Source organism: Homalodisca vitripennis, unplaced genomic scaffold (genome assembly GCF_021130785.1).
Source record: "Homalodisca vitripennis isolate AUS2020 unplaced genomic scaffold, UT_GWSS_2.1 ScUCBcl_1758;HRSCAF=5789, whole genome shotgun sequence".
Taxonomy (NCBI): domain Eukaryota; kingdom Metazoa; phylum Arthropoda; class Insecta; order Hemiptera; family Cicadellidae; genus Homalodisca; species Homalodisca vitripennis.
Genome location: NW_025777914.1, coordinates 1 through 144179, shown reverse-complemented (window position 1 = coordinate 144179; position 144179 = coordinate 1). Strand labels below are relative to the sequence as shown.

Sequence of the window (144179 nt, the reverse complement as noted above, 5' to 3'; positions counted from 1 at the left end):
AAAACATTATTAATTGTTGTTTATAATATAAAGTTAATAACTCTATTTTCGGTGCTTCATAAAAATTCAGTAATAATCGCAAAGTGAAATTAATAAATATATATAAATACTTACAGTTCAAACAAATGCATAAGGCATTTCTGGCGTGGAGAAGAACTCAGGTACAGTGGGCAGATGTCGGCTATCCTTAAATAGTCTTCTGGAACAAATAAAATGTTTATACAATTTTGTATCGAGGCATAGAGTACCATTCAAATCTGGCATCATGTTAAATTTCAAAATGATTATAAACCAGTAACACTTTGCAAAATAGCCTAATTACTCAGATTAAAAATAATGATCTTAACATTTATGACTATCACATCAACAAGATTTCATGTATAATATACTAAATTTACTGAAACTGACTAACAATCATCGTTTTAAATAAAAATTTTAAGTTACGAGAAGACATAGATAATTCTTGTTTCTACTAAAACAATACATATAAAAGAGCAATAACAAGGCATTATGTAAACCAACATGAACTACACAAAAAAAACACAAACATATTTTTGAAAGTACTAGTGTAACGGGTAACAGAGAATGTGTGAAAAACGGATTGCGTGAAATCAGTGGAAAGTACTGATAAGCAGTGAGTTGTGGTAATAATATTAAAGCCAATAACATAAAATATAATATTTTAGACTGATTGTAAACGTCAAAATTATATTTAGGACTAGCTCTTACTATTAGGTTATAGATGACTTTAAACACTGAGGCAACTAAAACATTCTTATGACTTAAATAACAATATTAGAACTAATTTGTATTAAACACATATTTTTATTACAATTTTACAACAAACAAAATAGTGTACTGAATATCACTATAAAGTTATGTACCAAATGTGTTTATTAAATTATTCGTATATGTATTGCTTTGCTTTTATTTAATGAATAACTTTCTCTTGCAAAAATATTTTGTTACTAACTAATGATATTAAATGAAATAACAATACAGAGCCAAATATTACCTTCAAAAAGTCATTCGTCCCAATCATAAGGATGATTTTGTTCGATATCGGATAAACCTTTTCTTTTACTCTCCTATGGAGGTCGGATTATAGTTTTGACCGCTGACGCAGATTCCTATCCGGCCAGATGCTGCAACAAATAAATATGCATATATTTATGTTAGTCACAAGAGACAATCTAAACAATACAATATAAAAATACATAAACTAAATTATACAGTAATGGATGTTAAATTAAATTTTTTTTTAAGTAAATTAAACTGCGATCTTATCCAACTATGCGGATATAACTTTTTAGTACATTACATGTGTATTCAAAGGTGTAAATAAAATTAAAACTTACAATTTGGTGTAGGCACCCTTCGAAGTCCCAACAGCTGTTCACCGAACCTACAGAACTTGCTGTCTCCAATCAGCTGATGGTCTACCAGTCCTGGTTCGTACACTATATTGTGCGACGACGTAGAGGAATTGGACACACTTCCACTCTGCAAAATACATATCTTTAAGTAAATTATTGTTGTCGTTAAACATGCTTGTTCAAGATCACAATTCTGCAATTATCATCTTTAGCAACATTAGAGCTAAATCATTAAATAGTTATCTAAACAGGTTAATAGCGGTAATAATATATTATAAAAATAAAATATATTACACTGTTATATGTTAAAAGTAAATTACATTAAACTCGCCATATATGTTGAATGGAGCCATAGACTATATATATACCGAACCATATACGTTGTGGTTCCGTTAACCACAAGTATGACTTTTACGACTCTGGAACTGAAATAAGGTACAAAAAGTAACTATGGCGTTACATACATTAATGTTATAAGGACTAATACAAGAAATACAAGAAATTAATGTAAATTCCAAAAACGCAACACATTTAGTTCTTATGTCGGTTGTGAGAGAACGAATTATCCTAAACACCAAACTAAACGGTTTCCTTCAAAACTTGGCAACACATAAATAATATATCCAGAATTAAAATCTTCAGAGTGTGATAATCTACCCGTAGGTCTTAATATCGTGTTATCCAAATATAAATAAGTACTATTTTTCAAAAGGTAGCTAGTTGTATGATAAAAACATTTGCAAAAACTTTATCTTAATTAACTATGTTATTTTAGAAGGAGACCAAACTAATTAGACATGAATTAAAAATAAGACTATGTATAATTCTATAATAAGAACAATTGTGAATATAAAACAAATATAATTGTATTAACCACTACAGAAATGTTAGAGTAATTTTCGTATACCCTAATTATATGTATGTATGTTTAAAAACAGCAATACATCTTTAAAAAAGAAATCAAATTTAAAATCTTTTGTAAAATAAAATTTTTGAAACTTCATCATATTCAAAACTACCGCATATTTTAATTACATATATTTATTTATATATTATTTTAAATAATTATAAATAATACCGAATCTTAAAATTAGGAACTTACCAATAATTTATCTAGAAGTGCTGACGATATGCAGATGGAAGTGCAACTCATTTTGCTTCACTGTTAAAAATTTGTACAATGAAAACACAAAAGAATAAATATTCTCACTCCTTACAGTAACAACACAATATAAAAAATTAAATAGAATTATTTAACGAGGAACAATAACGCATCAACTAACAACCACTCCGCACAACTGCTAAAAGATGACTGCGGCCTAGGCTGCCCCTGGTTGGTGCTCCAGCTACCTGGAGTACCGTAAGGAGAGAGGTACAGTGGCGCTAGTTCCACATTGCGGTGAGGGGACTAACTAATTCTCAAGATTCGCATGAAATAAATGGGCTCTTTAGGTCTGATTAAAAATGTAACTTAACCTCTGATCACACAATACACATTGAAATTTATTTGACATATATATTTCTAAATCCCTTTGAAAAATACCATACGGTCCCACCTAATATAGACCTACATCATAAACACTATCACTAAGAAGAAAGCATTGTTAAAAAGTTAAATGTTAAAAAGAAATATCAATTTGAAATATTCCATTATAAGGTAATAAACATATGAACAGGCACAGTAGTCACTTCTCTAAGGAATATTGAGAATCAGACAACAAGTAAAGCGTGGTCTTTATAGCGCAGGAAAATATTTTTATATAATTTTATTTTATTAAAACTTTATGTATGTAAAAAAACTTATTATGTATCCTGTACACTTTGCGTTATAATACAATATTTTCAGATACTCTACTATATTTTATTTTATATTAAACCAAAATTTACACATGATGACGGTCCGCTAATAATACCAGGTTTATAATATTGTAATACATCGCATTTGGAAATATTATCCCATTTATGAACCTAAACTATGTATATACAACGTGTCCCGGAACTTTTTGCCAACTTTTTTAACAGTATTGTGACCATCCTAAATAGATTGAAATTTCACGTTGAAATATTCCAAATTAAAACATTACCAAAACAGCAACGGTTTTATATTATTTAATAAACAGTTTTTAATTTGAGAGCTAACCATTTGAGTTTTAATATTGGTGACACTTCGTATATATAATAAACTAAACATTAATAAAAGAAACTTATTAATTAGTTCGGACTGTGATTTAGAAAAGGCGGAATTTTTACTTACCTAATATTTTAATCCATTATATGACAAAATGGAGATAATTCATTTCTTAAAGCCGATAGCTAAATCAACTAAAGCAACTAAATGTTCTAATTATATACATAAAATATCTTTATTTATATTCATGTAACATTGCATGTCTGTAAGAGTTTTTTTATTGGAACTGGGTACAATATACTATAAAATAAAAACAACAGTTTTTGCTGCAGTACCTTTCTTTAAAAACAATATTCCCATCGCCAGTTTGGTTGGACATCTTGAACTGCATTGTTTGTAATGAAATGAAAATAAATCTAATAATTTTTAAGGCCATCACAACCCAACATTGTAATGGTATAATGCTTTTCAATGTAAGAATAAGGAATACTACATGCTCTTTTTAACCATACGAAAATATTGCGTGTTTACAAATGGTGTTCTTTTATAAAAAAAAAATATGTTGGAAGATACCATTAGTAAACTTTTCACTTATCATGTTTCTGCCTTTCTACGAAAGTCTGCGTACTTACACATTTTCATTGGATAATGCAGTAATTATCTGATATATGGCATCCTTAATATATTAGGCTATGCTGATTATAAATGTGGTCATTAATAACACTAGTAACGTTCCCCGGTTACCTTTAAGGATTGTTAATATGATTGATTTTATTGTAGAATATTATAAAAATTACCTTTTTCCATCTTTAAATACAAATTAAACTTTTTTAATACTACTGTACTTTTAGCCTAGTAATTATGACGCGGTTGATTAATTCTACGCCTTTTGAAAAGAGAGGCTCTCTGAAGTTGGACAAGGAAGGGTTCCTTAGAACATTTACATTAGGTTAACGATACAATGTGAATTGTTTGAAAACCGTTTTGAATCCAGTACTACTAATAAAATTTCTGAGAATTGTAATAATGAAAGGCTGCCACATCCAAAGATCGCAGATGTTTTATGATATCGGCAAAGACTATTGGACTTTCGGTTAAGGGATTTTCCAGGTTCCAGAAGTTGGATCATGAAGGTCATACCAGGTACTTGCCGACCTTCTTGGAAGTATAGTATGTCCGCTATCTCAAAATATTTGTAATAGAAATGTAACCCCTTTGTTTTGAACTTATTGAAGCCTTCCATCATATTACATGAAAAAATACTTTTACTAAAATTATTACGAACTTAGTGTTGTTCCACTCTGGCCTAAAATATTATAAGTGTTCTTTCAATTTTTTGAACTACTCGTTCAATTTCTATGGAAAGTTGCAGATAAATTTATATTTTTCATTAGTAATAACCTAAACTGTTAATCAAATTCAAAACAATGTTAATCTACAACTTGTAATCATAGTATATTGTACATTTAATCTTCTTGATATATCTTTACATATCATGACGGTTTACGTCATTATTATTAATCTGCCTAAATGAAGCTTTTTTGCTCTGTTTTATTGATTTTAACCATTTTGAAACTATAACATGAAGCAATATTTTAACGGAAGTCTATGCCATGATACATCATTTTATATAAATTTTGTTTGTTTTAGAAGACTATGTGAGGATAGCCGACATCAGCCCACTGTACGCGACTTCTTCTCAACTCCAGAAGTGCCTTATGCGTATACATTTAAATGAAAGTCTTCAGTGTTTTACTACATAAAAAACACGTTTAAACGATCTTAAAATATTTTTACATTATCAAATTTTTTAGTATTAAAATTGCAGTAACGATTCAATGTTACAATAAATTACAGAGTTGCTGTAACAATCTCTAAACATATTCCCATAGTGAAATTAATATATAAACACAATAATTGGTAAAATTATTTATAATAATCAACGATTAATGGACTCTCAGATAAGGAATTTTTCAGGCCTCAGAAATCGGTCATTCAGACAACAAGGTCATACCAGGTACTGACAGACCTTCTTGGAAGTATAGTTCGTCCACTAACTCAAGAGCCCCAGAAGATTACTAGAAGACCCTTACACCCGAACGCACACGCAACGTCACACGCGCCGCCGGCCTACCTGCCGTCCCTGTGCCGATGACTCACAGTCATCTTCTTGTTTTAAGGTATTGGAATAAAGTATTTTTCAAACCTGCAAGTAGTAGTAATAGGATTCGAACAATAAAATTCGTAAACGGATAATGACCCATTTGCTCATAATCCAAAAAGTAGATTTCTAAAAAAGATTTTAAAAATCCAAAACATTTTACAAACTTTTTTATGAGTATTTGTAAACTAATTGAATATTTATTCTACTTTTTGGATGGTTAGTGCAAGAAAGTCTGAGGGTGGCACGTCCCCATGCTTTACCAAAATTGTATTCTCTATATGGAAACAAAAATCATCAACAAAGCAGAGTAACATGGAGTATTAAAATCGTTATAATTAGTGCGTAATGCAGTGTGGGATATATTTAACACCTTTAGTAAATTAAAAGTTATTCAAAAAACCGATTCTTCACTATTACATTCCTATAACATAAAACAGTTAAGTTATTTGTTACAATAAACGTTATAGTCTCCAGCGTACTCTTATAGTAGAGAAACTCGAGATGCGTTAAACTTATAAGTTAATTATGTTTCTTATTAGTTAATTATGAAGTTTTTTATTTAGTTTTAATAGTTATTGCTCTCGCCTTGACACGCAATTTTCAAAATTGAAGTCTTTATACCAATCTACTTAGTAAAAGCACTTATGATGTAAGGCATAAATCAGATACGAGTACAAACTATTTCCAGATACATCAAAGGGCAAAGCTTACGAGAAGCGTGGGAAGCCACGGGAAACAGGTAGAAATTTCTAAAAATTCTAGCTGTTTCCCGCGGTTTCGCACGCTTCTTGTAAGCCTTGCCTGTTTATGAGCACTTCTGGTTCAAGTGCATGTTACTAGAATCTCTCCCCCCTTTATACTGTGTGTGTGTGTGTGTGTGTGTGTGTGTGTGTGTGTGTTTATAGGTATTGTACACGTACATGTACTTTATTTTGGTCTAACACTCAAGCTTTAAGTTCAACCAGAAATTGATCTTAAAGTCCAATATACATAGAAAATTATCGTCTTCAAATAGTGTGTGCCTATTTAATATGCGTAATTGTGTCGTAATTGCAGTTTTTAATATGCAGGCGCTTGGAAACTTTTATCCTTTGCAGCGCCACCTGGTGGTGAGTTACATCAATGGGCAAAGCATATAAACCTTCTCCGTAGTAAAATACATACAAATACAAATTTTCATAATGATCGGTTATATATATATATATATTTATATATACTGTATATATATATATTTATATATTTCATTATATATTTACATATATATAGATAAAGCTGATTATTTGAAGCATATGTATTAATAATTAATGTTTTATGCGGTTTGTAATCCTCTCTGTACCGAATGCGTGCGAGAGAGTCGGTGCCTAATGATATTTTAAATAAGAAAACCACATCTTACTTTTGTAATTGTCTTAACTTAACTGATAAACATATGAAAGCTGTTTACGAGAAGCATTTGTCAAACTTTATTTCTGAATAACTTTTCTAGCGGGATATATTGGCCTAAATATTTGTAAGTAATTAAAATTAGTATATGCTAACTAACTAAATTAGCAATGTCTTACTAATTCTTGTTTAACTGTTAAAAATAAAGAATTTTATATGCAGTAATTAACAGCTTTTCAAGAAAATATAGTCTATAATTTTGTACTCATTTAGTTAGTTACTAAACCTTATTCGAGAGCTCTCTTGTGTTGTGGAAAAGATAAAATTGTCTCAGGCTATCTACTGAGGCATATAATTACATCGGTGCTTGGAAAAAAGTTTTTTTTAGATTTAAAATCTTATATTTTATATTAATGTTGTATTTTCCTTAATGATTTTTTATGGAGACTATCATAATACAACAATTAATTTGTACTCTTTTGGAAAATACATGAAAGGTGTCTGTTTTAATTGTCCCTTAAACCAAAAAGCGCTCAGAAAGAATAGACTTATAAAGTCTCAGGTATTTGACACATCAGTTACACTTGGATATGTTCATGCATATGTGATAAAAAACTATAGCAATTAAGAGAACTATATTCTAAATTATGTCTTACAGAAAATGTTTAGACAATTTGCAGTAAGATAGGAATGAGTTGAAATGATTGTACTCTATATATAAATTATACTAAAATATAAGTAATAGTTGAAAACTGATTCAAACAGTTTAGTAGAGAATTATGGTCTCTAGATTTAAATGTAATTAATTATGTTTAAAAACGCCAGATATCTCTTCCCTAGTACAGAGATATCAAATAATGAATTTAATTGATATATTAATAGACTCGCCTTATAGAGTCTAGAGTCATCTTTAAATATTTAATTTTTCAATCAACCTTCGGTGCTGCCCCACGCTCATAGCCGGAGGCACTCGCATTTTGGGTGGCAGAGTGTGATCAAGAATAAAAACAAGTTTTGTGTGGTTTTTTTTCAATAAAGGGTTTAGTTTTTTGGTAATGTTTGTTTTTGTTGAATTTTTGGGTTTGGAGAAAATGTAGGGGTGTGGTCGATATAATATGTAAGTAGCCTTTTTTCTAAGCGAGTAACCAATTGCATTTCATTATAATCATCCGTAAATGAAACATTAGCGTTGGGGGCATATAACGGAATCTGACCTACAACAACTTAATTAAAGCAGTCAGAGGAAATCATGGAGTTTCATTCATACAAATTCTTAACGGCCTTATTATATTCAATCTTCTTTAATTAAATAACTTTATTTCCATTTCGAAATTCAAAACAAAGTAAACAAACATTGCATTCTAAAAAATGTTATGAGATACTATAGATTGCTTTAAAACATACTTTTATTGAAGGTATAATCCCCCAATATTTGTACCTATAATCACCAATATAGCGTATTTAAGTTTACAAATGTGCCTCCGTTTTGTAGCTAGCCAAGAAGACTAGTAAGGAGAGTAAAGTCTTATAAGTTTAACCATTAATACAAATTCAGTTGGAGGAAACAGTAGTACAACTAATTTTAACTGTTAAATTACGCAAACGTTTACACGTAACATTTTTAGTTAGACACAATATATAACCTGGCAAAATCACATCAATAAATAATTACAAATACAGGCGGCCCCGTGAAAGTTATAAATAGTTGTTGGACATAGTACATTGCACTAGAAAATTGGAAAATGTTAATAAAACAACATAAAAAACCTTCATATCTGAGTTATAAAACACGTATAAAAGAGATATATGTAAATATAGGATTGATATTACTGTGATTTGCAAATACAACGTAAATCGATAAATCATAAATTTTCACTATATATGTAAATTACTCCGAAACATTTAAGTGAATCTGAAATCAGCATTTCTTTCCGGGGGTAGGGTGTAACACATATTTGGTAACTTAATGTTGCAACGTGAACAGTTTGACAGACTTGTTGAGTGCCGGTACTATTACTATTTCTAAGAATTATAAAAAGCAGAGTCTGCCATTCTTACAGACCGCAAAAGTATAATTTATGATGTCGGCAAGGGTTAGTAGACTTACGGTTCTGGAATTTTCCAACCTTCAGAGGTCAGTACACCATGGTCATGCCAGGTACCGGGCGACCTTCTTGGAAGTATAGTTTGTCCGCTATCCCAGAGGATTACAAGGTGACCTTTACACACGCATGCGCTCGCACCGTGATTAGGGCAGCCCACCCTACCTACCTACCCTGACTGAGATGACTCACATAGTTGGCCTTACTCTGCAACATTGCTATTGTTATATTTGTTATGTTATGTTGGTTAATATTTCTTAAAGCTATGAAATCTGTATTTTATTTCTTGCAAACCGAGTCCAAACACAAAATAACTAAATATCTTTTACGTATCTTAGAAATAAAACTGTCAATGATTACTATATTTATAAATACATCAGGAATGTCGAAGACATTTCGTGTTTGCTCTCTATTATAATCAAAAAAACATAAAAACAATTCACTGTATTTGTTGCCTACATTTAGTCGCGATTATCCACAAATTAGTTTTTGCTACGTTTTAAAACACTAAACCGGATGTTTAAAGAAAACTGAGAGAGGAACGATGAAGAACATTTTTTGAAAGTACAAAAGTAAATTCTAGTTATTCGTATGTTTTGAAATCATTTGGTTCATTATATTATGTATTTAAACCTTGCGTTAATGGAAGTTAAGAATTTTCAAAGATTGTTAAGCTATATTTTCGTCATACGTTTAAATATAAATTACATACATTTTTTACGATTTTAGTATTGTTCATATTATACATAGAACAAAAGAGTTACATAGTAGTTTTGTTTAAAATACAACATTTAAAAATATACATAAAGTGAGAGTATGGGTTCAATAACAGTGGATCAAGTATGTTTTGCTAATTAGTACATAAAACATTTTTATATATGGATAAATTATGTTTTCGTTTAGTAGTACCTAGAGTCAATTTAAATTCTTTTTAAGGTTCATATGGCTTTTAAATAGTCTTCTATTAACAGAAAATAATAATTGAAGCTATTTCAAGAATTTGAACTATTTACTGAATACAAAACAAAAAAAAACCATACAATAGAAAAAGTATTTAAAGACATTTGAGAATCATTCTAAAAAAAATCATCATAAAATTCTCTATCAAATCTAATGTAAATAACCGGAAAATAGATACCTATTACTTACAACTACAGAATATATCAAAGTTTCAATAAAGATGGCATTATTGATGTATTTTTAAATTCCGAAATTAAACTAAAATATATATATATAGGGACATCAAAGGAATAATCAAACGAGAAGTAAAATCTGGAATTTATCTAATTGTTTGTGACTACGGTGATTTGAAGTAATATTGGACAAACTAAAAGAAATGCAAAACGTGAGAAAAGGAACACGGATTTTATGTTTCAAATATCATCAAGAAGAAAGATTGTCCAACCGAACATGAAAAGTTCAAACTAGACATTGTTTTTAAGACATACAAAAAGTATTTAAAAAAGAAATCTAAATAAATATAAACTTAAAACTTTTTTATGCTATTTACACAAATTATGTAAAATCGTGTTGTATGAAAAACTCCCCTTTAATAAGATATGTAAACAGTCTGTGGTTTCCACTAAAAGATGTTCGATTGGAATTAATCTGTAAAATTATAATTTATTCATAAAATTTAATACTCTCCTCGTGAGTACTCAACTTATGAAAATAAAACATTAGTTTGAATGTGTTACTACTATTGGTCAGTAACTGAACAAATCTTCACTTTACAGAATAATTGACTACGTCGTTGCAAGTTATAAAGCAATAAAAACATATATATTATTAAATTACAAGCTGGGTGTACCGAAAACCACAAATCGTATAACAGGCTTCGGATAGCTTAAAATAAATACTTCACGTTTATAACTAATTTATTCTGATGGTTAGGCTACATGTCAAAATGTCACATAACGCTACTCAGTTTTATTACAAATTTATTTAATCTATGATTGACACGTTGCCACCAAGGTTAAAAATAAATCCAAAGTAAACATTTTCTATAATGTGCAACCAAATCTCATTAAGTGACAAACCATCAAAGAACTCAACGTTACCTTCGCACAAACGAACGTTCCTGCAAAATTTCAAGCCTATAGATATTGCATATAGAAAATCTTTCTCTAGATATCTTTCCGGAGAAACATATTGGAATGACAATAATACAGCTTTTCGAGCGTTTTACAATTAATGATTTAAAAATAAAAATGTTATAAATACTAATAAAATATTCCCTACTTGTAATAATTTATCAAATATTCTATTTCTACTTAGAGTCCAAAACTTTCGATTTTAGATCATATGGACACACACTTCTTTATTTGTATGAGATATATAATATACTCCTTTCCATTACTGTCTAAGATTCGGTTATTTTACAACCTTAAGCAGCAGCTGTGTATGTATATGACATATTTAATGTGAAGAGAGGATAATAACTGTATATATTGGTGTTTTCAACATAACACCGTATGAGTTCACTGCCAATTATCCCTTCGTTTTAAACTCAGTTTTTACAATTTTTTGGGAAATGTATAATTATTTACTTATAATGTTTATCGAAATTGTTAAATTGTTTTCATTGCACATTTAGAAATAAATCCAAATACCTTAAATTAGATTGACTAAGTCTTTAGCAATAGAATATCTTTCAAAATATTTTTTGTGATATTTCCTAGTTATTGAACGTGCCCAGATAGCCAGTATCAGGATTGGATCTTCCAGGAAGACTGGACTACACAAGGGCGTCATTGGTCAGGAGTTACCGCTTGTCACAGTTTTATGACAAACAGGAGCCTGAGAATATGCGTAGTCTGAGGATTATCCCAATTAGGACCTCTGATGATAGTCCATGACCGCCGTTGTTATTTTTTATATCTAATTTTTCCTGGATGAGTCAGTTGTTCTATATTGTAGAATACCTGATACTCAGCTTTCATAATCATACTATCAATATTTTGCAGAAAACCTTATGATGTGGTATAGGAGAAGAGAATATAGCTGGATGAGTATTGGACCTATACTGGAAATTACTGCTAATGACATCATGTGTGTATGATGGACCAGTATTCAACTTTAGCAAAAATATATTTAATATTTGTGTGACTTCAAACTGTAATTCCTTAAATAATATTCCTGTACTTGCTCTTCAGTAAGAATTTTTTCAGTTTTTGTACGATTTTTCTTCTCCCGAAGCGTACTGGTGACTGATTTAGGGAACTTCCGGTAAATAAGATAAAATAAGATATAAATAAAATAAAATAAATTAGATAGTATTTGTTAATTGTAAAATAGTATTTTTACTGCACTGCTCCTGGTTGCAATAAAAACTACTAATACTAAAATAAACCATAAAATGCACTTTTATTCTTCTAATTGCCAATATCATTTTCAAACTATTATTATTATTGTGGATAATAATTGTTTTCTGGTGGTCTGGCTGGTCTGAGTGGTTTAGAGGATGGGTCTCTAAACTGGCTCAGTAATTTGGATTTAGCTTTGTGACGGGAGATTTTAATATTATTTTTAATTTATGACTCAAGAACTTTGTTCTTACGTACTTTGTAATAATTGTAATTTTTAATTTATTTATTTATGGATAGCTGCCTTTGTCCCCCATACGATATATATATATATTGTGGATATATTAGTTAGATATCAAAGAAACCACCCTACTAACGTTAGTTCTGGGAAATTGTTTTTAATTTTTGATCATGACTCCCAGAATCTAAAACAGTTATAAAATTAATATACAGGGTGATTGGTATAAGTATACCAGCAGTTTTACTTCAAAATAACAAGAGACATAAAACGTTTAATAGACACTCACCTGGATATTTATTATAAAACGTTGCGTGGATTTAAAATTGTTGTTATGTCACCCATTATCCTAAAATGGCAGCTAATTACAAAGTTGTAATAGAAAACAATTCTGAATATGTTCATTTCAGGCATGTACTAAAATTTGAAAACAGTTTTTGGTACTGTTAGTGATTTGAGTGTGAATTCTTGTTCCAATAAATCGATTAATCAAGAAGTGTGCCGGTCATTTTATTTAAATATTTAGGGATATACTCTACCATTAATTCATAATTAAATATCTTTCATATAAACAGATTGCATAAATTAGAGTTTCTTACATTTTATATATTATACGCGAAGTTTTTATTACATTTCTGTAAACCTTTTATACTTGTTATGTATAATAGATAGTAAACCTAATCAATGTATCCATTTTACATACCAAACCGTGATACCTAGTTTCAAGCCGTGATATATATTTGGGTATCATATTTTTTATTTAAAAATTCGGGATTCAATAACAAATAGAGAAATACTGGACTTGCACACATTGGCTGCGATCACAAATGAGAGATAAATTCAAGAAGCCGCGCTGCACAGTGATACAGCTATTTAAGTGATCGAATATAACGGTCGTTAGAAGCACTTACGTTAAAGAAATATATTTTCTTTAAACACATATCAATAAAAAAGTACTTATGAACATAAATTTAAATTTAACAAACCTTTATACTATAATTTTAACATACCATACACGGAATATCGTATTAATAAAACAGAAGCAAATTGAATAATGAGTACTAAACGAGTATGTATCTGATGTGTGCCTTAGATCATAAGTTATATTTGCCTTATAATTAAGTAGATTAGTGTAAGGACTTCAATTTTGAAAAATTTCGTGTAAAGTCGCGGTTAATAACTTACTATTAAAAGTAAATAAACATCGTCATATTAAGAAACCTAATTGAAATTTTAACGCAACTCTAGTTTCTCTACTAAAAGAGTCCGCTAGAGAGTACAAAAGTTATTGCAATAAATAACTTAATTATTTATTATTATTAGATTGTTATAATAAAGAATAAGTGTTTTGAAATAACTTTTAATTTACTAAGGGTGTTTAATATATCCCACTGTGCACATACGCAAATATTATAAGGATTTTAATACTGCATGTTACTCTGCTTTGTTGGTGATTTTTTCCTAAATAAAAAATACAATCCTGGTAAAGCATGTGGACCTTCCGCCCAAAGACCTTTTTCTAATTATCCGAAATGGAGAATAAATATTCAAAAACAATTTACAAATACTCATTAAAAGTTTTGTAAGACATTTTGGATTTTAAAATCTTTAAAGAATCTACTTTTTGATTATGAACAAATGGGTTATTGTCGTTTACAAATTGTTCGAACCCTACTACTACTACTTGCAGTCTTGAATAATATTTTATTCCAATACTTCAAAACTAGAAGATGTGAGTCATCGACACAGGGACGACAGGTAGGCCGGGCGGCGCGTGTGACGTTGCGTGTGCGTTTGGGTACAAGTCTCCTAGTAATCCTCTGGGGCTCTTGAGATAGCGGACAAACTATACTTCCAAGAAGGTCGGCCAGTACCTGGTATGACCTCTATGATCCGACTTCTGGTACCTGAAAAATCCCTTAACCGAAAGTCCAATAGTCTTTGCCGATATCATAAATACATCTGCGATCTTTAGATGTGGCAGCCTTTCATTATTATTATTCTCAGAAATTTTATTAGTGATACTGCACTCAAAAAGTTTTTCAATCAATTCACATTGTATCGTTAACCTAATGTAAATGTTCCAAGGAACCATTTCTTGTCCAACTTCAGAGAGCCTCTCTTTTCAAAAGTCGTAGAAATAATCAAACTCCCCATAATTACTAGGCTAAAAGTACAGTAATATTAAAAAAGTTTAATTTGTAGTTTAAGATGGAAAAAGGTAATTTTTACAATATTCTACAATAACATCAAACATACCAACAATCCTTAAAGGCAACCGGGCAACGTTACTAGTATTATTAAGGGGAGATGTACGCCCTAAACCAGCTCATGTTAATTTTCAAATATTTATGTTCATTTTTCTCAAGAACTATGATACCTAACGAATTGAAATTTTTAGCACTTCTAAAACATACTATTATACACAAGCCCTGCCACTTTTAAAGATTTCAAATCGATATTTTTGGCTTTAGAAATTTTTTAAGGATACTCAATATTTTTTTCAATTATTTGTTTTTTTTCAAAAAATTTTTTTTTTATTTTGACCTAGACTTATGAAAGTGGCAGGGCTTGTATGAATAGGTACGTTATATATATGATATAAATTTCATGAAGTTTGGACAACTAGTTCCTGAGAAAAAGGAACATTTATGTCAAAAAAGTAAATTTTCGGTAATTCACAAAACACTTTTATGTATACAAACATATGATTGAAAAGTACCTTTTAAAACATTCCTGCTTCATAGTCTTGTTCCTTGGCCTTATCATCATCAATTAGTTTCTTCCTCAGCATTCTTGCCCGTTTCCTAGCTTGCTTTGTCTCTTCTTCACCAGCTTTTTCGGCTTTCCTCACTCGGTCCTCATCAATCTGACGTAGGGTATAAACACAGTTTTGGCCTAGCTTTATACCTAGATCATTAAGCACTTTTATTCTGCCTTGACTTCCTTCATTAAAAGTAATAATACTGTCAAAAACACCAAATCTTAGTGTTTGCAGGCCTACAAAATTTAATTTAGGTATACGCGTCCACAACACAGAATTAAAACTTTCGTTTACATTCTGTGTTTGACCATGGAGACATTTTTTAAGCAGGTCTGGTGAAAATAATATTAAAATATTATTAAAATAATATTAAGTAATATTAAAAAGTGCAAGTTATGTATATTAAAATGCTCAAAACAATATCCTATCGTTGAGAACGTCTTCGATACGTCTGACCACGGATCCGTGCGCCCGACTAGCATGTTTATAATTTTTTTTTAGCATATAAATATAACCCAAATATATATGTATTATATATCACTGAACTCAGAAAAATCTATACTTTAAGATAAAAATATAACAAAAATATTGATTTTTTTTTTACAATATAGGCGTACATCTCCCTAATGACTACGATTACAATCAGTATAGCCTAATATATTAAGGATGCCATATATCAGATAATTACTGAATTATCCAATGGAAATGTGTAAGTACGCAGACTTTCGTAGAAAGGCAGAAACATAATAGGAGAAAAATTAACTAATGGTATCTTCCAACATAGTTTTCTTATTATAAAAGAACACTATTTGTGAACACGCAATATTTTCATATAGTTAAAAAGAGCATGTAGCATTCTTTATTCTTACATTGAAAAGAATTATACCATTACAATGTTGGGTTGTGATGATAATAGCCTTAAAAATTATTATATTTATTTTCATTTCATTAAAAACAAGGCAGATCATGATGTCCAACCAAACTGGCCATGGGAATATTGTTTTTAAAGGAAGTTACTGCAGCAAAAACTTTTATTTTTATTTTATAGTATATTGTACCCAGTTCCAATAAAAAAAAAAACACTTACAGACATGCAATGTTACTTGAATATAAATAAAGAAATTTTTATGTATATAATTAGAACATTTAGTTGATGTAGTTGATTTACCTATGGGCTTTAAGAAATGAATTATCTCTATTTTGTCATATAATGGATTAAAATATTAGGTAACGTTTGAGGTTTGTAAAAATTCCGCCTTTTCTAAATCACAGTCCGAAGTAATTAATAAGTTTCTGTGATTAATGTTTAGTTTATTATGTATACGAAGTGTCACCAATATTAAAACTCAAACGGTTAGCTCTCAAATTAAAAATTGTTTAGTAAAAAATATAAAACTTTTGCCGTTTTGGTAATGTTTTAATTTTGAATATTTCAATGTGATGGTCACAATACTGTTAAAAAGTTGGCAGAGAGTTCTGGGACACGTTGTATATATATATATAGTTAAGGTTCATAAATCGGATAATATTTCCAAATCCGATGTCTTCACAATATTATAAACCTGGTATTATTAGCGGACCGTCATTATGTGTAAATTTTGGTTTAATATAAAATAAAATATAGTAGAGCTCCTGAAAATATTGTATTGTAACGCAAAGTGTATAAGATACCTAATAATTCTATTAAAGTTTTTTACATCCATAAAGTTTTAATAAAATAAAATTATATAAAAATATTTTCCTGCGCTATAAAGACCACGCTTTACTTGTTGTCTGATTCTCAATATTCCTTAGAGAAAAGACCACTGTGCCTGTTCATATGTTTATTACCTTATAAAGGAATATTTCAAATTGATATTTCTTTTTAACATTTAACTTTTTAACAATGCTTTCTTCTTAGTGATAGCATTTATGATGTAGGTCTATATTAGGTGGGACTGTATAGTATATTTCAAAGGGATTTAGAAATATATATAATCAAATAAATTTCAATGTTTATTATGTGATCAGAGGTTAAGTTACATTTTTAATCAGACCTAAAGAACCCATTTATTTCATGCGAATCTTGAGAATTAGTTAGTCCCCTCACCGCAATGTGGAACTAGCGCCACTGTACCTCTCTCCTTACGGTACTCCAGGTAGCTGGAGCACCAACCAGGGGCAGCCTAGGCCGCAGTCATCTTTTAGCAGTTGTGCGGAGTTGTTGTTAGTTGATGTGTCATTGTTCCTCGTGAAATAATTCTATTTAATTTTTTATATTCTGTTGATACTGTAAAGAGTGAGGCTATTCATTCTTTTGTGTTTTCATTGTACAAATTTTTAACAGTGAAGCAAAATGAGTTGCACTTCCATCTTCCAATAATATTTTAACTTACGATCTAGTATTTGTACTATGTGGTTTCAAAATTTTATTAAACAAAAAAGTTTAAATTTGATATGTTTTTTAAAGAAGTATTGCTGTTTTTTAAACATACATACATATAATTAGGGTATACAAAAATTACCTAACTCACCTAACTCGCATACAAGCTTTTCACCAAATTTGGACGAACAACATTAATATACCAATTATTGAAAACAACGTTATAATTCTTTTAAGACGATTAAAATTGCCTGATATACACTACACTTTGAAAATAATGGTTGGTATATGTACGTAATTATCGTTAACGTTAGGCTTAGACATTTTTTTGTAATAATTCTGATATCAAACAGAATAGTAAACCCGGCTAGATACGGTTATGGTAAACACACTTTAGTTTTTTTAGTTCTTGATATTGGCTATATATAATTTATCTAATTATCCACCGATAAACACATTGCACACAACATCTTATTGTAAACATAACATACGAATATAAACCATAAGAACAATTGTTTTGAGATCTTTATATTATGATGGCATTATTTATGTATGAATAATCAAGAACGTTCAACTATTTTATTTTGAACTATTTGGTGTTTTAAAAATTTAAAATACCTTTTTAGGCTACTTCAGATATATTTTACCTTTCATTTCAAATCCTTACCAATTAATTTTGTAATACAAATTGACACTGTACGGAGAATCTTGTTTACTTAGAAATAAATTATGACTTGCTAACAATATAGAACAATTTTTAATATCGACTCCTTGTTTCAGGAGGAGTTCCCTCTTACATGTTTCAGGTCTACGTCTACTGGGGCGGCCGACGCCGTGAGGGGAAGAGTTGGGTTCAGCCAGGGAATCCACATGTGGGCACATGTGGGCATTCACTGGCTCATCTCCGTGGCTTGCACCCTATGGTGGGTGTGGCTTAAAAAGATGCGGATCTACACGGCAACGGAATCAGAGTAAGTTCTTCATGTCTACAGCACAGATTATGTGACTAAATTTAATTTTTAAATAGTTCTTAATTGTTTAATTGCATAAACTAATGTTCTATTACCTATGCATACTTTTCCTTCACTTTTACCAAGTGAAAAAATTAAATGAAATATTGTCAGTGCATATTTCCTTGGTTTTTTTATCAAAATTACAACCCTTTTCATGTCCTTTGAATGTTGAGTTATACCTCATTGTTTGTTTCAGTCTATCGTGGGGAGTAACGACCAGTCCTGGGGATGGAACCTGAGCACCCTGAGACTACGTCACGACTGCAGCATGGACAGTGCCGACTATCCTGTTGTAGCACCTTACGATGATTTTGAAGTGCCCGACAGTATTGGTGTTAAGACCTTTAAGCTGCTGTTAATTTAACAAATTATAAACATATATTCATGGTACTTTTGTTCCTAATATTTCATATCTCAAGCACAATTCTAATACGTTTTTGTATGTTTTAGTTGTACTGGACATGTCTAAGGGAACACTGGGTTTCCTCATCCGAGTTGGCGACAGAAGATGTTACTTGGGAGATGCCTTCACCGGGCTGCGTGGGAAGGTTCTATTTCCCATCATCAGCACCAGCTCAGTGCCCTGCCAGGTCACCATCACTTACAACGGCGGCTTGGAATGTGAGTAAACCTTTCATTTCTGTTGTAATTTATTTTCATGTTTCACAACAGACGCGTAAAATACATGGAATGTGCATTAGGTTTCTGAGAGATGTTTGGCTGATGTGAATTTCAAAGCTATGCGTTATTACATATCTAACGAAACGTGTTTGGTGTTTCAGCGGAACCCCGCTCCTCGATGGAGATTTGCAAGAAGTTCATCATGCAGACTGTTGAAGATGACGAGCTTGACAAGATAGAAGAGCTGGACTTGCCTCTAACGGTTGTTAAGTATTAGATATACGAGGACTACTGTAAGCTAAGTCCTTGTTCTGACCTGGTGGTGGTAGTTAATAGTATTAAGACATATTTTATAAATTGTAGTTTATATTTTCTACTTAGTTTTTTTAATTTTAATTAACGTTTATTGATAAATATAATTATTTTACAATTATACAGATAGCATGTTTGTGTTAATACTTGTTTTACTTACAGTTAGTTATACTCTTACTTTAGTAATAATTTATTATGGTGGTGGTTATATTAATATACACATTCAAATATTTATTTCATTTATCGTGTTTGTGATCAGTTAAGATAAATTAGTTTAGTTACATTATCATTTTTTTATGCTGTTATGTTATTAATATTTTACTAATCGTGTGCTTTTATTAGGTTAATGGCTATGACGCTCCTTCGTGAAGAAGGATAGACAAACACATTTTTAAGGCTGCCGTTGGAGGTCCAAAGCCCTCATGAGAAAAGCTGACGAAAAGTGTTATTCCCCAAACAAAGCAACGAGGAGTGAGTGAGAGAGAGATTGTATGCAGTACTCCCGACATCGTAACAATATATCACCCTTGAGTATCAGTCACAACAGGTCAGTATAATCGAACTATTAGAAACAATGTCATATTTGTTGACTACTCTTATGGACAGCAGTATAATAAATGTTACATTTTTTTTAAATTAAGGTCAGTTGTCTCAAACAGTATTAACTCTGGATGGTCGATATTTTCGTTGCTTTAACAATCAGTTACACCATCTTTTACAATTTTTATATTATTTTTGCCATACGGATTTAAAATTTTGAATTTATGAAACATGGTTGAAAGATGATGTGTTTGAGTTAAGGGATAAAAAACTGTACAAGACTATCAATCTGATATTCCTTTACCCTGGCCAGTTTTATTTTGGTCTTGGCAATCCTGGATTCTCAGGTTTCTTCTAGTGACCTCAAATTCATGAAGCGTCTTTATTAATTAGCTCCGATTTGTTGTAAACATAAAATTTGCGACAAAAAAGGGAGAACCTTAAACAAGACAGTCGACTAGTGTTAGTACAAATTAATTACCGAACTTTAACAAAACTAATTTTTTTCTGCACAAAACAAAATAGGAATAAACTAATGGAAAGTATAACAATAGACAATGTAAAAATTTCTCAGTTAACAAAAACCAAATTTGTAGCATTACTTTTGGATGGGAACCTAACAAACTTGGTATGAGCAAATTTTGACTTTGCAAAAAAGATCTCTTTCGGATTATTTGCTCTTAAATTCATGTCCAAATATTGCTCAATAGAAATTCAAAAAACCGTTTACTATGCCCTCATACTATCTCATATAACCTTTGGTATTGCGTTGTGTGGGGCCACTAATAATACAAATCTGCAAAGCATTCTGCAACTTCAAAAATTAAAAATTAGAATAGTACTACATTTGAAAGTCCGGGATTCTGTGAAAGATTATTTTTTTCTACATTAGGAATTTCAACCGTTTACGGAATGTTAAAACTTGAAACAGTAATGATAGTCAGATCAAATGTTTACAAATTGCCTCGATTAGGGTCAAGTCACGACTACTTTACTCGAAATAGAAACCAATTGGCAGTACATAAACACGCGTTGGAATTTAAGCTCGGCAGGAATTAAGTGTGTAAATAAAATTCCAAAAGACCTACTCAGTATAGAAAATAATGTATTGTTCAAAAATGCTTCAAAATATTTTTAACCAATAAGTTTTATATTCATTTGAAAAATTTATGGAAATAAAAAAATATTTTAAATAAAATATGACTGATCCCGTTCTTTATTTGTATACTTTGCAATGTAATTGTACAAATTATTTGAATAAAGTTGTTTTGAATTTGAAACAGTTAGAGAGGCGGTTACCTGAAGGAGTTCGTTTTGTGCTCAACAATTGGAGGGGGAGTGAGAAAAAGTTGGATCCTTTACACCGAAAAGAGACATCAAACGGGATATTATCGAAAATAATTATGAAAGAAATATCATCTCATGACTCTAAATACCCCAAATTGAGTCCTATTCTCAGTTATGCTTATTAATGTACTGGTTCCAACTTATAACTTTTGTTTCTTATACATATGAATTGGTTAATTATTTTAACTCAATTCTGCATGACATGATCTATTAGACGCACACTTTAACGGAATTAACTTGGGAGATGATAGCAATATTTGTTTTATGTGTTTATAAGCTGTTTTAATGTGAGTTGTAACTTTCAGATATCATCTAAAAATACCCCATTTTGTACTAGTATGATAGACTCTTCTTCTTTTTCTAAAACTTTATATTAGGTTACTGTAAATCGTTGCTCAGGCAAGGATATGTTAATTTTTATTTTTTATGTGTCGTTATGTGTTGTACTCCAATGCGTTACACTATTTTCACTACAGATATTCAAAATTTTTGTCTGCTGGAATTAGAATTTTAATAGTAATCAGTGAAATGAAGCACTTTTAATTTTTTTAGGTTTTCATAATAAGAATGACCAAAATTGGTTTTCGTTGATACATTTTCTTGATCGGAGCGCACGGAAAACTACAGAAAAATAACGGAAATATCTTAGACAGAAATTTAATTTTAACAGACTGAATTTGATTCTTTATAACCTAATTAGTTTATCGAGATTCATCCATAAAAATTAATTGTACTGAATAACTTATCCAAACCTAGAAAAAAAACACGAAAGATAGAGGCGAGAAATATGGTACTATAACGTGTAATCGGGTCAGAGATAGTTTATAGTATTATATAACCCTAAGACACCGGATAGAACAGCCGAGAGGAGAAAATGCAGGCTTAGAACGGGAGAGGTTGTTTCCAAGTTCAGCTCAGACCCGAATTAATGTAAAACAAAAAGCCGAAGCAAAAACAGCACCGATGTTCAACGGAACAACAGGCTTTCATCATCGCCGACTACAAAACGAAAGGAAATAAAGGGAAGGCGTCAGCATTTGCTTTAGGGTGACTGTTCTCCTACCTAAACGTTCCCTAACACGACAGTTGCTAGTTCAACTGACGATCCAAAATGAGGAACGCTGGTGCCAACGTACGTCAAGCGACCCAGCGGCCTCGAAAAGTAACGCTGAACTAAATAAAATGTAAATGCGAACACTAGTTCGCTCGAAATCGCGCCTAGCTCGAAACTAAGGAACGCTGGTGAAAACGTACGTCAAGCGACCCAGCGGCATCGAAAAGAAACGATAAACTATATAAAAACCAAACTCAAACTTATCGTTACTAGTAATACAATTTTGTCCCATTCTTACTGATTTAATTTATTGCTATATTTCATATCTAACATATTCTTCTATTAGCAGCTTAAGTACGTAATCTCATGTACTTATCGTATCGCTAGTGACTAGGCAAGTGCGGTCAAAAACGTGTTTTGGCAGGTAAAATAAGGTACCTACTACGTCTAGGACTTGCACCTTATCGCGTGCTATGAGGGAACGGTGACTCCGACTTTACGACTTCGACTGAGAGACTCACAGACTCCGACCGAGAAAGCCAGTCCGCCAGACACAGCGTACTTACTTAATGTTGTACCTGAGCCGTCCGCTGTAAGGCGCTTTAGCCCCTTAAGCGACCTCCGGCGGATTTATCCTGATACTCCGTGTCTTACCCAGTCGAGCCAGCTGATGTCTCCTGCGTTGAGTTTGTGTAATTGTAGGTGGAAGAAATAAAGATCATAACATGTCATTAAACTAAAAATATCTTTCTTTCAAAATTAAAAATTCATTCTGCTCTAAGACTCTGTAAAAATATTACATGTTACATCACCCACCTACTTTGGGAAAACAAAATGAGAAAAAAGTTAAACTAAAAGATTCTTCCGAAAAACTTCAACTTAAATTGCAGATCGCTTCCCATGTCGAGGTCGTTTTGTTTTGAAGTCAAACCACTTCTTCCGGAGGCTATTGCCCTTTATTTTGGTTTTTTTTGTAACGTTTTTCGAGTTTGTTAGGTACCATATTCCATCAGGGTTCTGGAGCTTTACTCTTACTGGGTGTCATTTTAATAATATATTAACTTACGATCCAGTATTTGTACGACGTGGTTTCAAAATTTTATTTAAAAAAAAAAGTTTAAATTTGATTTTTTTTAAAGATGTATTGCTGTTTTTTTAAACATACTTACATATAATTAGGGTATACAAAAATTACTCTTACATTTCTATAGCGGTTAAAACAATTATTCTCAATTGTTCTTATTATAGAATTATACATACAGTCTCATTTTTAATTCATGTCTAATTAGTTTGGTCTCCTTCTAAAATAACATAGTTAATTATGATATATTTTTTGCAAATGTTTTTATCACACAACTAACTACCTTTTGAAAAATAGCACTTATTTATATTTGGATAACACAATAATAAGATCTACGGGTTTGATCACACTCTGTAGATTTTAATTCTGGATATATTATTTATGTGTGGCCAAGTTTTGAAGGAAACCGTTTAGTTTGGTATTTAGGATAATTCGTTCTCTCACAACCGACATGAGAACTAAATGTGTTGCGTTTCTGGCATTTACATTAATTTCTTGTAGTTATTGTAATTTCGTCCTTATAACATTAATGTATGTAACGCCATCGTTACTTTTTGTACGTTATTTCAGTTCCAGAGTGGTAAAATTCATAGTTGTGTTTAACGGAATAAATATTCATGTTTCCGTTAAATTATAATAATGGGGAAATATAACAAAAAAGATATACGTTAATTATATGCATCTATCATCTAAATGTTCAGTACTCAATCCGCGTTGAAACTTCGCTTACAAAATAAAAACAATTTTATCTTTGTTAAAATTTTAAATATTTTTAAAGTCAACCGCAAATAAAATTTTAGCCTAAGAAATTTTAAACTCAAATTAATTTAGTCCAAGGAAGTGAGTAGTCCATGTAAGCACAAACACGATTCAACATATATGGCGAGTTTAATGTAATTTACTTTTAACATATAACAGTGTAATATATTTTATTTTTATAATGTATTATTACCGCTATTAACATGTTTAGATAACTATTTATTGATTTAGCTCTAATGTTGCTAAAGATGATAATTGCAGAATTGTGATCTTGAACAAGCATGTTTAACGACAACAATAATTTACTTAAAGATATGTATTTTGCAGAGTGGAAGTGTGTCCAATTCCTCTACGTCGTCGCACAATATAGTGTACGAACCAGGACTGGTAGACCATCAGCTGATTGGAGACAGCCAGTTCTGTAGGTTCGGTGAACAGCTGTTGGGACTTCGGAGGGTGCCTACACCAAATTGTAAGTTTTAATTTTATTTACACATTTGAATATACGTGTAATGTACTAAAAGTGATATCCACATAGTTGGATAAGACCGCAGTTTAATTTACTTTTTTTATTTAATTTAACATCCATTAGTGTATAATTTAGTTTATGTATTTTTATATTGTATTGTTTAGATTGTCTCTTATGACTAACATAAATATATGCACATTTGCATTTATGCATTTGTTGCAGCATCTGGCCGGATAGGAATCTGCGTCAGCGGTCAAACTATATCCGACCTCCATAGGAGAGTGAAAGAGAAGTTTTATCCGATATCGAACAAAATCATCCTTATGATTGGGACGAATGACTTTTTGAAGGTAATATTTAGCACTGTATTGTTATTTCATTTAATATCATTAGTTAGTAACAACATTTTAGTAACACATCTAATTCATAACTTTATAATGATATTCGGTACACTATTTTGTTTGTTGTAAAATTGTAATACAAATATTTGTTTAATACAAATTAGTTCTAATATTGTTATTTAAGTTAAATGAATGTTTTAGTTGCTGTTATCATGTGCAAAGTGTATATTCAATGCTTAAATTTATGATTAATGTTATTTTAAAATTGTAATTGTCCATAGCAGCTATAATTTTGTATTTATTACAAAAACTAAAGAAAACACCCTCAGTGTTCAAAGTCATCTATAACCTACTAGTAAGAGTTAGTCCTAAGTATAATTTTGACTTTTAAAATCAGTCTAAAATATTATATTTTATGCTATTGGCTTTAATATTATTACCACAACTCACTGCTTATCAGTACTTTCCACTGATTTCACGCAATCCGTTTTTCACACATTCTCCGTTACCCGTTACACTAGTAGCTTTCAAAATATGTTTTATGTTTTTTTTGTTGTGTAGTTCATGTAATGCTGAAGCATAATGTTAATAAACAATGATTTCAGAATGCAGATATTTCGAAAATGTGTAGAGAACTGTCTGCACTCATCAAATCCCTGCAGGAGACTGTAAGCAGTATAATACTACTGACCCTGCCACCTATACCCAAGCTGGAGAAAAAATACGGTACTAGTCACTTCAAACTCTTGGAGAAATACAATAGTCACAACCGTAGCTTGGAAAATGGTAAGCCTTGTTATTGCTCTTTTTTCTGTATTGTTTTAGTGGAAAAGGGAATTATCTAGTCCTATGTCTTCTCGTAACTTAAAATTTTTATTTAAAACGATGATTGTTAGTCAGTTTCAGTAAATTTAGTATATTATACATGAAATCTTGTTGATGTGATAGTCATAAATGTTAAGATCATTATTTTTAATCTGAGTAATTAGGCTATTTTGCAAAGTGTTACTGGTTTATAATCATTTTTAATTTAACATGATGCCAGATTTGAGTGGTAATCTATGCCTCGATACATAATTGTATATACATTTTATTTGATCCAGAAGACTATGTAAGGATAGCCGACATCTGCCCACTGTACCTGAGTTCTTCTCCACGCCAGAAATGCCTTATGCATTTGTTTGAACAGTAAGTATTTATATATATAAAGTGAAATTAATCAATATATACTTTGCGAATATTACTGAATTTTTATGAAGCACCGAAAATAGAGTTCTTAAATTTATATTATAAACAAATATTAATATTGTTTTATTATACTGTGAATTTTCATAAAATATTAAGTATGAAATACATTTACTGACTGTCTGTTTAATTTTATGTATCTATTTTTTTCAGATTTTTCTCTTTGGAAGAGCTAGGAGACCAGATTTAATCCACCTTAATCGGCAAGGTCTTGTAGTTTTGCGAAATTATATCTTAGACAAATGTTTATAAATTTTTGATTTGTTTTAGTCTGTATAATATTATATTTATATAACTTTATATCTGGACATTTTATTTTTATAAAAATGACATAGCATGTAAGTTCTTCATAATTGGTTTTTTTATTAGTCCACAAAAGATGTATATGAGAACACGTCTTCCAATCTTTAGTGAACTCTATAAGTTGAAAAATGTGATTTTATTTAATTTGGATTTATAAAGGCTTTACAGATATACCATTGCCAATTTTTAACAAATTGTATAAAACTGTTCAAAATTATTTTGTAAGTAATAATATACATTTTTGTATTTTTAGCATCAGGTTTTCTAAATAAAAAAACATTAAACATATGGTTTTGAATAATATAAGCATATAATAATTTATAACTGTTGAATATTTGTTTTGTTACAGGGTATATACAGTTATACTATTTCTTTAGATGTATGTAGGCTGTATATGTAAACATTTATAACATATAATTATCATTATGGTAAATATTTCTTTGCATTTATTTTGGTCTTAAGCTTTTTGTACATTTAAATAAACAATTTGTTTACTATTATTGAGTAATGTACAATTCATGTAGATATATATTAGTACCATAAAAATATTAGTTTAAGTTCTATAATACCAGGTAGTCATTTAAACTCTGTGTATTATTGGCAATGTTGTAATACTTTTTAGCAATAAACATGTTTCTTATCTTTAAATTATGTGTATGTAAGAATGGTATATTGTGACAATATTGAATAGTACTAAGTAAAGTCTTTAAATATAACAATTTGATATTTTTATTTTACCCTTACCCCACTAAATATAGACAGAAACGGAACTCTTTCCTGTATTGTGTGAGATATTATTTAAACGTACGCGTATATACTTCTTAACGTGAAAAACCTCAAAATAAGAGCCCGTGTCAATTTCGCTTAGCTTTAAAATCTCTTAAAAATGATCACTGAAAAATATTTGTAATATAAAAGTAACTCCTTTGTTTTGAACTTATTGAAGCGTTCCATCATATTACATCAAAATACTTTTACTAAGATTATTACGGACTTAGTGTTGTTCCACTCTGGCCTAAAATAATAAAAGTGTTCTTTCAATTTTGTGAACTACTCGTTCAATTTCTACGGAAAGTTGCAGAGATATTTATATTTTTCATTAGTAATAACCTAAACTGTTAATCAAACTCAAATCAATGGTAATCTACAACTTGTAATCATAGTATATTATTCATTTAATATTCTTGATATATCTTGACATATCATGACGGTTTACGTCATTATTATTAATCTGCCTAAATGAAGCTTTTTGTCTCTGTTTTATTGATTTTAACCATTTTGAAACTATGACATGAAGCAATATTGAAATGGAAGTCTATGCCAGGATACATCATTTTATATAAATTTTGTTTCTTCCTGAAGACTATTTAAGGATAGCCGACATCAGCCCACTGTACGCGACCTCTTCTCAACTCCAGAAGTGCCTTGTGCATGCTGTTATAGATTTATTATTTTTCCATTAGTATGTGAGAATTTTAATCGTGTGTATACATTTAAATGAAAGTCTTCGGTGTTTTACTACATATAAAAAACTCGTTTAAATTTATCGTAAAATATTCTTACTTTATCTAATTGGTTAGTATTAAAATTGTAGTCAAGATTCAATGTCACAATAAATTACAAACGTTGAACAAATAGTGATAGTATTTAATAACTTATATTAACTTTTTACTGTCTAACTCAAGCATTATATAAGGAACCGGAAATGTATTTATCAACATCGTTGATATTTTTCATATCGTTTTATTTCCTATTATAAGAGCAGACAAAACCTGTCAAGTTCAATTCCATCTGGAAAACCAAGATCCTAAAGACAAATGTCAATAACCAGTGATGAACGTGTAAAGATTTGCCCCCTAGGCAAGCCTGTTTGGGGTAGCCATCATTATTAACAAAACACGACTTGGAGGATGGCTGTGCTGTATTGCTACAAAGCACATAACTTCAGATATACAAGTGTGTGCACACAATTTCAAAACTAATAAAAATACTACATAAAAAGACTTCGCAAAGCAAGTAATTGAATTATAAATATATTATTAAAAGTAATAAATCCTTTTTATAATACATAAAGTGCTTAAAAACTAATAGCCTAGCAGTTCCTAGAGTACCCTATGCCAATTGATGACATGGACACTTCTCTTAAGAAATTACCCTGAGAAAGCTTTCACAATCTGATAAACTTAAAAGAAACGATTTAAAATTTTTAAGATATACGTTTAAGGATACATTTTTATCAATATATTTAAAAATTAAATAGCATATCCTCGGTGCACTCCACGATAAAAATTGTTGAACCATAGTTAGATTTGATTTAGGAACAAAAACAAATTCCTTCATAATGTATAAGGTAAATTCCGTTCGTCAACATCTTTTCAACTTCTGATAAAAAATATTTTTAGAACTTTATAAATATACAAATTACGAAAGGGAAGAATCTTTAACTCCATAAATAATGGCCAGGAATGATCAGTAAAACGGGAATTGGTTATATTTCTGAGGAAGGACTATTGGAGGATTATGATAAGATATAATGTGCTGACGTAAGTGCCTCCCCAGCATGCTAGTCCATATCTTAATCGAGATCCAACTAAGCCATGATATATGTTAATCATGACTTTTTTTTGGACAAATGTTCCTTAACAAGTAAAAACTCCCAACAGTTCTCACCAGCTCTCTTTAATTTTTTTACATGGCTCTTCCAAAAAAGATTTTATTCTATTATTTAACCTAATTATTTCATTTTAGTCACCGATTCCAGCTTTAAGCAATTACAGTTGCTATTGTTTTTACATTCTAAGTCATAATAAATATATATATAATATCTGTATATATGTGGTGATTCCAATTTAAAACCATATGAGTGCTTGACCAACTATTCCTTGACCAACAAGGTACAAACCTGGTTTTGGTGTTGTTTTAAAGGAAAACAGTTCAAGTTTTGAATCGCGTAGTCCGCCGCACAAGCGCTTACGCTTAAGTTACGTTAAACATGGCTGCATTCACTGAACCGGAGCGTGCTAGTTATGTGTTTTGGTTTGAAGAATCGAAGTCTGTGACAACAGTTCAGCGTAATTTTCGTACAAAGTACGCTAAAGATCCTCCTAGTAGGGCTACAATTTATGAGTGTAGAGTTTAAAGTCGTAAAGTTCTTTTTAAAACGCCCTCTATTATACACAGTTGCTGCTGAAGATTGTAAAGTAACCGAATTTTATATCTCTGTTATACACATGCCAATCATGGGATGTGTGTCCATATGAACTAAAATCAAAAGTTTTGGGCTCTAAGTAGAAGTAGTATCTTTGAGAAATGTTTACAAGCAAGCTATATATTATTGCTATTCATAACATATTTCTTTTTTAGATCTATAACAATCTAAAATAGTAAAAGATGTAAAATACTCTAGGGCTGGAAAATTATATAGGCGATATGTATAGGCTTGAAAATTTACAGACCTTCATTTTTGGGAATGTAACATCGGGTTCGAGGATCTGTCGCTCAATGAGGTTTTTCTGAACTGTAGTGAACATTTTTACACTGGTCTCATGGTATATTGGAAGCATCGTACCAATCGCAGAATAAATCAATTTGTAAGAAAACTTAGTACAGTTATGAGACATATTTACATTTAGCATAATCTTCGGAAAAAATTAGTTATAAAGTTTTGCATGTAATCTATGCGAAGACTTTTACACGATTTTTGGTTTATCGTGCTTTGTAATATTTAAAGCAAGGTTCAAATAATAATAATTAGTTAACAATAGTCATAACTAAATAATACAATATAATTTTATTGTATTAAAATTTGCTTAAGTATTCAATTATTCTATGAATGTGGGGATTTGTTCAGTTACTGAATTATTAACACACTAAAACTACCATGTAACTTTCTAGTTTTTATCTTATCTCTTACGGATCTTTTTGAATATCCAGTATTGCGATTTAAAACAGGAAACAATAATGGATAATATCAACTGAATTTAAGCAACAGATTCAGTATATTGTTTAATGATTTGGTGGCCAAAATTGAGTCGAAACACAAAATATCTACGATATTCCTGACGTATATTACAAATAAAGTAATGATTGAGGCCTTTATTTCTAAGATACATTATTAATGTCATAGTTATTTCGTGTTTGGAATCTTTTTTCTAAAAATAAAATGCTGATTTCAAAAATTAAGAAAATATTAACCTAACATAAAAATCATAATACCAATAGTAGTTTTTCAAGGTAAGGCCAACTATGTGAGTCATCGGCACAGGGAACGCAGGTAAGGAGGGCATCCTTAACGACGGTGTGTATGCGTTCGGTTGTAAAGATTGCCTTGTAATCCTCTGAGGCTCAAACTATATTTCCAAGAAGTTAGGCCAGTACCTGGCATGACCTTGATGTAGCGACCACTGGAGCCGGCCAAATTGTCTCTAGGGATAGTACACTCTCCTTACATCTTAGAAATATTGATTGTACTGGCACACATTGTTCACATTGCGCAGTTACCTTGTTACTTCAATATCCTCTGTACCCTTATCTTTAAGGTGTAAAGAAGTCATTTTTTATAATAATCTGTAGTCAAATCAAACAAGAATCGATAGAGGTAGGCAGGTAACGTTTGCACTGTTCCTGATGACTACTATTACAATCAGCCTATATCAATATATGGAGATACCATACATCTAATAATTACGGAATTAGGTAATCATGAAAATGAGTAACTACGCAGACCCTCGTAAATAAGACAGAAACGTAGCAAGAGAAACATGAACTAATGGAATCTTTAAAAATATATTTCCTTGTAAGATTGTTGTCCAGGATTTTACCTTTAACATAAGGGGAATTCATTCTTTTCCCCGCAAACCTCTACACGTTTATCACTGGTTATTGACATTTGACTTTAGGAGCTTGGTTTTCCAGATGGAATTGAACTTGACAGGTTTTGTCTGCTCTTATAATAGGAAATAAAACGATAATTTTTGGTGAAAAATACATTTCTGGTTCCTTATATAATGCTTGAGTTAGACAGTAAAAATTTAATATAAGTTATTAATTACTATCACTATTTGTTCAACGTTTGTAATTTATTGTGACATTGAATCTTGACTACAATTTTAATACTAACCAATTAGATAAAGTAACAATATTTTTCGATAATTTAAACGTGTTTTTATATGTAGTAAAACACCGAAGACTTTCATTTAAATGTATACACACGATTAAAATTCTCACATACTAATGGAACAATAAATCTATAACGGCATGCATAAGGCACTTCTGGAGTTGAGAAGAGGTCGCGTACAGTGGGCTGATGTCGGCTATACTTACATAGTCTTCTAGAACAAACATAATTTATATAAAATGATGTATTCTGGCAAAGACTTCCATAACAATATTGCTTCATGTCATAGTTTCAAAATGGTTAAAATCAAAAAAAACAGAGCAAAAAAGCTTCATTTAGGCAGATTAATAATAATGACGTAAACCGTCATGATATGTCGAGATATATCAAGAAGATTGAATGTATAATATACTCTGATTACAAGTTGTAGATTAACATTGTTTTGAGTTTGATTAACAGTTTAGGTTATTACTAATGACAAATATAAATTTCTCTGAAACTTTTCATAGAATTGAACGAGTAGTTCACAAAATTGAAATAACACTTTTAATATTTTAGGCCAGAGTGGAGCAACACTAAGTCCGTAATAATCGTAGTAAAAGTATTTTTATGTAATATGATGGAACTCTTCAATTAGTCCAAAAAAAGGATCACATTTATATTACAAATATTTTTCAGTGATCATTTTAAAGAGATTTTAAAGCTAAGCGAAATTGACACGGGCTCTTATTTGAGGTTTTTCACGTTAAGAAGTATATACGCAAACGTTTTTTATATAATATCTCACACATTACAGGAAAGAGCTGCGTTTCTGTCTACATTTAGTGGGGTAAGGGTGAAATAAAAATATCAATTTGTTATATTCAAAGACTTTACTTAGTACTAACAATATTGTAACAATATACCATTCCTACATAAACAAAATTTTAAGATAAGAAAATATTTATGGTAAAACATGTTTATTGGTAAAAAGTATTACAACATTACCAATAATACACAGAATTTAAATGACTACCTGGTATTATGGAACTTGAACAGTAATATTTTTATGCTACTAATATATATCTACATGAATTGTACATTACTCAATAATAGTAACAAATTGTTTATTTAAATGTACAAAAAGCTTAAGACCAAAATAAATGCAAAGAAATATTTACCATAATGATAATTATGTTATAAATGTTTACATATACAGCCTACATACATCTAAAGAAATAGTATAACTGTATATACCCTGTAACAAATCAAATATTTAACAGCTATAAATTATTATATGCTTATATTATTCAAAACCATATGTTTAATTTTTTTTATTTGGAAAACCTGATGTTAAAAATACAAAAATGTATATTATTACTTACAAAATAATTTTGAACAGTTTTATACAATTTGTAAAAATTGGCAATGGTAGATCTGTAAAAGTTTCATAAATCCGAATTAAATAAAAACACATTTTTAAACTTATAGAGTTCATTAAAGATTGGAAGACGTGTTCTCATATACATCTTTTGTGGACTAATAAAAAAACAAATTATGAAGAACTTACATGCTATGTCATTTTTATAAAAATAAAATGTCCTGATATAAAGTAATATAAATCTAATATTATGCAGACTAAAAACAAATCTAAAATTTATAAACATTTGTCTAAGATATAATTTCGCAAAACTACAAGACCTTGCCGATTAAGGTGGATTAAATCTGGTCTCCTAGCTCTTCCAGAGAAAAATCTGCAAAAAATCGAAACATGAAATTAAACAGACATTCAGTAAATGTATTTCATACTTAATATTTTATGAAAATTCACAGTATAATAAAACAATATTAATATTTGTTTATAATATAAAGTTAATAACTCTATTTTCGGTGCTTCATAAAAATTCAATAATAATCGCAAAGTGAAATTAATAAATATATATAAATACTTACAGTTCAAACAAATGCATAAGGCATTTCTGGCGTGGAGAAGAACTCAGGTACAGTGGGCAGATGTCGGCTATCCTTACATAAGTCTTCTGGAACAAATAAAATGTTTATACAATTATGTATCGAGGCATAGAGTACCATTCAAATCTGGCATCATGATAAATTTCAAAATGATTAAAAACCAATAACACTTTGCAAAATAGCCTAATTACTCAGATTAAAAATAGTGATCTTAACATTTATGACTATCACATCAACAAGATTTCATGTATAATATACTAAATTTACTGAAACTGACTAACAATCATCGTTTTAAATAAAAATTTTAAGTTACGAGAAGACATAGATAATTCTTGTTTCCACTAAAACAATACAGAGAAAAGAGCAATAACAAGGCTTACCATTTTCCAAGCTACGGATGTGACTATTGTATTTCTCCAAGAGTTTGAAGTGACTAGTACCGTATTTTTTTTCCAGCTTGGGTATAGGTGGCAGGGTCAGTAGTATTATACTGCTTACAGTCTCCTGCAGGGTTTTGATGAGTGCAGACAGTTCCCTACACATTTTTGAAATGTCTGCATTCTGAAATCATTGTTTATTAACATTATGCTTCAGCATTATGTAAACCAACATGAACTACACAAAAAAAAACATAAACATATTTTGAAAGCTACTAGTGTAACGGGTAACAGAGAATGTGTGAAAAACGGATTGCGTGAAATCAGTGGAAAGTACTGATAAGCAGTGAGTTGTGGTGATAATATTAAAGCCAATAGCATAAAATATAATATTTTAGACTGATTGTAAACGTCAAAATTATACTTCGGACTAACTCTTACTATTAGGTTATAGATGACTTTGATCACTGAGGCAACTAAAACATTCATAGGACTTAAATAACAATATTAGAACTAATTTGTATTAAACACATATTTTTATTACAATTTTACAACAAACAAAATAGTGTAGAGAATATCACTATAAAGTTACGTACCAAATGTGTTTATTAAATTATTCGTATATGTATTGCTTTGCTTTTATTTAATGAATAACTTTCCCTTGCAAAAATATTTTGTTACTAACTAATGATATTAAATGAAATAACAATACAGAGCCAAATATTACCTTCAAAAAGTCATTCGTCCCAATCATAAGGATGATTTTGTTCGATATCGGATAAACCTTCTCTTTCACTCTCCTATGGAGGTCGGATATAGTTTGACCGCTGACGCAGATTCCTATCCGGCCAGATGCTGCAACAAATAAATATGCATATATTTATGTTAGTCACAAGAGACAATCTAAACAATACAATATAAAAATACATATACTAAATTATACAGTAATGGATGTTAAATAAAATAAAAAAAAGTAAATTAAACTGCGATCTTATCCAACTATGCTGATATAACTTTTAGTACATTACATGTATATTCAAAGGTGTAAATAAAATTAAAACTTACAATTTGGTGTAGGCACCCTTCGAAGTCCCAACAGCTGTTCACCGAACCTACAGAACTGGCTGTCTCCAATCAGCTGATGGTCTACCAGTCCTGGTTCGTACACTATATTGTGCGACGACGTAGAGGAATTGGACACACTTCCACTCTGCAAAATACATATCTTTAAGTAAATTATTGTTGTCGTTAAACATGCTTGTTCAAGATCACAATTCTGCAATTATCATCTTTAGCAACATTAGAGCTAAATCATTAAATAGTTATCTAAACAGGTTAATAGCGGTAATAATATATTATAAAAAAAAATATATTACACTGTTATATGTTAAAAGTAAATTACATTAAACTCGCCATATATGTTGAATCGAGATACATATATATATATATATATATATATATATATATATATATATACCGAACCATATACGTTGTGGTTCCGTTAACCACAAGTATGACATTTACGACTCTGGAACTGAAATAAGGTACAAAAAGTAACTATGGCGTTACATACATTAATGTTATAAGGACAAATTACAATAAATACAAGAAATTAATGTAAATTCCAAAAACGCAACACATTTAGTTCTTATGTCGGTTGTGAGAGAACGAATTATCCTAAACACCAAACTAAACGGTTTCCTTCAAAACTTGGCAACACATAAATAATATATCCAGAATTAAAATCTACAGAGTGTGATAATCTACCCGTAGGTCTTAATATCGTGTTATCCAAATATAAATAAGTACTATTTTTCAAAAGGTAGCTAGTTGTATGATAAAAACATTTGCAAAAACTTTATCTTAATTAACTATGTTATTTTAGAAGGAGACAAAACTAATTAGACATGAATTAAAAATAAGACTGTATGTATAATTCTATAATAAGAACAATTGTGAATATAAAACAAATATACTGTAATTGTTTTAACCACTACAGAAATGTTAGAGTAATTTTTGTATACCCTAATTATATGTATGTATGTTTAAAAAACAGCAATACATCTTTAAAAAACAAATTAAATTAAAAATTGTTCGTAAAATAAAATTTTGAAACTACATCGTACATATACTGGAACGTAAGTTAAAATATTATTAAAATGACTTTACAAAATATTCAAAACTACCGCATATATTAATTACGTATATTTATTTATATATTATTTAAAATAATTATAAATAATACCGAATCTTAAAATTAGGACTTACCAATAATTTATCTAGAAGTGCTGACGATATGCAGATGGAAGTGCAACTCATTTTGCTTCACTGTTAAAAATTTGTACAATGAAAACACAAAAGAATAAATAGTCTCACTCCTTACAGTAACAACACAATATAAAAAATTAAATAGAATTATTTAACGAGGAAAAATAACGCATCAACTAACAACCACTCCGCACAACTGCTGAAAGATGACTGCGGCCTAGGCTGCCCCTGGTTGGTGCTCCAGCTACCTGGAGTACCGTAAGGAGAGAGGTACAGTGGCGCTAGTTCCACATTGCGGTGAGGGGACTAACTAATTCTCAAGATTCGCATGAAATAAATGGGCTCTTTAGGTCTGATTAAAAATGTAACTTAACCTCTGATCACACAATACACATTGAAATTTATTTGATATATATATTACTAAATCCTTTTGAAAAATACCATACGGTCCCACCTAATATAGACCTACATCATAAACACTATCATGTATATTGGTCTTTAAGATCAATTTCTGGTTGAACTTAAAACTTGAGTGTTAGACCACTTGATAATAAAGTACATGTACGTGTACAATGGCTACACGGATCGCTCAGCGGTCACCTGTCCAAGCAGCAGCCACGCTCGGCGTTGCTTGATCTGGTTATCTTGCGATAACCGCCGTACCCACTACACTGCGCCATTGGCAAAAACAAACGTTACCAAACAAAAACTAAACTCTTTATTAAAAAAAAAACACACGACACTTGTTTTTATTCTTGATCACACTCCGCCACCCAAAATGCAAGTGCCTCCGGCCGGCAGCGCGGGGCAGCACCGAAGGTTGATTAAAAATGTAACTTAACCTCTGATCACACAATACACATTGAAATTTATTTGATATATATATTTCTAAATCCCTTTGAAAAATACCATACGGTCCCACCTAATATAGACCTACATCATAAACACTATCACTAAGAAAATAGCATTGTTAAAAAGTTAAATGTTAAAAAGAAATATCAATTTGAAATATTCCTTTATAAGTTAATAAACATATGAACAGGCACAGTGGTCTTTTCTCTAAGGAATATTGAGAATCAGACAACAAGTAAAGCGTGGTCTTTATAGCGCAGGAAAATATTTTTATATAATTTTATTTTATTAAAATTGTATGGTTGTGAAAATCTCTTATTGAAGTAAAAAACTTAAATAGAATTATTAGGTATCTTATACACTTTGCGTTATAATACAATATTTTTACGTGTTTTAAACATTAATATAGAATAGTAAAGCATTATTCTCAAGCACTATAAGGGATGCTCTATTATATTTTATTTTATATTAAACCAAAATTTACACATGATGACGGTCCTGTAATAATACCAGGTTTATAATATTGTGAAGACATGGATTTGGAAATATTATCCTATTTATGAACCTAAACTATGTATATACAACGTGTCCCAGAACTCTCTGCTAACTTTTTAACAGTATTGTGACCATCAAAAAAAGATTGAAATTTCACATTGAAATATTCATAATTAAAACATTACCAAAACAGTAACAGTTTTATACTTTTTACTAAACAATTTTTAATTTGAGAGCTAACCATTTGAGTTTTAATATTGATGACATGTCGTATACATAATAAAGTAAACATTAATAACAGAAACTTATTAATTAGTTCGGACTGTGATTTAGAAAAGGCGGAATTTTTACAAACTTCAAACGTTACCTAATATTTTAATCCATTATATGACAAAATGGAGATAATTAATTTCTTAAAGCCGATAGCTAAATCAACTAAATGTTCTAATTATATACATAAAAATATCTTTATTTATATTCATGTAACATTGCATGTCTGTGTTTTTTATTGGAACTGGGTACTATATACTATAAAATTAAAATAAAAGTTTTTGCTGCAGTACCTTTGTTTAAAAACAATATTCCCATGGCCAGTTTGGTTGGACATCATGAACTGCATTGTTTTTAATGAAATGAAAATAAATATAATAATTTTTAAGGCTATTATCATCACAACCCAACATTGTAATGGTATAATGCTTTTCAATGTAAGAATAAGGAATACTACATGCTCTTTTTAACCATACGAAAATATTGCGTGTTCACAAATGGTGTTCTTTTATAAAAAAAAAATATGTTGGAAGATACCATTAGTTAATTTTTCACTTATCATGTTTCTGCCTTTCTACGAAAGTCTGCGTACTTACACATTTTTATTGGATAATTCAGTAATTATCTGATATATGGCATCCTTAATATATTAGGCTATGCTGATTATAATTGTAGTCATTAATAAAACTAGTAACGTTGCCCGGTTGCCTTTAAGGATTGTTGATATGTTTGATTTTACTGTAGAATATTATAAAAATTACCTTTTTCCATCTTAAACTACAAATTAAACTTTTTTAATACTACTGTACTTTTAGCCTAGTAATTATGACGCGGTTGGTTATTTCTACGACTTTTGAAAAGAGATGCTCTCTGAAGTTGGACAAGGAAGGATTCCTTAGAACATTTACATTAGGTTAACGATACAATGTGAATTGTTTGAAAAACGTTTTGAGTGCCAGTACTACTAACAAAATTTCTGAGAATTGTAATAATGAAAGGCTGCCACCTTTAAAGATAGCAGATGTATTTATGATATCGGCAAAGACTATTGGACTTTCGGTTAAGGGATTTTCCAGGTTCCAGAAGTCGGATCATGGAGGTCATACCAGGTACTGGGCGACCTTTTTGGAAGTATAGTTTGTCCGCTATCTCAAAAGCCCCAGAGGATTACTAGGAGACTTGTACCCAAACGCACACGCAATGTCACACGCGCTGCCCGGCCTACCTGTCGTCCCTGTGTCGATGACTCACATCTTCTAGTTTAGAAGTATTGGAATAAAATATTTTTCAAGACTGCAAGTAGTAGTAGTAGTAGGGTTCGAACAATTTGTAAACGACAATGACCCATTTGTTTATAATCAAAAAGTAGATTCTTTAAAGATTAAAAAATACAAAATGTCTTACAACATTGTTATTGAGTACCTATTTGTAAACAATTTTTGAATATTTATTCTACTTTTAGGAGGGTTAGTAAAAAAAGTCTTTAGGCGGCACGTCCACATGCTTTACCAAGATTGTATTTTTTATTTGTGAAAAATCACCAACACAGCAGAGTAACATGCAGTATTAAAATCATTATAATATTGCGTATGTGCAGAGTGGGATATATTAAGCGCCTTTCGTAAATTAAAAGTTACTTCGAAAAACTGATTCTTTACTATTACATTCTAGTAATAATCAACAATTAAGTTTTTTATTATAATAACTTTTATGCTCTCTTGCGGACTCTTTTAGTAGAGAAACTCGAGTTGCGTTGACATTTCAATTAGGTTTCTTAATTAGTTATTTATAACGATTTTTATTTACTTCTAATAGTAATTAACCGCGACTTCAAACGCAATGTTCAAAAATTAAATTCCCTATACTAATCTACTTAGTTATAAGGCAAATATAACTTATGATGTAAGGCACACATCAGATACATACTATTTTAGTACTCCTTATTATACAATGTGCTTCTGTCTCACTAATACAATATTCCGTGTATGGCTTGTTAAATTATAGTATAAAGGTTTGTGAAATTTAAATTTTAGTTCATAAGTACTTTTTTATTGACATGTATTCATAAATAAATATTTATACCCTAGCCGATCATCCTGCAGACCTCTTTTCAAAGAACACAAAATCCTCACATTTCCATCAATTTACATCCATAGTTGTCTCACTTATATCCATAAAAATCCCCTCCTGTTCAGAAAATCCCACAACTCCAACACTTACCATCTCAGACATTCCAATAACCTTCAGATCCCTCCACACAAGACCAGTTTCTTTGAAAGGCAATTGCGGTTTAGTGGTATACGGTTGTTCAATGCTCTTCCCGAAACCCTTAAGGCAGAAGGTGACGGGAAATCGTTTGCTAAAGGGGTAAAGAACTTGTTGGAGGTGAAGTGCCACTACAGAGTCAGGGACTTCCTCAACGATAGTAGTAGTCTAAGGTGAAAGGTCACCTATGATCATGTTTAAGTTATTGTTATGGTCATGTACCGTACCTTGTTATTCTTAAAATATGACTACTTTAGTATTATTTTTTATTTGTTGAATGGAACAATCCTATTTTGTACATGACGCCATTGTATGACACCATATTGTGTTTTGTCAATAAAGAAATTTGAGTTTGAGTTTGAGTATCATTAACGTAAGTGCTTTTAACGACCATTATATTCGTTCACTTAAATAGCTGTACCATTGTGCAGCGCTGCGACTTGAATCCATCTCTCATGTGATCACAGCCAATGTGTGCAAGTCCACTATTTGTCTATTTTTATTGAATCCTGCATTATTAAATAAAAAAAATTGATATCCAAATATATATCACGGCTTTAGACTAGGTATCACGGTTTGGTACGGAAAGGGATTAATTGATTAGGTTAACTCTACTTTACATAACAAGTTTAAAAGGTTTACAAAAATGTAATGGGAATTTCGCGTTTAAAATATAAAATTTAAGAAACTCTAATTTATTCAATCGTTTGTGTGAAAGATATTTAATTACGATTTAATGGTAGAATATATTCCTAAATATTTAAATAAAATGACCGGCACACTTCTTGATTAATCGATTTATTGGAACAAGAATTCACACTCAAATCACTAACAGTACCAGAAACTGTTTTCAAATTTTATTATGTACCTGAAATTAACATATTCAGAATTGTTTTCTATTACAACTTTGTAATTAGCTGCAATTTTAGGATAATGGGTGACATAACAACAATTTTAAATCCACGCAACGTTTTATAATAAATATCCAGGTGAGTGTCTATTAAACGTTTTATGTCTCTTGTTATTTTGAAGCAAAACTGCTGGTATACTTATATCAATCACCCTGTATATTAATTTTATAACTGTTTTAGATTCTGGGAGTCTTGATCGAAAAGTAAAAACAATTTGCCAGAACTAACGTTAGGAGGGTGATTTCTTTGATATCTAACTAATATATCCACAATAATAATAATAGTTTGAAAATTATATTGGCAATTAGAAGAATAAAAGTGCAATTAATGGTTTATTTTAGTATTAGTAGTTTTTATTGCAACCAGGAGCAGTGCAGTAAAAATACTATTTTACGATTAACAAATTTTATCTAATTTATTTTATTTTATTATTTATATCTTATTTTATCTTATTTACCGGAAGTTCCCTAAATCAGTCACCAGTACGCTTCGGGAGAAGAAAAATCGCACAAAAACTGAAAAACTTCTTACTGAAGAGCAAGTACAGGAATATTATTAAAGGAATTACAGTTTGAAGTTACACAAATATTAAAAATATCTTTGCTAAAGTTGAATACTGGTCCATCATACACACATGATGTCATTAGCAGTAATTTACAGTATAGTTCTAATACTCATCCAGCTATATTCTCTTCTCCTATATCACATCATAAGGTTTTCTGCAAAATATTGATAGTAAGATTATGAAAGCTGAGTATCAGGTATTCTACAATATAGAGCAACTGACTCATCCAGGAAAGAATAGATATAAAGGATATCAACAGCGGTCATGGACTATCCTCAGAGGTCCTAATTGGGATGATCCTCAGACTACGCATATCTTCAGGCTCGTCTTTGTCTTAAAACTGTGACAAGCGCTAACTCCTGACCAAATATAGAGTTTCGTTTATAAAGTAGTACAAAAGGTTATAATATCAGGAAACACAATGACGCCCTTGTGTAGTCCAGTCTTCCTGGAAGATCCAATCCTGATACTGGCTATCTTGGCACGTTCAATAACTAGGAAATATCAGAAAAAATATTTTATTGATAAGGACTTAGTCAATCCAATTTATGGTATTTGGATTTATTTCTAAATGTGCAATGAAAACAATTTGATAATTTCGATAAACATTACAGTATAAGTAAATAATTATACATTCCCCAAAAAATTGTAAAAACTGAGTTTAAAATGTAGGGATAATCGGCAGTGAACTCATACGGTGTTATGTTGAAAACACCAATATATACAGTTATTATCCTCTCTTCACATTAAATATGTCATATACATACACATCTACTGCTTAAGGTTGTAAAATAACTGAATCTTAGACAGTAATGGAAAGGAGTATATTTTATATCTCATACAAATAAAGAAGTGTGTGTCCATATGATCTAAAATCGTAAGTTTTGGACTCTAAGTAGAAATAGAATATTTGATAAATTTTTACAAGTAGGGAATATTTTATTAGTATTTATAACATTTTTATTTTTAAATCATTAATTGTAAAACGCTCGAAAAGCTGTATTATTGTAATTCCAATATGTTTGTCCGGAAAGATATCTAGAGAAAGATTTTCTATATGCAATATCTATAGGCTTGAAATTTTGCAGGAACCTTCGTTTGTGCGAATGTAACGTTGAGTTCTTTGATGGTTTGTCACTTAATGAGATTTGGTTGCACATTATTGAACAGTTTTACTTTGTATTTATTTTTAACCTTGGTGGCAACGTGTCAATCATAGATTAAATAAATTTGTAATAAAACTGAGTAGCGTTATGTGACATTTTAACATGTAGCCTAACCATCAGAATAAATTAGTTATAAACGTGAAGTATTTCTTTTAGGCTATCCGAAGCCTGTTAAACGATTTGTGGTTTTTGGTACACCCAGCTTGTAATATAATAATATATATGTTTTTATTGCTTTATAACTTGCAACGACGTAGTCAATTATTCTGTAAAGTGAAGATTTGTTCAGTTACTGATCAGTAGTAACACATTCAAACAAATGTAGAACTAATGTTCAACATTAAAAAGAATTTAAATTGACTCTAGGTACTACTAAACAAAAACGTTATTTATCTATATATAAAAATGTTTTATGTACTAATTGTTTTATTTGTAAATAAAAATGTATTAGCAAAACATACTTGATCCACTGTTATTGAACCCATACTCTCACTTTATGTATATTTTTAAATGTTATATTTTAAACAAAACTACTATGTAACTCTTTTGTTCTATGTATAATATGAACAATACTGAAATCGTAAAAAATTTATGTAATTTATATTTAAACGTATGACGAAAATATAGCTTAACAATCTTTGAGAATTCCTAACTTCCATTAACGCAAGGTTTAAATACATAATATAATGAACCAAATGATTTCAAAACATACGAATAACTAGAATTTACTTTCGTGACATTAAAAAAAATGTTCTTCATCGTTCCTCTCTCAGTTCTCTTTAAACATCCGGTTTAGTGTTTTAAAACGTAGCAAAAACTAATTTGTGGATAATCTCGACTAAATGTAGGCAACAAATACAGTGAATTGTTTTATGATTTGTTGATTATAATAGAGAGCAAACACGAAATGTCTCCGACATTCCTGATGTTTATAAATACAGTAATCATTGACAGTTTTATTTCTAAGATACGTAAAAAATATATTATTTATTTTGTGTTTGGACTCGGTTTGCAAGAAATAAAATGCAGATTTCATAGCTTTAAGAAATATTAACCAACATAACATAACAAGTATAACAATAGCAATGTTGCAGAGTAAGGCCAACTATGTGAGTCATCTCAGTCAGGGTAGCTAGGTAGGGTGGGCTGCCCTAATCACGGTGCGAGCGCATTCGTGTGTAAAGGTCACCTTGTAATCCTCTGGGATAGCGGACAAACTATACTTCCAAGAAGGTCGCCCGGTACCTGGCATGACCATGGTGTACTGACCTCTGAAGGTTGGAAAATTCCAGAACCGTAAGTCTACTAACCCTTGCCGACATCATAAATTATACTTTTGCGGTCTGTAAGAATGGCAGACTCTGCTTTTTATAATTCTTAGAAATAGGAATAGTACCGGCACTCAACAAGTCTGTCAAACTGTTCACGTTGCAACATTAAGTTACCAAATATGTGTTACACCCTACCCCCGGAAAGAAATGCTGATTTCAGATTCACTTAAAAGTTTCGGAGTAATTTACATATAGTGAAAATTTATGATTTATCGATTTACGTTGTATTTGCAAATCACGGTAATATCAATCCTATATTTACATATATCTCTTTTATACGTGTTTTATAACTCAGATATGAAGGTTTTTATGTTGTTTTATTAACATTTTCCAATTTTCTAGTGCAATGTACTATGTCCAACAACTATTTATAACTTTCACGGACTTTCACGGGGCCGCCTGTATTTGTAATTATTTATTGATGTGATTTTGCCAGGTTATATATTGTGTCTAACTAAAAATGTTACGTGTAAACGTTTGCGTAATTTAACAGTTAAAATTAGTTGTACAAATGTTTCCTCCAACTGAATTTGTATTAATGGTTAAACTTATAAGACTTTACTCTCCTTACTAGTCTTCTTGGCTAGCTACAAAACGGAGGCACATTTGTAAACTTAATATTGGTGATTATAGGTACAAATATCGGGTGATTATACCTTCAATAAAAGTATGTTTTAAAGCAATCTATAGTATCTCATAACAGCATTTTAGAACGCAATGTTTGTTTACTTTGTTTTAAATTACGAAATGGAAATAAAGTTATTTAATTAAAGAAGATTGAATATAATAAGGCCGTGAAGGATTTGTATGTAAGAAACTCCATGATTTCCTCTGACTGCTTTAATTAAGTTGTTGTAGGTCAGATTCCGTTATATGCCCCCAATGCTTAAACTTTTTTCAATGAACTTAGAACGTTATAAAACGATGTAGTTCAGTAAAAGGACTACCACTATGCCCCCAACGCTAATGTTTCATTTACGGATGATTATAATGAATTACAATCGGTTACTAGGTAAGAAAAAAGGCTACTTAGGTATTATATCGACCACACCCCTACATTTTCTCCAAACCCAAAAATTCAACAAAAACAAACATTACCAAAAAACTAAACTCTTTATTGAAAAAAACACACAAAACTTGTTTTTATTCTTGATCACACTCCGCCACCCAAAATGCAAGTGCCTCCGGCCATCAGCGTGGGGCAGCACCGAAGGTTGATTAAAAAACTAAATATTTAAAGATGACTCTAGACTCTATAAGGCGAGTCTATTAATATATCAATTAAATTCATTATTTGATATCTCTGTACTAGGGAAGACGTATCTGGTGTTTTTTTTTAACATAATTTAATACATTTAAATCTAGAGACCATAATTCTCTACTAAACTGTTTGAATCAGTTTTCAACTATTACTTATAGTTTAGTATGAATTATATATAGCGTACAATCATTTCAACTCATTCCTATCTTACTGCAAATTGTCTAAACATTTTCTGTAAGACATAATTTAGAATATAGTTCTCTTAAGTGCTATAGTTTTTTATCACATATGCATGAACATATCCAAGTGTAACTGATGTGTCAAATACCTGAGACTTTATAAATCTATTCTTTCTGAGCGCTTTTGGTTTAAGGGACAATTAAAACAGACACCTTTCATGTATTTTACAAAAGAGTACAAATTAATTGTTGTATTATGATAATTTCCATAAAAAATTATTAAGAAAAACACAACATTAATATAAAATATAAGATTTTAAATCTAAAAAAAAATTTATTTTCCAAGCACCGATGTAATTATTTGCCTCAGTAGATAGCCTGAGACAATTTTATCTTTTCCACAACACAAGAAAGCTCTCGAATAAGGTTTAGTAACTAACTAAATGAGTACCAAATTATAGACTATATTTTCTTGAAAAGCTGTTCATTACTGCATATAAAATTCTTAATTTTTAACAGTTAAACAAGAATTAGTAAGACATTACTAATTTAGTTAGTTAGCATATACTAATTTTAATTACTTACAAATATTTAGGCCAATATATCCCGCTAGAAAGTTATTCAGAATTAAAGTTTGACAAATGGTTCTCGTAAACAGCTTTCATATGTTTATCAACTAAGTTAAGACAATTACAAAAGTAAGATGTGGTTTTCTTATTTCAAATATCATTAGGCACCGACTCTCTCACACGCTTTCGGTACAGAGAGGATTACAAACCGTATAAAACATTAATTATTAATACATATGCTTCAAATAATCAGCTTTATCTATATATATATAAAACCGATCATTATGAAAATTTGTATGTGTATGTATTTTACTACGGAGAATGTTTATATGCTTTGCCCATTGATGTAACTCACCACCAGGTGGCGCTGAAAAGGATAAAAGTTTCCAAGCGCCTGCATATTAAAAACTGCAATTACGAGACAATTACGTATATTAAATAGGCAAACACTATTTGAAGACGATAATTTTTTATGTATATTGGACTTTAAGATCAATTTCTGGTTGAACTTAAAGCTTGAGTGTTAGACCAAAATAAAGTAAATGTACGTGTACAATAGCTATAAACACACACACACACACACACACACACACACACACACACACACACACACACACACACACACACACACACACACACACACACACACACACACACACACACAGTATGAAGGGGGGAGAGATTCTAGTAACATGCACTTGAACCAGAAGTGCTCATAAACAGGCAAGGCTTACAAGAAGCGTGCGAAACCGCGGGAAACAGCTAGAATTTTTAGAAATTACTACCTGTTTCCCGTGGCTTCCCACGCTTCTCGTAAGCTTTGCCCTTTGATGTATCTGGAAATAGTTTGTACTCGTATCTGATTTATGCCTTACATCATAAGTGCTTTCACTAAGTAGATTGGTATAAGGACTACAATTTTGAAAATTGCGTGTCAAGGCGAGAGCAATAACTATTAAAAGTAAATAAAAACGTCACAATTAACTATAAGAAACATAATTAACTTAAAAGTTTAACGCATCTCGAGTTTCTCTACTATAAGAGTACGCTGGAGAGTATAACGTTTATTGTAACAAATAACTTAACTGTTTTATGTTATAGGAATGTAATAGTGAAGAATCGGTTTTTTTGAAATAACTTTTAATTTACTAAAGGTGTTAAATATATCCACCACTGCATTACGCACAAATTATAACGATTTTAATACTCCATGTTACTCTGCTTTGTTGATGATTTTTGTTTCCAAATAGAGAATACAATTTTGGTAAAGCATGGGGACGTGCCACCCTCAGACTTTCTTTCACTAACCATCCAAAAAGTAGAATAAATATTCAAATAGTTTACAAATACTCATAAAAAAATTTTGTAAAAGGTTTTGGATTTTTAAAATCTATTTTAGAAATCTACTTTTTGGATTATGAGCAAATGGGTCATTATCCGTTTACGAATTTTATCGTTCGAATCCTATTACTACTACTTGCAGGCTTGAAAAATATTTTATTCCAATACCTTAAAACCAGAAGATGACTGTGAGTCATCGGCACAGGGACGGCAGGTAGGCCGGCGGCGCGTGTGACGTTGCGTGTGCGTTCGGGTGCAAGGGTCTTCTAGTAATCTTCTGAGGCTCTTGAGTTAGTGGACAAACTATACTTCCAAGAAGGTCCGTCAGTACCGTTGTACCTGGTATGACCTTGTTGTCTGAATGACCGATTTCTGACGCCTTAAAAATTCCTTAACTGAGAGTCCATTAATCGTACATTATTATAAATAATATTACCAATTATTGTGTTTATATATTAATTTCACTATGGGAATATGTTTAGAGCTTGTTACAGCAACTCTGTAATTTATTGTAACATTGAATCGTTACTGCAATTTTAATACTAAACAATTAGATAATGTAAAAATATTTTACGATCGTTTAAACGTGTTTTTTATGTAGTAAAACACTGAAGACTGTCATTTAAATGTATACGCATAAGGCACTTCTGGAGTTGAGAAGAGGTCGCGTACAGTGGGCTGATGTCGGCTATCCTCACATAGTCTTCTAGAACAAACAAAATTTATATAAAATGATGTATCCTGGCATAGACTTCCATTAAAATATTGCTTCATGTTATAGTTTCAAAATGGTTAAAATCAATAAAACAGAGCAAAAAAGCTTCATTTAGGCAGATTAATAATAATGACGTAAACCGTCATGATATGTAAAGATATATCAAGAAGATTAAATGTATAATATACTATGATTACAAGTTGTAGATTAACATTGTTTTGAGTTTGATTAACAGTTTAGGTTATTACTAATGAAAAATATAAATTTCTCTGCAACTTTCCGTAGAAATTGAACGAGTAGTTCACAAAATTGAAAGAACACTTATAATATTTTAGGCCAGAGTGGAACAACACTAAGTTCGTAATAATTTTAGTAAAAGTATTTTTTCATGTAACATGATGGAAGGCTTCAGTAAGTTCAAAACAAAGCGGTCACATTTCTATTACAAGTATTTTTCAGTGATCATTTTTAAGAGATTTTAAAGCTAAGCGAAATTGACACGGGCTCTTATTTGAGGTTTTTCACGTTAAGAAGTATATACGCGAACGTTTTTTTATATAATATCTCACACATTACAGGAAAGAGTTGCGTTTTTGTCTACATTTAGTGGGGTAAGGGTGAAATAAAAAATATCAATTTGTTATATTTAAAGATTTTACTTAGTACTATTCAATATTGTCACAATATACCATTCCTACATACACGTAATTTTAAGATAAGAAAACATTTATGGTAAAACATGTTTATTGGTAAAAAGTATTACAACATTACCAATAATACACAGAATTTAAATGACTTCTTGGTATTATAGAACTTGAACCGTAATATTTTTATGCTACTAATACATATCTACATGAATTGTACATAACTCAATAATAGTAATAAACTGTCTATTTAAATGTACAAAAAGCTTAACAACAAATTAAATGCAAAGAAATATTTACCATAATGATAATTATGTTATAAATGTTTACATATACAGCCTACATACATCTAAAGAAACCTGATGTTAAAAATACAAAAATGTATATTATTACTTACAAAAGAATTTTGAATAGTTTTATACAATATGTTAAAAATTGGCAATGGTATATCTGAAAAACCTTTATAAATCCGAATTAAATAAAAACACGTTTTTCAACTTATAGAGATCACTAAAGATGTATAAAGTAATATAAAACCTAATATTATGCAGACTAAAAACAAATCTAAAATTTATAAACATTTGTCTAAGATATAATTTCGCAAAACTACAAGACCTTGCCGATTAAGGTGGATCAAATCTGGTCTCCTAGCTCTTCCAGAGAAAAATCTGCAAAAAATCGAAACATGAAATTAAACAGACATTCAGTAAATGTATTTCATACTTAATATTTTATGAAAATTCACAGTATAATAAAACAATATTAATTGTTGTTTATAATATAAAGTTAAGAACTCTATTTTCGGTGCTTCATAAAAATTCAATAATACTCGCAAAGTGAAATTATTCAATATATATAAATACTTACTGTTCAAACAAATGCATAAGGCATTTCTGGCGTGGAGAAGAACTCAGGTACAGTGGGCAGATGTCGGCTATCCTTACATAGTCTTCTGGAACAAATCAAATGTATATACAATTATGTATCGAGGCATAGAGTACCATTCAAATCTGGCATCATGATAAATTTCAAAATGATTAAAAACCAATAACACTTTGCAAAATAGCCTAATTACTCAGATTAAAAATAGTGATCTTAACATTTATGACTATAACATCAACAAGATTTCATGTATAATATACTAAATTTACTGAAACTGACTAACAATCATCGTTTTAAATCAAAATTTTAAGTTACGAGAAGCCATAGATAATTCTTGTTTCCACTAAAACAATACAGAGAAAAGAGCAATAACAAGGCTTACCATTTTCCAAGCTACGGATGTGACTATTGTATTTCTCCAAGAGTTTGAAGTGACTAGTACCGTATTTTTTCTCCAGCTTGGGTATAGGTGGCAGGGTCAGTAGTATTATACTGCTTACAGTCTCCTGCAGGGTTTTGATGAGTGCAGACAGTCCCCTACACATTTTTGAAATGTCTGCATTCTGAAATCATTGTTTATTAACATTATGCTTCAGCATTATGTAAACCAACATGAACTACACAAAAAAAACATAAACATATTTTGAAAGCTACTAGTGTAACGGGTAACAGAGAATGTGTGAAAAACGGATTGCGTGAAATCAGTGGAAAGTACTGATAAGCAGTGAGTTGTGGTGATAATATTAAAGCCAATAGCATAAAATATAATATTTTAGACTGATTGTAAACGTCAAAATTATACTTCGGACTAACTCTTACTATTAGGTTATAGATGACTTTGATCACTGAGGCAACTAAAACATTCATAGGACTTAAATAACAATATTAGAACTAATTTGTATTAAACACATATTTTTATTACAATTTTACAACAAACAAAATAGTGTAGAGAATATCACTATAAAGTTACGTACCAAATGTGTTTATTAAATTATTCGTATATGTATTGCTTTGCTTTTATTTAATGAATAACTTTCCCTTGCAAAAATATTTTGTTACTAACTAATGATATTAAATGAAATAACAATACAGAGCCAAATATTACCTTCAAAAAGTCATTCGTCCCAATCATAAGGATGATTTTGTTCGATATCGGATAAACCTTCTCTTTCACTCTCCTATGGAGGTCGGATATAGTTTGACCGCTGACGCAGATTCCTATCCGGCCAGATGCTGCAACAAATAAATATGCATATATTTATGTTAGTCACAAGAGACAATCTAAACAATACAATATAAAAATACATAAACTAAATTATACAGTAATGGATGTTAAATTAAAGTTAAAAAAGTAAATTAAACTGCGATCTTATCCAACTATGCGGATATAACTTTTAGTACATTACATGTATATTCAAAGGTGTAAATAAAATTAAAACTTACAATTTGGTGTAGGCACCCTTCGAAGTCCCAACAGCTGTTCACCGAACCTACAGAACTGGCTGTCTCCAATCAGCTGATGGTCTACCAGTCCTGGTTCGTACACTATATTGTGCGACGACGTAGAGGAATTGGACACACTTCCACTCTGCAAAATACATATCTTTAAGTAAATTATTGTTGTCGTTAAACATGCTTGTTCAAGATCACAATTCTGCAATTATCATCTTTAGCAACATTAGAGCTAAATCATTAAATAGTTATCTAAACAGGTTAATATTGTTACGTTTTTTACTAACTAAATAATTCTTATGTGGGGTTTTACAAATAAGCAACACGATTATTAGTTTACAATTAATAATGTTTATTAAAGCTAATTTACAATAAGGACAAATAATTACTTTAATTGAAAGAAATTACTATTTACAATTATTACTATTAATTACAACTCCAATAATTACAATTACTATTATTAATATTTGCTAAATGACTAAGATGGCTTCTGCAAAACTAATATTATTTGCAATCACAAATATAGCTAATTAACAAGTGGTTTTACTGTCTCTTCTGCTTAAGTCCAATTTGCTTACGGTTTCCCCGGTGTCGTATCCTTCCACAGGAGTTGTCCAATACTGCGCTGAATCTTCCGGTCGATCCCACGATTCGACGATTCCCACAGCAGTATCTCCGCAGGCACTCACTATCACAGGATCCGTGTCACGACACTCCCTACACTGTCTCACTGGTATTCACAACTCCCCCGGCTCCCCAGTAGACGGCCTTATATAACCTTCTAGCATTCTTGCTAGAAGGGTCTATAACCGGTGGGCTCTGGAAGGTCTAGAAGATTCCGGAGTCAATGGGCAGTGAGTCTTTTACCAGGAAGACTGCTCTAGACTTTCTATTGTCATCAGCCTATTCAGAAGAAAGGACTGGCCCAGCCATTTATGAGGGTGTTGATGGCTCTCGCAGAAGGATTTATGGCGGTCCCTTACGTCAACAACAGCCAGGCCGCCACCGCAGCCGCCCGCGCGACAGCCAGCTCCGTGACACTTGCCCTCTCCTTAAGGCTGATCGTCCCGATCAGTGTTGGAACCATGGTAAGACGCTAGACGATCTAGGTGGACGACGAGCATCTTGCCTCTTGGGGTGTCTTTGGATTCGGTAGACCACGTCGTTGATTCGTGTCACCACACGATAAGGTCCAATCCAGTCCTGTTGAAGCTTTGGGGCACCTTCCCTTCCTCCGCAGGGGACTGTAGAGCCAAACCAAGTTGTTCACCAGGAATCCAGCTGAGTTGGCTTGTCGGTCGTAGCGAGCCTTCATCTTGTCACTGGCGACCTTCAGGTGCTGGCGAGCAAACTCGTGAGTGTCGTGCAATTGATCAACGAGTTCCGAGGCGAAGGTCAGTCGCTGGCCTCTCCTTGTCAGGTGGTAGGCCGAACATGAGATCACTTGGTAGCCGAAGTTCTCTTCCGAAGACCATTCTTGCTGGGGTAACACCAGTTTGTTTTCATGGCTAGAAGATCTGTAGCCAGCAGAAAAACTGGCACCTTCTTATCCCAATCCCGCTGGCTGGTGGAGACAACTTTCCTGAGATGACCGACGAGAGTCTTGATGTATCTCTCAACCATCCCCATCGGATTGCGGTGAATGAAGCGGGGTTGTCCGTGTCTTATGCACTCCCAGACGCTGAAGAACATCCCTCATCAAGATAGAACCGAAGTTCGTCCCTTGGTCGCTGTGTAGCTCACGGGGTACCCCCGTACCGGCAGACGAAGTCGTTCACCAAGCATCCTGCCACAGTAGATGCCTCCTGGTTTGGTATGCGTATACTTCTGGGCCATTTCGTGAAGTAATCCATGGCCACCAGGAGATATTTTATTCCCTGCGTCTGTCACTGGAAATGGTCCAGCGATGTCGATGGCGATCCTCTCGAAGGGTGATCCAACGTTGTACTGCCGCATCCTGCCTCGACTTCTTGTTTGAGGCCCTCGGCTTCCAGCACATACATCACATTGGGCGGCACCATTTCTCAACATCAGCCCTAAGGTGGCAGCCAGTAGAACCGTTGTCGCAACTTTTCCACTGTCTTGTTGACACCAAGATGACCTCCAGATACTCCGTTATGCAACTCCATAAGGACTTCCCTCCTCTTACTTCTTGGGAGTACGATCTGTTCGATTTTCCTCTTCCCGTTAGGAGCTTCCCAAGATCCTTTATTAGTACTCCGTTCTTGATCTTCATAGAGTCCCACTGTGCCCAGTAGCTCTTGTATAGGTGATTCTCTAGCCGCGATGTCTTCCCAACTAGGTCGAGTTCCAGCTTCCACCTCTCGCAGGAGTGGTCCGATCTCCGTGTCTCCTAGCTGCTCGTTCCGAAGTTCACTTCATTTCCCATCCACTAGCAGGCTCCACGGTGACACAACGTACTTCTGCCGAAGGATTCTTTTCTTCTACCTTGGAGCAGTGCTTACAGCCTTCTGGACAAGGACGGACGTGACAGAGCATCAGCGTTGGAATGTTTCTTCCCTTGTCGGTGTTCAGACGTGAAGTTGTACTCCTGAAGCCGCTGCACCCATCGCGCTGTCTGCCCCTCCAAGTTCTTGAAGTTCAGTACCAAGTCAGGGGCGGAGTGATCTGTCCTTAAATGGAAAGGTTGTCCATAGAGGTATTTATGAAAGTGTTCTAGGGACTTCACGACTGCTAGCAGTTCCTCCTTGTGACGCAGTAATTCCTTTCGGCCTTAGATAGTGTTCTGCTGAAATAGGCTACCACGGTTTCCTGGCCATCCTGAACTTGCGAGAGTACTCCTCCTATGCCCACGTCACTGGCGTCAGTGTCGACAATGAACTTTTCTCCAAAGCGAGGGAATCCCAAGATCGGAGCACTACAGAGAGCAGTCTTGAGTATCCCAAATGCTTCACTCGACTCTGAGGTCCATTCAAACTTGCGCTGTTCTTCCGTGAGCTTGGTCAGTGGCTTTAGCAATATCGGCATAACCCTTCACGAAGCGGCGGTAATAGGTGCACAGCCCCGAGGAAACTTCTTACCTCATGTTTGTTACGTGGTGTGGGCCATTCCTTTTATCGCTCGTATCTTCTCTGGATCCACAGAGACTCCTTCTGACGAGACTACATGTCCGAGATAGTTTACCTTATTTTTAAATAAGTTGCACTTCTTCAGGTTAAGCTTCAAGTTGGCAGAACGAAGCCTTATAAAGATTCTTTTCCAGGTTCTGAAGATGGTCTTTAAACGTCCTTTCCAATATTATGATATCATAGATATGATATCATCCAGATACACTAGACAGGTTTCCCAAGTTAGACCTCTAAGCACGTTCTCCATTAATCTCTCGAAGGTAGCTGGTGCATTGCATAGTCCAAAAGGCATCACGGTGAACTGCCACAGTCCGTTTCCATTCCCTATGGAAAATGCCGTTTTTCCCCTCCTTGTCCTCTGGAGCAATCTCTACTTGCCAGTAACCCACTCTTCATGTCCAGGGTCGAGAAGAACTTGCCGCCTCCCAGAGCATCCAGTGTGTCGTCGATCCGCGGTAAAGGGTAACTGTCCTTCTTGGTGACGTTATTGAGTAGTCGGTAGTCCACGCAGAACCTAGAAGTCCCATCCTTCTTCTTCACTAGTACCACCGGCGAATTCCATGGACTGCTGGAAGGCTCGATAACCCCCATCTCGCTCCATCTCCTTTGTTATTTGCTCAGCTCTTCCTCCCTCTTCGCCCAGGGTAGTCTCCTAGGAATTTGGCGGATTGGTTGTGCGTCTCCAACATTTATCTTGTGCTGAACTACAGTCGTCCTGCCTCTTGCCCTGTAGCAGTTTCGAAAACATCCTGGTACTCTGTTATTAACTTAGCTACTTGTTTAGTTTGTTCCAAGTCCATTCCCTTGCAAGCATCTCTCATCAAATTTAGCTATGTCTTCTGGAAGATTCTTGTGGCAGGATGCTGTCTGTCTAACAGATTGCGATACAGAAGAAACTGAGTAACAGGTACCTAAGAGCTTGCCTTGTTTTTAAAGTAACAGGATAGTCGTCGTTTAAGTTCATTATGCAGACTGGAACTTCCCTGGAAGATTGAAACAGTGTCTTTCCCTACAAGGACACCTCGGCCAAGCTCCTCTTCGTTTTACAGCTGGGTCTAACATTAAGTTCTGTCCTTCCGGTACAGTTTCTGTCGACTTCTGCTCTCACGATCTTCTGAGCACGAGATGGCAGTGTGGTATCTTTAATAACCGCACCGAAGAAGTAAGATTTTTTTCTAAGCTGAAGGACGACTTCTTCTCCGCCAACAGTCGTCACCCCTTTCTTGAGGTCTAATTGAAGGCCAAGTTTTCATCATTTACGTCCATGCCGAGTATAACGTCCTCCTCGATGTTAGCAACGAGAGTGCGATGTTTTAAAGCATGTACTCCCCGATGCAGAAGGTGGCAACTGTCTCCCCGTGAACACTGGCCAAGTCCCCAGTCGCAGTCCTCAATGTCCAGGTTGTTGGAGTGACTTTATTGGGAGGTGAACAAACATCTCTATTTACTATGGTCATCGTTGCCCCAGTGTCTAGTAGAAGGCTTCTGGGCTTCCCGTTGACTAATCCATCTATGTAGAGGCTGTATTAGTATGTCCTGACAAAGATGCCACAATAATGCTGTCGGCTGGGGCCTCAGTTTGCTGGGTTGACAATTGCCCCTTCCTGTCAACCCTTTTTAGTTTTCCTGCATCTGCTGCCCCCGAGAGGCTCTATCTGGGCACTTGCTTCGGGGATGGCCCAACTCTCCCACAACTCCAGCAGCGGATTTCCTTCTTCCTTTTCTTCAGCGCATCCAGCACTCTCTGGACTACGTCTTCTATCTTAAAACCTTCTTCCACGCAGACCCCTCGAAGACGTGCAGGTCCTTGCACAGACTGTTTTACTGCTTCAAATTCTAGTGCTTGTGTTAGCGCCTCGTGTAATGTCTTAGGACGAGCCAACTTTACAGCCTGGCTGTGTTTTCAGCGTCTCGAAGGCCGTCGAGGAATTTGTCGATGGATAAAGTTTCTCGCAGACAGCCTCATCACAAGTAGAGTAAGCACCTCTTACAAGTCGTGTGCGATATCAGCTTCAAATTCCTGCAGTGATTCATTGGACTTCTGGTGGCGACTCCTGAGTTGAGACCTGTAGACCAGTTCCATGTGCTTATGTCCGAACCGCATCTTCCAGTCGTCTAACCAGTTCTCCGTAGTTTTAGGCGCTCCGCAGGTGGCACGGTCTGCAGGAACCTTTAGCGCGTCTCCACGCAGCGAAAGGCAGAGCATGGACGCCTTTTGTTGATGACGGCCAACGGTGGACGGCGGCAGCAGTCTCGAACAGTGTCCGAAAATCCTCCCAGGTCATCTTACCGTCGAAGGTTGGCACCCCTGCATTACTCATTGGTGGACATGAATTAAGCTGAGGTCCCGTAATTAATTCTGGTTTTCCATCTTCTGGGCTAACAATGGATTCTGTGCAGGTTTCTGAGCCCTTGTTTCTCTGAGCTATTTCCTCTAAGATCCTAATTCTATCACCAAATTCTTTTGAATAATCATTTAACTTGTCTTCTAATTGTTTTGGAGCAACCATTTATACCTGCTTCTAGTTGCTTTTTAAATTCCTCTTCAACTCTACAAATTTTTTAAATTAAACTCTGTAGCTAATTCATCTTTCATACTTTTCAAGTCATTTTTGAAGTGTTTCACAATTACTATTTAACTTTTCTTCCAATGTTTTACTATTACTATTTAATTTTTCTTCCAATGTTTTACTATTACTATTTAATTTTTCTTCCAATGTTTTAGTTAAGTTAGATTGTAACACTTTGGTAAGCTTACTTGCTTCAGTTTCAAAAATTAATATTTCGGGATCTTCACCTGCTTCTATCATCGCCTGTTTAAGTCTATTAGCTAAAACTGTTTTTTGTCCCAGAAGTATCTAAGTCCCTTTCTTCTAACTCCCGTTTTAAAATCAGCCACTTTTCAAATCTCCTAACTTAAAACCCACTAGAAGCCATCGTTTTATTATATATTATTACTTTAAAAATAATATTAATACAATAAATAAATAATAAATAATATCTAAAGTGTTGCTTTAACAAATCAATCCCACTTCTGACACCAATGTTACGTTTTTACTAACTAAATAATTCTTAAGTGGGTTTTACAAATAAGCAACAACGATTATTAGTTACAATTAATAATGTTTTATTAAAGCTAATTTACAATAAGGACAAATAATTACTTTAATTGAAAGAAATTACTATTTACAATTATTACTATTAATTACAACTCCAATAATTACAATTACTATTATTAATATTTGCTAAATGACTAAGATGGCTTCTGCAAAACTAATATTATTTGCAATCACAAATATAGCTAATTAACAAGTGGTTTTACTGTCTCTTCTGCTTAAGTCCAATTTGCTTACGTTTCCCCGGTGTCGTATCCTTCCACAGGAGTTGTCCAATACTGCGCTGAATCTTCCGGTCGATCCCACGATTCGACGATTCCCACAGCAGTATCTCCGCAGGCACTCACTATCACAGGATCCGTGTCACGACACTCCCTACACTGTCTCACTGGTATTCACAACTACCCCCGGCTCCCCAGTAGACGGCCTTATATAACCTTCTAGCATTCTTGCTAGAAGGGTCTATACCGGTTGGGCTCTGGAAGGTCTAGAAGATTCCGGAGTCAATGGGCAGTGAGTCTTTTACCAGGAAGACTGCTCTAGACTTTCTATTGTCATCAGCCTATTCAGAAGAAAGGACTGGCCCAGCCATTTATGAGGGTGTTGATGGCTCTCGCAGAAGGATTTATGGCGGTCCCCTTACGTCAACAGCCAGGCCGCCACCGCAGCCGCCGCGCGACGGCCAGCTCCGTGACAATATATAAAAATAAAATATATTACACTGTTATATGTTAAAAGTAAATTACATTAAACTCGCCATATATGTTTAATCGAGCCATATATATATATATATATATATATATATATATATATATATATATATATATACGGAACCATATACTTGTGGTTCCGTTAACCACAAGTATGACTATTTACGACTCCGGAACTGAAATAAGGTATAAAAAGTAACTATGGCGTTACATACATTACTGTTATAAGGACAAATTACAATAAATACAATGAATTAATGTAAATTCCAAAAACGCAACACATTTAGTTCTTATGTCGGTTGTGACAGAATGAATTATCCTAAACACCAAACTAAACGGTTTCCTTCAAAACTTGGCAACACATAAATAATATATCCAGAATTAAAATCTACAGAGTGTGATCAAACCCGTAGGTCTTAATATCGTGTTATCCAAATATAAATAAGTGCTATTTTTCAAAAGGTAGCTAGTTGCATGATAAAAACATTTGCAAAAACTTTATTTTAATTAACTATGTTATTTTAGACGGAGACCAAACTAATTAGACATGAATTAAAAATAAGACTGTATGTATAATTCTATAATAAGAACAATTGTGAATATAAAATAAATATAATTGTTTTTTAACCACTACAGAAATGTTAGATTAATTTTTGTATACCCTAATTATATGTAAGTATGTTTAAAAAACAGCAATACATCTTTAAAAAACAAATCAAATTTAAACTGTATTTGTAAAATAAAATTTTGGAACTACATCTTACAAATACTGGATCGTAAGTTAAAATATTATTTAAATGACTTTAACAAACATTCAAAAGTACCGCATATATTAATTACGTATATTTATTTATATATTATTTAAAATACAGTAATTATAAATAATACCGAATCTTAAAATTAGGACTTACCAATAATTTATCTAGAAGTGCTGACGATATGCAGATGGAAGTGCAACTCATTTTGCTTCACTGATAAAAATTTGTACAATGAAAACACAAAAGAATAAATAGTCTCACTCCTTACAGTAACAACACAATATAAAAAATTAAATAGAATTATTTAACGAGGAACAATAACGCATCAACTAACAACCACTCCGCACAACTGCTGAAAGATGACTGCGGCCTAGGCTGCCCCTGGTTGGTGCTCGAGCTACCTGGAGTACCGTAAGGAGAGAGGTACAGTGGCGCTAGTTCCACATTGCGGTGAGGGGACTAACTAATTCTCAAGATTCGCATGAAATAAATGGGCTCTTTAGGTCTGATTAAAAATGTAACTTAACCTCTGATCACACAATACACATTGAAATTTATTTGATATATATATTTCTAAATCCCTTTGAAAAATACCATACGGTCGTACCTAATATAGACCTACATCATAAATGCTATCACTAAGAAGAAAGCATTGTTAAAAAGTTAAATGTTAAAAAGAAATATCAATTTGAAATACTCCTTTATAAGGTAATAAACATATGAACAGGCACAGTGGTCTTTTCTCTTAGGAATATTGAGAATCAGACAACAAGTAAAGCGTGGTCTTTATAGCGCAGGAAAATATTTTTATATAATTTTAATTTATTAAAACTTTATGGATGTAAAAACTCTTATTGATGTAAAAAACTTAAATAGAATTATTATGTATCTTATACACTTTGCGTTATAATACAATATTTTCAGGTGTTTTAAACATTAATATAGAATAGTAAAGTATTATTCCTAAGCACTATAAGCGATACTTTATTTTATATTAAACCAAAATTTACACATGATGAAGGTCCGCTAATAATACCAGGTTTATAATATTGTGAAGACATCGCATTTGGAAATATTATCCCATTTATGAACCTAAACTATGTATATACAACGTGTCCCGGAACTCTCTGCCAACTTTTTAACAGTATTGTGACCATCCTAAAAAGATTGAAATTTCACATTGAAATATTCAAAATTAAAACATTACCAAAACGGCAACGGTTTTATATTTTTTACTAAACAATTTTTAATTTGAGAGCTAACCATTTCAGTTTTAATATTGGTGACATGTCGTATACATAATAAACTGAACATTAATAACAGAAACTTATTAATTAGTTTGGACTGTGATTTAGAAAAGGCGGAATTTTTACAAACTTCAAACGTTACCTAATATTTTAATCCATTATATGACAAAATGGAGATAATTCATTTCTTAAAGCTGATAGCTAAATCAACTAAAGCAACTAAATGTTCTAATTATATACATAAAATATTTTTATTTATATTCATGTAACATTGCATGTCTGTAAGAGTTTTTTTATTGGAACTGGGTACAATATACTATAAAATAAAAATAAAAGTTTTTGCTGCAGTACCTTTTTTTAAAAACAATATTCCCATGGCCAGTTTGGTTGGACATCTTGAACTAAATTGTTTTTAATGAAATGAAAATAAATCTAATCTAAAAAAATAAAATAAATTTTTTAGGCTATTAACATCACATACATTATACATTGTAATGGTATAATGCTTTTCAATGTTAGAATAAGGAATAATACATGCTCTTTTTAACCATACGAAAATATTGCGTGTTCACAAATGGTGTTCTTTTATAAAAAGAAAAATATGTTGGAAGATACCATTAGTTAATTTTTCACTTATCATGTTTCTGCCTTTCTACGAAAGTCTGCGTACTTACACATTTTTTCAATGGATAATTCAGTAATTATCTGATATATGGCACCCTTAATATATTAGGCTATGCTGATTATAATTGTAGTCATTAATAACACTAGTAACGTTGCCCGGTTGCCTTTAAGGATTGTTGATATGATTGATTTTATTGTAAAATATTATAACAATTACCTTTTTCCATCTTAAACTACAAATTAAACTTTTTTAATACTACTGTACTTTTAGCCTAGTAATTATGACGCGGTTGATTATTTCTACGACTTTTGAAAAGAGAGGCTCTCTGAAGTTGGACAAGGAAGGGTTCCTTAGAACATTTACATTAGGTTAACGATACAATGTGAATTGTTTGAAAAAACGTTTTAAGTGCCAGTACTACTAATAAAATTTCTGAAAATTGTAATAATGAAAGGCTGCCACATCTAAAGATCGCAGATGTATTCATGATATCGGCAAAGACTATTGGACTTTCGGTTAAGGGATTTTCCAGGTTCCAGAAGTCGGATCATGGAGGTCATACCAGGTACTGGCCGACCTTCTTGGAAGTATAGTTTGTCCGCTATCTCAAAAGCCCCAGAGGATTACAAGGAGACTTGTACCCAAATGCACACGCAACGTCGTAGTAATAGTAGTAGGGTTCGAACAATTTGTAAACGACAATAACCCATTTGTTCATAATCAAAAAGTAGATTCTTTAAAGATTTAAAAATCCAAAATGTCTTACAAAACTTTTAATGAGTATCTGTAAATTGTTTTTGAATATTTATTCTACTTTTCGGATAGTTAGAAAAAATGGTCTTTGGGCGGAACATCCACACGCTTTACTAGGATTGTATTTTTTATTGAGGAAAAAATCACCAACAAAGCAGAGTAACATGTATTATTAAAATCATTATAATATTTTCGTATGTGCACAGTGGGATATATTAAAAACCCTTAGTAAATTAAAAGTTATTTCAAAACACTTATTCTTTATTATAACAATATAATAATAATAAACAGTTAAGTTATTTATTACAATAACTTTTGTACTCTCTAGCGGACCCTTTTAGTAGAAAACCTAGAGTTGCGTTAAAATTTCAATTAGGTGTCTTAATATGACGATGTTTATTTACTTTTAATAGTAAGTTATTAACCGCGACTTCACACGAATTTTCTAAATTGAATTCCTTACACTAATCTAGTTAATTATAAGGCAAATATAACTTATGATCTAAGGCACACATCAGATACATACTCGTTTAGTACTCCTTATTATTCAATTTGCTTCTGTTTTACTAATACGATATTCCGTGTATGGTATGTTAAATTATAGTATAAAGATTTGTTAAATTTACATTTTAGTACATAGTACTTTTTTATTGATATGTGTTTAAAAAAAATATATTTCTTTAACGTAAGTGCTTCTAACAACCGTTATATTCGATCACTTAAATAGCTGTACCACTGTGCAGCGCGGCTTCTTGAATTCATCTCTCATTTGTGATCGCAGCCAATGTGTGCAAGTCCAGTATTTCTCTATTTGTTAGTGAATCCCGCATGTTTAAATAAAAAATATAATACCCAAATATATATCACGGCTTGAGACTAGGTATCACGGTTTGTTATGTAAAATGGATACATTGACTAGGTTTACTATCTATTATACATAACAAGTATAAAAGGTTTACAGAAATGTAACAAAAACTTCGCGTATGAGATATAAAATGTAAGAAACTCTAATTTATGCAATCGTTTATATGAAAGATATTTAATTACGAATTAATGGTATAGTATATCCCTAAATATTTAAATAAAATGACCGGCACACTTCTTGATTAATCGATTTATTGGAACAAGAATTCACACTCAAATCACTAACAGTACCAGAAACTGTTTTCAAATTTTATTATATACCTGAAATGAACATATTCAGAATTGTTTTCTATTACAACTTTGTAATTAGCTGAAATTTTAGGATAATGGGTGACATAACAACAATTTTAAATCCACGCAACGTATTATAATAAATAAATATCCAGGTGAGTGTCTATTTAACGTTTTATGTCTCTTGTTATTTTGAAGTAAATCTGCTGGTATACTTATGCCAATCACCCTGTATATTAATTTTATAACTGTTTTAGATTCTGGGATTCTTGATCGATAATTAAAAACAATTTTCAGGACTAACGCTAGGACAGTGATTTCTATGATATCTAACTAATATATCCACAATATTAATAATAATTTGAAAATGATATTGGCAATTAGAAGAATAAAAGAGCATTTTATGGTTTATTTTAGTATTAGTAGTTTTTATTGCAACCAGGAGCAGTGCAGTAATAATACTATTTTACGATTAACAAATTTTATTTAATTTATTTTATTTTACTATTTTTATCTTATTTTATCTTATTTACTGGAAGTTCCCTAAATCAGTCACCAGTACGCTTCGGGAGAAGAAAAATTGTACAGACACTCAAAAACTTCTTACTGAAGAGCAAGTACAGGAATATTATTTAAGGAATTATAGTTTGAAATTACACAAATATTAAAAATATCTTTGCTAAAGTTGAATACTGGTCCATCATACACACATGATGTCATTAGCAGTAATTTCTAGTATAGTTCTAATACTCATCCAGCTATATTCTCTTCTCCTATATCACATCATAAGGTTTTCTGCAAAATATTGATAGTAAGATTATGAAAGCTGAGTATCAGGTATTCTACAATATAGAGCAAACTGACTCATCCAGGAAAGAATAGATATAAAGGATATCAACAGCGGTCATGGACTATCCTCAGAGGTCCTAATTGGGATAATCCTCAGACTACGCATATCTTCAGGCTCCTCTTTGTCATAAAACTGTGACAAGCGGTAATTCCTGACTAATTATAGAGTTTCGTTTATAAAGTAGTACAAAAGGTTATAATATCAGGAAACACAATGACGCCCTTGTGTAGTCCAGTCTTCCTGGAAGATCCAATCCTGATACTGGCTATCTTGGCACGTTCAATAACTAGGAAATATCACAAAAAATATTTTTAAAGATATATTTTTAAATATTTTATTGACAGGGACTTAGTCAATCCAATTTATGGTATTTGGATTTATTTCTAAATGTGCAATGAAAACAATTTAATAATTTCGATAAACATTATAAGTAAATAATTATACTTGACCTAAAAAATTGTAAAAACTGAGTTTAAAATGTAGGAATAATTGGCAGTGAACTCATTCGGTGTTATGTTGAAAACACCAATATATACAGTTATTATCCTCTCTTCACATTAAATATGTCATATACATACAAATCTACTGCTTAAGGTTGTAAAATAACTGAATCTTAGACAGTAATGGAAAGGAGTATATTTTATATCTCATACAAATAAAGAAGTGTGTGTCCATATGATCTAAAATCGTAAGTTTTGGACTCTAAGTAGAAATAGAATATTTGATAAATTTTTACAAGTAGGGAATATTTTATTAGTATTTATAACATTTTTATTTTTAAATCATTAATTGTAAAACGCTCGAAAAGCTCTATTATTGTCATTCCAATATGTTTCCCTGGAAAGATATCTAGAGAAAGATTTTCTATAAGCAATATCTATAGGCTTGACATTTTGCTGGAACGTTCGTTTGTGCGAAGGTAACGTTGAGTTCTTTGATGATTTGTCACTTAATGAGATTTGGTTGCACATTATTGAAAGTTTTTACTTTGGATTTATTTTTAACCTTGGTGGCAACGTGTCAATCATAGATTAAATAAATTTGTAATAAAACTGAGTAGCGTTATGTGACATTTTAACATGTAGCCTAACCATCAGAATAAATTATTTATAAACGTGAAGTATTTATTTTAAGCTATCCGAAGCCTCTTACACGATTTGTGGTTTTTGGTACACCCAGCTTGTAATGCAATAATATATATGTTTTATTGCTTTATAACTTGCAACGACGTAGTCAATTATTCTGTAAAGTGAAGATTTGTTCAGTTACTGACCAGTAGTAACACATTCAAACTAATGTTTTATTTTCATAAAGTTGAGTGCTCACGAGGAGAGTATTAAATTTTATGAATGAATTATAATTTTACAAATGTATTCCAATCGAACATCTTGTAGTGGAAACCACAGACTGTTTTTATGTAAATAGCATAATTAAAGGTTTAAGTTTAAATTTATTTAGATTTTTTTTCTATTTTACTCACCTTCTAAATTTGGATTTTGTCAGTATATGTATAAAGTATAGGTACGTTTGTTTTATAATAATCGGAGAATGTTTTATTATGTATATTTAAATACTTTTATGTCTTATAAACAATGTGTAGTTTAAACTGTTCATGTTGTGTTAGACAATTTTTCTTCTTGATGATATTTGTAACATAAAGTCTGTGTTCCTTTTCTCAACTGTTACGTTTCTTTTAGTTTGGCCAATATTACTTTAAATCACTGTAGTCACGAACAATTAAATGCATTCTAGATTTTACTTACCGTTTGATTATTCCTTTGATTTCCTTATATATATTTTAGTTTAATTTCGGAATTTAAACATACATTATTAATGCCATCTTTAATGAAACTTTAAAATATTCTGTAGTTGTAAGTAACAGGTATCTATTTTCCAGTTATTTACATTAGATTTGATAGAGAATTTTATGAAGAATTTTCATTAGAATGAATCTCAAATATCTTTAAATATTTTTTTCTATTGTATGGTTTTTTTATTGTTTACAGTAAATGGTTAAAATTCTTGAAATAGCTTCACTTATTATTTTCTGTTAGTAGAGGACCATTTATAAGCCATTTGAATCTTAAAAAGAATTAAATTGACTCTAGGTACTAATAAACAAAAATCATATTGTTTATCTATATATTAAACTATATGTCTATGTATAAATGTTTTATGTACTAATTGTTTATTTTTAAATACACATTGATTAGCAAAACATATTTGATCCACTGTTATTGTACCCATACTCTCACTTTATGTATATTTTTAAATTTATATTTTAGACAAAACTACTATTTAACTCTTATGTTCTATGTATAATATGAACAATACTGAAATCCTAAAAAATGTATGTATTTTATATTTAAATGTATGACGAAAATATAGCTTAACAATCTTTAAACATTCTCAACTGCCATTAACGTAAGGTTTAAATACATAATATAATGCACCAAATGATTTCAGAACATATGAATATCTAGAATTTACTTTTTAGACATTTTTAAAAAAGGTTCTTAATTGATCCTCTCATAGTTCTCTTTAAATATCCGGTTTAGTGCTTTAAAACATAGCAACGACTAATTCGTGGATAAGCAAACTAAACGTAGGCAACAAATACAGTGAATTGTTTTATGATTTCTTGGTCATAATAGAGACCAAACACGAAATTTATACTACATTCCTGATGTATTTATAAACACAGTAATCTTTGACAGCTTTATTCGTAAGATACGAAGAAATATTTAGTTATTTGTGTTTGGATTCGGTTTGCAAGAAATAAAATGCAGATGTCATAACTTTAAGAAATATTAACCAACATAACATAACAAATATAACATATGTTGCAAAGTAAGGCCAACTATGTGAGTCAACACTGTCAGGGTAGGTAGGTAATATGGGCTGCCCAAATCACGGTGCGTGCGCATTCGGGTGTAAAGGTCGCCTTGTAATCCTCTGGGACTCTTGGGATAGCGGACACTATACTTCCAAGAAGGTCGCCCGGTATCATGACCACGATGTACCGGCCTCTGAAGGTTGGAAAAATTCCAGAACCGAATGTCTACTAACCCTTGCCGACATCATAAATAGGCCTATAATTTTGCGGTCTGTAAGAATGGCAGGCTCTCCTTTTCATAATTCTTAGAAATAGTAATAGTACCGTCACTCAAAACGTTTGTCAAACTGTTCACGTTGCAAAAGTACCAAATATGTGTCACACTCTACCCACGGAAAAGAAATGCTGATTTCAGAATCACTTAAAAAGTTTCGGAGTAATTTTTATGATTCATCGATTTACATTGTAGTTGCAAATACCGGTAATATCAAACTTATATTTACATATATCTCTTTTATAAGTGTTTTATAACTCATACATGAAGGTTTTTATGTTATTTTATTAATATTTACCAATTTTCTAGTGCAATGTACTACATCCAACAATTATTTATAACTTTCACGGGGCCGCCTGTATTTTTAATTATTTATTAATTTATTGCGTAATAGTTTGTGTCTAACTTAACATGTAACGTGTATACGTTTGCGTAATTTAACAGTTAAAATTAGTTGTACTATTGTTTCCTCCAACTGAATTTGTATTAATGGTTAAACTTAATAAGACGTTACTCTCTTTACTAGTCTTCTTGGCTAGCCACAAAACAGAGGCACATTTATAAACTTAAATATGCTGTATTGGTGATTATAGGTACAAACATTAGGTGACTATACCTCCAATGAAAAGTATGTTTTAAAGCAATTTAAAATATCTCTTAACAGCATTAATTTATAAACGCGGTGTTTCTTTACTTTGTTTTAAATTACGATAGACTTATCTACATTCTATCAGCTTCTTCTTATATGACTAAAATGTATGAATCATGTTATGTGGGTTTGATGACGAGCTTCTTGAATGCAAATGTTTCACAAAAATATAATTTAGTAATTACTGTAGTGTTTGTTTTCAAAATAAGTCAAAGGTTTATCGGTTTCGGAATTATAAAAATTTATACTTATAATATAATATAATTAGTTTCACTAAAACATTTTCCTATTATTAAGTGAAGAATTTAATATTAGTATATATAGTAATAGTATATGTAGTAATATTATTATTATTAGTATTAATATGTTTAATAGTATATATGGAGAATCATTACCATTGAAAGAACACCTGTATTATACATTTATTTATACAACAACAAATAACAGCTTAGCTATGTAAAATCGGTTGGACTTGGGAAACAGTGGAATGAAATTACAAAAAAGGGAATGCTCTTACAAGTTATACGATTTTGGATAATCTTCTAAAAGGTCCTTTGCTATCGAAACAGTTAATGAATGAATATTACTTAAGATAGGCGGAGTTTATTGTTGGTGTTCAAACACAACGTTTCCCGTCGGAATACAAACTCTGACGTGTGTGACGTCACACACCTGAGGCATTAGCCACATTCCTATCAGAATAGTAGAAGATATCTACTAAGCACATTCTCTTCATCTTCCATTAGCATGTGCCCAATAAATATGAAAGTACAGCAATTGTAATTCTTTTCATAGTAGCACATTCTATTTAGTCAGGAATGGAAATTTAAAGTTATCACAGCTGAAAGATTGAATATATGAAAGTCATAATGAAATCAGGTAAGGCTTGGTATGTAGAATGCTCTATGAAATCCATTTACTGGAGGAAAGTAGAGAGCTCTGTTGTACATTTTAGTAACTAATTCATTAAGGTGCAAATTATATTATTATAACTATGTTTCTTTGCAAAACTGCCCTGTACTGTCTTTTTTAAATATTTAATTTAAACAATTTACCATGATTTAGTCAGGCATTCTTGATTTTATTCTGATACCATATATTATTTTAATTTAACTGTCATATATAGCCTTTTAAAAATATGTCAGAAATATCGCTGTTTAGCAAAAATACCAAAATACTTCTCTCATAAAAGTATTAATTTTGTATCAACTATGTAAAAACAGGTATAACTCCACCATGCAATGATGTAGACTTATTAAATTACAAACCGGCCCTCCTTGTATTATTTTGGTACATAGCGGATTATATACAGCCCAAAATACAAGTTTATAAGTTTATAAACAAAACTATGACCAACCTAACAAACTAAGAAAGTAGCTCCTCGAAATAATCAACAAATACACGAATGTTGTTTTACTTAGCAATCTTTTCATCATTACGTTGAACGTTTAAAATATTAGGCTGCATGTAATAGTCACTAAAACTAGGAAGTATAAAATGTTTGTGAAATTAGAGCAGAAACTGTGAATTCAGAAATAATAATAAAGTAACTCATCTGTAAGTCCTGGTCCTGGTCCTGATTCTGGCCATAACTGATCCTGACGTGCTTGCAGTTGAACCATTTAAACATATACTGTTCAGTATTATTATAAATTTATAAATAAAAAATTTATAATAATAACCAATCTCTGTATCTTATTGTTTCTATGGATATATACAATTGTTATATATTTTACTGTTGGGTTTGTTTCTCACCTGTTTCCTAATTGTCTTTTAATCTTCATCTATTACAGAATTTTTTAAAATATTATTATACAGCCATACATGATATTATTACAAATAAGTAAATAATACATATTTAAATTGTGCTAGAATATATATTTTAAATGTTATAATAAAAATTCTTATATTTTTAATATTGTTAGAAACTGTTTCCAGTGTCACTTCATGAAATTACATTTAAAGCTTCTACGAATCCCACATCGATTATACAAAGTTTCCTTTTTTTGTGTTTAATGTAAATAGTCAGCAATGCACTTAACTTTAAAGTTCTATAAAACTTATTCATAATTATATATGAATTTTTAACAGATAAACATTTGAGACAGAAAATTATTTATTCTAAGGTTGTATAATAAATTAATTAAGATTATAACTTAAAAGTAAAGTATAGGGGAGACTGGGTATAGTTGATAAACTTTTTACTTTCTGGTTTTTGTATTTTTCCTCTATAAGTGTATTGAAACAAATGCAACGTAATAAGGTACCTACTATAAGTGTTTGGCTATCAATAGGAACATTTCAAAGTTACCGTATATAAAAATACATTTGTGGCGTCTAAAAAATATTTGGTAAACTTTGCCAGATGTATCAATTTAACCCAGTCTGGGTCAAGTTGGTACCGCTATAGGTCAAGTTGAGACGGTGCCAGAATTCAGGATAATAGTAACCAAAACATGTAGGCCTATTTTGAAAGGTTTTTATTGTTTTAAACAAACATATCAATACCAAAATTTAATATTCTAAAGAAAATTTTAAAAACGAATATAATGGATTTTAAATTGTTCTAATAAATTTCTCAGTTTCACCAAAATTAACATTTTTTAAACACCATTTAGTGTCACATGCCCTTAGTTCGGCAAGTCATTCCGGTTCTGAAGAGAAACATGGGTCTGATTGGCAGTTAACACAAGTGTAAAAAGGGCTGTCCTCTGCACAAGCTATGTGTGCCCACTTCTTGCAGAAAACACATTGGATCCTATCTTGACCCGGTTTGGATGAAGAATACGTTTTAAGGCATACTAAATAAAAAGAGTCTTCTTCATAAGAGACTGATTCATGTTTTTTTAGGCTTCACACTTTTTTTATTTTGTTTCCTTGGTTTCTCGACCTGTTTGTTCTGTTCATCACCAAATAACGTCATTAGTTTTAATTTGCCTTTTTCTGTTTTAATGGACTTCTTCCTCTCTCTCTCCTTTGTATCTTGCTCTATCTTATTTTTATAGGGGTATTTGTAAGAATGCAGGACCCTAAGGGTTGCTTGCCTTTACCGCTTGTTTTGCGTTCTACTACTTTTGGTAGAGGGCGAATTTGTTCTGGTGTAACAATGGGAGAGATAGCTCCAAGGCCAGCAATGCCAACTGATGACTCATTTTCAGTGATGTCAGCTAATACCGATGTAGAAGGATGTTGTACACTTCCTGATGTAGGAGGCGGATTGACTTCTGAGGATGTAGAAGACTGATGAACTTCTTTGGATGTAGAAGGTTGTTGGTCGTCTACGGGTGTGTAGAAGGTTGTTGGTCTTCTTGTGTTGTAGAAAGCTGACGATCAGTTACAAAGCTTGTCAAAAAATCTTCGTCCTTAAAAATATCCGAGTTATACGGCATGATCCCTGAAGCTTGGAATCCTGCCACAATATTATTTGGTGTCATGGCATTTGCAAAGGCACTATTTACAAAATTAGGAATGTCATAAATTGTTACTGTTTTTCCAGGGTTGCTAATTAGCCAGTTGTCTACAGCTGTAGAGTAGTATTTCTTGAAAAGTCCATACACAGACACATCAAGGGGCTGGAGGTGGTAAGAGGTGTGGGGAGGGAAAGACAGCAAAACAACTCTATTGTCTTTACAGAAATTTAACACCTGAATTGACAAATTTGAATCGTGATTATCAAGCAACAAAAGGCAGGGATATTCGGGTGAGGACTTAACGTGGTTGTGAAAGTGTCTAATAAAAGTTAGAAACGATGACCCAGTCATCCAACCAGATGGATGTGCAGTACCAGTACACCCTGGTGTATATACTCCAACACCAATATACTCCTTTTATGAAATGGTCTTTAAAGAACACTCTAGGGAAATTAAGAGTGGGAGAATAACGTTGCCAATAGCACTGACAGCTGTTGAAATTGTAACTGTTTGCCCTTGCTTAGCAGAAGTGGCTTTTGCAACTTGCCGGACTCCTTTCTCAGCTATAATTTTGATTGGCCGCTGAACAGTCTGCACCCCGGTTTCGTCCTCATTCCACTCATCTTTGCTTTGAAACTTATGTTTTTCATAAACATGTCTCAATTTTTCAAAAAAACGTCAAACGTTGTGCCGATTAATACTAGCTGCCCGACTAAGGCTTGTCGCTTCTGGCTCTCTCAAAGAAAGATTGGGATGTCTTCTTAAAAACTTATAAAACCATTCTGAAGTTGCCATTTTGACATTTATCCAGGTATCTCACTTTTATTTGATTCGCTTGTGCCAATTCATAGGGCGGTTCCCGAAGATTTTTAGGAGTTAATCCATAGTAAGTTTTAGCACTTGTTAAAATATAGTTCCTTAGATCATTTTCTAAATCATCATTTAATATTTGTCGATGTTGGGCATATCCCATTTTTACGTCCCTAACTGCTTCTGGTGTTTCAAGATGCTTTTCCTTTTTAACTTTATACTTGTAAAGCGTCATCTTGTCTATAACAAATGTTTTTGCCACTTCACTGATAGACATCTGGCCATTCTTAATTTCTGTATATACCCTCTCAAATATATGTATAGGTGTTTCGCCCCTTTCAGTTTTCTTCTTGTAATTCCCACGCATTTCTAAAAACAAAAATACCACATAAAAAAATTACTTGTGGGTTAAGTTTATACACCGCCTTAACTTGACCCAAAAGAACCGTATTAACTTGACCCAAACGACGCCATTACACTAAAGTAGAATCTACGACAAACAGGTAGCAGTTAAAATTAATGTTTAAAGTTAATATTCTTACGTATCTAGTAAAACTTTACTTTCAGTTGGAGTATTTATTCACAGAACACAGCGGCAAGCAACCTTCTTCTTTGGCACACGCGTGATTACTGAGTATCGAAAGGTTCCCCCTCCACTCCTGTTCCCCCTTGCAAGCGTCTTCCCGTTTGGAATTACTTTGGCCAATTTATTTACAATTGGAGTTTTGTGTCCACATAATTAAAAAGTAGGAAACAATACGTCGGAGTTATCCACACTCAATCAGTTCAGTTCAGATTTAAAATGTTGGTTCAAGATTTCTACAAGTTTTGAAACATTTTGTATAAAATTGCCATTAGTTAATTTTTAAATACTTAGTTTGAAAAAGTTTTAGTTACTATTCAATTACAATAACTTAAAAAAACATATTGTTCCTTAATACCAACCAAAAATACTCTCAATCGCATTTTAATGAAGCGTATTTACTTTAAAGAAAGTCATTATTACAGACAGGCTATTGAGTCACAGAAAGCAAAAGTGAAAAATTAAATATTTAAAGGTAACACTAGAATTAGATAAGACGAGCCTATTAATGTACCAATTAAATTCATTATTTGGTATCTCTGTACTAGGGAAGAGATATCTGGTGTTTTATTCAAAATATAATTAAATAATTTGAAATCTATAGACCATAATTATCTTTTAAACTGTTTGCAACAGTTTGAAAAATGAATTCAGTATTAGATATAGTTTAGTTATTATTTAGTTTAGTATTAGTTATATATATAGCATAAATTAATTTTAACCCATTGCCATCTTACTGCAAAATTGTAAAATCATGTTTTGTAAAACATCATTTAGAAAATTGTTCCCTTAATTGTTATAGTTTTTATGAAATATGAATGAACAAATCCAAATTTAACTGATGTGTCAAATACTTGAGACTTACATTATAAACCTATTCGTTCTGTGCGCTTTTGATTGAAGAGACAATTAAAACAGCCAAAAACAGACACCTTTCATGTATTTGTACTCCAAAAGAGTACAAAGTCATTTGTTAATCACCGTGACACAAGAAAAGCGCGAAGTGAATATACAAAATAAGATTTTAAATCTAAAAAAAAACACTTAATGGTAAAACATGCAAGTACTGATGTATTAATACGTTTCAGTAGATTGCCTGAAACAATTTTATCTTTTCTACAACACAAGAGAGCTCTAGAGTACGTTTTAGTAACTAACTGAATGAGTACAAAATTATAGACTATATTTTCTTGTAAAACTCTTTATTAGTCTATCTGAAATTGTAAATTTTTAACACTTTAACCAAAATTCGTAAGACCGCCAATTCATTCAGTTAGCATATTCTATTTTCAATTACTTACAGATATTTAGACTGCTACAACCCGATAGAAAGATTTATTTAGAATAAAAGTTTGATAAATGCTTCTCGTAAACAGCTTTATATTTTTATCACCTAAGTAAAGACAATTATAAAAGTAAAGTATGATGTTTTCCTCCTTCGAATATCTTTAGACACAGATTCTCCCTGCACGCTTTCGGTACAGAGAGGATTAAAATCAGCCCAAAACAATATAGAGAAATGGTTATCATAAACGGCTTTATATCTTTTATCAACTACTAGCAGTTTCCGACGGCTTCGCACGTCTCGTCGGAAGATTTGCCTGTGTATGAGCAGTTCTGGTTTAAGTTAATTATAATTCCAACTACGATGTAGAGTTTACCTTGTTGCCACAATCAAGAAAATCTGCCAAAAGTTTATGTAATAAACTTTGGAATATAAGAAAGCATTTCTATTACTGCATCACTTGATTCACTATTCCTTATCGCTTGTATTATAGAAGAGAGCTTTGTTGTAAATTTCTGTAACTAAAACTTATAGACCATATATTTGGTGGAGAACAGTTTGGCACTGTAATTTAAATTATTACAAATAAACATAAGCTAGCTACCGTTCTAGACCTTTGCGAACTAGGTTACAGTAATTGTAACTCATTATTAATATTGATCCTGCTCTAATTGTCAAAAAGATTGCTGAAAGACACAAGTTAGAGAATAATTCTAATAGACAGGTATATATTCTTTATAAGCTACGTGAGAGCACCACTCAAGGAAGAACTAGGAGAATATGCAGTCGAAAATGATTGTATACTAATTCTCCCTATACGCTTTGGGTGCAGAGACGACAAAAAGCAACACAAAACACAAATTAGCCTGTTTCTGTGCAAAACGTACCAGTAGATTAAGTTAACTATAATAAGCTAAGAAAAACAAGAAATTTAACTAACTCAAGAAAACTAACATATCCTTAAAATTTTGTTTGATGTTTTTAATGCTCCAGTGTTTTGTGCCGTATTTAATATACTAAGACTTGATGTAAACCGCTTTGGGCAACAAGATATAGTGAGAGGAGAACATGACTCCTAAATAATAAAGGTAACTCATCCTTGTAAGTCCTGGTCCTGCTCCTGGCCATCACATCGTGTTCCTGATCATTACGCGACGTACTGTGAGTTGATAGACGTAAGGAAAAGCCGCGACAAAACACTTTTGAATTAATTGAAAATATTAGATGATTTGTTTTATATTGTTTTAATGGATATTAAATAATTCTTAATGTATACTCCTGCTTATGTTTCACCTGCTTTCCTCATCTTGCTGACATCAACTTATCATCTGATTACCCCAACAAATACATTCTAAAGAAACAAATGTGAGAGTTGAATATAATAATAAAGGTTATAATAAGATTAATCCACGTTTCAAGTTATAGTGCATGTGCCGCATTATTATTGTTTAGACACAATTTCCAGGGACACTATTCTACATGACGTTTAGTACTATCGTCTATTTTTCTACCATAGAGTACTTTTAAATTTCAAAAAAATATATAACATAATCACAATAAAACTCTGTGTTACTAAACATATATAAATATATATTATAAATCAAGATTTGCTAAGATTTTTTGATGCTTAATATTTTAACAAACAAAATTTATTGCATATATTTCTACAATCCACGTATTTGTATTTCCGTGAGCTTTATCAAAGCCTTATTGAAAAAACCATATACAATTTATTTTGCATGTAGCCGATTGTTAAAGCAGCGAAAATTTTGAACGAGTAAGATTTATTCTGTTTTAGAAAACTTTCATTAATTTGAAAGATTTTACATTTTACCAGATAGTCTTGCTGTTCTCCATAACAAAGTGTAGTCAACATTACATTCTTCTCAATATAAAGAAAAATGGTCAGTATATTATATGAAGTCTTAATGTATGGTCAGTATATTATACTAACATGTCGTCACATTGTGTTCAAGAATGGCAGATGTATTGCTACGATGTCGGGAGTACCACATACTCCACCACTCTCTCGCTGCAGTGTTTGCAGAGTCACACTTCCCATCGGCTTTTCTCATGGGGGCTTTGGATCTCCAACGGCAGCCTTAAAAATGTGTTTTGGCTATCCTTCTCAATGAAGGAGCGTCATAGCCATTAACCTAAAAGACATTAGTTAGATATTATTAACAGATACAAATAATAATCAAACTAAAACAAACTATCTAAACTAACATGCAAGATAAATAAAATGTTTATATAAAAGTGTAGGTATATTAATATCCACCACCATAATAAACTATAAGTATGACGAAGTATTTATATAAACATGCTATTGGTATTATTGCAAAATAATTCTATTTATCAATAACATTTATTTAAAATTAAAAAGTAGAATAGAAAATTTAAATTGCGTTTTACTAAATACGTCCAAAAATTATCAACTACTGCGCTACCTAATTATTCTACCACGACCAAGTCTGAAAAAGGACTTAGCTTACATTAGTCCTCGTCTAATAAATACTTAATAACTGTTTGAGGCAAGACCAGCTCTTCTATCTTGTCAATATCGTCATCTTCAACAGCCTGCATGATGAACTTCTTGCAAATCTCCATCAAGGAGCGGGGTTCCGCTGAAACACCAAACACGTTTCGTTAGATATGTAATAACACATAGTTTTGAAATTCACCTCAGCCAAACATCTCTCAGAGACCTAATGAATATTACATATATTTTAAATTTATATTGTGAAACATGAATCAAATCAAATCAAATCAAATCAAATCAAATCTTTTATTGCTCGTCACAATTACACATTGTATGGCAAACGTCAGAATTAATTATAAATTTAAAACTCGCATACCACATTACCACCACGTCCAAACTTACATAATGTTCATGCATTCCAGTCTCATTCATCCATCGCCAATCTCAACCCACTTTCAGCGCTGGAGTCAGTCATCGAATTGGGCGGTCTCCCAGTTAAACGCCAGAAACTCGTCAACGCTGTAGAATGCATATGACACCAGGAAGCGCTTAAGACGAGCTTTTGACGCCTTGGGCGTTTGGGCGTTTGTAATAAAATTTGGCAAACTGTTGATGAAATGAACACCTGCCTGCGAAGGTAAGTGCTCATAAACCACCGTTCTATGTCTTCCAGTACGGTAGTTATCTCTGCCTCTAGTCTCATACCCGTGTATGTCACGTCCCCTGGTTAGGGCACATTTAGACAAACAGAACCAAGATGTTTTCTAAAATGTAGAGACTGGGCAAAGTCAACAGTTGCAAAGTTTTGAATGCTGTCCTGCACGACTCTCTGAAATTCAACTTTGCGATGATACGAATAGCTTTTTTTTGCAATTTGAACACCCTCAGGAAATTATTGCCTGTACAGGCCCCCCACAACACCACTCCATAGGAAAGGTGAGAGTGAATTAGCCCATAATATGCCGCAATCAATACCTGACTGGGGCAGTACCGGGCCAAGGACCTCAAAACATATATTCCTGAGGACAGTTTGGCGCACACATGGTCAATGTGATTATTCCATGTCAACCCTCGGTCGAGGAGTATTCCAAGGAATTTTGAGGAGTAGACTTCTTCCAATAAGGAATCTGCCAACATGACGGCTGACCCACATTGGGAGTCCATTGGACGCAGTGTGAAATTCAACACGTTGGATTTCGAAGAATTCGTTTGAAGGTTGAGGTTATTGAAATATTGCACACAATTGTTGATATCTACAAAGGATTGTAGCTCCAAACCTTCTTGTGTGTTATCTCTGAAACAGAGAGTCGTGTCATCAGCATACTGCACAATTTTACCATGCAGCAGCGATGAATGTACGTCGTTGACGTATATCAGGAAAAGGATTGGACTGAGTATAGAGCCCTGAGGGACTCCATAACTCAGTTGAATTGGTTTTAGAAAATTGGTTTGAGATCTGAACCACTTGACTTCTCTGACTTAAAAATGATTTAAGCCATAAGAGCGGCACACCTCGGATGCCATGAGAATGTAATGTGTCAAGCAGTATTTCATGGTCAACGCAGTCGAATGCTTTAGAAAGGTCCAGGAACACACTTAATGTGTGATCCTGACGTTCTAGACCCTCTACAACCATATCAACCAGACTCACCACTGCGTCTATCGTCGATTTATTTTTCCTGAATCCAAATTGGTGTTCAGAAAGCTGGTTGTTTTTGTTTAAGAAATAAAGCATTCTCGTTAGAAAGAGTTTTTTCAAATATTTTGCTCAGTACAGGCAAAATTGAGACTGGCCGATAGTTATTTAATGAACAGGGGTTTTCTTTCTTGAAAATTGGATGCACTTTTGCAATTTTTAGGAGAGAGGGAAAAACTCCTATGAAAATAAATAATAAAAGGTTTACTTACAATCCAAGCCGCCGTTGTAAGTGATGGTGACCTGGCAGGGCACTGAGCTGGTGCTGATGATGGGAAATAGCACCTTCCCACGCAGCCCGGTGAAGGCATCTCCAAGGTAATATCTTCTGTCGCCAACTCGGATGAGGAAACCCAGTGTTCCCTTATACATGTCCAGTACAACTAAGACATTCACAAACTTATTAGAATTGTGCTTGAGATATGAAATATTATGGACAAAAGTACCATGAATATATGTTTATAATTTTTTAAATTAACAGCAGGTTAAAGGTCTTACCACCAAAACTGTCCGGCACTTCAAAATCATCAAAAGGTGCTACAACAGGATAGTCGGCACTGTCCATGCTGCAGTCGTGACGTAGTCTCAGGGTGCTCAGGTTCCATCCCCAGGACTGGTCGTCACTCCCCACGATAGACTGAAACAAACAATGAGGTTTAACTCAACATTCAAAGGATATGAAAAGAGTAGTAATTCTGATAAAAAACCCAGGAAATATGCACTGACAATATTTAATTTAATTTCTTCACTTGGAAAAAGTGAAGGAAAAGTATGCATAGGTAATATAACATGAGTTTATGCAATTAAACAATTAAGAACTATTTAAAAATTAAATTTAGTCACATAATCTGTGCTGTAGACATGAAGAACTTACATTGATACCGTTGCCGTGTAGATCCGCATCTTTCGAAGCCACACCCACCATAGGGTGATAGCCACGGATATGAGCAGGCCAGTGAATTGCCCACATGTGGATTCCCTGGCTGAACCCAACTCTTCCCCTCACGGCGTCGGCTGCCCCGGTAGACGTTGACCGGAAACAAGTAAAAGGGAACTCCTCTTGAAACAAGGAGTCGATATTAAAAATTTGTTCTATATTGATAGCAAGTCATAATTTATTTCTAAGTAAACATGATTCTTTACAAAATTAATTGTAAAAGATTTGAAATGAAAGGCGTAATATATCTGAAGTAGCTTAAAAAGATATCTTAAATTCAAATAGTTCAAAATAAAATAGTTGAACGTTCTTGATTACTCATGTATAAACAATGCCATCATATAAAGATGTCAAAACAATTGTTCTTATGGTTTATATTCGCATGTTATGTTTACAGTAAGATGTTGTGTACAATGTGTTTATCGGTGGTATAATTAGATAAAATGATATATAGCTAATATCAAGAAATAAAAAAGTAAAGTGTGTTCACCAAAACCATACCTAGCCGGGTTTTAATTTTTTTTATATTGTTACGAAGTCATAATTTATTTTGTAAGGTTTTTAAGTTTGGTTTAGTTTATTATGAGCAAGGGTTGCTGTGAGAGGATTTAATAATAGGTTAGATTGGCAGTACAATACCCTCAAATGGACCAACACATATTTTATTTGTGACAACATCTCATTAAATTGATAAAAAATTTTAATTAACAATTGATTGCGTCAACCGACATATTAAGCACAAATTTTAATACCTTAATACTTTGAAGACATATTTAATATTAAATTATTCATTACAATTTATTTTTAATTTAATTAATTATAACATTTACTAGTAATTTTGTAGTGTTGCAATAATTATGAGTTCATGGACTAACGTGAGAAACTTTCTTTTAAAATAGCTAAACATTTACATGAATTTACATTTTCGAAATTGTGAACATTTAAATAGATATGGAATTGTAAATGATTAATGAACCCTGATATATACTAAGTTCCTAAAATTACTTACATTTTATTCCACTTCACACTTATTACGCCTAGAGATATTTTTCCGCACACGAACACCAACACTAACACTCCCGAACCTCGCTTTTCGACTTCCCGTCCTCGACCGCCCCTTCTCTTCCTTGTTCTTCAGTTTTTGATGTTATTCTCCCGCCAGCTCTCCAATGGCCACGCCTATGCCAAATCTCTCCATCATAATTTTGGTGAGTAACAATTTTTCATATCAGCATGGCTGCCCCTTACATCGTCGCACGGTTTTTTTATATAAGCATTTCCGCTGCTTATGCAAGCATGTCCTGTTTGTTCACCATCGGCGTCTGGGCGGATGTGCGTATCCACTTACATCCGGAGGATGTTTGTCTCGAATTGTAATACAAGACTTCCTTTCCAGCAACTATCTGTACATGAATTTTATTTTACTGATTTTCATAATATTCCCTTCTTACCAACTTACCTCTCAAAGATACTTAACGAATTATAATACAGCAATATGTCAGTCGTATCCATTAAGCCACGTATGTCTTACATTCCCCTGGCTTAATGACGATTCTACCTACGAATCGTACTTATTGTCTAATTTAGGTTATCCATTGGGTACGTTGGTGTACTGTAGGCTTCAGGAATTTTATTTTGATGTTGCTAATGTGGATGAAGTAGAGGGCTATAAAAAGAAGTAGTGTTAATATAGAAGTCCAGGCTAATATAATGTACAAAGTGAGTTCCGTGTTGTTTACTATGTTGTTGTCGTCGTCTGGAAGTGGTGTTTTTTTTGTAGATTGTGAACGAAGCAGGTGAATGCGCAGGTAGCTCGGAGAGTAGGTAGTGTTGTTGTGTTGAGAATGCTGTGTAGACATCTTCCTTGTTGTCTGCCAAGTCATGTATTAGGTGTTCTGTCGCAATGTCACAACACCATTCGAGGAAATCTCCGACGAACGTGAGCGATCTTCTGTTTCTATCTGGTTGCTGTCTTTGGATGAACGGGAGGTGTTCTGCTACCATTCGTTGATGTATGAGGGTTTGTAATGTGGAAAGGTTGTTCTGTGTCTTGCAATAGGTTTGGGAGTTGTTGAGGTTTTTTAGGGCAGAATTTGGAGAGGGTTCGTTTTCAGGTAAATTTTGCTGTGTGTTGAAAGGAATTTTGTATAATATAGGGATGGAACTGGTACAAGGTAGTGTCTGAGGCATTGGAGTTAAGTATGCTTCTGTGAAGATTTGTACTAGAGGCTTATTGGGTTCTCCTGTGTTGTGGGTTGATGTGCTGGCAAAGGTGGTCAAAGGAGGCATGGGAAGTTCTGTCAGTAGTAGTAGTAGGAAGTGCTGTAAGGACTTCATCTGTCTCGTGGGTGGTCGGGACGGTTAGAGTGCTGTAGACTGGTGTCTTGCAGATTGGTGTCTTGTAGACTGGTTTCTCAGGTTGTAGTTGGCTTTTTGGTGTCAGAATTCTAAAACTTAATATCTACAAGTTACATATACATTTTAGGTTAATATTTTATAATTAATACATATTTATGCCTAAGGTTTTTATTTACAGAAATATTTTAATGACCTCTCGATGGTGTGTCGTATTTCCCAAGCTCTATGTAATAATATTTACTAAGCATCTTAATCTCTAGTGTTCTTAAATAAGGTTCGATATTATGTTAATTTTATTATATTACAAAACGATACTACGCACTTTTGTTTCTGAGGAATATGTAATGTCCCTTCTTTGTGCTTATTGTCCATAGTCATTATTATGATCATAATATATGTTGCCAAATGAAGGCTGTATAGTTTGTTTATGAGCAATATTGCCGTGATAATACATGCTATTTAGATATATGTTACTTTCCTTCAACGGTATATTAGATATTTAATATTTAAACATGTCATTTAAGTCATTTACATGTCATATATTGAAATATTTGTTTTTCATAGGATTATATAATATAGAACATCTATGTCTCTTTCTTTGAGATGCATCTCAGGAAAATTGAGTCCTTGTAGGGTATATTAGGTTTACATTGTTATCTACTAACTTAAATAAATATGATATATGTAGTACACTTTATCAAAATTTATCTTCCTTATTACTAGGCTATATATACTGTATACACAGATCCCTTAGGTAAGTCTAATATGTACGTTGTGTCAAGTTAGAGTACGCTATGTTATTGTAGTAAACGAGTATGTGGGAAAAATTACTTGCATACTAAGCTGTCTGAACCACCAGGGCCCTTGGCGACCCAGACCGCTGGTACAAGGAAATGGCCCCTAGTCATAGTCACAACACAGTCGGTGTAGTATAGCGTGGGAAGTTAGTTGAGTTAGCAGAAAACTTATCTGCCTAGGAGACATGCCAGAGTCACGGTCAAGTCTTACTAGCCAGTCTAAGTACGGTTGCCGTGGGCTACAGGCTCTGCTCGTGTCGTGTGTGCTGTGTTAGTGTCCTGTGTTTTGGGATAATCTATACCAATATCTTTGGTAGGTGTAACCTATCACTTAACCATTAAATTACACTAAACTTTACATTAAATACACAGTCAGGTGTTTTAATTTTGTAAATCTTTTATGTCTTTATTCTCTATCGTTTTCCGACAAAACATCGAGATTTTAATACACATTTTTATTTCTGTTAGACTTACTTCAGTGGCTCTCAAGGTTATATAACGTTATAATGAATCATTCAAACCGTAATCAAGTTAACCGGTCTCTCAACTCCTGGAGTATAATATCTATTCCTTAAAGCGATTCTTGCGTGACTATGTAGTAGCTTTTTACCCTCATATATTATGAAAGTATTGCGAAGATACTTTTCACTCTCTTCAAATTTTACTACAAGGCAGTGAGTGCACAGTGATGTACATGAGAAATATTGTATATTTTATTCTTGAATATTTTATTATTGCTCAAGTCCCTTCATAATTGTTTTATATTCTCTTATAGAATCATTTCATTCTAGCAACATGTATTGGTTGTTCTGTTAACCTTCCCCTGTGGTAAATTTCTACTTTACCACACTTCGTTAATTTTTTTCTTGACAACGAAAGGCCCTCTAAATGGTGTTTGAAATTTACTATATTTTTTGTGTGGTCTTTCGGGAAATGGACCAAGACTTCATCGCCGGGGTTTAAATCCAAATGAGTTTTGTCACGGTCAAAGTATTTCTTTTGCGCTTCCTGGGCTTTTTTCATGATTGTCGGCATATCTTTGCGTATTTGCTCTAAAATTTATATATTTTCTAACACCATTTTTTCGGGATTAACTTGTAAATATATACAATCAGATGGTAAGTTAGCTTCGTAACCAAACATGAGGTAGTGCGGTATGTAGCCTGTTGAAATGTTTACATACTTGTTGTAGGCAAATGTAACTATTTGTACATATTTTGACCAAGTTTGGGGTTTTTCCACAACGTTATGTTATGCTGTTATGTTATTAATATTTTACTAATCGTGTGCTTTTATTAGGTTAATGGCTATGACGCTCCTTCGTGAAGAAGGATAGACAAACACATTTTTAAGGCTGCCGTTGGAGGTCCAAAGCCCTCATGAGAAAAGCTGACGAAAAGTGTTATTCCCCAAACAAAGCAACGAGGAGTGAGTGAGAGAGAGATTGTATGCAGTACTCCCGACATCGTAACAATATATCACCCTTGAGTATCAGTCACAACAGGTCAGTATAATCGAACTATTAGAAACAATGTCATATTTGTTGACTACTCTTATGGACAGCAGTATAATAAATGTTACATTTTTTTAAAATTAAGGTCAGTTGTCTCAAACAGTATTAACTCTGGATGGTCGATATTTTCGTTGCTTTAACAATCAGTTACACCATCTTTTACAATTTTATATTATTTTTGCCATACGGATTTAAAATTTTGAATTTATGAAACATGGTTGAAAGATGATGTGTTTGAGTTAAGGGATAAAAAACTGTACAAGACTATCAATCTGATATTCCTTTACCCTGGCCAGTTTTATTTTGGTCTTGGCAATCCTGGATTCTCAGGTTTCTTCTAGTGACCTCAAATTCATGAAGCGTCTTTATTAATTAGCTCCGATTTGTTGTAAACATAAAATTTGCGACAAAAAAGGGAGAACCTTAAACAAGACAGTCGACTAGTGTTAGTACAAATTAATTACCGAACTTTAACAAAACTAATTTTTTTCTGCACAAAACAAAATAGGAATAAACTAATGGAAAGTATAACAATATACAATGTAAAAATTTCTCAGTTAACAAAAACCAAATTTGTAGCATTACTTTTGGATCGTGGGGGTTTACAGCACCTAATATAATAGCACCTAATCTCACAGCACCTAAAATTTAACCGTCTAATAGCACCGATTCTCATAGCACCTAATATTATAGTACCTAATCTCACAGCACCTAAGAAAATGCCCGAGAGTCGCACGGCACCTAAAGATCGTGCTGGAGTTTTATAGCACCTAATATCACACCACCTAAAAGGGAGTGGTGGGGATCGACGAGCTCCTCCCGTTTGTGTTCAATGGGGTGATCGTGACAGGCGGAGAGAAAGAGTGGGGGCAGAGCCGAGCAGTACCGATAAATCCCGAACATTCCTGACAAACCCTGTACATGCGGCTCATAGCGACCTCAGTTCGGAACGGTTATGATTTCTATTATCTTACGAATTAATGAGTCGTTTTATATCCGAATTAATGAGTCGTTTTATATCCGAATTAATGAGTCGTTTTATATCCGAACATATCTGCAAAACATAGAAATTATATCGAATTAATTATATTAATATTGAACTTTCTTTATAACTCCAAAGATACTTTACAAAATGTGAGATGGTGCACAACGAATAAAATGTCATAATCTAGAATAGAATAGAAAAATTATTTATTTTCTTGAAAATATGTACAATAGTAAAATTATATAAACATCATTTATACCTTAAGCACAAACACAAACATTGCTCCTTAGTTGTAGACACAATTGACATGAGAATAAAAATAAAACAATGTTACTTTTTATTAAAGAAATATAAACATGTCTTTTTTTATTTTAATACAGCTAGGGTACATCAATAAACAAAATTCAAGAAAACAAAATAGGACCTCAAAAGGCAAGGAACTGCCTGTGTAGAGGCTCCAACTTTCTTAGAAAAACAAAAGAAAACAACACTCAAGCAAATGAAATTAACAAATAAATTCAAATACGATAAATCTACCCATTTAAACTAAGCTTTAATAAAACTAATTTGAATAAAAAACACATTATATAATTTTCAAAGTCTAAAGCTAATTCAGTATACATAAAATGCCATAAATATAAATTATAACCATATCCAGTTATCTTTTTGTGATATTGGAATATATTCAAATTAATAGGACAAAAGCAAGATATTATAATGTGGAGTCCTTAATTTGTAGTAAATAAATTAATAATTACTTAACCAAAAACATAATTATAGAAATATGACAAAATCAATGACAACTACCTGACTTAAATACCTGCTGTAGATAAAATATAAAATCAAATAAACACGAAATTGAACTAAGAGCTTGCGTCGACAACGAATATGATTTCAGCTTAACACATTCAAGTTGAAATTTGCCCCGAATGTTTTTACCACTGTGGTTGTTACAAGCCCCAACACCCCTCTATTTGGACTAAATTTAAGATAATTTTGTTAGTAATTTTTGTAGATTCAAAATTTGTCTATAGATTATTAATATCATTCCATAATTTACTAAAATCAACTATTCCACAAACATGATATACATTTCTCTGTAAAATGTTTTCGCTCCCTGAAATTTGCTGAAATTGGCTATAGCCATTTAAGCCTATATGTCCATCCAGCTATATGCCTAAACTACAAAATAAACCAGCTAAATGAAAATGTGGTTCCTGTTATTGTAACTCTAGTGGTTACTCTGTGGTTATTTAAAACTCTGGTATTTATACGTTTTAATCTGAAAGCAATTTCATCTTTACAGTACCCATTACAAAATCAATTTCTCCAACTTACCTTTGGAAGTTATTGGCCGTAGATTAACATTACATTTAATGAGAAACACTTCAAATTATTTAGTTTAAATATATATATATATATATATATATATATATATATATATATATATATATATATAAGTAGATAATAATATGGGGTTCCTGGCGCACTTTCGGAGCCGACCGAAAAGCAATGTAAAATACTGTTCAATGTACCATAAAGGAAGCTGAGAAATAACACAGCAAATCTCAATGAAAAATTTACCGAATCTACAGTCGTTCGTCTCCAAAAGCGATCGGTACATTACTATCTACTCTGTGGAATGAAAAATTAACCAAATCTACAGCTGTTTGCTTCTACTTTCTTAAGCTGTGCTTTGTAAAATGTTGTCAAATCTGCTACGAATAAAGGAAAAATCTTCAATGACAGTCGAGGTGTGCTACTACAGACCGACCATCACGATAATCGCTTCGCCTGCGTCATATCCGTAGTGATATCACGCCGTGAGAGGCGCAATCGTTGGTTTACAAGCACCATTTAGTTAAATAAATTTTTCTATCTAAATGGAGCGCGAAAAAATATCATGTCCGTTCTGCAAAAAAGAAATTTTAAGAAAAAACTATGATCGCCATTATAATTCTAAAAGTCACGAAAAAAACAAGCAAATTTACGATAATGAACTAAATTATTTAAGACAATGGGCTAGAGAAAATAAAATTGCCGATCACGAAAACATGTTTAATATTGAGAAATTACGTGAATTAAAGAGAAATTTCAAAGTTGAAAAGAAAAATCTCGACCTATTTAATGATGAAAAACTTCATTCAATAGCTGAAAAGTTGGCTATCGGTACTAACGATAAAACCAAGTCTGAAATGATCGAAGAAATTGATAAAACTCTTAAAGTAAAATCCGAAAATATCATTGATGTAGAAGTTTTATCCTCAATACACGGTCTTTTCAAGCAATACATTTTAACAAACTTGAACGACAATTCCATGTCAATTTACAAATATCTTTCAATTATGCGGTCAGAAATTAAAAGTTTAATCGAGAAATTTCAAGAAAATGTTAAAAATATGAAGGGCTATCTCTCTTTGGAATGTGAATACGAACGAACTTTAGTGAATGGTGAACCGCAAACATGTCTAATGTATTTTACTATCAAAGCAGACGAAATCTTTGACGTAAACGACTTTATTACTAAGCAATTTAATAAATTAACACATCGAGAACAAACGAATAATCCAAATAAAGGTTCCGGATGGACATTTAAAAGTTGTAAACAACTAGTTTTGAGCCTTAACAAACACGAAATGATGAATGCAGGATCATACATCGATTTACCAAAGAATATCAAAGATAAAAAAGCTTGTATAAATATAAAAAATAGAGATGATTTTTGCTTTATTTACTCAATAAGATGTGCTATTGAAAAACCAGAAAGAGACTGTGAACGTGTAAAGCAATACGAAAAATTTGTGAATGACGAAATATTTTCAGGTTTTGAGTATCCAATGTCTCTGAAAGATATACAAATATTTGAAAAACGAAGCTACAATTCAAAGAAACCAAAGAATATCAAAGATAAAAAAGCTTGTATAAATATAAAAAATAGAGATGATTTTTGCTTTATTTACTCAATAAGATGTGCTATTGAAAAACCAGAAAGAGACTGTGAACGTGTAAAGCAATACGAAAAATTTGTGAATGACGAAATATTTTCAGGTTTTGAGTATCCAATGTCTCTGAAAGATATACAAATATTTGAAAAACGAAGCTACAATTCCAAGTATAAGTATCCAACAATGTCTATCAATGTCTACAGTTTTGATGAAAATATTAACATTGTTCCGTTACAAATTTCTGAAAAATATGACGCTGAAACAAACATTGATTTATTGTATGTTAAACAAGATGATAAATCTCATTATGTTTTGATAACCGATTTAAATAAGCTTGTTTCTTCGCAGTTGTCTAAACATAAAGAAAGAAAATTTTTGTGTAGAAGATGTTTAAGCCATTTTTACAAATCTGGAGATTTAACAGATCACTTAGAAATTTGTAAAAATCATGAAGTTTGTAAGCCAATTATGCCATTTCCAGGTCAAACAACTAAATTTACTAATTATCAAAAGAAATTTAACCATCCGTACGTAATTTATATGGACTTTGAGAGCATATTAGAAAAAATTCCGACATGCAAAAACAATCCACAAAGATCGACTACAACCAAGATTCAGAGGCACATTCCTTATGGTTTTACTCTATATTTAGTGTCGAATGTGACCAATCGCATGTACAAACCGATATGTTATCGTGCCAAAAATGAAGAAGATTTGAAAAACGTCCCGACAAAATTGTTTGAAGAACTCAATAAATTATCGAAATACATAGCGAAAAAATATAATTCTAAGAACATGAAACCTATGAAATTGACAGAAGAAGAAGAAATTTCGTATCAAAATTCAAACGTTTGTCATATCTGTGAATGGTCTGCTTATGATGTTGGGTCAATTCAGTATGGTTTTACTCCTGATAGTTGGAAAGATAAGAGTTATAATAAAGTGAGAGATCATTGTCATTTAACCGGCAAGTTTCGAGGCGCAGCTCATGCATGTTGCAATCTAAATTTGAAATTTCCTCAGAATATTCCCGTTTTCTGCCACAATATGTCAAATTACGATACTCATTTGTACATAAAAGAATTGGCTAAACAATATGGAAATGTTGATTTGATTGCAAACACCGATGAAAAATATATAAATTATTCTGTAAATTCTGGATATGGCTATGAATTCGAAGGTGATAAGCCAAGAAAATTCATCAAGTTTTCGTTTGTAGACACGTTCAGATTCATGGCCTCGTCTATAGAAAAGTTAGCTAAAAATCTAAAGAGAGAAGACTTCAAACATACAAATCATTTTATACAAGATGGAAGAATATTGAATGAGATAATAGAAAGACAGCCAAATGACGACGACGAGATTTTTAAAATTCTATCTGGAAAAGGAATATTTCCCTATGAATTTATCGACAGTATTGAAAAACTTGATTACACAGAAGAATTGAGAATTCAAGATTTCTATTCACTTTTGACAGATGAGAGCATATCTGAGAAAGATTTTCAACACTACTTAAATGTTTGGAACAAATTAAAAGAGAAAAATCTTGGAAATTACTCTGATTTGTACAATATCCAAGATGTTTTATTGCTTGCTGATATATTCGAAAATTTCAGAAACATTTGCCTTAATTGTTATAAACTCGATCCGGCACACTATCTAACAGCTCCCAGTCTCGCATGGGACGCAATGTTAAAATTAACGAAAATTGAGCTTCAGCTAATTAACGATTATAATATGTATTTGATGATTGAAAAAGGCATTCGCGGGGGCATTTCTCAGTGTATTAAACGATATGTGAAAGCAAATAACAAATATTTAAAAGATTTTGATAAGACAAAGCCCGAAAACTATTTACTCTATCTCGATGCAAACAACCTTTATGGGTATGGTCTTATGCAAAAACTGCCGTTTAGTGATATCAAGTGGATGGATCCTAAAACGTATACAAAAGAAGAGTGGCAAGAAACAATTTTAGAACTCACTGGCGACAAAGATTATGGCTATATTCTCGAAGTCGATCTTGGATATCCAACAAATTTACACGAACATCACAAGGATTTACCTCTTGCTCCAGAACATTTTAAAAACAAACTTTGCACAACTCTACTGGATAAAACTGAATACGTTGTTCATTCGAGAAATTTGAAGTTCTATTTGGAACAAGGTATGATTTTGAAACATGTGAATAGAGTTATTGCATTCGATCAGAAGCCTTTTATGAAAGAATACATTGATTTTAACACAAACATGAGAACCAAAGCTACAAGCGACTTTGAAAAGGACTTTTATAAGCTGATGAACAACTCAGTTTTTGGAAAATCTATGGAAAATGTGAGAAACAGATGTGATATTAAGCTTGGAAATGAAGAATTTTCAATGAAACAAGCTAAGAAAACAAATTTCAAATGCTTTAACATCTTTGACGACAACTGTATAGCGAGTCACATGTACAAACAAAAGGTTAAATTTAACAAACCGATTTACATAGGATTTTCAGTTCTCGACCTCTCAAAATTGCTAATGTACGAGTTTTATTACAACAAATTAAAGAAGTTTGATCCAGATTTGAATCTGTGTTACATGGATACAGACAGTTATTTTCTAGAATTGAAACGAGATCCTTTTAAAATTATTAAAGAAAATATAGATGACTTTGATACAAGTGATTATCCAAAAGATCATGAATGTTTCACTACTAAAAATAAGAAGGTAATAGGGAAATTCAAAGATGAGTTAAATAGCGAAGTTTTAGAAGAATTTTGTGGTTTAAGGTCTAAGATGTACTCGTACAAATATCTAGATAAAAACCCAGTTAGGTGTAAAGGAATTAAGAGAAGCGTTGTAAATAAAACAATAAATATCGAAAACTTGAAGAGATGTTTGTTCGAAGATAAAGAAGAATTTAGGGAGATGACAGTCATCAAAAGTTATAAACATGAGTTGTACACTGTTACCATAAACAAGCTGGCACTGAACGCTAAAGATGATAAGAGAATTGTCCTAGAAAATAAGATCGATACAGTACCGTATGGCTATAAAAATGAAGCAAAATCTGATATATTAGACGAATTAAATAAACTTGGAAACTTTGATATGTAAATGGAAGATGATTTAATTCACTGTCACAAGTGTAAAAAGAAAACGAAAAATATAGATTCAAAAATCGTTCAAACTCAAAATGGATTGTATAGAATTGCTGCAAAATGTTCAAAATGTAAGACAAACAAGAGTAAGTTTATAAAGAATCCAAATCCAAAACCTGTTAAGCAAGAATTGAAGACTAAAGATGAGATAGAGATTGAAGCTAGAGAAATTCATGCACCAGTACGAAAAAAGTTTAAAAAGAGAAAAAGTTTAACACAGATCCTGTAACTTATAGTATAACATTAGGAATGGACGATTTATGGGCAGCAGATTTAGTTATAATGTCTAACTATTCAGATCAAAATGATGGATTTAAGTATATGTTAAATGTTATTGATACTTTCTCAAAATATGCTTGGTCAAGAGCTATCAAAAGAAAAAACGGCAAGGATATTTCAAAAGCTTTCGAAGATATAGTAAAAGATGCCATAAGGATCAATCACAAACCTCCTAACCTACTTCATACAGATAAGGGTTTAGAGTTTAAAAATAAAGAATTTAACGATGTTTTGAGGAAATACAACATTAAGATTTATCATACTGAAAACGAAGAGAAATCAAGTATTGTAGAGAGATATAACAGAACTCAAAATGAGAGAATGAAAGTAATTTTTGAGATTAATAAAAACTTTAAATGGATCGATATTCTTCAAAAAATCGTAAACAATTATAACGATACAGTTCACAGCACAATCAAAATGAAACCGAAAGACGTAGATAAGGATGCAGAAAAGGAGTTATTAGAGACCGTTTTCAAGTATGTTCCACCTGAAATTCACACGAAAACTAAATTTAAAGTCAATGATCATGTAAGAATTGTTAGTAAAAAACAAACATTTTCGAACAAATATAAGAACAATTGGTCAAGAGAAATCTTTGTGATTTATCAAATTAATAACACAGATCCTGTAACTTATAGTATAAAAGATTTAAATAATGAAGAAATAACCGGAAAGTTTTATGAATATGAATTGAAGAAGTCAAAACTGTAATATAAATTTTCTATATATAAATGGCGCATCAAAAGAAATGTACAAAGTGCAAAGAATTTAAAGATTTAAATGAATTTTATAAAGATAAAAATAGGAAAGATGGAATGCATTATAATTGCAAAGATTGTGAAAGGGAATATCATAAAGAATTATATGATAAAATAGAAAAATTAACTTTGGAAGATAAAGAATGTCTTAAATGTAAAGAAACTAAAAAAATTTCAGAGTTTAATAGTGATCACTATAGTAGAGATAAGAAAGACTCATATTGTAAAGATTGTGTAAAGAAGAATCTTCATAGATTATATTATGAAGATACTCAATGTGAATGTGGAAGAACTATAAAATGGTTAAATAATTATCAAAAACATTTACAAACCAAATATCATAAGTTAAGAGTTTTTAATAAAATTTAGTAACATTTTCATCGTGTAATAATTTTTTCTATATAAATGGAGTCTCAAAAGAAATGTACAAAGTGTCAAGAAGAGAATAGAAAAGACTGTTATTGTAAGGAATTATATGATAAAATGAACAAATTAACTTTAGAAGAGAAAAAGTGTTACTTTTGTAAAGAAATTAAAAATATTTCTGAATTTAATAACTGGCAGTATAGTAAAGATAGAAAAGATGCTTTTTTGCAAAGATTGTGCTAAAAAAATTTTCAGCGAAAGTTATAAAAACGAAATGCCTTGTGAATATGAAAAAAAAATTCTACGATGGTTACCTAGTTATGCTAAACATTTACAAACAAAATATAATAAATCGAGAGTTTTTAGTAAAATTTAGAAACATTTTCATCGTGTAATTTAGATATTCTATAAATCAGTCGAGATTCTGCCATATTTGTAGTAAAATGATTTCCGTTGTATAAAATATTCAAAGATTCTTTCATTTGGTTGTAGAGATTTATACTATTTGGATCTCCATGTCTTAATAAAATTTCCATTTCTGGGTAATCAATTTCAAGTTCTTTCAATCTTTTCGGTATTTCTCTCTTTTGAGCTCTGATAACGTAATAAGGATATTCCCACATGTGATTCTTCTTAATTAATACAAAAACATGGTGTTTTTTCTTAGCAAAATCTTTACAAACAAGGTCTGGTTTCATTAAGTCAATTTTTACACTTTGTTTTGCGATTATTTCCGTTTTTATTTCATCTTTAATTTGCAAGTGTTTAACTTCGTCCTCTAAATATTTAATCTTGTTTTCAAGTTTGTACTCACCAAATTTACGAATACTTGGCAAAACTTCTTTTGTAACCCACTTTTGAAAGGTTTTTGCTTCTAATTTATTAGATCTTAGTATTAAAGAATAAAATCCAGATTCATTAATGAAAATAGTGTCAGGATGAAGATTTTGAAAGGGTCTATGGCATAGACTCTTGTAATTTATATATTTAAAGGCTATTTTCTCGTCATTATCAATATTATTTATGATAGCTTGTCTAGTATTTTCATATTGTAAAATTTCTGCAACATCTTTAGCCTTAAACCAAATTTCATTATTTTCGTCAACAATCGTGCAAATGTCTTTATTATTGAATGTAAGTTGATTATTGAGTAGGTCTACAACTGACTCCATTTAGATAGAAAAGAAATTTAACTAGTAATTTTTATTTTGAGAATGAAGGCCAGATTCATTGATAAAAACAGTGTCAGGATGAAGATTGTTAAGGGGCCATTCGAATAGCCCCTTGTTTTTTAAGTAAAAATATTGAATTTTGTCATCATCATCAACTCATTTTTATTCCTTTTTCAATCTTAAATATATTGTTGTTTTACTCTCATTATTTAATAAATTTCCCTCAGAGTCTTGTATAGTTAGAACGATTTTTTGAATTCTTTTAATATTTTTTCTAATTGGAATATAATCGATTTCATTCGGTTTTTCACTGATTTTTGATCCATAAGCAACATTTGGGAAAAAAGTGTACAAAATTTCAGATTCTTTGTGTAAATGTTCGGTATGATTTTCAAAACTAGGTTCAACGAGATTGCAGTGCACTTCAATTACATCGAACGGTCTAAATTTTGGCGTTTTATTTCCTAAATATACCTGATTTGGCTCAATAGTTTCTTGAACAAACCCTAATAAATCTACAATAATTGCTGAAAACATTATTCTTACTGGTGATTTTATTTGGATTTTATTAGAGAGATAATTTTTTTGCATTTCAAACTTGTTTTCGTCGAAGTTTAAAGATTTATCTGATTGTTTGAATGTTTTCAGATAATTTTTAAGGGAATTTTTTATTTGATCGAAAGTATAATATCCTTTGTTTAAACCATAATATTTTGTTATGTTCTTCTCACTAAATCCTATACAATAAGGAGAACTTTCACTAATATTTATTACAAAATTGTCTGAATAAAAACCGCTTAAACCGATAAAATAATTTGATTCTTCCTCTAAGTGTATAGGATGTTCCAAGTTTAAAACTAATTTAGAGCTTTCTGAAGTCAACTTGAACAGCTTCATTTTCGCAAGCGTTGCTTCAAGATGAAAATCTTCTATTTAAATGGAGAAATTTTTAAGGCAAAAAGATCAGATAAAACTTCAAACGTTTGAAGAAAATAAGAAAGATCAACCAATCAGATTGTTAATTGTTGGTTCAAGTGGATGTGGAAAAACAACTTTATTATTGAATTTTATCTACAATAGGTTGATTCCTTATTCCAATTTGTATGTTTTTAGTAAATCTTTAGAACAAGACGCCTATAAAAAATTACAAGAAAGATTTGAAAATATTGAGAAAAACTTAAACAAAAAAATATCACATTTTTATAATGCTTCCGAGGACATAGTTCCGTTAAGCGAATGTAAACCCAATTCGTTAATCGTTTTTGATGATTGTATTTTAGAAAATCAAGACGTTATTAAGGAATATTTCGTAATGTCCCGTCACAAAAATATCTCTTGTATCTATCTTTCTCAATGCTTTTCATAGGTTGATAAACAAGTTATAAGAAATAATCTGAATATTTTGTGTGTTTTTAAGCAAGATGATCACTATTCGAGAAAGATTTATAACAATTATGTGGGATCTGATATGAGTTTTAACCACTTTATTGAGTTATGTGATAAAATTTGGAAGGAAGACTACGGATTTTTAACTATTAATCTAACTTTGAAGCCTAAAAATGGTAAATATCTGAATAAATTTTCTAATATAAATGCTGCTCAGTGGTCTGACAAATCTACTTGATAAAATATTTGTTACAATTATTTTTATATTATCTTTACTTTTTATTTACATTATGAAAATAACAGAAAAACGGTAAATCTGTTCACGTTCCACGTTCACGTTCCACGTTCACGTTCATGTTTCACGTTCATGTTTCACGTTCATGTTTCACGTTCGTGTTTACGTTTCACGTTCATGTTTTACGTTCGTGTTTACGTTTCACGTTCGTGTTTCACGTTCGTGTTTCACGTTCGTGTTTCACGTTCCACGTTCACGTTTTACGTTCCACGTTCACGTTTCCACGTTCCACGTTTACGTTTCAAAATTTTCCTAAATAAATGGCGAACGTAACTTCAGAAGAAGCAAAAAAACTTGATCAAATAGAAAAGAAATTAATCAAAGAATTTAAAGAACAGATTCGAATGGATGAAGAAGAACAAGAACTTATTCAAAAAATTAATCAACCTGTAACTTCTGCAATAAAAAATGTTGAGGGCAAAATTGAAAATGTTTTAAGCGATAATCAAAATTTAATGAATTTGGTTCCAGTTGTACGACAATTTGCTGATATTTCGATACCAGAATCTGAGTTTGAATTGCCAAAATTACCATCTTCAACACCATTTAGACCTCGAATCATTGAAGACTCTACCATAGTTGAACCAATAAGTCCTGGAACAACGGATATAATAATTGGTGAAATTGGTAAAAAATTTCTTCCTAGAGCAAAGGATGATAAATTTGGTTTGTATTGGGACAGAAAAAAGAAAAGTTTTATGATTGGAAATTTGCCCATGAATTTTGAGCATAATGATATCATTATTAATGAAAAAACATATGAAGGAACTCAAGGTTTATGGAGATTATTAACAGGCACTGATGTTCCAAAAGACGGTTTATATTCTGAAGAAGACTTGAAAAAGTATACTGAAATTTTATGGAAATCTGATTCAATTTACAAAAATAATGATCCATCAACTAAGAAACCAAAGTCAAGTAAAGGTAAAAAATATCTCAATTTGATTAAACCAATTTGGGAAAAAAGAATCGAAGGATCAGGTGTGAGAAAATACAGTGATAATAAGATTGAATACAGATATATCGACGATTTGACAAAACTCGATGGAATTATTAATTATATTTATGCTCAAGAAAAGGCTGGAAACAACAATTTTTTGAACGAAAAGAAAGCGATTAAAGATTTTATTTCGAACAAACTTGATGAAATGATTGAAAAACCTGATGGAATTAAATATTTAAAACGAGTTTTGCCGGCAATAAGTTCATCTATGATTGAAGGTAGTGGACTTTTGAATGATTTTATCAACAATTTACCTTTTGAATTACACGTACCAACTTATCAGTATCTGGGGCCTGGCACAAAACTCGAAAAAAGACTAAAAAGAGGAGATCCTGGTATAAATAAATTAGATCAAGCTGCTATGGAACACGATATTTTTTATGCAAAACATAGAGACACAAATTCCAGACATATAGCAGATAAAGTTTTGCAAGATAAGGCAATGGATAGATTTTTATCAAAAGATGCTAGTTTAGGTGAAAGATTTGTTGCGCTTCCAACAGCTGGAGCAATGTTTTTGAAGAGAAAACTAGGAATGGGAATCGAAGAGAACTTGAAATTTTAACTATATAAATGGAGGTGAACGTAAACTTCAGCAAAAATCTGAAAGAAAAAATAAAATCCGCTTTTAAGAAGAAAATACCCGTTAGTATTCAATTTAAAATAGATCAACTAAAAAATGGCGAAGATAAGATATTTTTAACAAATAGACAATACAATAAACTCGAAAAACATAAGAAAAACAATAAAGGAACCAGAATAGAATTTTCTTATAATCAGTTGAAAGAACTCAAAAATGGTGGACTTTTGAAAGATTTATTAGATTTTGGAGAAAATATTCCAGTTGTTAAAAATGTTGTTCCTTATGTTCGTAAAGCTGCTCCAATCGTTAAAAAGGATGTGATTCCTATTGTTCGAAACATTTTAAATTGGTTAGATAAAGAGTTGGAAGATGTTACAGGATCTGGATTAGATGAAAAAACTTTGAATTACGTGAAATCAAACATTGAAAAAAAAATTTAAACCTTTAACATTCGGGGAATTGGAAGAAATCTGCAAAAATATTAAACATTTTAGAGGAATCTTCATGAGAGATACATTACCTGAAAAAGTTAAGAAATTTGAATGTGGAATTGTGAATTTAGACTCGATTATGGGAAGTGGAACGCATTGGATTTGTTATTATAAAAATGATAAGAATGCATGTTATTTTGATTCGTATGGAAGAATTGAGGACAAACCACCTATAGAATTGATTAAATATTTGAAAAAATCAAGCGTCTACTACAATGATTCTCAGATTCAAGACTATAAAGATCCCCCAATTTGTGGTCATTTATGTGTTTTGAATGAACTGAGTACTGGTAAAGATTTTAAAGAAGTTGTTAACAAATTATTACTTAATAAATATGGATTCACAAAATATTTTTGACGTATTTGGAACACAAATTATTCAAAATGTAGATAATAGTTTGAATTTTGATAGTTTGAGAAATGAGTTTGATAACAAGTTAGAAAATGTATTACAAAACCTTCCAGATTCAGATATGTTTGATGTCGAGATTGAAGATTTTAAAGCAGAATATGATAACAAACTTGCAAATTTCATGAGTTCAAATGAAGTTGCTGATAAAATAAAAACATTGGAAAAAGAAGTTGATGATGGTGTAAAAAAATTATTTACCAATTTAATGTCTCATATCGAAAAAGCTGATAAAATTACTGAAGCGATCAAAGTTGAAAAGAATTATGTTAGTTTGGCTAATAAAAAAAGAATTGTCGGTGTTCGACCTGGTATTGACAAACATGATGTTGTTGTTAAAGAACAAATTTTAAAACCTCTAAAATTATCAGAAAACATCGATATTGTTGATTTACATGATCCGAATGTTAAAAATGCCTTAGATTTTAAAGGAAAAAGAATTAGCGGTGTTAGTAAAGGAATTAATCCATTTGATGTTGTTGTAATGATTCAATTAGAAGATCCTATTAAAATGTTTAATGAACTAAAACAAAATTATGAGAATCATAAACAGCATGTTAAAGATTTTACAACAGAAGTCTATGAAAAACTTGATGAAAGAAGTAAAAGATCAGTAGACGATGTTGGTGAATTACTTGATAAAGTAAATAAACTAGAAGAAAACTTTAATACATATAAAAATAATGTTAATGAATTAGTTGGTGAAGTAATTAACAAAATTCTGGAAAATTTTGATACACGTTTCAATGAGAAAATAAACTTTTTTGAAAATTTAGGTACACGTTTCAATGAGAATGTAACACATAATAATGAATTACTTAAAAGAATAGATGATCAATACTCTTTATATCTCGATAAAGTAAATAAACTAGAAGAAAACTTTAATAAATTTAAAGAAGATGTTAATAAATCTTTTGAAAACATTGATAACAGATTTAATGGATTAGGCGGCTATGATGACTAATTTTCCTTATATAAATGGCGCTCATATATTGTGTGAGATGTAAAGAAAAAACTGCAACAAATGATATAAAATACTATGCAAACATCAATGGAGTTAAGAGAATTTCTGGAAAATGTGCTGAATGTAACGCAAAAAAGAGCCAATTTATAAAAACTTGATTTTGAAATTTTTTCCTAATAAATAGAGATGGCGGGACATTACAGTGCTTTCGATCTTTTTATCATGCAACACGAAAGAGATTTGAAAAAAGAACATTGGGATGACATTTCTCAAAAATATGAATTATCCGAAGATATGATGAGATTATACGTAAACAAATTGAATTGGTATAACATTGCTAAATATCAAACTTTATCATCAGAGTTCATTCAAGAAAATATACATTATCAATTAAAAGATCATATGTCTGTTCTTTGTCTCTATCAACACTTGAGTATAAAGTTTTTGGATGAAAATAAAGATACAGTTGATTGGAACAATATTATAGATAGCGGTTACTATCCTGTGCAGATTTTATTGAAATATGTGACCGAGATCGCAAAATTTAAGGAAGAGAATCCTGAATATGACGAAGTAGATCATTAAAAATGACTCTAATCTTTTTAATTATTTTACTAAAATTTATATCTTTTCTTATAAAAACGTACATTAGATCGATGAAAAAATGATACACGATGTTTAAAATTTCTAAATTTTCTCTTATTAAATAGCGGACTACAGAAAATATGCTAGTGATATTGAAAGGGCGGAGTTTAAAAATTTCTATCCAATTAGTAAACAACATTTGAATGAACCGAATAAAAGAACTGAGTTTAATATTGATTTTGGAGATAACTTTTGCTCGTCTAACTTCCAGTTTTATATTTCTGGAACTTTAACAAAACAAGATGGTCAAGCATATCTTGGAACTGATAATGTTAGATTAATCGATAATTTTATACCGTTTTTATTTTCTAAGATTGAAGTAAGAAAACACAATAAATTGATAGAAGAAGTCGAAAACTGTGGCCAATTAAGCACAATTAAAGGAACTATTTCGTATTCAAAAAGTGATGTTATTTCTCAAACTTCTAATGGCTTTGAATCAGATTTTAAATTTGGTGTTTTTGAAGCAGCTGGAAATTTATCTCATTTTGGATTAGGATTTTTTGAAAATGTTACTATTCCGATCTATAAAGGAGGATTTTATCTAAGTTTTATAAGAGCAGAAGACGATGATGTGATTCTGAAGACTGCAACTGGAAATGTTATGCCTGTTGATGGAAAAATAACAATTACAGATTTTTTTATTAGAGTTCCAATGATTGATTATAAAACCACGAGTAAAATTAGGTTGATTGATGAAATTACAAAAAGTCAAAACATTATGTTTAATTTTCTAGATTGGCAATGTATTGAACAAAAAGGTATTTCCGGAACAACTTATTCGTTCGATATCACAAATATTTATAGAAATATCTTCAATCCCAAGTTCGTTATCATCGGTTTTCAAACAGATAGACAGAATAATCAAGAAAAAAATCCTTCAAAGTTTGATAGTTTGGATGTAAAAAATATCAGAGTAAAATTGAACGGTTCTTATTATCCAGATGAATTACAAAATTTAAACATTTCCGGAGGTCTTTTCAGAATCATGTATCAGATGTATCAAGATTTTAAGAAAGTTTACTGTAATAATAAGGAAATGTATTACAATCCTAAAGAATTTTTAGCGAATAGACCTATTTATGTCATTGATACAACAAAGAGTTTGACAAATATTTCTGGTTCAAAGAACGATATAATTATCAATATGGATTTTCAAAAAGCTGTTACAAACGCGATTTGTTATGTGGTTGTGGTTTCTGAGAAATTTTTAGCCTATGATGTGATTAAGAACGATATTAGAGAAATTCAGTAAAAATCACGTTATTTTCACTATTATTCATCGGATAATTTTAAAACCTTACAGAATTGTTAAAAACATTGATATAAGTATTCATTTTTAATTTCAAAAGAATATCCTAAAAAATGGGGATGATATTAACAAAAAACTATTCCAAGGTCATCTTAAGGGTTGGACCGGAAGTTATGATTTTAAAAAATACTTTAATATTTACTGATCCTATATACCAAATTTCAGCAAAAAAGCTCCAATAGTTCTCGAGATATAAGAGTTTTAAGATAAGGGATGATTGGGGTAGTTTTTGAAAATTTTGTTATTTTCATGAAATTTTAAGTTGAACTCGCTTGTTTTTGAAGTTTCAGATTTTTCTGATAATTTTTTTTATTTTTTTATGAATATTAAGAAATAGGGGATGATTTCACCCTTATGGATAAGTTAAGTCGAAAGAGTTAAGTATTTACTATATGTGTACCAAATTTCATTAAAATCGGTTGAGTGGTTTTTGAAATATAAAATTATTAATAAATTTGTAAACTAGCACTCCTAATTGAACAACTTATATAGCAGAGATATAGCTTATAACTTTCGAGACTCTCCGTAGCTCAGTTGGTAAGACGCTTGCCTTCAAAGCCTGAGGTTCTGGGTTCAAATCCCAGAGCTTCAGGCGCGCTTTTTATTGAGGAAGACATGGTTGTCGTTCAGTGGTTGGGGACAAGTCTTTACACGAGTGGCCATAGTGTAATGACTATAGAACAAGCCGAGTAATGACAACTGTGGTTGGCGCGCCATTTGCTTCCTCACCTTTCCACTTCATTCCTTAATTCCTTCTCTTCCTTAATTCGTACATTCCTTCTCTTCCTTAATTCGTTCATTACATTCATCATTCACATCATTCATTAATACAACATTACACTTACAAAACACCCGACACAAATTCCCTAATTGTATCTCTCCATCAACTTCTACACAGTAGTTACCAAAGAAAAATGAGACTTGGGAACAAAAAAAATTCCAGAGTCTAAGACCCGAATTACAGCTCCTAGCCATTAACTTGGTTGGACAGTAGCAGTGCAGGGCCAAGTCTCTAAACAATAGACACCGTAGAAGTTGAATGTGATGTGATTCCCCATAGCGCAAACACGCACACTAACAACACTACACCAAAGACACAATCATTCATTTTGTCTTTTACAATAATTGATGATGTTCATATTATTCTCTTTCATTCCTTCTAAAACTTCAAAAATATACTCTTTCGCTGATGAAAAATCTCGATTTCTTCCGGAATAATCTTTGTAGTCATAGACAAAATATCCTAAATAGTTGAATAATAAAATAAAATCATTTCTTTTTATCTCGGTAGTTGAAATATAAACATAAACATTTGCGTTGAAAAATTTATATCTCGGCAGAGTTAGTTCCATAATCTCCATTTATAACAAAAAATCTTTTTGTTTAAATGGAAGAGTATAATGCCAACTGTTACAAGTGTTGTAATAGAGGAGAAATTATTGATAAAAAATATTTAGTTTGTAGAGATTGTAATTTAATTTTGTACGAAAGACCTAAACCTAAGAAATTACGAAATAAACTAACACATTTGAATAATCTGCTTATAAAATTACAATACGGAGATGAAAAACAAACAAAATTTGTTACAGAATTTAGAAAACAGAATAAAAATTTTTACTTATCTCTTATAACCGTTGAAAAAATTATTTTCCTTTTCAAAGAATACATTAGGTTTGTAGGTATCGATACACATTTTATTATGAGAAGATTTTACCTATAATCTTTCACTATTTGGATATTGAATTTGATTACGATTTTAAGCCTGAAATCTTTGATGATTTTATAGTACATTTGGAGAAATTAAATGAAGAACCTCGTCAAAAGAATGTGGTTTTACTCACATTCTCCCCGACTTCTCGAGTGATTGTTAGCAAATTCCATCATTTCCGTCTTTAAATTTTTTCTATTTAAATGGAGTTCTTGAAAGAGTTAAATGATATTGGTGAATGCAAGTTTAAAGAGTATAAGAAGTTGAATGAATTAGAAGAAAAAAAGAAGTACAAAATCATGAATTTGGAGAAAATGAAAGATAAATTCGGGTTTACAATAATTGCCGAGTTGGAAGATTGTAAAGTACACTTACCGAACAGATTTTTGACTGTTTTGGATGAGAAAAAGATTAAAGAATTAAACAAAAATGAAAAATTACACTTGGTTGTTACTGGAAAGAAGACTATTAAAGATAAAGAAATTATAACAATTAACTTTGTAGAATAAAGTCTTAACTCTAAAACTTGCAGTCCCTCCCCACGTCATAGTACTGTTTTGATAACCATAGTTGGTGTCTTTCTTCATAGGAATCACATGGAATATTATCTACAGTAATACCTTTTGTTTCACACAAAATGTGGCTATATTCTATAAGAAAAATTCTATAATGCCCTTTAATGAATTGTGTTGATAAATCTTGATACTCACAAAAATTCCTAAGAAATTCATCAATTAAGTCTTGATTATCTTGAAAGAACGTATAATATGGGAAAAATGTCATAAAAAAACGATGAAAACTCTCTGTTTGTTTATTTTTTACTTTCTTTTCAATATCTTTCGTAATTATATTAAATATGTAATCCCTTACTTTTTTAGTTTTTTGCCGATAGTAAAACACTCCATTAGACATTTTTTCTGCAAAAGACTTTACAAGTTCTTTGAATTCTGTATCATTTAAGGAAAGTATCGAAGACGGTATCAACTGTTGTTGAAAATAAACCGGCAATTCACTGAATTCATCTTTGTTGCACTGTTTTAATGCTAGAAATTGTAGAGACTTTGGTGAGTTCATGTTGTTTATTTAGTAGAAAAGTTTTTTATTAAAGTACAGTATGTTTTTAGTAAAAATGTTTTAAATTGATTAAATTTTATTAAGATAAATCCTTTATTCGTAGCAGATTTGACAACATTTTACAAAGCACAGCTTAAGAAAGTAGAAGCAAACAGCTGTAGATTTGGTTAATTTTTCATTCCACAGAGTAGATAGTAATGTACCGATCGCTTTTGGAGACGAACGACTGTAGATTCGGTTAATTTTTCATTGAGATTTGCTGTGTTATTTCTCAGCTTCCTTTATGGTACATTGAACAGTATTTTACATTGCTTTTCGGTCGGCTCCGAAAGTGCGCCAGGAACCCCATATTATTATCTACTTATATATATATATATATATATATATATATGATAAACTAGTGATAAGTCAAGCCAGCGTTTCTACGCCAGGTGCAGGGTTGCAGTATTGGTTGACTCATATCTCCTTTCTGTGGCATGTCCTTTGATATCTTATCGTATTTTCTTTTGAGAACTTTAGTATTTGAAACACTTTGTTAAGTATTCATATTTTAATAACCTCAAATTATTACGATCAAGTTTTAACTTATAGCAATAGCAATATATTTCTCTGTCTATTTGTTGGATATATAGAGAATGAGAAATAAGCTATAGACTTGAAATTGTGCATGCAACTTCGACCAAGCCTGATAAGTGTCATTTTGTGTCGTCTGGCGTACGCGATTATAATGCTGATCTGATCTATAGTACATGGAAATTATCGAATAATTTCTAACTAATAGTAATGTAACCTACAAATTATATTTATTTGATTAAGGCAGTTGGAAAATGCAATGAACCAAATATAATGTTACGAAACAATTTTATTGGTTTACATTTTAATACGAAAGATGCAATTAAAAAACTCAACATAATTGTTGATTTTGTGTTTGGAGACCCTGAAGATAAATTCTTTAACTACTATGCTAAGTAGGGCTCTTTTTAATCCTCCTGGATGTTTAATCCACCCTCGAATGTTTTATAGCTACGCCACTGAATGTAACGAAGTTACTTTGTTACATTAGACTTCCTTACGTCTTTTTTAGTATTTCGATACTCCGTTGTATTGGTTTATTTGTATGTAGACAAGAGTAATTGCCTGCCATTAATTACGTTGTAAAATCACAGTTCAATGAAATAAATTTAATTGCGCTGCATCCTGCAGCATCCAGCTTTGAAAATGTAATATATATATATTACATTTATACATATACATACATATACATATTACACCACCAGGCTCTATTAAATTCAGAGGAGTACAGAGCGAGAACGCGCGGACTGCTTATTCCACTATTCTAATACGCGGGCTATCTCTAGTTGGCAGGAGGGGCCCCTCCATCCCCACTTTTTCTCTCCGCCTGTCACGATCACCCCATTGAACACAAACGGGAGGAGCTCGTGTGGGGATCGCCGGAGGGGTAGGCCGCCACCACTGTCCGTGGCCAGTGGGCGACAGTCCGTTGAGTCGCGTGGTTAGAGGAGAGCTCTGAGTTGGTTATTGACACGTGCTGTGCGGGTTGCATTAACGCGCTCGGCGGAAGAATTGAAGGCGGTGCACGTTTCGTTTAGGAATTTATATTATGACATATTATGTTATTTTTACCGGATCCCGGCGACCTCTCTCACACACACTAAACATCTCACTTAAAACGTCTACCACATTAAAATATACCCCTTTATTACATCTGAAAAAGTTTGACGGCTTAGGTAGTATTAATCTATATATTATAGCGAAAGTGAGATATTTTAGATATGTTTATTGATTGTGATAATCAAAAATATGAAGAAAACACAGTTTTCTTTTAATTTTAAGCTTTCTCCAATTTAACTCCTCCTAATTCAAAAATAATTACAGTTAAAAATATAATATATCATTTGTTGTATGTCTCTTAAAGAACGACATACTGATAATTCAGAGTTCTAAGTTAATAATTAAAGGCGTAACAAGTTTTTTCGGAAACTCATTAGACTTGTATTTATTTATAAATCACGCAATGCTTATTACTAATAGTCTTTACTTATGAGTGAGGGTGCAGAACAAGCGAGGTACACAGTAACTGTGCCGGAACCTTACTACATTATGGCTTAATGAAACACACATACCAACTTGCCCCGTGTGCCAAAATCACAAAATAAAATATCGACAGTTTTATTTTCACACAAACCACAACAGGAAAATGTTTAAATTACGCTTGTATGATTCTGGTAAATATATTAATTTAAGGAAAGGCAATTAAATTATCCATTTACCCAAAACAAACATTTAATTAAACTTATATTTGTAAATTCACTAACAGATAATTTGAGGGAAATTAATATTCCTCAAAGCGAAGCGGCCAAATACCTTCCATAATCCTATCACCATCGTCTTTGTTATCGGTGTTATATTTTCACTGTTTACCTCATGTTCACTGACACAGTCTTCCGACGAATTTCTGTCCCTCAGTCAAAATATTAGTAGTCTCTCTACAGCCTCCCCCAGCAATCATTCATTGGTTCAAGCGTTATCAATAACTATTTTTGTATTCTCTACAACTTTCATCCAACAATCAGGCGTAGTCTTTTCCAAAGCTTCTTTACAAATTTTGTGATAGAATTAATAGTGAACGACTTATTATTTTTGCGATATGTAAATTAATTTAAGCCCATATTAGTTCAATCGCGTGGAGCTTGACTGTCACTAGAAGTTCAACTTTTTTATGTCTGAACTAAAGTGACTCCTTTCTAGTAAACCATCCTGTAATTTCTGCCTTACATCTTTTGCTCCTAGGTGTTTTAAATATTTATTTTGAATTATACAGTGCATTATACATAGCAATAACTACATCTTTCATTAATATAATCCACCCATAGGGGTAGAAATGGACTTGGAATTCTTAGAAGACCTTCCCTATGTCCTATGTACATAAAATGTGGCACACACATGCCTCATAACTTTCACAGAAAATCAATAGCGTCTTTATGAAGATTAACTACCATAGCGACTGAAATATAAAATCGCAAACCCTAGAAAAAGTATATTATTATTTTTCATCTTCCCGCTATCCGAAAAAAGTTTAAATTTCACACACACACACACACACACACACACACACACACACACACACACACACACACACACACACACACACACACAGACAGACAGAGTTCTCGTCATATAAATTGATTATACAACGTATGTTAAAGAAGATAAACCTAGATTACTCGTTTTCATGGAAGTAGTGCCCGCTATAAAAAAAACTGCGTTTTGCTTTGTAAACTTCCCTTCCTTACTTCCTTGTAAACTTCCTTTGTAAACTCGGGGAGCCCATTGTCTTGATAATGTTTTTTAGTCTGCCTATATCAGGTTATTTCATGCAACATTTTTATTTTTCTTTCTCGGATCGTAATGGGCTTGCTAAATCCAAAAGTACAAGTGACACATTTTATTTTAATTTTTTCAGAATCCTCTATTGATGATCTGACAAACCAGAATGTCGTACTTAGTAATGGAAGAGTATTCTCTACCCAAAAACTCGTTCATGCATATTTCTCCATTTCAGTTCATAAATAAACATTTTACTCTACAGTGAAAAAACAACGTTCCACAGTTAGTGAGATTAAAGGTCGAAATAAAAATTATTGGTATAGTGGGGAACTGGACCAAATGAAAGAAATTTTTGTTTTTGGAGAAATCGACAAAACCTTCTACTAGTGACAGGCTTCGTGTTAACTATTTAAATCTCTAGAAATGTTATAAAAAGTCCGTAGAAGATGCGAACTCACAATGTCGCAAAAATATAAAATAGCAGTAACCAATATAAGGCCTGGGGAGAGGTTTTTAACGCCAATATAAAGCGTTTTCGGTGCAGATAAACGAAAATACAAACATTTAGCATCTCAATCAACATTATCAATAAATATCACTCCAGGTAACTTAAACCATTTGTTTTATCAATTCGGTTAACACCAAATAAAGGGTAGTATCAAAAAGCCTCATGTTAATAGAATGAACTTAATAAGAAATTACCATATTTTTCAAGAAAATCATTTATCTTTGTAGAAGTCTCAATTGATGAGGTCATTAAAGCTGTCAAAAGAGTTAAAAACTCAGAAAGCAAAGACATTTATAACAAATCTAACAATATATTTTAACGAATTTACCATACGTTTTTGAACCCATTAACTATATGTATATCTGCCCGATTCTTAAGACAGGGTCTAGGAGTTTCCCTGAGAGCTATTGCCCAGTATAAATTTTACCTGTCCTGTAATAATAGAAACTGTTTTACATGATGAACCTTTTGCGTATCTGGAAAATAACATCAATCTAAATTTATTACAATAGAAGAGGTAAATACACCATTGATGCAGTTTATTCACTAATTAAGGAGGTCCTAAACACTTTTGAGATTAAAGCCTTTGCTCAGGTAACATATTTTGACTTGAGCAGGGCCTTAAAACTTAACTATTACGGTATTAATGGGAATCCGGCTTTAAAGAGTTCTTTAAAGACTATTTATCTAACCGCAGGCGAAAAGTTTGTTTCTATTAATGGAAATCGGTCCAACAATTTGGCGATCGGGATTGTTGTACCTAAGAGTCAGTCCTGGGCCCTATTATGTTTTTATTATATATAAATTAATTTCCTACCGTTGTTAGGTTAAAATCTCTTTTATATTCTAACGACACAACTCTTTAGAATATCCATACAAACTTTGACAAACTACAAGTTCTTGTCATTGAATCAGTTGAGAAAGCCTCAGTGTGGTTTAGATCAAAGGGATCTTTACTAAATGAAGTCAAAACTCAAAACATTTTGTTTATTTTACGACAAACCCCTACAATTGACACACCAAATTATTTCTTTTCTTGTGCTAAATTTCTAGGAATATTTTGGTAGAGTAATTTTTTTACTTAGACGTATTATAAATTGTGTTACTGAAAAATATTTTAAATCTGCATACATGCCTATTTTTAATCAATAACAAGGTATGGCCTAATATTATTGGGTAATAGCGCTAAAATTAATGAAATCATTATCCTGAAAAACAAAGCTATCAGAATAATAACAAAATCACAACCACTAGAACACAGTGAACCACTTTTTATTAAGCTTTGGTGGAAACTTTTATAAATTTATATATTTTTGACTCAGTGTTGTATATTACAAAAAACATGTCATCATTAATTTTGACTAGCAACTTGCATAAATATAATAGCAGAAATAAATATAATATTGTTATTGAGCATTGCAGATTAAACAAAAAACAAAATAGGCATGTTATAATTACTCAGAAGACAAATTGCAATGTTTGTTGTATTTTTCACGAGGCACTCCTGCTGCGTGCCTCGTAACTGTGCAGTGTGCCTGATTCAAAGGTCTACACATGTGGTCTTTCCTTGTGACTTGTGCCAGTGCACTGAGTGCTGAGACACACTGCATGGTTGCCAGGTTAATCTCCAATGCCCGTTATGTAGGCAAGTGAGCCAGGCAATAATTAGAGTTTATTTCTGATAATTATAATTTTTTATATACAGTAAAAAACCGAGATTGAAAGCCTATTTTTGTTCTACATTATAAAATTTTATTTCTTTCCTATGTAATACATCCTGTATAAATAGATTACAATGAAATGGATATGTTATTAATAGTATCATATGGAAAATTTTAAGAGGTATTGAGATTACGTCCTAAACAATTAATAACTTTGATCCTCAAAAATCAGGAAGATTAATTTTAACACCAATCAGTCTACAAGTAGACTGCGGCAAACTTCTTACGACGCAGTGGGAGGACTGAGAGTAGTCGATCTCACTCAGTATATACCAGCAACAAAAGTGTTAATATACGTTTTGATGTTGTCGTCTTGCACTGTATGTCATGTTATGTGGGTCTTCTGAAGCCTTACTGTATACTTGTTCTCAGTTTTTTCAAGTAATGTTCTAATAGTCCTCATCCTCTTTTTAAGATTCACGACTTGTTTAACATGGTCTCATACATTCATTTTTAATCTATGAATGTTCAGCTTTGACAATGTAATTTAAACATTAATTTAAATTTGTTATGCAATCATTACTAAGAGAGATATTCGCGCCAATACACCAAAATTCAGAGATAGCAGGCTGATTAATAATTTTTATAAAGACTCATAACAAGTTGTTATTTTCTTTGAACAGCCAAAACAAGACACGCTCTTATAAGTGCGTTACTGGCGCAATCTGTAATAAGATATATATCCCACTAATATTATAAATGCGAAAGTTTGAATGTTTGGATATTTGGATGTTTGGATGTTTGTATGTTTAGATGTTAAGATGTTTGTCCTCGAATCACGCCGAAACTGCTATACGGATTGTGCTGAAATTTGGAACCGGTATAGCTTTTGGTCTGAATTAACACTTAGAGTAGCTGTTAACACTTTCAGCTGAAGTTTATCGAAGAGGCAGAAACATGTGTTTACATTTGGATTTGAGTAAATATTATATTATTGTAAAGTGCTTAATCAGTAGTGTAATGTAGATTGCAAATACGAAGTTATTTAATTTTAAATTTAGATTGCGCCAATGATCAATATCCATCTAATACAATAGAAATGCTATTTATACGCTGTTATAACAACTACCTTATTGTATAAAGCTGTGAATGTTTGCACATAACGTAATCTAATCTGGTTAGTTCCTTTAACATTGTGTATGGCCTTTTTACTGTAGTTATTGAAAAGCAAATGGAGATAATATTGCCCTAATACTTGAAGCATATACCCCTAATACATATTTAGCGATCGGTTAAAAATATCAAAATCACTTAATCATCAAAATTTAACCTAAGTTAGATTCCGAAACCAACATATGAGACCATTGTTTTGGTTAGCGCAACAGCATAAATCAATTGTGGAACTATAAATAGATTAGACCGGGGGTGAATTTAAACGACCGGAACAGACCCATATTGACCGCAGCAATTTTTTAGTTGTACGATACACTTTCGTCATTGGGATAAAAAGGCTAACTCTTATTGTTACTGAAGCCATCGAAGAACGTCAATAAATTAACATGGAATGTGGGAGGGAAATACTAATCTTATAAAAACTGTTTCACTTTACGACTTCAGGATCCGAAATCTCTGTTCTTTAAACTTAAATCTAAATTGGATCAGGAGATTGGAATAGCTTTGAGTGACTATCGATTATCTCTAGACTGTTTATTATGTTATAGAAAAAGAATACATAGATATATTGTACAGTTTTTCAACAGAAAATTGCGTGCGAAGCCGCGGGTAACTGCTAGTATATATATATATATATATAACTGCTAGTATATATATATAAAAAAAATTTGCTGTCTACGTATCTACTGATCAAGCACCGTTCTGAAATTTAATTTGTATTAAAATGTTTCTGCCTGTTTTACGAACATGAACTGAGTGTCAACAACTTTTAAATACTCAGTTAAAATTCGATTATGAAACAATATTAGAATAGTTTTCAAATTGTAAGGCAACTATTTTGATCCACCTCTTCTTATAACATTTCTTAACATTTCAACGGATTACTAAAAATTTGTCGAAATAAGAATATGTTGTGATTCATTTTTATGTGTAATATGTAGGTCTTATTTGTAATCGTACTATGGATATTATTTCATATAAGCCCATAAACCAGATTGAAAGAATTTAGACATCTTCACCTTTTTAAAATGTATACTCATGCCATTGATAGACAACAATATGCACTTTTTAATAGAATATTAAAATAATATTCTTAAATCAATTTTTCAAGTTCAAGTTAAAGTTCAATCTTCTTTATTATCTAAAAATACATAATATAAATAAAATTTACCTCCCAGTGCACCTCAAGCCGCGCGTGCGGGAGTTCAGTTGAATCATAATTACAATTATCTTAGTGTTCATTGTCCAATTCATATTTCCATAACATTGTCTTCACTTAAACTAAATTCATAAACTAGCCAAAAGCAGTGTAAATCTAATAAATGGTATAACACGAGATTATTATAATTATACTTAGAATAAATCAGCATTAACAATAGGTACAAAAAAATGTAATTATAAGCATTACAAATTTATAAGCAATAATAAATAGAAAAAAAATTGTATGGGCTCCTTAAATTCATCCATTTGTTTCTTAAAAGTAATATCATATTTTTCAAATTGAGCCTTAACGGTATCCTCCATTTTGACAAAACTTCTTCTTGCAATTTGGCCAAAATGTCCTTAATAATTGTTTATTTTTGCTATTTACCTGAGCAGCAGTTCTTACACTTCCATGATTCACGACGTACTATTGTCCCATGAGATTCCACGTGCTTTCTAAAATATCAGCAACCACGAAGTGTAGATTTGTTTTACATTGAGAAAAAACAGCATGTTCACTCACATCAGGCAGAAGATCGTCGCAAACGACACAATCACTCATCTTGATAACACGGAGAACACCATTGAGTTAAATATTAAAAACTAATATAATCCATTTTTGTACAGTTTGATTTTTTTTACTATAAAATGCTCAGGTTAGTTTCGTTATTTTATGGAATGAATTATAGAAATTGCAGTTTGACTTATAACTTTATATAGTAATTCTAAAATAAATATGTTTTTTAATGCAATGTAAAGAACCGCCTATTTATTAACGCTTTATGAAGAATCGAAAGGCTTTATTGAAATGGTTTGTTGTGCGTCCGTCTGTGCGATAACTCTTATTATAAAGGCCCTAGTGACTTCAAACTTGGTGCATATGCTCTTATTGGTCTAAATAAGAACTGTATTGATTTTAAGATAAAGAAGAATCGTCTGTGCGCTACCACTTATGTTACACTCTGTCGAGTCTTTCAATGCTTCTAACATCGTTCGGGTTATTTTAAGTAATCTCGTATTTGATTCACAAAAACATCATATATGTACAGTACTTGTATTCATTATAACACTTATCTAGCAGTTTCGCATGAAATAGCTAGATTTTTCGGCTGAAAGTATAAAACTCGTGAGTCAAATTTCACTATTATAGAACATTGGGAGGTTAAAAAGCTAAATTATAGTTCTTCTAATGGTTGAAATTCCCTAAGGATGTTACATTTTAATCCAAATAGATTTGCTTTTTATGTAAGTCATGATACTTACGTGTATAAAATATTTACTTTGACGTAGGGAAATTGCAGAATAAGTGATGAATGATTTAAGGCTTCGCCTATTTTTATATAGATTTGAATGCAAATTATTACCGGTTTTCAGTGCACGGAATATACGATTTGAACACATTTAATTCCAATGACGATAAAAAATTATATAAAAATGTAAAACACAATGAAATTAGATGAACAAATAATTTACATTATTGGATTATGTGCAAGATTTGCGGTTTGGCCTAAACATTCATTCAAATTCAAGGTAAATCATATTTGGTGCCATTATTAGTTGTAATCAACAACCGCCGCACGCCATGCGCACGGACCCTTCTCTTGTGCGAGGAGACAATTGTCTATCTCGGGTCGCCTCGCCGTGTGATGTCGACTGCTCGCCCTACTGTAGAGGACAGTAATGACGGGTCGTCGGGAGCGGGGTGAGGGGCAAGGTTGGATTCTCCTCCATCCCCTCTGTCCCCACCAAGGCCCCTTTGGAACAAAGCGAGAGGTGCTGTGACACTGAAACTTGAAACAGTCTCACGGCACCTAAACGAACCGTGGATCGTTGCACAGTACCTAACCTTATAGCGCCTAATATCACAGCACCTAAATGACGACTTTTTTTCTGTAGGTGGTATGAGATTAGGTGCTAAAAGATTAGGTGCTATGAAGCCGCACCTTTTGGATGGGAACCTAACAAACTTGGTATGAGCAAATTTTGACTTTGCAAAAAAGATCCCTTTCGGATTATTTGCTCTTAAATCAATGTCCAAATATTGCTCAATAGAAATTAAAAAAATCGTTTACTATGCCCTCATACTATCTCATATAACCTTTGGTATTGCGTTGTGTGGGGCCACTAATAATAAAAATCTGCAAAGCATTCTGCAAGTTAAAAAATTAAAAATTAGAATAGTACTACATTTGAAAGTCCGGAATTCTGTGAAAGATTATTTTTTTCTACATTAGGAATTTTAACCGTTTACGGAATGTTTAAACTTGAAACAGTAATGATAGTCAGATCAAATGTTTACAAATTGCCTCGATTAGGGTCAAGTCACGACTACAGTACTTTACTCGAAATAGAAACCAATTGGCAGTACATAAACACTCGTTGGAATTTAAGCTCGGCAGGAATTAAGTGTGCAAATAAAATTTCAAAAGACCTACTCAGTATAGAAAATAATGTATTGTTCAAAAATGCTTCAAAATATTTTTAACCAATAAGTTTTATATTCATTTGAAGAATTTATGGAAATAAAAAAATATTTTAAATAAAATATGACTGATCCCGTTCTTTATTTGTATACTTTGCAATGTAATTGTACAAATTATTTGAATAAAGTTGTTTTGAATTTGAACAGTTAGAGAGGCGGTTACCTGAAGGAGTTCGTTTTGTACTCAACAATTGGAGGGGGAGTGAGAAAAAGTTGGATCCTTTACACCGAAAAGAGACATCAAACGGGATATTATCGAAAATAATTATGAAAGAAATATTATCTCATGACTCTAAATACCCCAAATTGAGTCCTATTCTCAGTTATGCTTATTAATGTACTGGTTCCAATTTATAACTTTTGTTTCCTATACATATGAATTGGTTAATTATTTTAACTCAATTCTGCATGACATGATCTATTAGACGCACACTTTAACGGAATTAACTTGGGAGATGATTGCAATTTTTGTTTTATGTGTTTATAAGCTGTTTTAATGTGAGTTGTAACTTTCAGATATCATCTAAAAATACCCCATTTTGTACTAGTATGATAGACTCTTCTTCTTTTTCTAAAACTTTTTATTAGGTTACTGTAAATCGTTGCTCAGGCAAGGATATGTTAATTTTTATATTTTTATGTGTCGTTATGTGTTGTACTCCAATGCGTTACACTATTTTCACTACAGATATTCAAAATTTTGGTCTGCTGGAATTAGAATTTTAATAGTAATCAGTGAAATGAAGCACTTTTAATTTTTTTAGGTTTTTATAATAAGTATGACCAAAATTGGTTTTCGTTGATACATTTTCTTGATCGGAGCGCACGGAAAACTACAGAATAATAACGGAAATATCTTAGACAGAAATTTAATTTTAACAGACTGAATTTGATTCTTTATAACCTCATTAGTTTATCGAGATTCATCCATATAAATTAATTGTACTGAATAACTTATCCAAACCTAGAAAAAAAAACACGAAAGATAGAGGCGAGAAATATGGTACTATAACGTGTAATCGGGTCAGAGATAGTTTATAGTATTATATAACCCTAAGACACCGGATAGAACAGCCGAGAGGAGAAAATGCAGGCTTAGAACGGGAGAGGTTGTTTCCAAGTTCAGCTCAGACCCGAATTAATGTAAAACAAAAAGCCGAAGCAAAAACAGCACCGATGTTCAACGGAACAACAGGCTTTCATCATCGCCGACTACAAAACGAAAGGAAATAAAGGGAAGGCGTCAGCATTTGCTTTAGGGTGACTGTTCTCCTACCTAAACGTTCCCTAACACGACAGTTGCTAGTTCAACTGACGATCCAAAATGAGGAACGCTGGTGCCAACGTACGTCAAGCGACCCAGCGGCCTCGAAAAGTAACGCTGAACTAAATAAAAAGTAAATGCGAACACTAGTTCGCTCGAAATCGTGCCTAGCTCGAAACTAAGGAACGCTGGTGAAAACGTACGTCAAGCGACCCAGCGGCCTCGAAAAGAAACGATAAACTATATAAAAACCAAACTCAAACTTATCGTTACTAGTAATACAATTTTGTCCCATTCTTACTGATTTAATTTATTGCTATATTTCATATCTAACATATTCTTCTATTAGCAGCTTAAGTACGTAATCTCATGTACTTATCGTATCGCTAGTGACTAGGCAAGTGCGGTCAAAAACGTGTTTTGGCAGGTAAAATAAGTACCTATTACGTCTAGGACTTGCACCTTATCGCGTGCTAAGAGGGGACGGTGACTCCGACTTTACGACTTCGACTGAGAGACTCACAGACTCCGACCGAGAAAGCCAGTCCGCCAGACACAGCGTACTTACTTAATGTTGTACTTGAGCCGTCCGCTGTAAGGCGCTTTAGTCCCTTAAGCGACCTCCGGCGGATTTATCCTGATACTCCGTGTCTTACCCAGTCGAGCCAGCTGATGTCTCCTGCGTTGAGTTTGTGTAATTGTAGGTGGAAGAAATAAAGATCATAACATGTCATTAAACTAAAAATATCTTTGTTTCAAAATTAAAAAATTCATTCTGCTCTAAGACTCTGTACAAAATATTACATGTTACATCACCCACCTACTTTGGGAAAACAAAATGAGAAAAAAGTTAAACTAAAAGATTCTTCCGAAAAACTTCAACTTAAATTGCAGATCGCTTCCCATGTCGAGGTCGTTTTGTTTTGAAGTCAAACCACTTCTTCCGGAGGCTATTGCCCTTTTTTTGGTTTTTTTGTAACGTTTTTCGAGTTTGTTAGGTACCATGTTCCATCAGGGTTCTGGAGCCTTACTCTTACTGGGTGTCATTTTAATAATATATTAACTTACGATCCAGTATTTGTACGATGTGGTTTCAAAATTTTATTTAAAAAAAAGTTTAAATTTGATTTTGTTTAAAGATGTATTGCTGTTTTTTAAACATACTTACATATAATTAGGGTATACAAAAATTACTCTAACATTTCTGTAGCGGTTAAAACAATTATTCTCAATTGTTCTTATTATAGAATTATACATACAGTCTCATTTGTAATTCATGTCTCCTTCTAAAATAACATAGTTTATTATCATATATTTTTTGCAAATGTTTTTATCACACAACTAACTATCTTTTGAAAAATAGCACTTATTTATATTTGGATAACACAATAATAAGATCTACGGGTTTGATCACACTCTGTAGATTTTAATTCTGTATATATTATTTATGTGTTGCCAAGTTTTGAAGGAAACCGTTTAGTTTGGTATTTAGGATAATTCGTTCTCTCACAACCGACATGAGAACTAAATGTGTTGCGTTTCTGGCATTTACATTAATTTCTTGTAGTTATTGTAATTTCGTCCTTATAACATTAATGTATGTAACGTCATAGTTACTTTTTGTCCGTTATTTCAGTTCCAGAGTGGTAAAAGTCATAGTTGTGTTTAACGGAATAAATGTTCATGTTTCCGTTAAATTATAATAATGGGGAAATATAACAAAAAAGATATACGTTAATTATCTGCATCTATCATCTAAATGTTCAGTACTCAATCCGCGTTGAAACTTTGCTTACAAAATAAAAAAAAAATTTATTATTGTTAAAATTTTAAATATTTTTAAAGTCAACCGCAAATAAAATTTTAGCCTAAGAAATTTTAAACTCAAATTAATTTAGTCCAAGGAAGTGAGTAGTCCATGTAAGCGCAAACACGATTCAACATATATGGCGAGTTTAATGTAATTTACTTTTAACATATAACAGTGTAATATATTTTATTTTTATAATGTATTATTACCGCTATTAACCTGTTTAGATAACTATTTAATGATTTAGCTCTAATGTTGCTAAGGATGATAATTGCAGAATTGTGATCTTGAACAAGCATGTTTAAAGACAACAATAATTTACTTAAAGATATGTATTTTGCAGAGTGGAAGTGTGTCCAATTTCTCTACGTCGTCGCACAATATAGTGTACGAACCAGGACTGGTAGACCATCAGCTGATTGGAGACAGCAAGTTCTGTAGGTTCGGTGAACAGCTGTTGGGACTTCGGAGGGTGCCTACACCAAATTGTAAGTTTTAATTTTATTTACGCATTTGAGAATACGTGTAATGTACTAAAAGTAATATCCACATAGTTGGATAAGACCGCAGTTTAATTTACTTTTTTTTATTTAATTTAACATCCATTAGTGTATAATTTAGTTTATGTGTTTTTATATTGTATTGTTTAGATTGTCTCTTATGACTAACATAAATATATGCACATTTGCATTTATGCATTTGTTGCAGCATCTGGGGGATAGGAATCTGCGTCAGCGGTCAAACTATATCCGACCTCCATAGGAGAGTGAAAGAGAAGTTTTATCCGATATCGAACAAAATCATCCTTATGATTGGGACGAATGACTTTTTGAAGGTAATATTTAGCACTGTATTGTTATTTCATTTAATATCATTAGTTAGTAACAACATTTTAGTAACACATCTAATTCATAACTTTATAATGATATTCGGTACACTATTTTGTTTGTTGTAAAATTGTAATACAAATATTTGTTTAATACAAATTAGTTCTAATATTGTTATTTAAGTTAAATGAATGTTTTAGTTGCTGTTATCATGTGCAAAGTGTATATTCAATGCTTAAATTTATGATTAATGTTATTTTAAAATTGTAATTGTCCATAGCAGCTATAATTTTGTATTTATTACAAAAACTAAAGAAAACACCCTCAGTGTTCAAAGTCATCTATAACCTAATAGTAAGAGTTAGTCCTAAGTATAATTTTGACGTTTAAAATCAGTCTAAAATATTATATTTTATGCTATTGGCTTTAATATTATTACCAAAACTCACTGCTTATCAGTACTTTCCACTGATTTCACGCAATCCGTTTTTCACACATTCTCCGTTACCCGTTACACTAGTAGCTTTCAAAATATGTTTATGTTTTTTTGTTGTGTAGTTCATGTAATGCTGAAGCATAATGTTAATAAACAATGATTTCAGAATGCAGATATTTCGAAAATGTGTAGAGAACTGTCTGCACTCATCAAAACCCTGCAGGAGACTGCAAGCAGTATAATACTACTGACCCTGCCACCTATACCCAAGCTGGAGAAAAAATACGGTACTAGTCACTTCAAACTCTTGGAGAAATACAATAGTCACAACCGTAGCTTGGAAAATGGTAAGCCTTGTTATTGCTCTTTTTTCTGTATTGTTTTAGTGTAAACTAGAATTATCTATGTCTTCTCGTAACTTAAAATTTTTATTTAAAACGATGATTGTTAGTCAGTTTCAGTAAATTTAGTATATTATACATGAAATCTTGTTGATGTGATAGTCATAAATGTTAAGATCATTATTTTTAATCTGAGTAATTAGGCTATTTTGCAAAGTGTTACTGGTTTATAATCATTTTTAATTTAACATGATGCCACATTTGAGTGGTAATCTATGCCTCGATACATAATTGTATATAAATTTTATTTGATCCAGAAGACTATGTAAGGATAGCCGACATCTGCCCACTGTACCTGAGTTCTTCTCCACGCCAGAAATGCCTTATGCATTTGTTTGAACAGTAAGTATTTATATATATATATAAAGTGAAATTAATCATAGTACTAAGTAAAGTCTTTAAATATAACAATTTGATATTTTTATTTTACCCTTACCCCACTAAATATAGACAGAAACGGAACTCTTTCCTGTATTGTGTGAGATATTATTTAAACGTACGCGTATATACTTCTTAACGTGAAAAACCTCAAATAAGAGCCCGTGTCAATTTCGCTTAGCTTTAAAATCTCTTAAAAACGATCACTGAAAAATATTTGTAATATAAATGTGATCCTTTTTTTGGACTAATTGAAGAGTTCCATCATATTACATAAAAATACTTTTACTACGATTATTACGGACTTAGTGTTGCTCCACTCTGGCCTAAAATATTAAAAGTGTTATTTCAATTTTGTGAACTACTCGTTCAATTCTACGAAAAGTTTCAGAGAAATTTATATTTGTCATTAGTAATATTAAACTCAAAACAATGTTAATCTACAATTTGTAATCAGAGTATATTATACATTCAATCTTCTTGATATATCTCGACATATCATGACGGTTTACGTCATTATTATTAATCTGCCTAAATGAAGCTTTTTGTCTCTGTTTTATTGATTTTAACCATTTTGAAACTATGACATGAAGCAATATTGAAATGGAAGTCTATGCCAGGATACATCATTTTATATAAATTTTGTTTCTTCCTGAAGACTATTTAAGGATAGCCGACATCAGCCCACTGTACGCGACCTCTTCTCAACTCCAGAAGTGCCTTATGCATGCCGTTATAGATTTATTTTTCCATTAGTATGTGAGAATTTTAATCGTGTGTATACATTTAAATGAAAGTCTTCGGTGTTTTACTACATATAAAAAACACGTTTAAATTTATCGTAAAATATTGTTACTTTATCTAATTGGTTAGTATTAAAATTGTAGTCAAGATTCAATGTCACAATAAATTACAAACGTTGAACAAATAGTGATAGTATTTAATAACTTATATTAACTTTTTACTGTCTAACTCAAGCATTATATAAGGAACCGGAAATGTATTTTTCAACATCGTTGATATTTTTCATATCGTTTTATTTCCTATTATAAGAGCAGACAAAACCTGTCAAGTTCAATTCCATCTGGAAAACCAAGCTCATAAAGACAAATGTCAATAACCAGTGATGAACGTGTAAAGATTTGCCCCCTAGGCAAGCCTGTTTGGGACTTGGAGGATGGCTGTGCTGCATTACTACAAAGCACATAACTTCAGATATACAAGTGTGTGCACACAATTTCAAAACTAATAAAAATACTACATAAAAAGACTTCGCAAAGCAAGTAATTGAATTATAAATATATTATTAAAAGTAATAAATCCTTTTTATAATACATAAAGTGCTTACAAACTAATAGCCTAGCAGTTCCTACTAGAGTACCCTATGCCAATTGATGACATGGACACTTCTCTTAAGAAATTACCCTGAGAAAGCTTTCACAATCTGATAAACTTAAAAGAAACGATTTTAAATTTTTAAGATATACGTTTAAGGATACATTTTTATCAATATATTTAAAAATTAAATAGAATATCCTCGGTGCACTCCATGATAAAAATTGTTGAACCATAGTTAGATTTGATTTAGGAACAAAAACAAAATTCGTTCATAATGTATAAGGTAAATTCCGTTCGTCAACATCTTTTCAACTTCTGATAAAAAATATTTTTAGAACTTTATAAATATACAAATTACGAAAGGGAAGAATCTTTAACTCCATAAATAATGGCCAGGAATGATCAGTAAAACGGGAATTGGTTATATTTCTGAGGAAGGACTATTGGAGGATTATGATAAGATATAATGTGCTGACGTAAGTGCCTCCCCAGCATGCTAGTCCATATCTTAATCGAGATCCAACTAAGCCATGATATATGTTAATCATGACTTTTTTTGGACAAATGTTCCTTAACAAGTAAAAACTCCCAACAGTTCTCACCAGCTCTCTTTAATTTTTTTACATGGCTCTTCCAAAAAAGATTTGATTCTATTATTTAACCTAATTATTTTATTTGAGTCACCGATTCCAGCTTTAAGCAATTACAGTTGCTATTGTTTTTACATTCTAAGTCATAATAATATATATATATATATATATATATATATATATATATATATATATATATATATATATAATATCTGTATATATGTGGTGATTCCAATATAAAACCATATGAGTGCTTGACCAACTATTCCTTGAGCAACAAGGTACAAACCTGGTTTTGGAGTTGTTTTAAAGGAAAACAGTTCAAGTTTTGAATCGCGTAGTCCGCCGCACAAGCGCTTACGCTTAAGTTACGTTAAACATGGCTGCCTTCACTGAACCGGAGCGTGCTAGTTATGTGTTTTGGTTTGAAGAATCGAAGTCTGTGACAACAGTTCAGCGTAATTTTCGTACAAAGTACGCTAAAGATCCTCCTAGTAGGCCTACAATTTATGAGTGTAGAGTTTAAAGTCGTAAAGTTCTTTTTAAACGCCCTCTATACACAGTTGCTGCTGAAGATTGTAAAGTAACCGAATTTTATATCTCTGTTATACACATGCCAATCATGGGATGTGTGTCCATATGAACTAAAATCAAAAGTTTTGGGCTCTAAGTAGAAGTAGTATCTTTGAGAAATGTTTACAAGTAAGCTATATATTATTGCTATTCATAACATATTTCTTTTTTAGATCTATAACAATCTAAAATAGTAAAAGATGTAAAATACTCTAGGGCTGGAAAATTATATAGGCGATATGTATAGGCTTGAAAATTTACAGACCTTCATTTTTGGGAATGTAACATCGGGTTCGAGGATCTGTCGCTCAATGAGGTTTTTCTGAACTGTAGTGAACATTTTTACACTGGTCTCATGGTAAATTGGAAGCATCGTACCAATCGCAGAATAAATCAATTTGTAAGAAAACTTAGTACAGTTATGAGACATATTTACATTTAGCATAATCTTCGGAAAAAATTAGTTATAAAGTTTTGCATGTAATCTATGCGAAGACTTTTACACGATTTTTGGTTTATCGTGCTTTGTAATATTTAAAGCAAGGTTCAAATAATAATAACTAGTTAACAATAGTCATAACTAAATAATACAATATAATTTTATTGTATTAAAATTTGCTTAAGTATTCAATTATTCTGTGAATGTGGGGATTTGTTCAGTTACTGAATTATTAACACACTAAAACTACCATGTAACTTTCTAGTTTTTTATCTTATCTCTTACGGATCTTTTTGAATATCCAGTATTGCGATTTAAAACAGGAAACAATAATGGATAATATCGACTGAATTTAAGCAACAGATTCAGTATATTGTTTAATGGTTTGGTGGCCAAAATTGAGTCGAAACACAAAATATCTACGATATTCCTGACGTATATTACAAATAAAGTAATGATTGAGGCCTTTATTTCTAAGATACATTATTAATGTCTTAGTTATTTCGTGTTTGGAATCTTTTTTCTAAAAATAAAATGCTGATTTCAAAAATTAAGAAAATATTAACCTAACATAAAAATCATAATACCAATAGTAGTTTTTCAAGGTAAGGCCAACTATGTGAGTCATCGGCACAGGGAAGGCAGGTAAGGAGGGCATCCTTAACGACGGTGTGTATGCGTTCGGTTGTAAAGATTGCCTTGTAATCCTCTGAGGCTCAAACTATATTTCCAAGAAGTTAGGCCAGTACCTGGCATGACCTTGATGTAGCGACCACTGGAGCCGACAAAATTGTCTTTAGGGATAGTACACTCTCCTTACATCTTAGAAATATTAATTGTACTGGCACACATTGTTCACATTGCGCAGTTACCTTGTTACTTCAATATCCTCTGTACCCTTATCTTTAAGGCGTAAAGAAGTCAATTTTTATAATAATCTGTAGTCAAATCAAACAACAATCGACAGAGGTAGCCAGGTAACGTTTGCACTGATCCTGATGACTACTATTACAATCAGCCTATATCAATATATGGAGATACCATACATCTAATAATTACGGAATTAGGTAATCATGAAAATGAGTAACTACGCAGACCCTCGTAAATAAGACAGAAACGTAGCAAGAGAAACATGAACTAATGGAATCTTTCAAAATATATTTCCTTGTAAGATTGTTGTCCAGGATTTTGCCCTTAACATAAGGGGAATTCATTCTTTTCCCCGCAAACCTCTACACGTTTATCACTGGTTATTGACATTTGACTTTAGGAGCTTGGTTTTCCAGATGGAATTGAACTTGACAGGTTTTGTCTGCTCTTATACAAGGAAATAAAACGATAATTTTTGGTGAAAAATACATTTCTCGTTCCTTATATAATGCTTGAGTTAGACAGTAAAAATTTAATATAAGTTATTAATTACTATCACTATTTGTTCAACGTTTGTAATTTATTGCGACATTGAATCTTGACTAAAATTTTAATACTAACCAATTAGATAAAGTAACAATATTTTACGATAATTTAAACGTGTTTTTTTATATGTAGTAAAACAGCGAAGACTTTCATTTAAATGTATACACACGATTAAAATTCTCATATACTAATGGAAAAATAAAACTATAACGGCATGCATAAGGCACTTCTGGAGTTGAGAAGAGGTCGTGTACAGTGGGCTGATGTCGGCTATACTTACATAGTCTTCTAGAACAAACATAATTTATATAAAATGATGTATCCTGGCAAAGACTTCCATAACGATATTGCTTCATGTCATAGTTTCAAAATGGTTAAAATCAATAAAACAGAGACAAAAAGCTTCATTTAGGCAGATTAATAATAATGACGTAAACCGTCATGATATGTCGAGATATATCAAGAAGATTGAATGTATAATATACTCTGATTACAAGTTGTAGATTAACATTGTTTTGAGTTTAATATTACTAATGACAAATATAAATTTCTCTGAAACTTTTCGTAGAATTGAACGAGTAGTTCACAAAATTGAAATAACACTTTTAATATTTTAGGCCAGAGTGGAGCAACACTAAGTCCGTAATAATCGTAGTAAAAGTATTTTTATGTAATATGATGGAACTCTTCAATAAATCCAAAAAAAGGATCACATTTATATTACAAATATTTTTCAGTGATCATTTTTAAGAGATTTTAAAGCTAAGCGAAATTGACACGGGCTCTTATTTGAGGGTTTTCACGTTAAGAAGTATATACGCGTACGTTTAAATAATATCTCACACAATACAGGAAAGAGTTGCGTTTCTGTCTACATTTAGTGGGGTAAGGGTGAAATAAAAATATCAATTTGTTATATTCAAAGACTTTACTTAGTACTAACAATATTGTCACAATATACCATTCCTACATAAACATGATTTTAAGATAAGAAAATATTTATGGTAAAACATGTTTATTGGTAAAAAGTATTGCAACATTACCAATAATACACAGAATTTAAATGACTACCTGGTATTATAGAACTTAAACTAATATTTTTATGGTACTAATATATATCTACATGAATTTTACATTACTCAATAATAGTAACAAATTGTTTATTTAAATGTACAAAAAGCTTAAGACCAAAATAAATGCAAAGAAATATTTACCATAATAATTATGTTATAAATGTTTACATATACAGCCGACATACATCTAAAGAAATAGTATAACTGTATATACCCTGTAACAAATCAAATATTTAACAGCTATAAATTATTATATGCTTATATTATTCAAAACCATATGTTTAATTTTTTTATTTGGAAAACCTTATGTTAAAAATACAAAAATGTATATTATTACTTACAAAATAATTTTGAACAGTTTTATACAATTTGTAAAAATTGGCAATGGTAGATCTGTAAAAGTTTCATAAATCCGAATTAAATAAAAACACATTTTTCAACTTATAGAGTTCAGTAAAAATGTATAAAGTAATATAAAACCTAATATTATGCAGACTAAAAACAAATCTAAAATTTATAAACATTTGTCTAAGATATAATTTCGCAAAATTACAAGACCTTGCCGATTAAGGTGGATTAAATCTGGTCTCCTAGCTCTTCCAGAGAAAAATCTGCAAAAAGTCGAAACATGAAATTAAACAGACATTCAGTAAATGTATTTCATACTTAATATTTTATGAAAATTCACAGTATAATAACACAAAATTAATTGTTGTTTATAATATAAAGTTAAGAACTCTATATTCGGTGCTTTATAAAAATTTAATAATACTCGCAAAGTGAAATTAATCAACATATATAAAAAATACTTACTGTTCAAACAAATGCATAAGGCATTTCTGGCGTGGAGAAGAACTCAGGTACAGTGGGCAGATGTCGGCTATCCTTACATAGTCTTCTGGAACAAATACAATTTATAAACAACTATGTATCAAAGCATAGAGTACTATTCAAATCTGGCATCATGTTCAATTTCAAAATGATTAAAAACCAATAACACTTTGCAAAATAGCCTAATTACTCAGATTAAAAATAGTGATCTTAACATTTATGACTATCACATCAACAAGATTTCGTGTATAATATACTAAATTTACTGAAACTGACTAACAATCATCGTTTTAAATAAAAATTTTAAGTTACGAGAAGACATAGATAATTCTTGTTTCCACTAAAACAATACAGAGAAAAGAGCAATAACAAGGCTTACCATTTTCCAAGCTACGGATGTGACTATTGTATTTCTCCAAGAGTTTGAAGTGACTAGTACCGTATTTTTTCTCCAGCTTGGGTATAGGTAGCAGTGTCAGTAGTATTATACTGCTTGCAGTCCCTTGCAGGGTTTTAATGAGTGCAGACAGTTCCCTACACATTTTTCAAATGTCTGCATTCTGAAATCATTGTTTATTAACATTATGCTTCAGCATTATGTAAACCAAAATAAACTAAAAAATGCAAAATAGCCTAATTACTCAGATTAAAAATAGTGATCTTAACATTTATGACAATCACATCAACAAGATTTCATGTATAATATACTAAATTTACTGAAAATGACTAACAATCATCGTTTTAAATAAAAATTTTAAGTTACGAGAAGACATAGATAATTCTTGTTTCCACTAAAACAATACATATAAAAGAGCAATAACAAGGCATTATGTAAACCAACATGAACTACACAAAAAAACATAAACATATTTTGAAAGGTACTAGTGTAACGGGTAACAGAGAATGTGTGAAAAACGGATTGCGTGAAATCAGTGGAAAGTACTGATAAGCAGTGTGTTGTGGTAATAATATTAAAGCCAATAACATAAAATATAATATTTTAGACTGATTGTAAACGTCAAAATTATATTTAGGACTAACTCTTACTATTAGGTTATAGATGACTTTGAACACTGAGGCAACTAAAACATTCATATGACTTAAATAACAATATTATAACTAATTTGTATTAAACACATATTTTTATTACAATTTTACAACAAACAAAATAGTGTACTGAATATCACTATAAAGTTATGTACCAAATGTGCGTATTAAATTATACGTATATGTATTGCTTTGCTTTTATTTAATGAATAACTTTCTCTTGCCAAAATATTTTGTTACTAACTAATGATATTAAATGAAATAACAATACAGTGTTAAATATTACCTTCAAAAAGTCATTCGTCCCAATCATAAGGATGATTTTGTTCGATATCGGATAAAACTTCTCTTTCACTCTCCTATGGAGGTCGGATATAGTTTGACCGCTGACGCAGATTCCTATCCGGCCAGATGCTGCAACAAATAAATATGATATATTTATGTTAGTCACAAGAGAGAATCTAAACAATACAATATAAAAATACATAAACTAAATTATACAGTAATGGATGTTAAATTAAAGTTAAAAAAGTATATTAAACTGCGATCTTATCCAACTATGCGGATATAACTTTTAGTACATTACATGCATATTCAAAGGTGTAAATAAAATTAAAACTTACAATTTGGTGTAGGCACCCTCCGAAGTCCCAACAGCTGTTCACCGAACCTACAGAACTGGCTGTCTCCAATCAGCTGATGGTCTACCAGTCCTGGTTCGTACACTATATTGTGCGACGACGTAGGGGAATTGGACACACTTCCACTTTGCAAAATACACATCTTTAAGTAAATTATTGTTATCGTTAAACATGCTTGTTCAAGATCACAATTCTGCAATTATCATCTTTAGCAACATTAGAGCTAAATCATTAAATAGTTATCTAAACAGGTTAATATATAAAAATAAAATATATTACACTGTTATATGTTAAAATTACATTAAACTCGCCATATATGTGTAATCGAGCCATATATATATATATATATATATATATACGGAACCATATACTTGTGGTTCCGTTAACCACAAGTATGGCTATTTCGACTCCGGAACTGAAATAAGGTATAAAAAGTAACTATGGCGTTACATACATTACTGTTATAAGGACAAATTACAATAAATACAATGAATTAATGTAAATTCCAAAAACGCAACACATTTAGTTCTTAAGTCGGTTGTGACAGAATGAATTATCCTAAACACCAAACTAAACGGTTTCCTTCAAAACTTGGCAACACATAAATAATATATCTAGAATTAAAATCTACAGAGTGTGATCAAACCCGTAGGTCTTAATATCGTGTTATCCAAATATAAATAAGTGCTATTTTTCAAAAGGTAGCTAGTTGCATGATAAAAACATTTGCAAAAACTTTATTTTAATTAACTATGTTATTTTAGACGGAGACCAAACTAATTAGACATGAATTAAAAATAAGACTGTATGTATATTTCTATAATAAGAAAAATTGTGAATATAAAATAAATATAATTGTTTTAACCGCTACAGAAATGTTAGATTAATTTTTGTATACCCTAATTATATGTAAGTATGTTTAAAAAACAGCAATACATCTTTAAAAAACAAATCAAATTTAAACTGTATTTGTAAAATAACATTTTGGAACTACATCTTACAAGTACTGGATCGTAAGTTAAAATATTATTTAAATGACTTTAACAAACATTCAAAAGTACCGCATATATTAATTACGTATATGTATTTATATATTATTTAAAATACAGTAATTATAAAAAATACCGAATCTTAAAATTAGGACTTACCAAAAATTTATCTAGAAGTGCTTACGGAAGATGAAAGTGCAACTCATTTTGCTTCACTGATAAAAATTTGTACAATGAAAACACAAAAGAATAAATAGTCTCACTCCTTACAGGAACAACACAATATAAAAAATTATATATAATTATTTAACGAGGAACAATAACACATGAACTAACAACCACTCCCCACAACTGCTGAAAGATGACTGGGGCCTAGGCTGCCGCTGGTTGGTGCTCGAGCTACCTGGAGTACCGTAAGGAGAGAGGTACAGTGGCGCTAGTTCCACATTGCGGTGAGGGGACTAACTAATTCTCAAGATTTGCATGAAATAAATGGGCTCTTTAGGTCTGATTAAAAATGTAAGTTATCCTCTGATCGCACAATACACGTTGAAATTTATTTGATATATATATTTCTAAATCCCTTTGAAAAATACCATACGGTCGTACCTAATAAAGACCTACATTATAAATGCTATCACTAAGAAGAAAGAATTGTTAAAAAGTTAAATGTTAAAAAGAAATATCAATTTGAAATACTCCTTTATAATGTAATAAACATATGAACAGGCACAGTGGTCTTTTCTCTTAGGAATATTGAGAATCAGACAACAAGTAAAGCGTGGTCTTTATAGGGCAGGAAAATATTTTTATATAATTTTAATTTATTAAAACTTTATGGATGTAAAAACTCTTATTGATGTAAAACACTTAAATAGAATTACTATGTATCTTACACACTTTGCGTTATAATACAATATTTTCAGGTGTTTTAAACATTAATATAGTATAGTAAAGCATTACTCCCAAGCACTATAAGGGATGCTCTACTATATTTTATTTTATATTAAACCAAAATTTACACATAATCACGGTCTCAGTAAACCTATGCAATAATACCAGGTTTTTAATATTGTAAAGACATCGCATTTGGAAATAATATCCTATTTATGAACCTAAACTATGTATATACCACGTGTCCCAGAACTCTCTGCTAACTTTTTAACAGTATTGTGACTATCCTAAAAAGATTGAAATTTCACACTGAAATATTCAAAATTAAAACATTACCAAAACGGCAACAGTTTTATAATTTTTATGAAACAATTTTTAATTTGAGAGCTAACCATTTGAGTTTTAATATTGGTGACATGTCGTATACATAATAAACTAAACGTTAATAACAGAAACTTATTAATTAGTTCGGACTGTGATTTAGAAAAGGCGGAATTTTTACAAACTTCAAACGTTACCTAATATTTTAATCCATTATATGACAAAATAGAGATAATTCTTTTCTTACAGCCGATAGCTAAATTAACTACAGCAACAAAATGTTCTAATTATATACATAAAAATATCTTTATTTATATTCATGTAACATTGCTAATACATGTCTGTAAGTGTTTTTTTATTGCAACTAGGTACAATATACTATAAAATAAAAATAAAAGTTTTTGCTGCATTACCTTCCTTTAAAAACAATAGTCCCATTGCTAGTTTGGTTGGACATATTGAACTGCATTGTTTTTAATGAAATTAAAATAAATATAATAATTTTTAAGGCTATTATCATCACAACCCAACATTGTAATTGTATAATGCTTTTCAATGTAAGAATAAGGAATACTACATGCTCTTTTTAACTATACGAAAATATTGCGGGTTCACAAATGGTGTTCTTTTATAAAAAGAAAAATATGTTGGACGATACCATTAGTTAATTTTTCACTTATCATGTTTCTGCTTTTCTACGAAAGTCTGCGTACTTACACATTTTCATTGGATAATTCAGTAATTATCTGATATAAGGCATCCTTAATATATTATGCTATGCTGAATATAATTGTAGTCATTAATAACACTATTAACGTTGCCCGGTTGCCATTAAGGATTGTTGATATGTTTGATTTTATTGCATAATATGATAAAAATTACTTTTTCTATCTTAAACTACAAATTAAACTTTTTTAATACTACTGTACTTTTAGCCTAGTAATTATGACGCGGTTGATTATTTCTACGACTTTTGAAAAGAGAGGCTCTCTGAAGTTGGACGAGGAAGGGTTCCTTTGAACATTTACATTAGGTTAACGATACAATGTGAATTGTTTGAAAAATGTTTTGCATGCCAGTACTACTAATAAAATTTCTGAAAATTGTAATAATGAAAGGCTGTCACATCTAAAGATCGCAGATGTATTTATGATATCGGCAAAGACTATTGGACTTTCGGTTAAGGGATTTTCCAGGTTCCAGAATTCGGATCATGGAGGTCATACCAGGTACTGGCCGACCTTCTTGGAAGTATAGTTTGTCCGCTATCTCAAGAGCCCCAGAGGATTTCTAGGAGACTCTTATACGCGAACGCACGCAACGTCACACGCGCCGCCCGGCCTACCTGTCGTCCCTGTGTCGAAGACTCACATCTTCTAGTTTTGAAGTATTTGAATAAAATATTTTTCAAGACTGCAAGTAGTAGTAGTAGGGTTCGAACAATTTGTAAACGACAATAACCTATTTGTTCATAAACAAAAAGTAGATTCTTTAAAGATTTAAAAATCCAAAATGTCTTACAAAACTTTTAATGAGTAGGCTATTTGTAAATTGTTTTTGAATATTTATTCTACTTTTCGGATAGTTAGAAAAAAAGGTCTTTGGGCGGAACGTCCACATGCATTACCAGGATTGTATTTTTTATTTAGGAAAAAATCACCAACAAAGCAGAGTAACATGCATTTTTAAAATCATTGTAATATTTTCGTAGGTGCACAGTGGGATATATAAACACCCTTAGTAAATTAAAAGTTATTTCAAAACACTTATCTTTATTATAACAATCTAATAATAATAAACAATTAAGTTATTTATTACAATAACTTTTGTACTCTCTAGCGGACTCTTTTAGTAGAAAAACTAGAGTTGCGTTAAAATTTCAATTAGGTTTCTTAATATGACGATGTTTATTTACTTTTAATAGTAAGTTATTAACCACGACTTCACATGAAATTTTCAAAATTGAATTCTTTACACTAATTTACTTAATTATAAGGCAAATATAACTTATGATCTAAGGCACACATCAGATACATACTCGTTTAGTACTCCTTATTATTCAATTTGCTTCAGTTTTACTAATACGATATTCCGTGTATGGTATGTTAAATTATAGCAAAAAGGTTCGTTAAATTTAAATTTTAAGACATAAGTACTTTTTTATTAATATGTGTTTAGAAAATATATTTCTTTATCGTAAGTGCCTCTAACGACCGTTATATTCGATCACTTAAATAGCTATACCACTGTGCAGTGCGGCTTCTTAAATTCATCTCTCATTTTTGATCGCAGCCAATGTGTGCAAGTCCAGTATTTGTCTATTTGTTATTGAATCCCGCATTTTTAAATAAAAAATATGATACCTAAATATATATCACGGCTTGAGACTAGGTATCACGATTTGGTATGTGAAATGGATACATTGATTAGGATTACTATCTATTATACATAAGAAGTATAAAAGGTTTACAGAAATGTAATAAAATCTTCGCGTATAAAGTATAAAATGTAAGAAACTGTAATTTATGCAATCGTTTATATGAAAGATATTTAATTACGAATAATTAGTAGAGTATATCCCTATATATTTAAATAAAATGACTGGCACACTTCTAGATTAATCGATTTATTGGAACAAGAATTCACACTCAAATCACTAACAGTACCAGAAACTGTTTTCAAATTTTATTATATACCTGAAATGAACATATTCAGAAATTTTTTCTATTACAGCTTTGTAATTAGCTGCCATTTTAGGATAATGGGTGACATAACAACAATTTTAAATCCACGCAACGTTTTATATTAAACATCCAGGTGAGTGTCTATTAAACGTTTTATGTCTCTTGTTATTTTGAAGCAAAACTGCTGGTATACTTATATCAATCACTCTGTATATTAATTTTATAACTGTTTTAGATTCTGGGAGTCATGATCGAAAATGAAAAACAATTTGCCAGAACTAACGTTAGGAGGGTGATTTCTTTGATATCTAACTAATATATCCACAATAATAATAATAGTTTGAAAATGATATTGGCAATTAGAAGAATAAAAGTGCATTTTAAGGTTTATTTCATTATTAGTAGTTTTTATTGCAAACAGGAGCAGTGCAGTAAAAATACTATTTTACGAATAACAAATTTTATCTAATTCTTTTTATTTTATTATTTATATCTTATTTTATATTATTTACCGGAAGTTCCCTAAATCAGTCACTAGTATGCATCGGGATAAGAAAAATCGTACAAACACTGATAAACTTCTTACTGAAGAGCAAGTAGAGGAATATTATTTAAGGAATTACAGTTTGAAAATACACAAATATTAAAAATATCTCTGGTAAAGTTGAGTACTGGTCCATCATACACACATGATGTCATTGGCAGTAATTTCCAGTATAGTTCTAATACTCATCCAGATTTATTCTCTTCTCCTATATCACATCATAAGGTTGTCTGCAAAATATTGATAGTAAGATTATAAAAGCTGAGTATCAGGTATTCTACAATATAGAGCAACTGACTCACCCAGGAAAGATTAGATATAAAGGATATCAACAGCGGTCATGGACTATCCTCAGAGGTCCTAATTGGGATAATCCTCAGACTACGCGTATCCTCAGGCTCCTCTTTGTCATAAAACTGTGACAAGCGGTAACTCCTGACCAATTATAGAGTTTCGTTTATAAAGTAGTACAAAAGGTTATAATATCAGGAAACACAATGACGCCCTTGTGTAGACCAGTCTTCCTGGAATATCTAATCCTGGTACTGGCTATCTTGGCACGTTCAATAACTAGGAAATATCACAATAAATATTTTGAAAGATATTTTATTGATAAGGACTTAGTCAATACAATTTATGTTATTTGGAATTATTTCTAAATGTGCAATGAAAACAATTTAATAATTTCGATAAACATTATAAGTAAATAATTATACATTCCCCAAAAAATTGTAAAAACTGAGTTTAAAATGTAGGGATAATTGGCGGTGTTATGTTGAAAACACCAATATATACAGTCATTATCCTCTCTTTACATTTAATATGTCATATACATACACAGCTGCTGCTTAAGGTAGTAAAATAACCGAATCTTAGACAGTAATGGAAAGGAGTATATTTTATATCTCATACAAATAAAGAAGTGTGTGTCCATATGATCTAAAATCGTCCAACTTAATAGATTAGAGGCCAACTAAGTAGAAATAGAATATCTGATAAATTTTTACAAGTAGGGAATATATTATTAGTATTTATAACATTTTTATTTTTAAATCATTAATTGTAAAACGCTCGAAAAGCTGTATTATTGTCATTCCAATGTGTTTGTCCAGAGTAGACCTCCCGCCCCTTGAGCCCCGGTCTGTGATTGGTAGAGAGAGGGTCACGTGATCCAAGATGGCGGCAACGCATGCGCGGGAGAAATTCCCTCATGCGCAGGAGAAATTCCCACATGTGCGGGAGGAATTCCCTCCTCACACTCTTATCCTATCAAAATGTTCCAAATTCTGGGTGTTTTGGGGTGATTTGGGGTGTCAAAACCGGTGATTCGGTGGGTCCTCACACTCTTGTGCTCACTACGTGTGGGAGAAACGAGGGACGGAGGGAATTCCAATATAGAGGCGCCCATGAGTCACGTGATAAAAAAACAAATATGGCGGCGTTCATGAGTCACGTGATCCAAAAAATCCAATATGGCGGCGCCTACGTAACCTTTTTTTCTCTCAACGTAACCTCAATTTTTCTTTACGGAAACGTGCGGTATAGCGGCGCCCGTGGCGCGCGTTGGAGCGTGAACGTGCGGAAAAAAATCGCTAGGGTTTCGGGAAAATTCGCTCACACACTTAACCAAGAAAATTCCAAGTACGGTAACTACACACTCCTTTTTTTGCACCGGGGGCGGGAATTTCAAATAAAACGACTTAATAAAGAGAAGCTATTTATTAAACTAAATATAGTAGTGGTAGTAGTGGTCATCGTGGTCAGCCTCCGGGTCCCTTGCGGTTACCTGTAAAAAAACCAGACATGTAATGGTACGACTGCAACCGCACACTTCCTATTGGCAGGTATAAGCTCGTCCTGAAAAGTGTATAAGGTATAAGCATCCCCTCACCGCAGGCTTTTCATGCCAATTTTTCTGCGAAGCATGCCACGTCCCTTACGACCACAAAGGTAAACACAGGTGTTCAAATATCTGTCCTGCGCGCCATACCATTTCTCCACCGTGTAAAAGAGAAGCATGGGGGAATTTTGTGCCCTGACTGTAACAAGAGAGTTTATTAGAACAAACGCTGTCAATGTGACCGTTCCAAGTCAACTCCTTGTCAAGATGTAATTCTAAGGAACTTTGTAAAAGATGTTTCTTCAATGAGTTCATCATCTACCATCACAGTGATTTTCTTTTGTTCATTGCGCTGCTGAAAACAAAATTTGATGAAATTTGACTTTGAATTGTTTGCTTGCAAGTTCATTTCATTGAAATGTTGAATGCAAAGATTTAGATCAAGTAATGATTTGATTTCTAATTCAGCAACAATTCAAAGTCAAATTTCATCAAAACATCTTCCACAACGTTCCTTGGAATACATCTTGACAAGGAGTTGACTTGGAACGGTCCACATTGACAGCGTTTGCTCTAGAGTTAATTCAGGCATTTATATTTTGCGTAACCTAGCACAATTCTCCTCACTTGAACTCTTAAGAACAGCCTATTTTGGCTTGGTCCATTCTCACTTGGAGTACGGAAATCAGACTTTGGTGTAGCTGCTCTAAATACAAGCTGTAAAGTGTATTTAGACTTCAGAAAAGAGCTGTTCAGAACCATCTTGAAATTGAAAACAAGAGAGTCGTGTAGAGAAGCATTTAGGGAGCTTAGATTATTGACTTTACCCTCCCTCTATATCTTGGAGGTCGCTCTGTACTGCAGGTCAAGGTGCATTTTGACTCAAGGCAGGGATGTTCACTCATATGATTACTAGAGGTAGAGACAACTACAGAATTTGAACCACACAGAATTACAGCCTTTGAAACGGCTGCCATCTCAAGTTTGGTGTCAAAGTAATCAATTGCCTTCCTGAATGCATCAAAAATCAAAAACCTGAATCTTTTTAAAGACTCCTTTTATAGCATTATTTGGTGTCTAGTGCCTTTTACACGATTGAGGAGTTTTTTCAATACCGCTGGGACAATTAGTAACCCCTCTACCCGATATTCTGGTGTTGAGAGTATGATTGTTTACATGATTGTTGAGAGATGTATGTATGTTTGAGTGAGTTTCCATGTGTATGAATGGCTAGGAAGAATATGACGCTTGCAACACAATTGTAAAATTGTAATAAATGCAATAAAGAATTTATTATTATTATTATTACTTACGGTTGTTCATAAACACAAGTCTTTGGTTACTAGTAAACATTTTTTTTTAACGACCTACAACGTTCACACTTATGGGCTGTGAAACAAATCTGATTTTTCATGGTCATGTTACAGTCAGGGCACAAAATTCCCCCATGCTCCTCTTTACACGGTGGAGAAATGGTATGGCACGCAGGATAGATATTTGAACACCTGTGTTTACCTTTGTGGTCGTAAGGGACGTGGCATGCTTCGCAGAAAAATTGGCATGAAAAGCCTGCGGTGAGGGATGTGATCACATTGTAGTGACCGTTATGGTACAGCAAATTTATTTTGTACTGAGCATCGGAGTTACTACCTGAAAAATAAACATCTCGACCTTTATTATCGTAATTGTATACTGTAATATTGTACTTTTTGAGGTGGTCTTGGAATTTTGTATTCCGGGGATCCCAGCTCCCCGTTCTGAAATTTGGACCCCGGCTTTGGTCATCAGTTTTTGGGCCTTAAGCGTTTTTCGCTTACCCTTGTCCTGCCTTATTGCTTTGAACTGAGGATCTTTCTTAGAGTTGGCTTTGGCCACTACTAGCGCACGCGCTAGACACAGACTATCGCTATTCTCAATGACTACGATACCTCTACGTGCTTTACATTCTTCTTCAAAGTTATTATAATAACCTGGTCTTACCCTACCACTACCTACAGGAGGGTTAATTCTGGTACACTCTACTCTAAACGTATCAGCTGACTTTACGGATTCGGCATTACTTTGAATTATTCCCCCGAAGATACCCACCAATATATAGTGATTGACTTGATGAGCCGGCCGAAACGCTACATAACCTGGCTCTTCGGTTTTCAAATTTAAACTCTGGAGAGTGAAACCGAGATAGTCAGATTCTGAGCAATCTGCTTTCATTTCATCAACTAATTTGGAAAATCCTGTTCTTATCTAATCGATTTCACTTACATTGTCTGGTACGGGGTTAAATTTGAACGTGGTCTTGGTACCGTACTCCCTATATCTTTTTACATAAGTCTCGTATTTTCCTAGTACTTTTACAGGATCTAGTTCCATGTCCGTGTATACAGGCTTAGGGTCCACTTCAATAGGTTCGTACTGTACAGATATGTAAGATATGTAAGTTGACAGTATTAAAATAATATCTGGATAACTAGGTACCTAATGTTTATTTATTTTATATTTATAATAATAATTAGCGAGGTTTTCTTGTCTTGATATTATTGAAACACTATGTATGATAATGTTATGCAATATCAAGGAACAGAGCGACATAGGTCTTACCTCTTTGACGTCCACCGACAACCTGACGAGAGGGGAAAATCTCTGCTGACTATGTAGAACACCGAACAATCAGAGTGCTTGGCGGCTATTTTGGACCAATCAGGGACGAGCTTATACCTGCCAATAGGAAGTGTGCGGTTGCAGTCGTACTATTACATGTCTGGTTTTTTACAAGTAACCGCAAGGGACCCGGAGGCTGACCACGATGACCACTACTACCACTACTATATTTAGTTTAATAAATAGCTTCTCTTTATTAAGTCGTTTTATTTGAAATTCCCGCCCCCGGTGCAAAAAAGGAGTGTGTAGTTACCGTACTTGGAATTTTCTTGGTTAAGATTGTGAGCGAATTTTCCCGAACCCTAGGGATTTTTTCCCCCACGTTCCCGCTAACGCCCGCCACGGGCGCTGCTATACCGCACGTTCCCGCCAAGAAAAATTGAGGTTAAGTTGACAGAAAAAAGGTTACGTGGGCGCCGCCATATTGGATTTTTTGGATCACGTGATACATGGGCGCAGCCATATTGGTTTTTTTGATAACGTGACTCATGAACGCCGCCATATTCGTTTTTTATCACGTGACTCTTGGGCGCCTCTATATTGGAATTCCCTCCGTCCCTCGTTTCTCCCACACGTAGTGAGCACAAGAGTGTGAGGACCCACTGAATCACCGGTTTTGAAACCATAAATCACCCCAAAACACCCAGAATTTGGAACATTTTGATAGGATAAGAGTGTAAGGAGGGAATTCCTCCCGCACATGTGGAAATTTCTCCTGCGCATAAGGGAATTTCTCCCGCGCATGCGTTGCCGCCATCTTGGATCACGTGACCCTCTCTCTACCAATCACAGACCGGGGCTCAAGGGGCGGGAGGTCTACTCCAGACAAACATATTGGAATGACAATAATACAGCTTTTCGAGCGTTTTACAATTAATGATTTAAAAATAAAAATGTTATAAATACTAATAATATATGCCCTACTTGTAAAAATTTATAAGATATTTTATTTCTACTTAGAGTCCAAAACTTTCGATTTTAGATCATATAGACACACACTTCTTAATTTTTATGAAATATAAAATATACTCCTTTCCATTGCTGTCTAAGATTCGATTATTTTACAACCTTAAGCAGCGGCTGTGTATGTATATGACATATTAAATGTGAAGAGAGGATAATAACTGTATATATTGGTGTTTTCAACACAACACCGCCAATCATCCCTACATTTTAAACTCAGTTTTTAAAATTTTTTGGGGAAAGTATAATTATTTAGTTATAATGTTTATCGAAATTATTAAATTGTTTTCATTGCACATTTAGAAATAAATCCAAATACCATAAGTTGGATTGACTATGTCCCTGTCAATAAAATACCTTTAAAAGTATTTTTTGTAATATTTCGTAGTTATTGAACGTGCCAAGATAGCCAGTATCAGGATTGGATCTTCCAGGTTGACTGGACTACACAAGGGCGTCATTGTGTTTTCTGATATTATAACCTTTTGTACTACTTTATAAACGAAACTCTACAATTGGTCAGGAGTTACCGCTTGTCACGGATTTATGACAAAGAGGAGCCTGAGGATATGCGTAGTCTGAGGATTATCCCAATTAGGACCTCTGAGGATAGTCCATGACCGCTGTTGATATCCTTTATATCTATTCTTTCCCGGATGAGCCAGTTGCTCTATATTGTAGAATACCTGATAATCAGCTTTCATAATCTTACCATCAATATTTTGCAGAAAACCTTATGTTTTGATATTGGAGAAGAGAATATAGCTGGATGAGTATTAGAACTAAAAAGGAAATTACTGCTAATGATATCATGAGTGTATGATGGACCAGTATTCAACTTTAGAAAAGATATTTTTAATATTTTTGTAACTTCAAACTGTAATTCCTTAAATAATATTCCTGTACTTGCTCTTCAGTAAGAAGTTTATCAGTGTTTTGTACAGTTTTTCTTCTCCCGAAGCGTACTAGTGACTGATTTAGGGAACTTCCAGGAAATAAGATAAAAATAGTAAAATAAAATAAATTAGATAAAATTTGTTAATCGTAAAATAGTATTTTTACTGCACTGCTCCTGGTTGCAATAAAAACTACTAATACTAAAATAAACCATAAAATGCTCTTTTATTCTTCTAATTGCCAATATCATTTTCAAACTAGAGAAGACTGAGAGAGTTCCCAGGAATCAAACCGGTCCCGTATTGCCACAATCACCCCACCACCACTGGTTTTCTGGCTCGATAGAGAGGTCCTATCACATCTATACACCCTGTAATTGAAGAAACCAAGTTCAACATTACTTATATCCCCTGTAAGGTTGGTCTCCACCAATACAATCACATCATATACGGAATGGCTAAGGGATTGGCGCAGGGTTACAAGTTTAGATCTCAGTCCATTGACGTTTTGAAAAAACAACACTGATTTTCTTTTTTGACCGTTGGAGTCTAAGCGTTTTTTTATTTCAACTCGGAAATAGAGGGAACTCCATTAATGTACCTTATAGTCAGGTCATTCTCGCCAGCATTCCTCCTCGAACTTCAGAGTGCCTTCTCTTTTACAAAAGGTCGTTAGAAATAATCAACGCGTCATAATTTACTAGGATCTAAAAGTACAGTAAAATTTAAAAAAGTTTGATTTGTAGTTTTAAGATGGAAAAAATGTAATTTTTTATAATATTCTACAATAAAATCAATCATATCAACAATCCTGAAAGGCAACGAGGGACAACGTTTACTAGTGTTATTAGATGTACTTGGGTACAATTATAATGCTCAGCATAGCTCTAATTATATTAAGGAATTTTATCCATATATCAGATAATTACTGAAATATCCAATCGAAAATGTGTCAGTCATGGTTATGACGCAGATCTGTTCGTAGTAGGAAAGGCAGGGAAAACATGATAAGGTGAAAAAATGAAATAATGGTATCTTCCAAACATAGTTTTCTTGTTATAAAAGAACACCATTTGTGAACACGTATAATATTTTCGTATGGTTAAAAAGAGCATGTAGTATTCCTTATTCTTACATTGAAAAGCATTTATACCATTACAATGTTGGGTTTGTGATGGCCTTAAAAATTATTAGATTTATTTTATTTCATTAAAAACAATGCAGTTCAAGATGTCCAACCAAAACTGACATGGGGAATATTGTTTTTAAAGAAAGGCACTTATTTTTAACTCTTTATATTGTACCCAGTTCCAATAAAAAAACTCTTACAAACATGCAATGTTACATGAATATAAATAAAGATATTTTTATGTATATAATTAGAACATTTAGTTGGTTTCGTTGATTTAGCTATCGGCTTTAAGAAATGAATTATCTCCATTTTGTCATATAATAGATTAAAATATTATATAACGTTTGAAGTTTGTAAAAATTCCGCCTTTTCTAAATCACAGTCCGAACTAATTAATAAGTTTCTGTTATTAATGTTTAGTTTTATTATGTATACGAAGTGTCACCAATATTAAAACTCAAATGGTTAGCTCTCAAATTAAAAATTGTTTTGTAAAAAATATAAAACCGTTGCCGTTTTGGTAATGTTTTAATTTTGAATATTTCAATGTGAAATTTTAAATCTTTTTAGGATGGTCACAATACTGTTTAAAAAGTTGGCAGAGAGTTCTGGGACACGTGGTATATACATAGTTTAGGTTCATAAAGGGGATAATATTTCCAAATGCGATGTCTTTACAATATTATAAACCTGGTATTATTAGCGGACCGTCAGCATGTGTAAATTTTGGTTTAATATAAAATAAAATATAGTAGAACACCTGAAAATATTGTATTATAACGCAAAGTGTATAAGATACCTAATAATTTTATTTAAGGTTTTTACATCAATAAGAGTTTTTTTACATCCATAAAGTTTTAATAAAATAAAATTATATAAAAATATTTTCCTGCGCTTTAATGACCACGCTTTACTTGTTGTGTGATTCTCAATATTCCTTACAGAAGTGACTACTGTGCCTGTTCATATGTTTATTACCTTATAAAGGAATATTTCAAATTGATATTTCTTTTTAACATTTAACTTTTTAACAATGCTTTCTTCTTAGTGATAGCATTTATGATGTAGGTCTATATTAGGTGGGACCGTATGGTATTTTTCAAAGGGATTTAGACATACATATATATCAGATAAATTTTCAATGTGTATTGTGTGATCAGAGGTTAAGTTACATTTTTAATCAGACCTAAAGAGCCCATTTATTTCATGCGAATCTTGAGAATTAGTTAGTCCCCTCACCGCAATGTGGAAATAGCGCCACTGTACCTCTCTCCTTACGGTACTCCAGGTAGCTGGAGCACCAACCAGGGGCAGCCTAGGCCGTAGTCATCTTTCAGCAGTTGTGCGGAGTGGTTGTTAGTTGATGCGTTATTGTTCCTCGTTAAATAATTCTATTTAATTTTTTATATTGTGTTGTTACTGTAAGGAGTGAGACTATTTATTCTTTTGTGTTTTTATTGTACAAATTTTTAACAGTGAAGCAAAATGAGTTGCAACTCCATCTGCATATCGTCAGCACTTCTAGATAAATTATTGGTAAGTCCTAATTTTAAGATTCGGTATTATTTATAATTATTTTAAATAATATATAAATAAATATACGTAATTATTATATGCGGTACTTTTGAATATTTTTTAAGTCATTTTAATAATATTTTAACTTACGATGCAGTATTTGTACGATGTAGTTTCAAAATTTTATTTTACGAAAAAATTTAAATTTGGTTTGTTTTTTAAAGATGTATTGCTGTTTTTTAAACATACATACATATAATTAGGGTATACAAAAATTACTCTAACATTTCTGTAGCGGTTAAAACAATTATATTTGTTTTATATTCACAATTTTATTGTTCTTATTATAGAAATATACATACAGTCTTATTTTTAATTCATGTCTAATTAGTTTGATATCCTTCTAAAATAACATAGTTAATTAAGATAAAGTTTTTTCAAATGTTTTTTATCATACAACTAGCTACCTTTTGAAAAATATAACTTATTTATATTTGGATAGCACGATATTAAGACCTACGGGTTTGATCACACTCTGTAGATTTTAATTCTGGATATATTATTTATGTGTTGCCAAGTTTTGAAGGAAACCGTTTAGTTTGGTGTTTAGGATAATTCGTTCTCTCACAACCGACATAAGAACTAAATGTGTTGCGTTTTTGGAATTTACATTAATTTATTGTATTTATTGTAATTTGTCCTTATAACATTAATGTATGTAACGCCATAGTTACTTTTTGTACCTTATTTCAGTTCCTGAGTCGTAAATTTCATACTTGTGGTTAACGGAACCACAACGTGTATGGTTCGGTATATATATATATGGCTCGATTCAACATATATGGCGAGTTTAATGTAATTTACTTTTAACATATAACAGTGTAATATATTTTATTTTTATAATATATTATTACCGCTATTAACCTGTTTAGATAACTATTTAATGATTTAGCTCTAATGTTGCTAAAGATGATAATTGCAGAATTGTGATCTTGAACAAGCATGTATAACGACAACAATAATTTATTTAAAGATATTTATTTTGCAGAGTGGAAGTGTGTCCAATTCCTCTACGTCGTCGCACAATATAGTGTACGAACCAGGACTGGACCATCAGCTGATTGGAGACAGCCAGTTCTGTAGGTTCGGTGAACAGCTGTTGGGACTTCGAAGGGTGCCTACACCAAATTGTAAGTTTTAATTTTATTTACACCTTTGAATATACATGTAATGTACTAAAAGTTATATCCGCATAGTTGGATAAGAACGCAGTTTAATTTACTTAAAAAAAATTTAATTTAACATCAATTACTGTATAATTTAATTTATGTATTTTTATATTGTATTGTTTAGATTGTCTCTTGTGACTAACATAAATATATGCATATTTATTTGTTGCAGCATCTGGCCGGATAGGAATCTGCGTCAGCGGTCAAACTATATCCGACCTCCATAGGAGAGTGAAAGAGAAGGTTTATCCGATATCGAACAAAGTCATCCTTATGATTGGGACGAATGACTTTTTGAAGGTAATATTTGGCTCTGTATTGTTATTTCATTTAATATCATTAGTAAGTAACAAAATATTTTTGCAAGAGAAAGTTATTTATTAAATAAAAGCAAAGCAATACATATACGAATAATTTAATAAACACATTTGGTACCTACATAACTTTATAGTGATATTCAGTACACTATTTTGTTTGTTGTAAAATTGTAATAAAAATATGTGTTTAATACAAATTAATTCTAATATTGTTATTTAAGTCATAAGAATGTTTTAGTTGCCTCAGTGATCAAAGTCATCTATAACCTAATAGTAAGAGTTAGTCCTAAGTATAATTTTGACGTTTACAATCAGTCTAAAATATTATATTTTATGCTATTGACTTTAATATTATCACCACAACTCACTGCTTATCAGTACTTTCCACTGATTTCACGCAATCCGTTTTTCACACATTCTCTGTTACCCGTTACACTAGTAGCTTTCAAAATATGTTTATGTTTTTTTTGTGTAGTTCATGTTGGTTTACATAATGCTGAAGCATAATGTTAATAAACAATGATTTCAGAATGCAGACATTTCAAAAATGTGTAGGGAACTGTCTGCACTCATCAAAACCCTGCAGGAGACTGTAAGCAGTATAATACTACTGACCCTGCCACCTATACCCAAGCTGGAGAAAAAATACGGTACTAGTCACTTCAAACTCTTGGAGAAATACAATAGTCACATCCGTAGCTTGGAAAATGGTAAGCCTTGTTATTGCTCTTTTCTCTGTATTGTTTTAGTGGAAACAAGAATTATCTATGGCTTCTCGTAACTTAAAATTTTGATTTAAAACGATGATTGTTAGTCAGTTTTAGTAAACAATACATATATTATACATGAAATCTTGTTGATGTTATAGTCATAAATGTTAAGATCACTATTTTTAATCTGAGTAATTAGGCTATTTTGCAAAGTGTTATTGGTTTTTAATCAATTTGAAATTTAACATGTTGCCAGATTTGAATGGTACTCTATGCCTCGATACATAATTGTATATAAATTTTATTTGTTTCAGAAGACTATGTAAGGATAGCCGACATCTGCCCACTGTACCTGAGTTCTTCTCCACGCCAGAAATGCCTTATGCATTTGTTTGAACAGTAAGTATTTATATATATATATTGATTAATTTCACTTTGCGAGTGTTATTGAATGTTTATGAAGCACCGAAAATAGAGTTCTTAACTTTATAATATAAACAACAATTAATTTTGTATTATTATATTGTGAATTTTCATAAAATATTAAGTATGAAATACATTTACTGAATGTCTGTTTAATTTCATGTTTCGATTTTTTGCAGATTTTTCTCTGGAAGAGCTAGGAGACCAGATTTAATCCACCTTAATCGGCAAGGTCTTATAGTTTTGCGAAATTATATCTTAGACAAATGTTTATAAATTTTAGATTCGTTTTTAGTGTGCATAATATTAGATTTTATATTACTTTATACATCTTTAGTGGATCTCTATAAGTTGAAAAACGTGTTTTTATTTAATTCGGATTTATAAAGGTTTTACAGATATACCATTGCCAATTTTTAACATATTGTATAAAACTGTTCAAAATTATTTTGTAAGTAATAACATATACATTTTTGTATTTTTAACATCAGGTTTTCCAAATAAAAAATAAATTAAACACATGGTTTTTGAATAATATAGGCATATAATAATTTATAGCTGTTGAATATTTGTTTTGTTACAGGGTATATACAGTTATACTATTTCTTTAGATGTATGCAGGCTGTATATGTAAACATTTTCTAACATAATT

At 31.8% G+C, this 144179-nt stretch overlaps 3 protein-coding genes across 3 annotated transcripts; 1 reads left to right on the top strand and 2 right to left on the bottom strand.

Annotated features, from left to right (window-relative positions):
* Positions 1 to 76162: 76162 nt before the first annotated feature.
* LOC124371664 (protein gustavus-like) lies at positions 76163 to 125266 on the bottom strand. Its single transcript, XM_046830002.1, has 7 exons — positions 125104 to 125266; positions 124707 to 124791; positions 116792 to 116898; positions 78719 to 78903; positions 78343 to 78481; positions 78057 to 78227; positions 76163 to 76293 (listed from the first exon to the last, which is right to left on the bottom strand). The coding sequence occupies exons 1-7, from the start codon at positions 125264 to 125266 to the stop codon at positions 76163 to 76165; spliced, it is 981 nt and encodes a 326-aa protein (XP_046685958.1).
* Positions 124708 to 126554, bottom strand: LOC124371663. Its single transcript, XM_046830001.1, has 4 exons — positions 126395 to 126554; positions 126058 to 126185; positions 125104 to 125284; positions 124708 to 124791 (listed from the first exon to the last, which is right to left on the bottom strand). Exons 1-3 carry the CDS (start codon positions 126552 to 126554, stop codon positions 125270 to 125272), a joined length of 303 nt encoding a protein of 100 aa, XP_046685957.1. The 3' UTR covers positions 124708 to 124791; positions 125104 to 125269.
* A 14264-nt stretch (positions 126555 to 140818) lies between these two features.
* On the top strand, positions 140819 to 143503 carry LOC124371665 (the record flags this gene model as incomplete). The annotated part of the gene is made up of 5 exons (XM_046830003.1): positions 140819 to 140869; positions 141897 to 142038; positions 142250 to 142377; positions 142924 to 143104; positions 143419 to 143503. Coding segments are annotated over exons 1-5 (587 nt in total), but the record flags the coding sequence as incomplete, so codon positions are not given.
* Positions 143504 to 144179: the final 676 nt, after the last annotated feature.

Excerpts from the sequence above, each read along its gene's own strand:
- LOC124371664 (XM_046830002.1), bottom strand. The coding sequence starts at position 125,266 with ATGTGTAGGGAACTGTCTGCACTCATTAAAACCCTGCAAGGGACTGCA. Across the intron at positions 78,904-116,791 it reads ACACTATATTGTGCGACGAC|AGGAGTTCCCTTTTACTTGT; the intron begins GTAGAGAAATTG and ends CCTTGTTTCAAG. Across the intron at positions 76,294-78,056 it reads TTACAACGGCGGCTTGGATT|CGGAACCCCGCTCCTTGATG; the intron begins GTAAGTAAACCT and ends TTGGTGTTTCAG.
- LOC124371663 (XM_046830001.1), bottom strand. The coding sequence starts at position 126,554 with ATGTGTATTTTGCAAAGTGGAAGTGTGTCCAATTCCCCTACGTCGTCG. Across the intron at positions 126,186-126,394 it reads GAGGGTGCCTACACCAAATT|CATCTGGCCGGATAGGAATC; the intron begins GTAAGTTTTAAT and ends TATTTGTTGCAG.